General features: G+C 41.3%; 1 protein-coding gene and 1 pseudogene across 4 annotated transcripts; one reads left to right on the top strand and one right to left on the bottom strand.

The window, feature by feature from the left end:
- Positions 1-5,045: 5,045 nt before the first annotated feature.
- Positions 5,046-6,495, top strand: LOC143171994 (mediator of RNA polymerase II transcription subunit 18-like; annotated as a pseudogene). The gene is made up of 2 exons (XR_012997259.1): positions 5,046-5,153; positions 5,418-6,495. The product of XR_012997259.1 is annotated as a mediator of RNA polymerase II transcription subunit 18-like (transcript).
- Positions 6,496-12,344: 5,849 nt separating this feature from the next.
- Positions 12,345-104,101, bottom strand: LOC143172057 (ceramide transfer protein-like). 3 transcript variants are annotated; one of them, XM_076361289.1, is made up of 19 exons: positions 104,002-104,101; positions 103,702-103,851; positions 97,960-98,094; positions 83,071-83,187; positions 53,888-53,995; positions 52,945-53,083; positions 51,277-51,360; positions 42,906-43,063; positions 33,696-33,788; positions 24,860-24,946; positions 23,860-23,952; positions 23,176-23,250; positions 18,544-18,639; positions 17,814-17,946; positions 17,628-17,698; positions 16,184-16,312; positions 15,268-15,397; positions 13,755-13,891; positions 12,345-12,569 (listed from the first exon to the last, which is right to left on the bottom strand). In XM_076361289.1, exons 1-18 carry the CDS (start codon positions 104,020-104,022, stop codon positions 13,764-13,766), a joined length of 1,947 nt encoding a protein of 648 aa, XP_076217404.1. In that variant the 5' UTR covers positions 104,023-104,101; the 3' UTR covers positions 12,345-12,569; positions 13,755-13,763. The 3 variants fall into 3 exon arrangements, with proteins under 3 accessions (XP_076217404.1, XP_076217405.1, XP_076217406.1); XM_076361290.1 differs by lacking the exon at positions 23,176-23,250; XM_076361291.1 differs by lacking the exon at positions 83,071-83,187.
- Between the last annotated feature and the right edge of the window lie 26,427 nt (positions 104,102-130,528).

The following is a 130,528-nucleotide window of genomic DNA, read 5'->3' as shown; positions in this document are numbered from 1 at the left end:
CTGGAGGGGGGGAGCATGGTGGGGAAAAAGCACAAAAATAAAACCTTGGTGCTGCACAAACACTGCTCAGGAATAGCCAAAACACTGGTGTGTCATCAACACTGTTAGCCACAAATTCAAAACACAGCCCCATACAGACTGCTATGAAGAAAATTAACTCCATCCCAGCCAGAGCCAGTACAAAAAAGAAAATCTAGATCTTAGCATCAATATCTGTTGAGATCCACAACAGCCAAATAAAGACCAGCTCTTCTGGAGAAGAATTGTACAAGGTCAGTTCATTTTCATAAGCTGTAACACCAGGATGAAATAACCGTGCCATAAAAATTATGCCAATGACCAGTCTCTCCTAGGACCACTGGATGAAAGACCAGACTTTGGTAAGACTAGTCACATAGGTCCGTAGCTTCTAGCTCTCCACCTAGTACCACAACACAGTTTGCCAAATTGCTTCCCACTTACTTACCCTGTAATGAAATGCTGGTCTCCAAGAACAACTAGAAGGCAATCTCAGAGTAAGTGTATGCCATAGGCTGCATAATCATCAATCTACATTCTCAGAAAAGTGGTCTTCCAAGGAGGCAGTCACCCTGCTGACAGACAGCTACATAAAGTTGCCCTGAAAACCTTACTTCACCCTCAAAACAAGTGGGCAATGTTGCTACCCTCTTTTGCCCAGCACTGATTGCTCAATCAGTGTTTTGCCCATAGCCCATACCCAATCAAGCCTGCTTTATACACTGTGTACTGGTATAACTATACTGCTAAGGATAAAACTTGGAACAAGCCTAGTACTAGTGTAAAAATATTTATAGCAGTCCAGCTCATTCTCCTTCTTTTATATGTGAGAGCCACCTTGCTTTGTGTGAGCTAGCCCAGTTTAACAATAGTAAAATAGTTAAAATTAGTTCAACTTTTGGGAATATCAGCTCTAAAAGAGTGCTCCATTAGTGAAAAAAATGGGCAGGCCTATCAGGCACACTGAGACACATCACTGCTAGCAGAGTTTCTGCAGTTTTTCAGGAATAATCTTGGCTTTCCCGTATGAAAATTGTTTCTGGGTAAGTTGAATGGAATGGAATAGAATATTTCAGTTGGAAGGGACCTATAACAATCATCTAGTCCAACTGCCTGACCACTTCAGGGCTGACCAAAAGTTAAAGCATGTTATTAAGGGCATTGTCCAAATGCCTCTTAAACACTGACAGGCTTGGGGCATCGACCACCTCTCTAGTGATGGAGGACAAGAGAAATATTTAGACAAATAATTAGACAATTATTGTGAACCAGGTGTTTACGTAAATCATTACTCTGTCATGTATATGTAGATAATTTGTGTTACATTTATATTCTGTCATGTGTTTGATAAAGAGCAGATGTTTGTGCATACCAATTAATCCTGACCCTCTAAAGATAAAGAACCCTGACCTTCTGAAGATAGAAGACACAGGAACTATAAAAACAGTTTGTTGTAAGGTGGATAATGAGACGGTCTGATAAGCGTAAAGGACCTTCAAGCTGTCAGCAATATATTCAAAAATCAGCGAAACCTGGCGCCAACTAGGTGAAAGGGGACGAGGAAGACTATCAGCCTTCACCGGAACGACCCCGGCCCAGAATTATTTGGAAGATCTGCGCAGACGCAACTAATTAGCAACTAATTAGCATGAGGAGCGAGGATAGGCGTGGTTAGATAATGAATATGTATAGGCGTTATTAGAATATTCATTACTCAATTGTATAAATGAGATGTAACTTTTGTTGTGGGCATGCACGATAGGTGGAGAGATCCCCCGTGCATCCAGCGCGCTGCAAATAAAGAATATACTACTTGGACAAATTCGTGAATCACTAGGAAGCCTGTTCCAGTGTTTGACCACCCTCTCACAGTAAAGAAATGGTTCCTAATGTCCAGTCTAAACCTCCCCTGATGCAGCTTTGAACCATTCCCACACGTCCTGTCACTGGATACCAGGGACTTCTAAAAAGGTGGTTCTTCAAAAGTGACCAGCACTCCTGGACTCCTAAGCCATTCATTTCACCAAGTCTCACTAATACCAATGATATCATAGCTCTGGGAGCTGATCAACACTTCCAGTTAATCCTGCTTGTTTCTCATACTGCGTGTGTTGGTGTACAAGTATTTCAGATGTGCTCCTGTCCAACTCTTTGGACACTCACTAAAGATATGTTCTCACAGCAGCTTCTTCTGATATTTAACAAAGCACATGAAAATGTAAATCCAGAGGACGCAGTCACATAGTGTAGAAAACTACATGCAACTTTAGTTTTTGCTTTGGTAATACGAGTTTAAGAACAGGGACAAGTCTGGAAGCCACCAGGAGTGAGGCCGGCCAGCTCATTAAACTATGTCACTTGAAAAATTTTCCTGCTTTGCAAGGTAGAGAAGAATAAATCGTAATTTGTATTATACTGAGGCTGATAATAAGTCATCAATTACCTGATGTTTGCTGTCTTCTCTCTTTGTCTTTATGCTGTAAGCTTATGTCGTCCCTTTAAGACAGTCTCTCAGCTACTGACACATCATTGCTTGTGGTGAAATAGCTAAGAACAACCCAACCTCCTTGAGTTACCTACTAAGACAGAAAATCACTTAATAAGTAATCCTAGCATTGAAATTCTGTCAACAACTTTTAAAAATGTAAATTATGCAGTGAACTCATTATATAAATTGCCTATTATATAACTGGAGTGATTCATTTCAACAAGCTCACATGGAGATTTGTGGGGTGGAAGGCTTTTTGCTATTAATTCACCACCAGGGAATGGAGAGTGCTGTACACTTAGTCTGAAAGCAATTTTGATCAATAAAGGTGACAAAATGGGGATTTGGACCCAAAGCCTGTGAGATGAGTAGAAAAAAAATCCAAGTTTTAATAATAAGGAAGAAAAAACTTTACATACAGTTTATATCTAACTGACCCTTCCTACTGTTTGTGCTATTTCAACGTGTAAATATGGCCGGATCGCACATTTCACCTGACATTTCCCTGCAGGAGCTCTGCAGGGAGGACTTTGCTCTGTGCACTTGAAATGTTGTGATACAGAGCTGAGTTAAAGGCCTGACCCCGCATGTGCATCCAGTTTCCCTGATATAGGCAGATGTATAAGAAGAGTTTTAAATGAAGTTGAACAGAACTTACTTAGGTGGCTGGGAAGAACGCATTTACCCTCCATTTCTATCTCTATTCCTCTCCATCTCCTCCATCTGTCTGACCAAATGTCTTTTGTGTCTGCTGCGTCTTATCTTCAACAAGTGCAGAAAAATGTTCTTTTTAAGACATCTTTAAGGTATGAAGGTGCACTCACTATAGAGCCTCCAAGCCCAAGGTGCCAGGCAGCTCAGTAGCTTCAGGACTGTGTTGTCACTGCCTTTTACGTGACTGGTGAGGGGATTTGGGGATGATCTGGGCGGGGGGCAGGGAGGAAGCCACTTTTGCTCACCTATTTTGTTCAGTCCTACAGGGAGTTTGCCCAGCTTAGGGTAACGTTTGTTTTCTGCCTTGCACTACTGCGTAGCACCTCAGACTACGGGGCAGAACTACTTGAGGTAGCTGCAACTGGGGAATTTCAAAGAATTTGCATTTCAAAACAGAAAGGTAGACATCCTCTTCTATCTTTTTTCAAGCATCTGTAGTAATGCTACCATGCACCTCAGCTAAGCAGAAGAGAGAATCTGTATCACCACAGAAAGAAGTGAAGCCTTAGAAACTACCCCTTGCGAAACACTAAAGTGCATTTTTGACTCATTTTTACTTTTCCTAGCTATCTTTCTCAATATATATTCTTTCATTCTAACTGCATTATGATAACGTTAACTAAAGCTGATCTGTATACAAGAGAAAACCTAATTCTTGCTCTTAGAAGCATAAGGAAGCTTTTAAACCATTACCCAAACCTTTTGTTGACTATTTTCTTCCTTTATTTCAACACAGGACTCTTCTCTACAATTGGGGAAGCACGCACAATGTGTACATACCATGGCAGCTACTTGGGGTGTGGCTCCAGCTTCAGCAACAGTCAGGTCCCTGCTGGATTGTACTGTGACCCTTAAGTCATCCCAGTTCAACTGCACAGCTGTACTCCAAGCTAGCTCTGATGTATCAGGACTTTTAAAGAAATTATTACTATGCTGGGAGAGTACGCTTATGCCATTTCTCATTTGCAGGTGTTTGTTTGGCTTATACTAATATTTATATAATTCATTTGGGGGAAGCAGGGGACACCACCACTGTGTGGGGATACTGATAAAGGAAAGAAAGACAAACTTTACTTTCCGTGCAGCATGAAGGCTTGTTACAAAAATAGCTAAGGAAAAAATCAAAATAATTCCAGGTTTGGGAACTGCAATACTGAATTTATCTGGTACATACTGGACACTTCTGCCTCTTTTTCAAAACGGAGGCTTTTCCATCTAGAAACAAGGGTGCAAAACCTGCACCGTTTGGATGAGAAACCCAACAGGCTGGATTTCTGCCTTTCCAAACTGGTGCATACGATTCCCATTTCACCCCTGCTAACAAGTTGTTATCCTACACAAGGAATAAACCAGGATGTTTCTGACAAAGATTTTACACAAAATTTTACCTTTCATTATATAAGAAACCAGAGGGGAAGCACTGCACTCTAGATACAATTAAAGCAGTGACTGCTCCCGCCGCTCCAGCAGACCGAGCGGCTCTAGCCCACAGCTCGACTAAAATAGCGGTTACTCCCACACGGCCGGTCCCGCCCGCCGGCCCCCTGCTCCCCTCCGCCCCGTTGCCGAGACCACCCGCGCTAAGGTGAGGCGCCCCCAACAGCTGCGCAAGGTGGCCCGCCGCCGGGACTTCGCGCAGCCCTCAGCCCACCTGGGGCGGCCCCCGGCAGGAAGACCGGCCTTCACCCCCCACTCCCAGCCCGGCGGAGACGCCGCGCACCTCACCGCGACTCAGCAGGCAGGGGCCGTGCGGCACCGCCAGGCCGCAGGGTGGCGCTGCCTCCCACGGCGCGGCCGCGCAGCTCCCTCCGCCGCCTGCCCTCAGCCCTCCGCCCGGGGCTGTGCGCAGCGGATCACACCATGGAAGCGCCCCCTGTTACCATGATGCCCATCACGGGCGGCACCATCAACATGATGGAGTACCTGGTCCAAGGTAAGCAGCGGGCGAGCTGCGGGCCGGCAGGCAGCTTCCTCCCGCCGCCGAGGAGAGCGCCCAGCGGGCCGCAGGCCTGCCTGCCGCTGCGAGGCCGACCCTAGAGACCAGGGGTCTTCTGGCGAGGGAAGGGAGTCGGACACAGGTGGTCTAAGCGGGGGGTGGGGGGAGCGCGCTGTGATCGCCCGAGGCCACGCTGTGGAGAAAACCCCAGTCACCCGGGAGGGGAGGGGGTAACTGAGGCGCTGTTTCTGCCTGCTGCAGGAAGCGTTTTGGATTAGAGCCTGGAGAGCCTGCTGCACCGGCTGCAGGGCCTGTGTGACAACATGGAGCTGGAGACTTTTCTGGACCACGAGATGGTGTTCCTCCTGAAGGGGCAGCAAGCCAGCCCCTTCGTGCTGCAGGCACAACCATCCATAGATAAAAGGGGGATGCCCTGGCATTTGTACTACCTGGGCCAGCCAGAAATAGGGGACAAGAACCGTCACACGCTGATATGCAACTGTGTAGACGTCACTACTTCAGATGACCTGATGGACTTTCTGGTAGAGATGGGCTTCCGCATGGACCACAAGTTTGTGGCCAAAGGGCATGTGTTCGCAAGGGCATCACAAAGATCATGGTGTACAAGATCTTTTGCATCCTAATACCAGGAAACACGGATAGCACTGAGCCACTCTCCATCTCCTACCTTGTAGAGCTTAATGTGGTAGCACGAGCAGGACAGGATATAGTTTCTGATGACATGAGGAAATTTGCTGAGCAACTAAAGCCTCTAGTACACCTGGAAAAAATTGACCCCAAAAGGTTAATGTAATTGAAAAGCTGGGCAGTTAAGGCATTAGTTTTGTTAGTATTTTTCTAAAATGCCTTTTGAGGGCAAATCAAAACAGGGAGAGGGGAATAAAGGACTACATATCAGTGTTTTGTCAATTGCAATTAGTATTTTTTCCTTCACTTGTGGATATGAATAAAAGTGGACACTTATTTAAATTAATGCCATTTAAAACATCAATAAATGCTAATATTGGTAATTTTCCTCTTCCCACTGGGGAAATATCTGTTAGAAAACATATTATGTAACAATCCAAAAACATCAGACTTACTGGAATTCATCCTTCTGTGTACCCACGTTTCAATGCTGCTTTTTTTTTTTTTTAAAGCACCATTCTTGTATCATACCTAGTAATCCTTTTTTCTTTTAAGTAATCCATGAAGTTAATATCCTTTACTGAAGGAGGTGTTAACACAAGCATAAAACCAGGAACTGTATACAGTATAAAAGAGCAAGTATATACCTATTTACAATAGAATAGTAATAATATACGTAACAAGAACAGCTAGGACACGATACTTCATAGTGGAATTGTTTCTGATATAACCAAAGTTAGAATTAGAAAACAATTTAGAATAGAATAGTTCAGTTGGAAGAGACCTATAACAATCATCTAGTCCAACTGCCTGACCAATTCAGGGCTGACCAAAAGTTAAAGCATGTTATTAAGGGCATTGTCCAAATGCCTCTTAAACACTGACAGGCTTGGGGCATCGACCACCTCTCTAGAAAGCCTGTTCCAGTGTTTGAACACCCTCTCAGTAAAGAAATGCTTCCTAATGTCCAGTCTAAACCTCCCCTGGCGCAGCTTTGAACCATTCTCACGCGTCCTGTCACTGGATACCAGGGAGAAGAGATCAGCCCCTCCCTCTCCACTTCCCCTCCTCAGGAAGCTGCAGAGAGCAATGAGGTCACCCCTCAGCCTCCTTTTCTCCAAACTAGACAAACCCAGAGTCCTTAGCCGCTCCTCATAGGACTTGCCTTCCAGCCCTTTCACCAGCTTTGTTGCCTTCCCCTGGACGCATTCAAGGACCTTCATATCCTTCTTAAATTGTGGGGCCCAGAACTGCACACAATACTCAAGGTGAGGCCACACCAATGCTGAATACAGTGGGATAATCACCTCTCTTGACCAGCTGGTTATACCGTGCTTGATGCACCCCAGGACGTGGTTTGCCCTCTTGGCTGCCAGGGCACACTGCTGACTCATTCTGAGCCTGCTGTCAACCAGCACCCCCAGATCCCTTTCTGCAGGGCTGCTCTCCAGCTACTCCTCTCCCAATTTATACTTGTGCCTGGCATTACTCCATCCCAGGTGCAGGATCCGGCATTTGGACTTGTTAAATTTCACCCCATTAATCATTGCCCAATGCTCCAATCTATCTAGATCCCTCTGCAAGGCCTCTTGTCCCTCAAGAGAGTCAACAGCACCTCCCAGTTTGGTATCATCAGCAAACTTGCTAATGGTGCATTCAATTCCTGCATCCAGATCATTGATAAATATATTGAACAGGACTGGCCATAGGATTGAGCCATGAGGAACATCACTGGTGACCAGTCGCCAGCCAGATGGAGCCCCATTCACTGTAACCCTTTGAGCTCTGCCCTTCAGCCAGTTCTTCACCCAGCGCACCGTGAACCCACTCATCCCACAGTTGGACAACTTGTCCAGAAGGATGCTGTGAGGGACAGTATCAAAAGCCTTACTAAAATCCAGAAAAACTACATCCATCGCCTTCCCTTCACCCACTAGGCAGGTGACCTTATCATAGAAGGATATCAAATTAGTTAAACAGGACTTTCCCTTTGTGAACCCGTGTTGACTGTGCCTGATGATTGCATTGTTCTTTAAATGCCTCTCAGTAGCACCCAGTATAATCTTCTCCATAATTTTTCCAGGAACTAACTGTTAGACTAACAGGTCTCTAGTTCCCTGGGTCTTCCCTCACGCCCTTCTTGTAAATTGGAATAATGTTGGCTAGCTTCCAGTCAGCAGGGACCTCCCCAGACTCCCAAGACCTTTGGTAGATGATAGACAGGGGTCCTGCCATAACATGCTCTAGCTCCTTCAGTACTCTGGGATGAATCCCATCAGGCCCCATGGACTTGTGAACATTCAGCTGATACAGCTGGTCCCTTACAATTTCAGTGTCCACAAATGGAAAGTCACTGTTCCCACACTCATGGTCCTCCGACTCAGGGGACCAGGCAGCCCAAGGTCTATCAGTATTATTAAAGACCAAGGCAAAAAATGCATTGAACGCCTCTGCTTTTTCTTCATCCCTATTAGTCAGGTGACCATCATCACCAAGTATCGGTCCAATGTTTTCTTTAGACCTCCTCTTGCTATTAACGTACTTAAAAAAGCCCTTCTTGTTGTCTGATAACACTGGCCAGTTTCAACTCTAATTGAGCTTTGGCCTTTCGTGTCTTCTCCCTGCGTATATGAACCATGGCTCTGTAATCTTTCTGCGAAGCCTGACCTCGCTTCCAGAGATCATACAGTTTCTTTTTCCTCTTGAGCTCCGCGAGGAGTTCCCCGTTCAGCCAAGCTGGTCTTCTGCCCCGCTTGCTTGACTTACGACACAGTGGAACTGCCTGCTCCTGTGCTTCTAAAAGGTGGTTCTTAGAGACTGACCAGCACTCATGGCCTCCTAAGCCCTCAAAAGCAGATTCCCAGGGTACTCTACCAAGTAGCTCCCTGAATAGCTGTTTGCTCTCTTGAAATCCAGGGTAGCAACTCTGCTGACTTTTTTCCTTTTTTTGTAGTTATACAGACAGCTCCAGAAATGCTCAACCTCTCCTTACTGGAAAGTATGTATTTTTAAAACACAAGCATAACTTATGGGACCAAGAATGTGACTGTATTCTTTTTATTTTATTTTGGGAGGATTTCTTTTTGCCAGATAAAATAGCTGCATTTTTCAAGGGCAGAGCTTGCCTAAGGACTCTGCATTTGTTGCATTATATTTACCTGAGGCCTAATGCACCTGAGCTTAAGATAAGTTTTCTTTTTGTGCAAGTAATGCTTTCTATAATTTCAAGCTGTTCCTCCAGTCTTGCGTACTTGTAAGGTTTCTACAACTTTATTGATTACTATATAAAAAGTAGAAATCCCTGCATAACAAATAAAGGTAGGATTGTTATTGATCCATTAGGCACCAGCTATTCCTGCTATTAAGAAAGCTTGCTCTACAGAAGCTCATCTCAGTTCTTAAAAATTCTTCATACTTTAGAAAAAACAAGTTTATCCTCTGGCACTCCTTAGTCCTGGATCTCCATTCTTCCCATGGAAATTTCCATAATGTTGTTAATTCTGTACAAATGGAGACAAAAGCTTAAATACAACTTTGGAAGTGCTCTATATTAAGACTATACTGTACAGGAACATCTTTTAACATGCCTCTGATATGCTAGCACAAAATGAGCTTTTTGATATATAAACTAATGTGGCATTCAAGTTTTCACCTCCATAACCTCAAGTAATACAAGCAAACTGCTTTCCTGTTAAATGTTTTCCATACATTATAGTATTGTATATAACTTTATACACAATCTAAAAGTTGCTTAAAAGGTAAAATGTTTTAAATAAGTTTCTCCAAAGTACTGAAAGTTAAAAATAACTACAAACCAGGATTTTTCTTCATAATTTTTAATACTTTTCACTTTTAAATACTGGTTTAAAATTTGTGATTGTAACATGGAAGAGCCAACTTTTTTAATTTTTTAAAACTTATCATTAGGATCATAAAGCTGTTATAGAACAAACAGTTACACTCTACACATTCAAGGTACTCAAAAATATGATTCATGTTTTGAGTCTGTAGATGAACAGTGGCAATTCAAATACAGAGTTATCTGTACAACTTGACAAAAATACAGGTGGACAATCTGATTAGTTTAAAGAGAATCTGCACAGCTTCAGATAAGCCAGCTCAGCCCAATTAAGTAAAAGGTAATTTTTTTTTTCCAAAGTGCATCACATTTTTCACAGATAAATTTGTCAAAATAAGATGTTCAGGTTCTCAGACAAGATAACAGTGACCATCTCTCATCCTCATTCCCAATACAAGTTCTACCAAGTCATTTCCTTCAGATCTAGTTCAGCAACATCCAAATTCTCCAGACACAGATATTCAGAGAACAATATCTGATGGAGAAGATATCTGTGTTCTCAGCCATTCAAATTGGTATAAATACTGTATACAGCTGTATAAATACTACAGATCCATTAACATGAAGAAGAGAACTCAGAGTGCACAGATATGTGGCAGTGACTGGAAAGAGGGATGGGCTCAAGAGACAGGGGAAATTTTATAAAACCATAAAAGGAAGATCCCTTCTGGAAGAAAAGACCTAATGGCTACTTGCACACGGACAATCTGAGAGACCAACAGAGAGCTGCCTTTTTTTATTTGTTTTTAAAGAGGTCAATTAATACCTATTTCTCAATCTTGCAACTCCTTCTGTATTCTTTAAGAAGCCTCTTACAACTCTGATTGGGCAGGGCTAGCTGTAGTGAAATACCAGTGCCTTTATCTAAAAGTAAAATATTCTTTACAAATAGTATCTGTAGTTTAATTTTATTTACAGAATAAATTGCAAAAGTACATCACATTTAGTGCAAATGCAACTAATGATATAAGATTTATATACTGCTTTGTAAACTTTCCATACCTTTGTAAAATAAAGCCATCCAATTAAATTAACAGTTACTTGCCTGTGTTCAACAATTACCAGAAATGGCAAATAAGGAGTTAAACTCTTTATATTTTGGACTTTTTTTTTTTTTTTTTTTACATTCCCATCAGTGGCTATGGTGGAATGAACCATTCCTTGGTTGACTGTAAAATGAAGAAGTACATTTAAGATTTTTTTTTTTAACATCACTATATAAAATGTTCACTAGTGATATAGTAAACGTGCAAATTTTCATCTTATTTGCCTTGCTAGCATTAACATATAGGCACTTTTCTACATATTCAAATTAACAGAATAACTCTGTAATAAGGCATATTCCATGCACACCATTAGAAAAAGGCAAATAAAAAGGGAAGAGTTATGGAGCATGAAATCTGCGTGCATGTGTAATCATGTGTTATGTATGATTTCATCTCTATAGATAAGATGAACAGATAAAGTAGTTTTTTCCAACACTGTGCAGATCACATTTAATCATTCACCAAATCTTCATTAAGTTACTCTCATTTATTTTCAGGAACCTACCATACTATATCAAATAAGACTTTCAGCTTTCTTTTGGGGAAGAAAAAAAAAAAAAATCTCTCTGAAACTTTTTTTTGATACACACAGGTCAGTGAAACACCCAGCAGTCTCTGAAGAGTTTCCAACTATAGGACATGGATAAAAGACCTCAAAGTCAGTACCAGTCTGCCAGAGTCCTCTCTTAATGAGCATCTCCAGAATCAAAGGCAGGCAAATATCTGACATTTAAATTCTCACAGCAACTAGAGGGAACTTTCCAATAAGAACTACACATCCTTATAGCTCTGATGGGTTTTTGATCAAGAGGCAAGTATCAGCGCAACTCATTTTCTACACAAACCTCATAGCATGGGCTTTATTAAGATGAGGAAAACATGTGCAGGATCTGAAAATAATGTACTCATTCTCATTCTAGGCTGGGAATGTTGTCCTATGTAGTCCAAATTACTTCAATAAATATTATAGTGTACCTTCTCACAGCTTCGGGAAAGCCCCAGATATCATGCAAGAAAGCAGTCCACATATACCATGGACAGATGACTTCTAGCTTTCGGGCAGTCTCTTGCCCTCTCATACAGAATCTTCCTAGAAATTTCTGGATCATGTTTAATAACAAAAATTCTGTAGCACATATTACATAACTAAAAAATACAATAGAAATATAAAGATATCTGGAAAAAAGAAAGCTTTTCACACTCTTACTCCTTCAGAGCCAAAGATCTTCATAAGAGTAAGACAACAGAAAAGGCAAAGTCATCAGGATATTGACAGCCCTCAATTATTAACTGACATTTTATGTAACAAGATGATTCATTACAGAAACAAGCAGCAATGAACTATGATTATACAAAGCAAAACAAAACCTGCCAATAAGTCACCTAGGCTTTACTGAACTCCCTCCCTCCCCCCCAAAATACCATATAGATTTTTGTGCATATAAAGCACATACAATATGCTATATGTGCATTTGTCTTTTGTGCTTTTTAGACATGCACAAAAACTGCACGAGTATCTTAGGAATGTTGACTGAAATTCTGCAAGTTGTTTAAAATTAAAGCAGTAACCCATGTTGGTGATTCAAAGTTGTACATGTTCTTCCTCTTCTAAAGTAAGTAAATAAAATAGCCATATATGTTATCAATATATCTGTTTATAATTACACTGATTCCGCAAGAAAATTTAGGAGAGAGCTAGTGTTAAATATTCAGCCTCATGGTGTCACAACACTTCTTTACTTCAGTATACAAAGCCTAGAACTTCAGCCATAAAAAGACTGTAGATCCTTCGTTCCAGCATGGAGTGCTCTATGCATGGTCACTTCAACATGGAATGCTCACCCAGTCTTGTTCTGATCACTGCAGGTAAGCAAAGACAAAATACAGTACTGAAAATTTTGAACACTAATAGGAAAACAAGAACTTGTTAAACCCTTTAAATAGTATCAGCACTGCTATTATCACATTTGAACTGTTGGCTCATGACAGCCATGTTTTAAATGGTTCACCTACACTAGTTCTCTAACAATATACAACTAAAAATGTGAATCATTACAGGGCTACCTGTTACAGAAAGATCGAATTACTAAGACTTTTGGAGTCTGACATAATAAATAGAACCTAAAAATAGAGGTAGCCTATGTCATGCATAGAAAAGTGATAAAAACTCATTTTCAGATCACGCTCTAATAGTCAAGCTACCAAATGCTACTTTGTAGCTGGAATTCGGTGGTTTGACACTACAGTTATACATAATTAAGTATACGGCAAGAGCCTACACTAACAAAAATTAAGCCAAGCCTTACTTAGCACAAAGGCTTACGTCTGACAGATTCAGACATCCCCAAAAGTGATCGAGAAATTCTTTTCTAATATCACATCATCATTTAAACATTAAAATAATTTTAGATTAGCCCAATGACCTATACCATTAAAATACATCCATTAACTTCAGAAAGCATCTATAAATCCCTTTCCTTTCTTAGGTTCATCAGAAAGACTAAAAATTTAAGTCACAGTCTTTTAAATACTCCAGTAATCGACACTGGTTTGTCAGAAAAGTTCCATTAATAAAAATCCTAGATTCTAAACTATTCTGTCAATATAAAAGAATACTTTGACCTTCATAATATTCTATCAGATATGCAATTATAACTAGAATTTAAGATATCAAAATCTCATGAGGCTCTAGAGAAACTTCAGTATGTATTCTTTTCAGAACAAGTGTAAAATGCCTATGATAGCTGAGAAAAAAAAACCTTCATCCTTTTATACTCCTACATAAATTAAACATGCATGCAAAAACTTGCAAGACGAACTAGTAAAAGTCTACAAAAAATAATGCTTGATAACTTGTGCAGCCCTTATTTTTCATGCTAATAATACACACAAATTACATGAATGTTTTAAAAAGTATATTGCATACATATATTAAAACTAAGCATTGAATTCATGCTAATTATAAGACATTTCTAGATTGCATACTTCTGTTTGGCCGTAAATATTTACAACAGTGAATCAAGAATAAAAAAAATGAATGTATACCTGCTAATACTAGAATAAAATAGGCTTTCCTGCTGTTTTCTCTTGCACGTATGATGTAAAACGCTTTAAGAATTTTGGATATTCTCGTTTTGCCACTGCCCGTAACACTGATGCTGGTGCCCATCCTCCTGGGTTCACTAGAAGTAGACAGGAAACCAGACACTGAAATACAGCAAATCTGCTAAAAGCTAGAAAAGAAAATTTAAGTTTGTATTCCTGCAACTCTTTCTGAAGTAACAGGAAAGAATAATCAGCAGAATTTATGCCCTTACAGCTTGTATTGCAGCACTTTCTACTCTTAATACTCTAATTCAGTCCAGTTCTGTGATGTCACTATTTAGAAAACATTAAACATGATGTGTTGTCTTTGAGGAATGCCCAAATGAAAGATGATATTCTTTAAGTACTTCCAAGAAACAACAGAAAAAGAGACTCAAGTTACTACTTATTTCAAAGAAAACAGAAGTCAGTCTTAACTTTTCAATAACTGCTGCATTTGCCTGCAAATTGCCACATAGCCAATGTCTTACAAATTATTTTTAAAGCACTTTAAATAAAATTTGAACTGATTCTAAAATATGCTTAAATTCACAGGTCAAGTACTTTGCTGAAAAAGCTGCCACTTCCCATATAATCACAGTTCAGAATTTGTCAATGAAAATGTATTTTTTAAATAATTGGGAAACTTCTAAACAGGAAACAAAGCAGCTTACCCCAGAGTTTAACATCATATAGTATTATTTGTGCAGGATTTAATACAAGTTGCATCACTCCTATATGGCAAAGATTTACTGAACCCATTTTTCAGACTTTGATTCTTTAGTAAGCCGTTTAATAGGTGGTCAAAAATAATAAGCAGGTGAGATACTCAAAGTGTTTTGTAGCTGCAGGAGAGGAGCTAATAGGTATGTGGTTCCAATACTATAATACACTGCTAAATACTGGGTACAGTAACAATACAGTTTGGCTTTGCTAACTTTGCAGTCAATACCAAAGATTCTATCAGTTAAAAAAATTTAAAAATATGTAGACTAGATTATACAGCTTGCAAACATCCTCATACAAAATTTATTTGTCCCTTCTTAATACTGAGGGTAAGAACTGTATCTGTACTATCAGCAGCTTTTCAGCCTAACAAGATGAACTGGGGAAAAAAATTGACAGGAATACATGAATAAAAAAACCAGACTATTACTGAAACTAATAGCTTATGCCAAGTCATCCCAGTTGCAGACATTTCTTCTGCCCACTCCCCTCCACCCCAAGATTCTGTACTTAGGACTGAGCTACACAGTACTTTCATTTATTCCTCCCAGAATGCCACACAATGAAAGATCCCATTCACTGATTGATGTAGCACATTAATTCGAGTCTTTTTGACCGTGAAGACCACAAGTATGATCCTATATATAAATTTAACAGAAAACTGCATCAACCTTTTTTTTTTGCCAGTATTAAGCTCCCCAGAATTAGCATATATCATGAATGTCATACTGAAAAATTTTAGACTTACCATTAGCTACATATGTAATCTTGCATAGGATATTGTCCCTGTTTATTTCCTTGTTCCCCTCTGGCGGGCTTACTAAGGTCTGACAAATCATAGCAATATTTATTTTGGCACGGACACAGCGATTGTTCAGCTGCCAAAAAAAAAACCAAACAAAAAACATACATTTGTAAGCTTCAAACTAAGTTTATTTCAGCATACTTGACTGCTAACATTTTAATTTAGTATAAAGTCTAAGACACTCCAAAAGTTGTGTTTCGGGGACTTTGCGTTCTAGCACTACATGGATGTAACATGAATGTGAATGAAGTGAAAGGTACATGGTGAATAGGGAAAGGGTTAAACTGAAATGCCTGAATCTCAGGTTTCTGTTTGCTTAATGCAGTGAGTTATTTCAATTATTGTGACAAGTAAGGAAGCATCTAAAGAATAACGCATCAGCATTTATAAATATCAGTTAGTAACTTTTCCCTTGTAAAAAAGGCATAGCAACCAGCACAGAAATACTCCAAAGAAAACAATCATTGCTACTATCTGACAGAACCAAGGCAGAACTGTGTAAGCTGGAGGTTTAACAGATTCCATATCTACAGTTATACAAGCCTATTCCCATATCTGACAATACTGAAGAGTTATTGATTTGATTCCATACGAAGTAACCTCAATTCTTTAAAATGTTTTCACATTTCCAGAAATTTTGCTTCCATTTTTCTGCAGCACCTTAGATCTGCCAACTGTTGAGATAAGGTAAGAAAGCTTTTGGCTCAGAATGCCTTCATCAGGTCATTGTATCATCTGGTTTAAACAAACTGTATTTTTGCATAACCCCCCCCCCCCCCCAGTATTGCAAGACCATCACCACATAATAGAAAAATGGTATCTTAAAAGCAGAACTTGATAGAATGAAAATAACACTTACAGGAGCACTGTCATGTTCCACAGAGAAATTGCACACAATCCATGTTTCAGGATCATTTTCACTGAATGCTGGTATCTTTCTGATGGCAGACAAATACAGCACATCCCTTTGAGAAGCTGGCCACACCCTCTGCAGAGAAACACTTAAATATAAGCTTTTCCAGTTTTGCAAATTAAGTACTTACTATCCTTAGATAAAGGAAAAAAACAAACAAAGCAAAACAGGTCAGTTGTTATTTAAGTAAAAAAGTTGCTTCAAGTTAGTAATTTCACACAATTTTCAAAACTGAAACAGAACATAGGTGTTTTACAGATGTGTATCAGGTTATATGGCTACATTTCATTTAAAAAAAAAAAGGCAAAAATTTAAGGCCTTTGAAAGGCAGGGAGCCAAGCTGCAATGACTTTTTCAGTAGACAACCAGGAAGACATTTTAGTTAATACTTGTAAGCTACAAACTGAACTAGTGGTTAAGTATAAATAGATGCATCTACAGTTATTTATGTCTCCATAAATATGGAGAGAGAGAGAGAAAAAGAGAGCAAGAAATATTTATAACAAATATTATTTCAAGAAGCTACTACTTTAGTGAGACAGATATGGTAAACTGGTATTATCTAAGAGAAAGTTTCAGAAACAAAGTGTCCGATAAAGTAAAACTATACAGAAGCCATTTTCCTGACACTCAATAGGGGAAAAAAGTCTAGCTTTTACCACAACACTATACAGTTCACACAACTGCCTTATTCAAAAAATCAGTCTCTGCTGTTACGGCAGTTTTAAGGTAACCACATTACTAGTAAAATTGTAAAAAAAAAAAAAAAAGATTTGTTTTAATATTTGAGTATACTCATACTTGAAATCATGCAAGATTAAAGATGAATTTGTACACTTCATTCCCAATTTTTTTGAACCTGTTAAGTTAATTATTGGGTTATAAGTAAAATGAACATTTTAGTAAAGCTACATCAGAACTGGTTGGGGTGAAAAACCATAATGAAGTTAGAAGAATAAATGTTGTACCAGCAATTATACCACCTCATAATGCAAATGCATATGTCAACTAATCATGGTCAACAGTAGCTTGCATTATTGCAACAAAACATATGATACAGTGGTATGGGTTTCTTCCTTGTAGTCAGTGTCATTTTATTGCTTCAGTTTGCTTTAGATGACCCTTGCCTTGCTGGCAGTGATATACTAAGAGATTAAACACAGTCCTCATTTGTTATTACAAGTTCTATCAGACACATACACAACCAATTATGCTATCAAGCCAAGTTTGAAAAATTGTCAAAGTTGCAGTTTAATAGAGAACTTGTTCTGAACTGTTGTTTTGAACAGTATTTTAAGTTGTTAAGACATTAAAGTATTTCAGAGTAGATTAGAACACATATGCCCCAGACTGTCTCACTAAGGTGTGTATACAGGTGAAGTGTTATTACCTTATGCATCTGGTAAATGATGATTGCATTATCAGCTAAATTTTCCACAACATGGAAATTTTCAATTGTTGCTAAAAGAGGGGGGAGGGAAAAAAATCCATCAGTAAACAAGCACAGATATTAGGTCAATGTTATAAACAATATGCTTGCTGATAAACATGCAAAGCTTAAGAACTGATTCCTTACTTTCCCAGTCATTACGAACATCGACATTCCAGAAGTAGTGGCAAACTTCATGCCCTGTTACCCCTTTAACGGCATGCGTTGCTTTCAAAGGATCTAAAACTATTCCATTCTCTTCCACCTCTCTTCTGTACACCTATGGCCAAATACAAAGAAAGAAATACAGAACAGAAATTGTCAAAACCATTCATGTTTTAATTGTTTAAAGTTTCATCAGCTTTGATAAAAACTTACCTAGAAGACTAACACATGAATAATTTGCCATGTCAGTGTTCTCTGGTAACTACCAATGCAGACATTCTTACATGGCACTTCACATTAAAATACCAGTATTTTGAGAATCTCTACTCCAAAAATGATTAAGCTACCTTATTTATCACTATGCACAAGAATGCATACAAGCACAGTAGAGTAGCCAACAGTAATTTGCTACCATATAACACTTTCATACATTGAATTTACACACCATTTTGATACCAAGTTTTAAGTAGGAGAAAATGAGAAAGGAATCTGCAAAGACAAAGCTATTGCAAGAGTTGCATAAGATTTTGCATGAATAAATATATTAGAAGCTGCAGCTCTTGTGGACTCCAGTCCTAACTTAAACAATGCTATTCTCAGAGAGAAGTTTTAACAGCATAACTTGCTGAGTGATAGTATTCAAAGAGAATAAAAATATCTGTCTTCACAGCATATCATCTTACATCAATTAAGCAAAAAACCAAATGCTTACCTTCATTTCTCCTTCTTCTACCACTAGCTGCCAATTGGCATCTCCTCCTACATCTTGCAAGGAATATGTCATATGGTTTTGTACCATCTCTTCCACCTTTAAAGGAAAAAATACACGTTTTAAAATCATTCCTTCCATGTTCTTGGGCAGGGGACTGTACAATATTGGAAGCCACAAGTCAATACTTCAAATCCTGTGCAGGAGCTGAACTTGGACAACAGAGCCTTCTATCACAGGTTAAGAACAAGCAGATACTTCTGGCCTTCAGAAACAAAAGCCAAAATCTTGATTCAACTTCCAACTTCATTCTTTATGGGTACTTCCCTATCCTTCCTTTGCACCTCTAAACTGTCAAAACTCACTATTTCTACCCAAGACAGTTATTTCAGCATGTAGGAAATTACTTCAGGTATCTCCAAATAGAATTACAATGCACTGTAAGACTTGAAAGCCAATATTCACTGAAGAGCATTTGAAAAGCTGAACAAGGGGGGGGGGGGGGAAGAGACAGACAAGCTCTAAAAAAGTGAATGCATATCAAAAGTCATATTGAAACAGCAGTGAAGGAAACAGTCACGAGCAAAGCATGCTTATTCTGTTTCATTGTCATCTTTGCACAGTTGCCAGCTAGAAAAACAGAACAGAAATGCTTACATTCCAAAAAATTACCATGATGCAGAGGCTCCACTATTATAAAATACTCATTTAAAAATTACTTAGCTAGACAGTTGCGTGCTTTTCTTAAAGGCCAAATATTTGATACATTTTTATCAAGCTATACGAATACCTTATTTTTGTTTTTGTTCCAAATAATGTGCATGAAAATGAGTGGTGGGACAGGAAATGGATTTTTATTTTAAATCTACAGTCTTATTCCATGTTTCTTTTGTGTCTGGCCCCCCCATTTCCAAATCCCACTCTCCCCCAAATAAAAATAGAGATAAAAATATAAAGTGTCCATTGCTGTGTAACATTTACAAGTGCTGGAAACAATAACTTTTTCTACCTAAAAGGTAGGCGACTACTAAAACTCATCACAGCAAATAAGTTCATGTAATTGACACTATTTTCCTGAATTACTAGAAATACCTTTTTTAAAAAGGAAAAGCACTGCAAGCAAAGGTTAGTCAATTGACCAACATACAGATTAGTCTAAGTGTACAATCACAAGATTAATAGCCTGAACCTATAAGTTGTTTTTGCACAACTTACAAAAATATTTTATATGCACACTAGGCTTCATAACCTATAAAACATAACTGAGCAAGTAGTACAAGTATAAAGCAAAATTAAAGAATACTTAATGACCTTTTTCTGATATGATATAGAATTGAAAGATGTTATTTACTTTTAATTTAAAGCAGTAATTTTGTTTGTACAACGTATTCTTTGGGCAATACACTTAAGGAAGAAAAAAAGTAATTGAATCAAGTCAAAATCCTCAAAGTACAACGAAAAAATAAAATCCTTTCAATAGAAATTCTATGTTATCTTATTTTAACTATAGACTTCTCTACAGAAACACAAGTTATCAGTCCAGTTTGGGGGGTTTTCTTTGTTTTTTGTTTGTTTGGTTTTTTTTTTTTTTTAGTTATAATGAACTATAAACATCCGCAAGATTTGTGTTTGCTTTTAGACAGGCCATCTTTTCCTGCCACTTACTAACAGGTTTCCTACAAAATATTCTTCCAATAATTTTTTTCCAGTGACACAATGACAGTACAATCCAAGCCAGGTAAGAATGTGGGCTATTTAAATATTCAATTTACTATCTCTAGGTCACACTTCTTTCAGAAAGGAATCCTCGCCATGCTCCCAACCTTTACCTGCAACACCTTCAGGTCCCTATCTCTCTTCTCCCCTAGCTCCTAATCTATTAAGGACAAAACTGGCTTTTATGTTTGCTTTGTATTTTGCTGCTTTTTGCTTTATGCTAAATGCAGAGGGAGGAGGGGAATAGCAAAGAAAGAAGAGAATGAGGCATCCACAAGAGTGCAATCTAAACAGTTTAAGGCCTTTGGAATTGTTCAGCATTTAGCCCCCTGACTTCCTCTGAAAACTTGAAAGGCATTTTTAGTTTGGTTCTCTCCCTCTTTCTCCCGATAAAATTTCATTCCTGCTAATATAACATCTTTCAGACAGCTTCCCCTTAGGTTTGGGGAAGGAGAGGTATCATCATCATTGCAGCTTTCAGAGGAGAGTGAATGCTGTTTTTTGCTAACAAGCAATTACTTCTACTTGACCAAGTAATTGCAGTGCCTACAACTGCCTTGTGCATACTACCTGTCCAAACTGCGATCTACCTGCTGGTCACTGTCTGTCAGCCTGCACCTATTTCGGGTACCACATTAGGCACACAGTCAAGATTCACAGCTTCTTTCCCACTGGGGAGGCCACACTATTACCTCTGGGTTCCTGGCAGACTACAGGAATGGTCTGCAAAAATACTTGCAACCTCTATCCCATGCAGCCTTGGCCTGAACATTAAGTAGGCAGTTTACTTAAAAGGCCCTCAGAACAGCTCAATCTATTTTAAAATCTGACAGTCCTTTAAAAGAGGAGAAGTGATCTGCAAAACATCTGCAGCATTTTAAGCCCATAACCTCCCACTCAACTGGCAGAGACAAATCAATGCCTTTCTGAAGGCACACTGAAGAACCAGCTCCCATCAGAATACGTTTACACTTCTCAATCTTAAAAACAAAGCTGCAAGTTTCTACTTGACCTTTTACTAATACCAAAATTCCCTTGGTATGAATGAAGTCTAGAAACAAGTCCCATTTATTCAGAATCAAGATATTAGCTTGCCTTTCCCAAAGCCAAATCCTCAGTCTGGGGACAGAGGCCAATTTTCTATTAATAAGGTCCACAGCAGATTGTCACCAAAAGGTGTGCTGCTTTTCTCTTCATGCTCTCAGTTGTCTTTCACCTGTTTGTTCATTAGCAATGAAGCTCCAGAGCAGTTGGACAAACTTACTAATCTGGCAAACTTCGTTCTAGGGAAAATATGGGGGAAGGAGGGGGCAGAGGGGAGTAGGTTTCTTGTAAGTTAGCAAGATCATCCTTTCTGCAGTGAATCAGTTAACTTGAAACCACATCCTAAGACACTGGGTAGTAGCTTCTATGTAGTATAATCCCTGCAGCTGCTGAAAAGAGCAACACCTTGACCCCATAATCCAGTCCATTTGACCCTGATCTTTAACATCAATTTGCATTATTGTGATAAGGACCTGGTCAACCTCAGATTTGTTTTTAAATGGTTAGGTTTTCAGCCACACTAGTGCTCTGATACTCAGGTTTACCATATGGATCCACAAATGTTATGACAGGCATAAGAGATGAAAATGAGAAGGTTCGCATATTTTAGTGACTATGAGTTTCCCTTACATTGAACTGGCCATGTACCCATAGCCTGATAGACAACCAATTCTATCTTTGGAATCAAACTTGCTTTTTATTACTTGATTTCCCCCCTCCTCCCAAACAAAACCAAACTTGAATTACTAACGTGACTACTGGAGCACCAGTAGATGAACCTATCAGTGTTGTGCAACATGACCTGCATACTTTTTCTCCTTACGATAAGTTCAAATTCCAGAAATTAACTGACTGCAATAGGTCAAGGCAAGTGTTGGGATTTCAGTCCAATAAGCAATTCCTTAAGTGTTAGGGTTCTGCTCACAAAGCTGGTAGTAAGGTCTGCAGGTAGTATGATTCCAGGCTCTGTTAATCAAAAAATCCATTCCTTCTATTTGAAAAAGCAGGCTGTTTGCAGTGTTAGTTAATAATTAACATAAAACAAAACAAAAACACAAACAAAACCCAAAACAACAGATCCCAGAAGGAAGCCCCATATTCACAATCATATATGGACCACAGCAGAAGGAAACTAATGGCATGAATGCTATGTCTGAACAAATTTTTTTTGAGAATAAAGACCAAACACATGAACTCACTTATCTAATTCAACTCTAAACTATGATCTTCAGAGCAAGCACCTAGAGTAATTTTGTACATTACTGGAATATGTCACTACAACTACATTCACATATTCAGGATGTCAGACATTTTCTGAAGGATATATATTGGAACTCTTCAGTAAAAATTGTCATACCCACAATCTCGTTTGTTAACAACATACTTCATGACCTTTCAGTAATAAAACTAGTTGTAGAGGTAAAAAATGATAATAGAGAACCTTAACATTTAGTATCTTAATGTCATTATAAGTGACAAACAAATTTTAAAGACAAAATTAAACCTTTGATTTAAAAGCAAGAAAAACTATTCAATTTGAAGCAAAGACCATCTCTAGCCCACACAGAACAGGTGTTATTTTATTACTTTCATTATAATCAGAAATGCAAAATTTTCAAGTTGTAGGCATTTTTATTAAAGCTACTGAAATCAATCCAACAGTTTCACAAGATTTGGGCCTCAGCACAAGTGATATGCATGCAAGCAAAATGTAAAAAGACAACCATTTAGTATAGGAATAGAAAACTTTTTTTTTGTCTCAACATACTAGTTTAAAGCAAGCAGTGATTTATGTAACAAAAAACACAGGTTCTAGAGAAGAGGATGAAATACAGCAAAGATATGCAACCCCCACTCTACACATTAATACAGTACCTGGGTGCTGAATCTGTGAACATCAGAGGCACTGACTAGATCAATGGAAGACATGGAAGAAGAGCGACTATAGGGCTACCAGAGACAGACAAAGAAAAAACCAAGTAATCAGAACAAAGGCACAACAGAGCATTCAGTACCAACTTGCAAGCACAAGATAACGAAGAAAAGGAAAACAAAAGAACCATAAGCAGCAAGCACAGCAGTGAATGCTGATTTCATGCACCTATTATGTATTATGCTCCCAGTGTAGCCCTAAGAAGAGCATAGTGTTTCCAGTAACACTAAAAAAAAAGTCAACTGATCCTAACGCAAGAGACTGGATTTTTAATTTTTTAAATCAATTAAATGAATTTTGGTGAAGGTATCTTAAAAACACTGAGGTTAGCAAGTTGGGATTTTTTTTCCTTTAATATCATCTCTAACTAACAAGCTTGATACAAGTCAAGAGTATTCTAAATAGGTACTGAAATCAGTATGTTTTTAAGCCAAGACAGAAAACAGTCCTTCTCCAATTCCAGTTACTTCAATTGAAAATGAGTAAACCACTGAAAGTTATACTAGAAACACCTAAAAAACTAATAAAATTAAAAAGAAAAAAATCATCTTACCTATCCATATAAAATATTATATAGAAATATAAGTCAGCCCATTATTCAGAGGAGATCATGAGAAATATCTTACCTTTTGGACAAACCTATGAGTCCCCACAGCAGAATATGCATCTCCAGAAGGTAAGGATGCTGGCCAGTGTAATCTGACCTTTTCACTTTGGGACTGCAACAAAATAAGTTTAATTATTGGTATTCAGCTGCTACTGGGTGGACTATGAAACGGAGTGAGGCATCCTCAATCTATATAGTGGCTACAACAACTAATGCTGTTCATGACAGACATGAAGTTGTCATCCTGCTGGAGTTCTCAGGAAGTGAATGGGCCTGGAGACTGAATTACCCATTCATCTATACTTCAAGGTATATTTCCAGATTAAACAAAATAGATTGGCAGCATTAAGGATGTTGCATCCATGTAGTAGTACAACAGTCACTCAAAACTTTTACTCTCCACTAAGACACTCCAACATAGATAAACTCTGTTGGGTACTACATGTTCACTAGAAAGTCTTATAATTCTTAACCAAGTCATTGTATTCACTATATTCATAAGCCTAAACACTTTTAAGACAAAGGAGGCACCACTTTGTTATTCCTTCTCATTTTATACACTGCTATATGTTCTCATATTCTATATATTTCATCACATGCATCTTATCCCTTTTTGATCCTTGTCACTGAAGTGTATTCAAGAAATGAGTTAGAGAAATAGCAGAGCCTACACAATTTTTTAATAAAAACAAACACCAACAGAACCATCTTTCCTGTTTCACATACTGCTACAGTCAAAAGAAACTTCAGAGCAATAATTAGGTTTTGAAAAATAGCTGCAGTATTTGATATTCTTATTTGCACAGGGCATCAGTTACATATAAAGATAAGTTTTATACAGGACTAATACACTTATTTAGGAATTAGAAACCAGAGACGTTCAATTAGCTTAACACTTATACTATCCTTTTCTATGCAAGCTGTGAAGTCACTTTCTCAAAATTAGTGTTAAACAATGATAAGTCACAGAAGTCTTCCATGAAGTGCCCATCATTAACACATTTTTCAAGTATTAATACCTGTTCTTCCATTTTATCCTGTCTATCGAGAGCAGCTTCAACAGCATCAAAGAATTCTTCTTCATTAATCAGACTATTAGGACCCTCCTAGAGCATAAGAAACAAAACTAGTTCAAAATTTTGGAGACACAAGAGCTCCACTTAAGTTTAATATTAGAAATAGATGTTGTGGTTTAATCTCAGTCAGCAATTAAGCAACACGCAGCCGCTCGCTCACTCCCCGCCTACACCCGGTGGGATGGGGGAGAGAATTGGAAGAGCACAAGTTAGAAAGACTCGTGGGTTGAGATAAAAACAGTTTAATAATTGAAATAAAATGATAATAATAATAATATGATAATAATAATAATACACAAAACAAGTGATGCACAGCACAATTGCTCACCACCCGCCGACCGATGCCCAGCCAGTCCCCGAGCAGCGGCCCCCCCGGCCAGCTTTTCCCAGTTTATGTACTGAGCATGACGTCACATGGTATGGAATGTCCCTTTGGCCAGTTTGGCTGTGCCCCCTCCCAGCTTCTTGTGCACCTCCAGCCTTCTCAGTCAGTAGAGCATGGGAAGCTGAAAAGTCCTTGGCTAGTGTAAGCATTACCTAGCAACAACTAAAACACCGGTGCCTTATCAACTTTGTTCTCATCCTAAATCCAAAACACTGTACCAGCTACTAGAAAGGAAATTAACTCTATCCCTGCCGAAACCAGGACAATATCCACCCCTTATTCTATACCATTTGCATCATGCTCAAGTCTCACATTTTCCAGTACATTTTCATTAATCACCACCCCCTTTTATATATATATATACACACATACACAGATATCATTCCCTTCATCTGTGGGCCATCCCTCTAAAATGTTCGGTGAGTTCATTTAGTCCATGACTTCAGGCTCCATCTGTCATAATAATCTTTCAGGGCAGGAAAAAATGGAGATGGTATGTGGTGTTGGATTGTTTCATGTTGAAGTCAGTTCTGGTACCATCATCACTGTGCTTTGCTTGGTTTCACTGAAGTTATTCTTCATTAGTCTGGGTGATTCTTATTGTAATAACATTAGTATGGCATATAATATTATTAGTATTATTAGTATATCTGTGTATTATTAGTATAACTATTATAACTATAATTAGTACTTAACATCACATAATTCAGATCGTTGGCTATTCTCACCCAAAATCAAATCCCCTTGAGGCACACATCGGACTTCCCCATCCTTCCGCATTATCCACCAAGGGCACCCAGGTCCTTGAGCAAAAGCAATCCCACGGATGGGTCTGCCTCTGCCCGAGGCAGGAATAACCCAGACTGTCTTCCCCAGCATATTTTTTATGTGCACTACTGGGACTTTATTCCCATCTACAGTACGTAAAAGTTCTGACTGGGCAGGGCCTGCTCGATTGGCAGATCCCCGAGTGTTGACTAACCAGGTGGCCTTTGCTAAATGCGTATCCCAATGTTTAAACGTCCCGCCACCCATTGCTCTCAGCGTAGTCTTTAACAGTCCATTGTATCGTTCAATTTTCCCAGAGGCTGGTGCATGATAGGGGATGTGATACACCCACTCAATGCCGTGCTCTTTGGCCCAGGTGTCTATGAGGTTGTTTCGGAAATGAGTCCCATTGTCTGACTCAATTCTTTCTGGGGTGCCATGTCGCCATAGGACTTGCTTTTCAAGGCCCAGGATAGTGTTCCGGGCAGTGGCATGGGGTACGGGATATGTTTCCAGCCATCCGGTGGTTGCCTCCACCATTGTAAGCACGTGGCGCTTGCCTTGGCGGGTTTGTGGGAGTGTGATATAATCGATCTGCCAGGCCTCCCCATATTGATATTTCAACCATCGTCCTCCATACCAAAAAGGCTTTAACCGTTTGGCTTGCGTGATTGCAGCACATGTTTCGCATTCATGAATAACCTGGGCTATAGTGTCCATGGTCAAGTCCACCCCTCGATCACGAGCCCATCTGTATGTTGCATCTCTTCCTTGGTGACCTGAGGTGTCATGGGCCCACCGAGCTAGAAATAATTCACCCTTATGTTGCCAGTCCAGATCCACCTGAGCCACTTCAATCTTAGCAGCTTGATCCACCTGCTGGTTGTTTTGATGTTCTTCAGTGGCCCGACTCTTGGGTACGTGAGCATCTACGTGACGGACTTTTACAACCAGGTTCTCCACCTGGGCAGCAATATCTTGCCACAATGCGGCAGCCCAGATGGGTTTGCCTCTGCGCTGCCAGTTGCTCTGCTTCCATTGCTGCAACCACCCCCACAGGGCATTTGCCACCATCCATGAGTCAGTATAGAGATAGAGCACTGGCCACTTTTCTCGGTCAGCAATGTCTAAAGCCAGCTGGATGGCCTTTACTTCTGCAAATGTATTCATTCAGGGCTTGATTCACCTTCTCCTTCAGCCGTTTCTACAACTTGTCGCATAGGACTCCATACAGCAGCTTTCCACCTCCGATGTTTTCCCACAAGACGACAGGACCCATCAGTGAACAGGGCATATTGCTTCTCATTTTCTGGTAGTTCATTATACATTGGGGCCTCTTCAGCACGCGTTACCTCCTCCTCTGGCAATATTCCAAAATCTTTGCCCTCTGGCCAATCCATGATCACTTCCAGAATTCCTGGGCGACTGGGGTTTCCTATTTGAGCCCGTTGTGTGATTAGTGCGACCCACTTACTCCATGTAGCATCAGTTGCATGATGTGTACAGGGGACCCTCCCTCTGAACATCCAGCCCAGCACCGGCAGTCGGGGTGCCAGGAGGAGCTGTGCTTCAGTGCCGATCACTTCTGAAGCAGCTCGAACCCCTTCACATGCTGCCAATATCTCTTTTTCGGTTGGAGTATAGCGGGCCTCGGATCCTCTGTATCCCCGACTCCAAAACCCTAGGGGTCGACCTCGAGTCTCCCCTGGTGCTTTCTGCCAGAGGCTCCAGGTAGGGCCATTCTCCCCGGCTGCGGTATAGAGCACATTTTTTACGTCTTGCCCTGCCCGGACTGGCCCCAGGGCTACTGCATGAACTATCTCCCGTTTAATTTGTTCAAAAGCTTGTCGTTGCTCAGGGCCCCATTTGAAATCGTTCTTCTTTCGGGTCACTTGATAGAGAGAGTTTACAATCAGACTGTAATTTGGAATGTGCATTCTCCAAAAACCCACCACGCCTAAGAAAGCTTGTGTTTCTTTTTTGCTAGTTGGTGGAGACATGGCTGTTATTTTGTTGATCACATCTATTGGGATCTGACGACGTCCATCTTGCCATTTTATTCCTAAAAACTGGATCTCCTGTGCAGGTCCCTTGACCTTACTTTGTTTTATGGCAAAACCAGCCTTCAGCAGGATTTGGAGTATTTCCTTCCCTTTTTCAAAAACTTCTCCTGCTGTGTTGCCCCACACGATGATATCATCAATGTATTGCAGGTGTTCTGGAGCTCCACCTTGTTCTAATGCAGTCTGGATCAGTCCATGGCAAATGGTAGGGCTGTGTTTCCACCCCTGGGGCAGTCGGTTCCAGGTGTACTGGACGCCCCTCCAAGTGAAAGCAAACTGTGGCCTGCACTCTGCTGCCAAAGGGATTGAGAAAAATGCATTAGCAATATCAATTGTGGCATACCACTTGGCTGCCTTTGATTCCAATTCATATTGAAGTTCTAGCATGTCTGGCACAGCAGCACTCAGCGGTGGCGTGACTTCATTTAGGCCACGATAGTCTACTGTTAGTCTCCACTCTCCATTAGACTTCCGCACTGGCCATATGGGACTGTTAAAGGGTGAGTGGGTCTTGCTGATCACTCCTTGGCTCTCCAGTCGACGAATCAGCTCATGAATGGGAATCAGGGAGTCTCGGTTGGTGCGATATTGCCGCCGGTGCACTGTGGTGGTAGCGATTGGCACCTGTTGGTCTTCGACCTTCAGCAACCCCACAACAGAAGGGTCCTCTGAGAGACCAGGCAAGGTGGACAGCTGTTTAATCTCCTCCGTCTCCAAGGCAGCTATACCAAAAGCCCACCTGTACCCTTTTGGGTCCTTGAAATACCCTCTCCTGAGGTAGTCTATGCCAAGGATGCACGGAGCATCTGGGCCAGTCACAATGGGGTGCTTCTGCCACCCATTCCCAGTTAGACTCACTTCGGCTTCCAATACAGATAGCTGTTGGGATCCCCCCGTCACCCCAGAAATACAGATGGGTTCTGTTCCTATATATCTTGATGGCATTAGGGTACACTGTGCACCGGTGTCTACCAGAGCCTTATACTTCTGTGGGTCTGATGTGCCAGGCCACCGAATCCACACAGTCCAGTAAACCCGGTTGTCCCTTTCCTCCCCCTGGCTGGAGGCAGGGCCCCTCTAATCCTCATCACAGTACTCGTTTCTCATTTCTTGTACGTATGAGTCAGAAGTTTCTTCATTAAGATCAAGAGTAAGATCAGCCCTTCTACTCTCTCTGGGGAACTGCCCACTGGAAACTGGAGCAGCAATTTTCCTGGAAGAACCTCTTTCTGTGATTGTTTTCCCTTGTAATTCACGTACCCGTGCCCCTAGGGCTGCAGTAGGTTTCCCATCCCACTTCCTCATGTCCTCTCCGTGGTCACGCAGGTAAAACCATAGGGTGCCCCGTGGTGTGTATCCTTTATATTCTCTCTCTTGAGCAAAAGAACGCTTACTTCTAATAGCCGAGATACTGGTCCGTATAGGTGAGGAGTAGGACCTATCCTCTCTGAGTTGCTGGATCTCCCGGGACAGTTTCTCCACAGCCGAGACGATGGAGGAAGAAAGACTTTCCTCGTATTGCCGGAGTTGACTAGCCAATTCATCCACTGTTTGTTCCTCTCCATCTTTCCAGGTTATCACTGCCAATGAATTGGCGTATGACGATGGTGCGCTCCTTATAAACTTCCGCCACATGGGTCGTGTGCACTTGACTTCGTCTGGATCTTTGGATAGTTGTTCATTGCTCAGGTCATCATAAATCACCTCCAGCACAGCTAATTCTCTCAGAAACTGGATACCCTTCTCCATGGTGGCCCACTTGCTTGGGCGACATATGACATCTTCCTTAAAGGGATACCTTTCCTTCACGCTTGACAGGAGTCGCCTCCAAAGGCTGAGGATACGTGTCCCTTTTCCAATTGCTTTGTCAATGCCCCCTTCCCTAGAAAGGGATCCCAGCTGCTTGGCTTCCCTACCCTCTAATTCCAGGCTACTGGCCCCATTATCCCAGCATCGGAGCAGCCAGGTGACAATATGCTCACCTGGACGATGGCTGAAATCTTTTCGTATATCTCGCAGCTCACTCAGGGATAGAGATCGGGTGGTCACTGTCTCGTTTATGAGTTCTTCCTCTTCCTCCTCCCCGATCAGCGGCCGGCTTTCCTCCTCCCGTTCTCGTGATGGTCCTTCTCTAGGGTCATCTGTCTCGTCTACTTCTTCCTCCGGTTCCCTTTTAGAAGCAGCTTCTTCCTCCCTTACTAAACGAGCTGACTTCCGCTTCCAAGATTTCTTCTTGTGTACAGGGGCGACTGATACTGGCACAGGCTCGTTCTTTGGTTCAGCCACAGGGCGTGTTGCTGGGGTTGGAGTGGCCGCAGTGCAAGTGCATGTCACCGGAGTCTGAGTGGCCGCAGGGCCTGTTGCCGGGGTTGGAGTGGCCGCAGTGCATGTCGCTGGGGTTGGAGTGGCCGCAGGGCCTGTCGCCGGGGTTGGCGTGGCCGCAGTGCAAGTGCATGTCACCGGAGTCTGAGTGGCCGCAGGGCCTGTTGCCGGGGTTGGAGTGGCCGCAGTGCAAGTGTATGTCACCGGAGTCTGAGTGGCCGCAGGGCCTATTGCTGGGGTTGGAGTGGCCGCAGTGCAAGTGCATGTCACCGGAGTCTGAGTGGCCGCAGGGTCTGTCGCCGGGGTTGGAGTGGCCGCAGTGCATGTCGCTGGGGTTGGAGTGGCCGCAGGGCCTGTCACCGGGGTCTGAGTGGCCGCAGAGCCTGTCGCCGGGGTTGGAGTGGCCGTAGTGCGTGTTGCCCGGGTTTGAGTGGCTGCACGGCCTGTTGTCCGGGTCTGAGTGGCCGCAGTGCGTGTCGTTTTACTGTCAGAGCCAGAGACCTTCTCTTCCCTTTGAGGGTACTGAATGGTGTTGAACAGGGCTCGGTAGGCATGGGCCAGGCCCCAGCACGTTGCAATGAGTTGCATCTCTCTAGAGTTGCCAGGGTGACAGCATACTTTTTCCAAATATTCCACTAACTTACTTTTCAGGATTCCGCACTTGCTCAGGGGTGAAGTTCCAAAACACTGGGGGTTCCCATTGGCCTAGGTACTTGCCCATCTTGTCCCACACACCCTGCCACTCATAACTATTCAGCCTTGGGGCAGATCTCTGGATGATATTCTTAAATTGCTTACCAACTTTAGACAAAACCGAAACAATATTCCCAAGAAGTATTAATAGAAGTATCTTAACTGCCCAAGGATGCTCAAAATACTGAAAAATTACTGTAATGAAGGAGGAAACATCATAGAAGAAGGTAGTGACACTGCCATTCTGTATTTCCTCCGTAAAAAAACTCTCAGAAAAGTTACTGCAATTGCTAGTTGTCTCCACGATATGGTATCCATGGTACAGTAACGGCTTCATTGCGAAGTTTACATACCACAGAAACGTCAAGGTCAATGTTCTAAAAACAAACCTCACAAGCGAGACATTACTATTCACTGCAGACCACGGCAAACTGCAAAACCCAACACCAATCTTTAACATGTACAGCAGGAAAAAGAGCGCGATGCAGATTATACAAATCAATATCGAGAACAGAGAAACCAACATTGTGACCCTCAACTATTAACAGATATAAGTTCCTTAATACACTCCGGTTAATCTGTTATTATCTCAAACCCTTCGTGCCCCACGTTGGGCGCCAAAAAGGACTGTCGTGGTTTAATCTCAGTCAGCAATTAAGCACCACGCAGCCGCTCGCTCACTCCCCCCACCCGGTGGGATGGGGGAGAGAATTGGAAGAGCACAAGTTAGAAAGACTCGTGGGTTGAGATAAAAACAGTTTAATAATTGAAATAAAATGATAATAATAATATGATAATAATAATAATAATAATAATACACAAAACAAGTGATGCACAGCACAATTGCTCACCACCCGCTGACCGATGCCCAGCCAGTCCCCGAGCAGCGGCCCCCCCAGCCAGCTTTTCCCAGTTTATGTACTGAGCATGACGTCACATGGTATGGAATGTCCCTTTGGCCAGTTTGGCTGTGCCCCCTCCCAGCTTCTTGTGCCCCTCCAGCCTCCTCAGTCAGTAGAGCATGGGAAGCTGAAAAGTCCTTGGCTAGTGTAAGCATTACCTAGCAACAACTAAAACACCGGTGTGTTATCAACTTTGTTCTCATCCTAAATCCAAAACACTGTACCAGCTACTAGAAAGGAAATTAACTCTATCCCTGCCGAAACCAGGACAATATATTATGCATATAACTGACAGAAGGAAATTTCTTCCATAGACCTCAAATATTTTCACCAATATTCTTAGATTACAATTCATCTGAAAACCCTACTTGTTAAAGGAAGTTATTTCCTTTAACTACAATTTAGGGGTAGTTCTATAAACAAGCAAAAAACTAGGAAACTGAGACTGAGTAACAGTGTCAATATGCTTTGACATCAGATTTAGGTTTTAATTAACATATATCTTCTCTTAAAAATGTTTACGGTGTGTCAGTAAAGTAAACATATTAACATAATTGCGTAGTTAGACTCCTTCCAAGTATTCCAGTGCCTTATGGTGGATTTCAGATACGTGCTCAAAGCACAACAGAACAAGACAAAATCCTGGGGATCACTATTGAAAATTCTTGGAAAGAACAGTTTAACAATAAACAGCAGGTAGAGTTGAATTAACTATTAAAAACTTGTGTCCACTAAGTAAGATGGTAATTTAAGAAAACTAGGTTTACTGCTTTTATTGTATTGTATTGTAAAACAAACTGGTCCAGCAAATTTCAAAAACCTACTTTACAACAGGGATATCTGTGAGAAGCAGCTGGGTTCATAACCAGGTAGACAAAGTCCAACTTCCTATCCATCTTTTTCTTTTACAGTGCCTCAGTCACAACGGAGAACCTAAGCTCAAGTATCTTTTAAATATCCCAACATATTAGTACTATTTCTCAGGCTATGATTTGTAAGTAGAAACCTGCTTGATTAACGTAAATGAAAGGTTCAAGTTCTTAAAAATTATGCAAACTACATTATATGTGCATTAGCTAACATTATTCTTCAGAAGGTAGTTTAAGAGCCTTCGAATTTGACTAAATAACCAAACTGAGAAGGAAGCTGCTAAAACATGCAATTTAACAGATGAAGCAGAACCTAAAATCATTGAATTTATCAACACATTTCAAGTGGCAGTGACAAGTTAAAAATCAATTCAAGTTAAAATTCAGATTCTAGGACTGCCTCTGCAGTCAGGGTTTTCATATTTGCATTACATATCTATACAGCTGACTCATTAAAAAGTAAGAGTACAAAACTTGCATATGAGCAGTATCAAATGTACAAGAAAAATAATAAAAATGTCAGCAGAAATATCTGTAAGCAAAATGCTTTAGACAAAAGCAGAATAAGGAAACCTGAGGTGAAGACAGACTCAAAAAATTAAGGATTTAGATTCTTCATTCAGTTTCAGTTTCCAAGACAGAAAGAGAAAAGTGGCATGAACACGCTTGCACAGCCAAAGACCTTGATTTACACACACACACACACACTCCTTTGAGAAACAAATCAATCTTTAAAAGCCTTAGCATTTTTAAAAATTTCAAAATCAGAATTTGTACCTCATAGTCTGGCCCTCCAAAGTGGGACTTTTTCTTCAGTTCTGTCACAGCATTTTTGTATGCTTCTTCAACTCTTCTCCTTTTCTCTGTCTCCTGTAAAATTACATGATCATTTGATGCAGCAAGAATGAATTGGCTGATAATAGTCAGCATGCCAATAAATGGAATGACCAGTATAGGGTTTTTTCCCAAGTAACAATTGCAAAGCTGCTGATTTTCTGATTTTATTTGCATGCATTACACATGCCCATATACATGCATATATAATACAAAGCTTGGGGAGCTAGCTACCTTGAGCATACCTTCTTTAAGTCCTGTGAAAGAAACTAGATCAGCAAGCAAAATCTGGTATCTAGTTTAAGCATAGCTATTCATGGTTTGTTGAGGGTCAGACTTGGTATCTGACAGTTTATATAAACTCCTTGACACAGATGCTTGGGCAGTGATAACAAAGGGTGAAAAGTAAGACTGGTAGAAAGCTAACTCGTTGAATGGGGTGAGATACCTGTGAATCACAGCATGTAAGCTTGTATCTATAATTAGCTGGCATAGGATCCACGTGAATCATTTTGTGAACTCCATGCAGACACTAACAACTCAACATCATTCTCCCATAATAGGTGTGTGACTGTACTAGAGCCACTAATGATGTCTATATCATTGTATATTTTGAATAAAGAAGTAGTAATACTGGAATCAGATTAAGCCTAGTATTTCCTCTGCAAATTCTACATACTGCCAGATATTCCCAGAGAAAGTGCTATAAACACTTCTGAAATTCTTGCAGAATTCAGCTTTAGTACATAAGATATTTCTCTGTTCCCTTTCGGCAACTGGACACCACACACTACTTCTTGCAGATATAATTATTCAGCAACCCAATTTGAACTTTAATGATTCAGTGGAAAACCCTTAACAACACTGAAAGGCTGAGTTTACCAACTGGGAATTTGGTGGTAACGTTCACTCTGGAACACATACTTTCCAGTTTCTAAAGAAAAGTTTGAAAAATAAAGCAACAGTTTTGATGCAAAACAAAGTAGCATAGTTTTCCACAGGAAAATTCTTAGGAAAAAAGCAGCACTTAGATGAAGACAGTACTGCCTTTATCTGTGAATGCAGGCTTTTCCCTTCCTGAAACTATCACAAACAGGTGATAACTGCTAACACTTGTGTTTCACAAAATTTTGCAAATTTACCTATTTTGAAAGTAACTGGAGAGTCCTGAAGATGTATAAAGCATGACTTGAGTGTAAGTCATTGAGAGAAAACATAGAAGTTTTACCAGAACACTTGGAATGAAAAACAAAAAAACCCAAAAAACCCAAAAAACCCAATCCCCTCCCCCCAATCCCCACACTTTCTGTACCTCAATCTGCAAATTAGTGATAATTCACATGTGTCAAAAGACAGCTCTCCAAATCTGCCAGCTTCTCTTGGCAACAACATTAAATAAGGCAGAAATCGGGAAATTGTTTGATTGCACAGCAGAAAAATTACTGGTGTATTAAAACTCTAAAATTTAATGAGACATTTAAGTTACAATTGTGAAAGGTGAACAAAATAAACTACCCAAACATGTTAATCTTAAAGTAAAATTTAACACTCAGAAGATAAGTTTGCACATTAATACCAATTATTAAGAGCAAAGGAAACAAGAATAGGAAAAATGTTGCTGTAGTCAAGACAACAAGAAAAGCATCATCACAAGGATTTTGTTGCAAATAAAACAATGGACCAAATACTAGAGATTAAATCCTTTCCCTGTTTATCCATTTTCTTTAAAAAAAGTCTATTTTAAAAATACATTCAAGAGGCTCATACTGAAAAATATACTGCACTGGAAAAATAAAAAGTCAAGCTCAAGATCTTAACAGCTAAGAATAAAAGGTTGTGCTGGTTTTGGTTGGGGTAGAGTTAATTTTCTTCATAGTAGCTAGTATGGGGCTATGTTTTGGATTTGTGCTGAAAACAGTGTTGATAATACAGGGGTGTTTTAGCTATTGCTGAGCAGGGCTTACACAGAGTCAAGGCCTTTTCTGCTTCTCACACCACCCCACCAGCGGGTAGGCTGGGGGTGAACAAGAAGTTGGGAGGGGACACAGCTGGGACAGCTGACCCCAACTGACCAAAGGGATATTCCATACCATGTGACGTCATGCTCAGCAATAAAAAGCTGAGGGAAGGAGGAGGAAGGGGGGGACGTTTGGAGTGATGGCGTTTGTCTTCCCAAGTAACTGTTACACGTGATGGAGCCCTGCTTTCCTGGAGATGGCTGAACACCTGCCTGCCAATGGGAACTAGTGAATGAATTCCTTGTTTTGCTTTGCTTGCGTGCACGGCTTTTGCTTTACCTATTAAACTGTCTTTATCTCAACCCACGAGTTTTCTCACTTTTCCTCTTACGATTCTCTCCCCCATCCCACCGGGGGGGAGTGAGCGAGCGGCTGTGTGGTGCTTAGTTGCCAGCTGGGGTTAAACCACAACAAAGGTCAAAAGCAAAGCTGTAACTACAATTGCCTTTAGATAACATTACATGATTTTGTATTAATTTTATTCTGGCCATCTGACTGTTTTGGTAACAGAAAAAAAACCAAAATATAGAATTCTAAAATTACAATCACTAAGTGCACTATTTTAGCAGTCTCCTTCAAAATTAAAAGATGTTTTTGTAATGATTTCTTGCTTTCAAAGGTTTAAAAATAAAGTTTCCAACCTTCAGAATGTAACTTAAAAACATTTATTTAAAAAACAGGGTTTCTAGAGAAAGATACTCACTTCATAACACTGTACTCATCTCAAGTCAAATTGTAGTCAGTTCCGTATTCAACAAGTTCTGATGAACTTGAGCTTTTTAATATTAGAAATATTTTAGGATAGCTTTAATTCTGAAATATATTTGCTTCAAGTTCAGCAGACATAAATCTCTCTTGCATCTTTAGGCTAAACTGGCCCCTTTACAAGATGAAGGCTGTATAGTTTTGTGAAGTAGCAAGACTCTCTCTAATCACATTTGTGTTTTGCTGTCAATTAAAACGTGGTTCTGAAGCTAGTGCAGTGAGGAGGCTGGAGAGGGAAGGAGAGTAAACTGGATTACAATGGTACTTACACTACTTGTAAAACACTCATTGCTTTTAGCTACTGACAGAGATCCTGTTCTTCCCATGATAAACCTGCACAGCACAGAGCCTGCGGAGTAAATTTGCTTATGTACAAAGGACAAACTTGATGCTGCACCTTTCAATTCTTCTAGCTGGTCTTTTACAGGCACTGAACAGGCTTACAAGAGCTTTAAAACCCTCCCAGCTAGAACAAACACAAATGGCTGCCCAATTTCATATAATTTTCCCCTCTAATCTCTCAGAGAAGATATTCTGAACTTTATCATCTCCCAATATTTACTTCCTTTTCAGAGCAGCGTAAGCATCTATCCAAGAAAACCAAGAGTACAAAGATCAACATCATTCTCCTCCTACATCTATTTATCAGATGACAGAGCAATGTTATTTTTGCTCAAGCCCATAGTTATAGAAGAGACTTTTACAGAGCCATGTTTAGCCACTAAAACAACAACATAAAAAAACCAAAAGAAGCCCTACAACTGAAGTGGAATAAATAGTGTTAGCAAAGGTCTGAGTATAGTCAACTGCTGTCTTTAAATTCTTGTGCAGGGTATAGGTGTCAAGGTGTTGGTTGTGGGGGGCTGCAGGAGTGGCCTCTGTGGGAGGAGGCCAGGGGCTGCCCTGTGGCAGACACAGCTGGTTCCAGCCAGCTCCAAAACAGACCCACCACAGGACACAGCTGAGCCCATCCGCCACATGTGTGACACCTCTGTGAAAATGTATTTAAGAGCAAAAGACACCCCAGGGAGAGAGGAAGGAGAACAAAAAGTGAGAAATAGAGGGGATGCCAAGGCCAGAAGAGGATGAGGAGCACCAGGGCAGAGAACACATCCACACTGCAGCCCATGGAGGACGCACACCAGAGCAGAGGAACATTTCCTGAAGGAACCATGTTCCATGGAGGACCCCCACTGGAGCAGATTTTTCCCAGAGGACTGCAGCCCTGGAAAGGACCCACGCTGGAGCAGGGGAAAAGTGTGAGGGGGAAGGAGTGGCAGAAACTAAGTGTTTTGCACTGACCTCCAACCCCCCATTCCCGCCCCCCCAACTCTGCACTGCTTGGGGCTAGCAAGCAGGGGGTAGAGGGGCCTGCAGTGAAAGAGTGAAGTTGAAACTGGGAAATGGGGGAAGAAAGCTGTTTTAGTGTTTGTCTTCTTGTTTCCCACTAACTGTACCTATTTTAATCAGCAACAAACTAATTTTCCCCAAGTCAAGACTGTTCTGCCATGACAAGAACTGGTAAGCAATCTCCCTGTCCTTCTCTTGACCCATGAGCTTTCATCTTATTCCCCCCGCACCCCGAGTCCTGCTGGATGGGGTGGTAACTGAGCAGCTGAGTGGGCATTTGGCTGTTAGCCAAGGCTAACCCACCACAACTCTATATTATTTAATTCAATCAAAATCTCTTCTTCTAAAAGGCTAGCAATTAGAGGAATCCAAATAAAAAAGGTTATTTTATATTAGAATTACAGTACTTCACCACGAGTGTGCTGTAAACCCCAGAAAATTTCACTGACAAGCGTGACAAAGTTGCAGGTCTACCAAAGCAGAGAAACTTAAAATCTCCAAGTTTTTAGAAGCTTTTGCTATTTTAATTTCTGGGAAACCAAGTCCAAATAAGCTTGTGACCCCCTTTAAAATGTATTTACTCATGCTGTATGAGGTGGTATGTTGCTGTATGAGGTATCAGTCACATAAGACTCAAAGTGAAATTTAGGTTTGAATTTGTTAACCGCTTGCAGCTAAAAAAAAGTGCTTTAAAGTTAGTCCACAGAAGAAGAAAAACATGACAAATAACTAATCTAAACCAATTCAAATTCTATATTAACATATTATTCTGTATTAACATATACTAACCTACTGACAAGAAAAAATTCACTTCATCCATGCTCTAAGCAAAGTCTGATCAGCAAGAGTGAACTGTGTTTGCTCAGCCCGGAGAAGAGAAAGCCTTTGTAGGGGGACTTAATAGTAGCCTTCCAATACCTCTGAGGAGGTCATCAAGAAACTGAGCCAGGCTCTTCACAGCAGTCTATAGTAGGAAGATGAAAAACAACAGGCAGATACTGGAATAAGAGCTACTCCAACTAGATATAATGAAAAACTTCTTCATTATAACAACAGCTGAGCAGCAGAACAGGCTACCAAGAAAGGCTGTGCGGTCTCCAGCCTTGAAATCGGACTTGATAAAGCCCTGAGCAACCCAATCTGATCTCAAACTGTCCTTCCTTTAAGCAGAAGGTTGGACTACAGAGCTCTTGAGGTCTCTTCCAACCTGAATTACCCTATGATCCTATGAACAAGCTTCAAGTCTTAGGTCTGCTATAATTGCTCCAACTACCTAGATGAAGCAATAATAAATTAAGTGTTGACAGAAGTCGCAACACAGTTAGACAGGAGAAGGCCTTTGACATATGGACAAAGAAGAGTGTCCTGGTTTCCGCAGGGATAGTTAATTTCCTTCCTAGTAGCTGGTACAGTGCTGTGTTTTGGATTTAGGATGAGAACAATATTGATAACACACTGATGTTTTAGTTGTTGCTAGGTAATGCTTACACTAGCCAAGGACTTCTCAGCTTCCCATGCTCTACCGACTGAGAAGGCTGGAGGTGCACAAGAAGCTGGGAGGGGAGCACAGCCAAACTGGCCAAAGGGACATTCCATACCATGTGACATCATGCTCAGTACATAAACTGGGGAAAGCTGGCCGGGGGGGGCCGCTGCTCGGGGACTGGCTGGGCATCGGTCAGCAGGTGGTGAACAATTGCACTGTGCATCGCTTGCTTTGTGTATTGTTATTACATTATTATTATCATTTTACTTCAATTATTAAACTGTTTTTATCTCAGCCCACGAGTTTTTCTCACTTGTGCTCTTCCAATTCTCTCCCCCATCCCACCGTGGGTGGGGGGGGAGTGAGCGAGCGGCTGCGTGGTGCTCAGTTGCCGACTGAGGTTAAACCACGACAGTCCTTTTTGGAGCCCAACGTGGGGCACGAAGGGTTTGAAATAATAACAGATTAACCAGAGCGTATTAAGGAATTTATATCTGTTAGTAGTTGTGGGTCACAATGTTGGTTTCTCTGTTCTCGATATTGATTTGTATAATCTGCATCGCGCTCTTTTTCCTGCTGTACATGTTAAAGATTGGTGTTGGTTTTTGCAGTTTGCTGTGGTCTGCAGTGAATAGTAATGTCTCACTTGTGAGGTTTGTTTTTAGAACATTGACCTTGACCTTAGTGTGGTATGTAAGTTTCGCAATGAAGCCGTTACTGTACCACAGATACCACTTCATGGAGCCAACTAGCAATTACAGTAACTTTTCTGAGAGTTGGTTGTTTTTTTTTTTTTTTTTTTTTTTTTTTTACACAGGAAATACAGAATGGCAGTGACACTACCTTCGTCTATGATGTTTCCTCCTTCATTACAGTAACTTTTCAGTATTTTGAACATCCTTGGGTAATTAAGATACTTCTATTGGTACTTCTTGGGAATATTCTTTTGGTTTTGTCTAAAGTTGGTAAGCAATTTAAGAATATCATCCAGAGATCTGCCCCAAGGCTGAATAGTTATGAGTGGCAGGGTGTGTGGGACAAGATGGGCAAGTACCTAGGCCAATGGGAACCCCCAGTGTTTTGGAACTTCACCCCTGAGCAAGTGCAGAATCCTGAAAAGTAAGTTAGTGGAATATTTGGACAAAGTATGCTGTCACCCTGGCAACTACAGAGAGACACAGATCATTGCAACATGCTGGGGCCTGGCCCATGCCTACTGAGCCCTGTTCAACACTATTCAGTACACTCAAAGGGAAGAGAGGGTCTCTGGATCTGACGGTAAAATGACATGCGCTGCGGCCGCTCCGACCCCAGCGACATGCCCTGTGGCTGAACCAAAGAATCAGCCTGTGCCGGTATCTGTCGCCCCTGTACACAAGAAGAAATCTTGGAAGCGAAAGTCGGCTCGTTTAGTAAGGGAGGAAGAAGCTTCTTCTAAAAGGGAGCCGGAGGAAGAACTGTACGAGACAGACTACCCTGGAGAAGGGCCATCACGAGAAAAGGAGGAGGAGAGCCGGCCGCTGATCGGGGAGGAGGAAGAGGAAGAACTCATAAACGAGGCAGTGACCACCCGATCTCTATCCCTGAGTGAGCTGCGAGATATACGAAAAGATTTCAGCCATCGTCCAGGTGAGCATATTGTCACCTGGCTGCTCCGATGCTGGGATAATGGGGCCAGTAGCCTGGAATTAGAGGGTAGGGAAGCCAAGCAGCTGGGATCCCTTTCTAGGGAAGGGGGCATTGACAAAGCAATTGGAAAAGGGACACGAGTCCTCAGCCTTTGGAGGCGACTCTTGTCAAGCGTGAAGGAAAGGTATCCCTTTAAGGAAGATGTCATATGTCGCCCAAGCAAGTGGGCCACCATGGAGAAGGGTATCCAGTTTCTGAGAGAATTAGCTGTGCTGGAGGTGATTTATGATGACCTGAACAATGAACAACTATCCAAAGATCCAGACGAAGTCAAGTGCACACGACCCATGTGGCGGAAGTTTATAAGGAGCGCACCATCGTCATACGCCAATTCATTGGCAGTGATGACCTGGAAAGATGGAGAGGAACAAATGGTGGATGAATTGGCTGGTCAACTCTGGCAATATGAGGAAAGTCTTTTGTCCTGGTTTCGGCAGGGATAGAGTTAATTTCTTTTCTAGTAGCTGGTGCAGTGTTTTGGATTTAGGATGAAAACAAAGTTGATAGCACCGATGTTTTAGTTGTTGCTAGGTAATGCTTACACTAACCAAGGACTTTTCAGCTTCCCATGTTCTACCGACTGAGAAGGCTGGAGGTGCACAAGAAGCTGGGAGGGGGCACAGCCAAACTGGCCAAAGGGACATTCCATACCATGTGACGTCATGCGCAGTACATAAACTGGGAAAAGCTGGCCGGGGGGGCCACTGCTCGGGGACTGGCTGGGCATCGGTTGGCGGGTGGTGAGCAATTGTACTGTGCATCACTTGCTTTGTGTATTATTATTATTATTATCATATTATTATCATTATCATTTTATTTCAATTATTAAACTGTTTTTATCTCAACCCACGAGTTTTTCTCACTTGTGCTCTTCCAATTCTCTCCCCCATCCCACCGGGGGGGGAGGAAGTGAGCGACCAGCTGTGTGGTGCTCAGTTGCCAGCTGAGGTTAAACCATGAGAAAGAGCCAGGAGACAGGGGCAAGGATTCAAACGTGGATGTATTTTGTCTGAATGACTTCATTCTTTGAATTGTGTACCACTAACACATATGGAGTAAGTTTTGAAGTGTGATATATACCGTATGAAATATGTTAAATTAAAAACAAGACAACAACGTCTAAAGGACTGTACGGGACACCAGCCAGTGATGGCAGGATTCTAGAAAACAAAGCCTGAAGTACAACTTAGCCATGCTTCTAGCACATCTCATCTGAAGAGAGAAAACACTGCTCCTTTCGAGTTGCTGTAGCGGTTGAGTAGGCTTACCATGAACTATCACTGCCATTAGAATAACAGATATTATAATACCACACACACCCCTAAAAAAATTAACCAATTGGTATAAAACATGACTTAAATTAAGCTCTTCAATCTCCTAAAGGTGAAATAATTGTATCTTAGACGTTTAAAGTTAGAACTGGTTTTTCTCCTCAGTACTGTTACCAACTCTTATCACAATTAAAACATTTCAGAGATTTGCACATCATTTTGCAAGCATGGATAATTAGGTCTCTTTTAGAAGGCTGCAAGCAATACACTTATTACTGTAGAATACTATCAGGTTCTTCATAGATATAAAAAAAATACAGGAATACTATCTGAACAAGGGCTTGGAAAAGAAAGAATATGATGAATAATGTTACTGTATCACCAACAGTCAGGATGAGGTTTTAACATTTTATAGGAGTAATAAATAATGAAAGCACCTAAAATTAATAAATGCTGTACATAAAAATAAAAGCAATACCTGGAATAAAAAAAGTTAAAACCAGCTAATTTGAAATTTCAATTTCAAGCTAAAGAAACAATTTTTTCAACAAAGGTAAAAGGAAAATGATCTTACCTTATCTAGTCTTTTTTGCCAGCTTTCTTCACGTTTTACCATGAGTTCAATACAATGAGAGAGTGTAGCAAGGATTCCAGCAGTAGTTGCCTTGAAAGTTATAGCTTCTCCTTTAAAGTCTATGCCATTAATTCCTTTGGGTATCACATGTGGAAACACTAAAACCAAACATGAATCATTCACTGATAGCTGCCTTTAACTCAAACAAGCATTTTACATGTATGCTTTATATTACAACTGTTTGAAGAAAACAGACTGGCTACAAAGTTAATTTAAAAATAAAAATCAAAAGTGCTAATAATTTTCAGCTATCCACAGGATAAGGAAAGAGATTCAAAAGGAGGAACGTATCCCTTCAGCTGCATCTTGCTATACTGTATTTCAAGTCTGCTTGTAATGCTGTGTTACTCTGCACTCTGCAAATCATGTGGGTGGAGGGAGTGGGAATACTTTGTAACAATAGTAGTTTGACAGCTTGAAGTGGGGCCTAATTAACACAGAGCAACCTTAAATCATATCCAGTACAGCACTAAGAAAGGAACAATTTCAAAATGCAATCAAACCCAAAAGGTAACATTTCAAGGTTGCTTTAAGCAGGTAATTATAGATTTAAAAACCTCAACATAAAAAGCTATGATATAAGAGTATCAAATGTGTTGAATTATCCAAGGGTAGGGTTTTGCAGTTCCAACAACTACTTCATGCTGTCAACCAGGCCATCTGTTGCTAAGGCTATTTAAAAAGTCACTTAAATTGTGTGACAAAAAAATACCTATTCTATGTCAAACTCATATGTAGGTTAACAGAATAACAAATCAAACACTACACATTAATGTCAGAAAATATTAGAAAGCAGAAATAACACCCCTGTTGAAGCTGACTCAGCCCAGCAAGTTAAAGTAACTCCTGCTATGCCATGAATAATGACTTATCACCCAGTGACTGTCCCTTTGTGCTCGGCACTGGTAAGACCGCACCTCCAATACTGTGTTCAGTTTTGGGCCCCTCACTACAAGAAGGACGTTGAGGTGCTGGAGCACGTCCAAAGAAAAGCAACGAAGCTGGTGAAGGGTCTGGAGAACAAGTCCTATGAGGAGCGGCTGAGGGAACTGGGGTTGTTTAGCCTGGAGAAGAGGAGGCTGAGGGGAGACCTCATCGCTCTCTACAACTACCTGAAAGGAGGTTGTAGCGAGGTGGGTGTCGGTCTCTTCTCCCAAGTACCAAGCGATAGGACAAGAGAAAATAGCCTCAAGTTGTGCCAGGGGAGGTTTAGACTGGATATTAGGAAAAATTTCTTCACTGAAAGGGTTGTCAGGCATTGGAACAGGCTGCCCAGGGAAGTGGTGGAGTCACCATCCCTGGAGGTATTTAAAAGACATGTAGATGGGAGTGAGACATGTAGGGAGTGAGAAGGTGCCCCAGCCCCACCCCCCGAGCCGGAGGAGGGAGCTCCTGACGAGCGGCAGCTCTGACTCAGCGTGGGCGGGGACAGGAGGGACGGCGGCCAAACCCCCTCACTTACAAGAGCAGCCCCCAGGGAGCGCGAGCGACCCGGAGTGGGGCGAACAGGACGTGGCACGTCAGAAGGGCGTAGCGTGGCAGTTCACGAGGGAGGGCGTGCAGGGAAGGCGAGCGGGCAGGGCGCAGCGCCCCTCCTGGCTCTAGAGGCCAACTCAACTAGTAGTCGTCACCTTCCCAGAAGAGAACCAGCTATAGTTTCCACTTGGCCGAAAGCCATCACCAGAAGGAATGTGGCAACCCAGATGGAGCCCTCATGCAAGCATACAGCTGTCCAGGTCTCTGGCTGCAGGGAGTGCCTGAGCCTGTCACTTGTACCGGAGGGCAGCAGAGACAACACCTGTGTGTGGTGTGACCAGGTGGATGATCTGCTCAGCCTGGTGGCAGAGCTGAAGGAGGAAGTGGAAAGGTTAAGGAGTATCAGGGAGTGTGAGAGGGAGATAGATTGGTGGAGCCACACCCTACCATCCCTGAGGCAAAGGCAGCAGATGGAGGCTCCACAAGAAGCAGAGGATCCCCTGCCCTCTTGCCACCAGGCAGAAGGAGGGGGCCTAAGTGATGGGGGGGAATGGAAACAGGTCCCTGCTCGGGGTGCCAGGCGAACCCCTGCCTGGCTTCCCTCACCTTCCCGGTTGCCCTTACACAACAGATATGGGGCCCTGGAACTTGAGGGCCAGGCAAACGAGGATGTAGATGAAGGTCCATCCAGGGGGTTGCCTAGGGTGAGGCAGTCAGCCCCATGCATTATGACTGCCTCTGCTAAGAAAAAAAGGAGGGTAATTGTCATAGGCGATTCCCTTCTGAGGGGAACAGAGGGCCCAATATGCCGACCAGACCCATCCCACAGGGAAGTCTGCTGCCTCCCTGAGGCCTGAGTCAGAGACATTACTAGGAAACTCCCTGGTCTGGTACGACCTTCCGACTACTACCCGCTGTTGGTTATACAGGCTGGCAGTGATGAGGTTGCAGAGAGAAGTCCTGCAGTGATCAAAAGGGACTTCAGGGCACTGGGGCAACTGCTTGAAGGGTCAGGAGGACAGGTAGTGTTTTCCTCAATCCCTACAGTGGCAGGGAAGAATACTGAAAGGAACAGGAAAACACACCTGATCAACACGTGGCTCAGGGGCTGGTGCGATCGGAGGAATTTTGGCTTCTTTGATCATGGGGAGGTTTACATGGCACCAGGCCTGCTGGCGACAGATGGAGTCCAGCTGTCTCACAGGGGGGAAAAGGATCATTGCTCATGAATTGGCAGGGCTCATTGAGAGGGCTTTAAACTAGGTTCGAAGGGGGAAGGGGATAAAACCAGGCTCACTAGAGATGAGCCTAGGGGTGGCATGCCAATGCTGGGGGCGAAATCGATAGCCCAGCTCAAGTGCCTCTACACCAATGCACGCAGCATGGGCGGCAAACAGGAGGAGCTGGAAGCCATTGTGCAGCGGGATAGCTATGACTTAGTCGCCATCACAGAAACATGGTGGGGTGACTCTCATGATTGGAGCGCTGCAATGGATGGCTATAGACTCTTCAGAAGGGACAGGCGAGGAAGGAGAGGCGGTGGGGTGGCCCTGTATGTTAGGGAGTGTTTCGATTGTATAGAGCTCAACGATTGTGATGATGATACGGTCGAGTGTTTATGGGTAAGGATGAGGGGGAAGGCCAACGAGGCAGATATCCTGCTGGGAGTCTGTTATAGACCACCCAACCAGGATGAAGGGGCGGATGAAGCGTTCTACAGGCGGCTGGCAGAAGTCTCTCAATCGCTAGCCCTTGTTCTCGTGGGGGACTTCAACTTCCCGGACGTCTGCTGGAAATACAACACGGCAGAGAGGAAGCAGTCTAGGAGGTTCCTGGAGTGTGTGGAAGACAACTTCCTGATGCAGCTGGTAAGTGAGCCTACCAGGGGAGGTGCCTCGCTAGACCTGCTGCTTACAAACAGAGAAGGACTGGTGGGAGATGTGGTGGTTGGAGGCCATCTTGGGCTTAGCGACCATGAAATGATAGAATTCTCAATTCTTGGTGAAGTAAGGAGAGGGACCAGCAAAACCGCAACCATGGACTTCCGGAGGGCGGGCTTTGGCCTGTTCAGGACGCTGGTTGAGAGAGTCCCTTGGGAGACAGTCCTGAAGGGCAAAGGGGTCCAGGAAGGCTGGACGTTCTTCAAGAAGGAAGTCTTAAAGGCGCAGGAGCAGGCTGTCCCCATACGCCTTAAGAAGAACGGGCAGGGAAGACGACCGGCCTGGCTGAACAGGGAGCTCTTGCTGGGACTCAGGAAAAAAAGGAGAGTTTACCCCTTGTGGAAGAAGGGGCAGGCGACTCAAGAAGAGTACAGGGATCTCGTTAGGTCGTGCAGAGAGGAAATGAGAAAGGCAAAAGCCCAGCTAGAACGCAATCTGGCCGCTGTCGTTAGAGACAACAAAAAATGTTTTTACAAATATATTAATGACCAGAAGAGAGCCAAGGAAAATCTCCATCCTTTATTGGATGCAGGGGGGGAACATTGTCACCGAGGATGAGGAAAAGGCTGAGGTACTCAATGCCTTCTTTGCCTCAGTCTTTAACAGGCAGACCAGTTATCCTCAGGGTACTCGGCCCCCCAAGCTGGAAGACGGGGACGGCGAGCAGGATGAACCCCCCGTAATCCAAGAGGAAGCAGTCAATGACCTGCTACGCCACCTGGATGCTCACAAGTCTATGGGGCCGGATGGAATCCACCCGAGAGTGCTGAGGGAGCTGGCGGAGGAGCTTGCCAAGCCACTCTCCATCATTTATCAGCGGTCCTGGTTAACGGGGGAGGTCCTGGACGACTGGAGGCTTGCCAATGTGATGCCCATCTACAAGAAGGGCCGGAAGGAGGATCCGGGGAACTACAGGCCTGTCAGCCTGACCTCGGTGCCGGGGAAGATTATGGAGCGGTTCATCTTGAGGGCGCTCACAAGGCATGTGCGGGACAACCAGGGGATCAGGCCCAGCCAGCACGGGTTCATGAGAGGCAGGTCCTGCTTGACCAACCTGATGTCCTTCTATGACCAGGTGACCCGCCTAGTGGATGAGGGAAAGGCTGTGGATGTGGTCTACCTGGACTTCAGTAAGGCCTTTGACACTGTCTCCCACAGCATTCTCCTGGAGAAGCTGGCGGCTCATGGCTTGGACGGGCGTACTCTTCGCTGGGTAAAAATCGGGCTGGACGGCCGGGCCCAGAGAGTTGTGGTGAATGGAGTTCAATCCAGTTGGCGGCCGGTCACGAGCAGTGTTCCCCAGGGCTCAGTTTTGGGGCCGGTCTTGTTCAATATGTTTATCAATGATCTGGATGGGGGGATTGAGTGCACCCTCAGTAAGTTTGCAGACGACACCAAGTTGGGCGGGAGTGTTGATCTGCTCGAGGGTAGGAAGGCTCTGCAGAGGGACCTGGACAGGCTGGATCGATGGGCCCAGGCCAACTGTATGAGATTCAACAAGGCCAAGTGCCGGGTCCTGCACTTCGGCCACAACAACCCCATGCAGCGCTACAGGCTTGGGGAAGAGTGGCTGGAAAGATGCCTGGCGGAAAAGGACCTGGGGCTGCTGGTTGAGAGCCGACTGAATATGAGCCGGCAGTGTGCCCAGGCGGCCAAGAAGGCCAATGGCATCCTGGCCTGTATCAGAAATAGTGTGGCCAGCAGGAGTAGGGAAGTGATTGTGCCCCTGTACTCGGCACTGGTGAGGCCGCCCCTCGAATACTGTGTTCAGTTTTGGGCCCCTCACTACAAGGAAGACATTGAGGTGCTGGAGCGTGTCCAGAGAAGGGCAATGAAGCTGGTGAAGGGTCTGGAGAACAAGTCTTATGAGGAGCGGCTGAGGGAACTGGGGTTGTTTAGCCTGGAGAAAAGGAGGCTGAGGGGAGACCTCATCGCTCTCTACAACTACCTGAAAGGAGGTTGTAGCGCGGTGGGTGTCGGTCTCTTCTCCCAAGTAACTAGCGATAGGACGAGAGGAAATGGCCTCAAGTTGCGCCAGGGGAGGATTAGATTGGACATGAGGAAAAATTTCTTTACTGAAAGAGTGGTTAAACATTGGAACAGGCTGCCCAGGGAAGTGGTGGAGTCGCCATCCCTGGAGGTATTTAAAAGACGTGTAGATGCGGTGCTTAGGGACATGGTTTAGTGGGCATGGTGGTGTTCGGTTCATGGTTGGACTCGATGATCTTAAAGGTCTTTTCCAACCTAAATGATTCTCTGATTCTGTGATTACTCCATCCCAGGTGCAGGATCCGGCATTTGGACTTGTTAAATTTCACCCCATTAATCATTGCCCAATGCTCCAATCTATCTGGATCCCTCTGCAAGGCCTCTCGTCCCTCGAGAGTGTCGACAGCACCTCCCCTTTTAATATCATCAGCAAACTTGCTAACGGTACATTCAATTCCTGCATCCAGATCGTTGATAAATATATTGAACAGGACTGGCCATAGGATTGAGCCATGAGGAACACTGCGCTGGTGAGTGGTTGCCAGCCAGATGTAGCCCCATTCACTACAACCCTTTGAGCCCTGCTGTTCAGCCAGTTCTTCACCCAGCGCACTGTGTACACGGTTTCGTGGTGGACTTGGCAGTATTAGGTTAATGGTTGGACTTGATGATCTTAAAGGTCTTTTCCAACCTAAATGATTCTGTGATTCTCAGCTACAGTTAAAAAGATTGTTCCAGTCTTTCCAGGACTAGGTAGAGACTTCAAGAAGGGAACCTGAAACTTGAGAAACTAAAGAGTCTTAACAGCTGCTCTGAGGCAAAGCTTCAGAAAAGGGTGAAGTTTAAGATAAATCTTTCATTATCAGTTAGCCTGAGTAGTTTTCTGCTCAATACACAGGCATGGGTATCTCAACCTGAGACACCTACTTCTCCCACTGCATCACTTATGACTTATGATTCCACTTTAGGGCATAGAGTCTAATTTTTCATTTCTAAACAAGCTTTGCAGAACTCCGCTGCTAAATCTTTAATGGATTTAGCCCTTAGAAATCAGAGGCATAGAAAAATTAAAATTAAGATAAAGCTTTTAATAGAAATAATTGATGGAAAGTAAATCAGGATTCATAAGAACTGGAATTAGAAGTTTTGCAGAAAGCAAAGGGTTGCAGAAATTATTTTCTGTAGTGAGCTATAGTAAATGAGTTTATATACAGGTACCCATAATACATAGCAATTTCTTAGCACATAAGTTCCTAAAGACTTGATAACAGAACTTTTTACAAGAGGAATGTGGATATCACTTCAAATTCCTGTTAAACACGTGATGAAAAAAATGAAGTCACTTTGCATTTAAATGTTCTAAAATGACCAGATGTACTAAAGATACAGACTTTCCTAATGACATTCCACATATCGAATGTGTATATATAGCGGATATACCAGAAGAACGTAGATATGAAGAAATGTTATAAAGATAAATTAAGCTGAAACTCCTACATCATTCTACAAAAATTAAGTTCGACAAAGACATCTTTTTCAAAATGAATCTTGCAGTGAAATTAAATTCTCACTTAACATTTTTTGAAGAAGGCTTTTTCAGTTTTCTCAAGTTTTTTCTGACTTAACAGTCCTCAAAAAAGTAGACTTTTATATATAAAATAAGGTTAGTGGAACTGTGGACTTGCTTACAGGTGAGTGTTGCAAGCTTGTTTATCTTTGCTGATAAGAGGCAAGAAAGATTTATTCAAAACTTCAGAGTTATACACTACTTAACCTCTGAAACCAGCACTACAATTAATCCTTAGCAGAGCAAGCACTTTATATCATTTAAAAAAAAAATCTACTCATATAATTAATTCTCTGGAAGTATACTGAAAGCTCCTTCCATTTCCTTTCCTCGTAACAGTTTTGGCAATAATCTAGAAAGAACACTTAAATACAGCAAGGAAACATGCAACATACAGGGAACTAGAGCCAGTTAAAAAGAAAACAAAAGACAGAAAAGGCTTATTTTGCCCATATATTTTCCAGGTTCTTGAAGAAAGTGTCTACATTTTTAAAAATGCTTTTGGTAAGTACTTCTTTTGGTGATTCCATGAGATTTGAAACTGGACTGCTTCAAAGTTTTGTGAACCAAAGTCTAACAAATACTGAATTGTTAACAACTAGAGAACGTAAATACTGAAATAATTTCAGTCAGGAAACAAGAGAAAGTATAAGAAGAATGCAAATAGATTTTAAATGCATACACAACTTCTGGCAGGCCAGAAGTATCAGATTTCTAAAACAGCAAGACTTGCGTGAGTTCTTCACATTTACTGCATGGATGCAGTGAGTACAATGACGATAACCAGATCATTTAAGATGAGAATAAAAATCAGAATTCTGTTCCTCATAACATTGGAAAATACAGTTTAAAAAAGTGCTAAAATTATGATGAGTGAGAATCAGTAACAGTGTTGACTTAACCATTATGTAGCCATAGAACTTAGAAAAACCATAATGGGGCATACCTAACTGGAAAAGCATTGTGCTTCGCCACACTGCTAAAGCAGATAGCACTTGCAAGAAAAACTGCAGTTGCCTGTTACAAATCTCAGTTCCCAATATCCAAATGATGCAGCTGTTTCAACAGAATTTTGTAGTGGAAATGGCTTTGGACACAGAATAGGAAATTCCAGTTTGACAGGCTTGCATTAATATTTGTGTGAATTAAGAATAACTCAGATTATCATTCCTTAGCTGCTTTTCATTATTATCTTAACACGAATAAGAACTACCTATCACATACATTCAAATAACTATTCTTGTCGTTTTCTGCTTAGAAAAGAGCATAAATACCTGTCTTGTATCAGGCTTATCATACCATTCATATGACTTTTCAGTGAAAAAGTTGACACACTTACATTTTTCCTTACTGCTGTTACTGTTATGTAAAAAATCCCCATCAGAACGCATTGTAGGGAAATCATCTTCATCCTCTTCTACCACTAAATTTGAGAGAGAGAGAGTGTTATGGGAGTGAGAAAGCTTTCCCAATTCTTTAGTGTGCAAGAAAGAATTAAGAGCATCTTCATGGCTAAGCAGCATTTAAGATTTTTTCCCCCCTATAACAACAGTCATGAACACCACCACCACCCCTTTTTTTTTTTGACCCAAGACCACTATCAACATTACTGTCAGAAACCATCAGGAGACTAACATTTGCTCAGTGTCGAAATTTAGCACTTGATTTGATAGTAAGAACAACATTATCTCGGTGTTACAACTGGATAAGCAGAGCACCACAATTGAGCAACTATCTACTCTTTTACACTAGAAAGTTCTTAAAGTAGTGGAATGGTACTTATCTACTGTTTTCTCACTACCAAAAGTTTCAGGCTGCCAGAACAAACGTAGGGATGAATATAAATGCCTCAGGAGAGTGCATGAATACGACAACAAGCTGTGCTCTGGGAAGAACAATTCAGAGATACGTAAACATCCACACATGAGTCTACTAGGACCTCAAGCGTGCACTCAGTGCTCTAGCTGCAGCCAATACATCTCAGGAGCATTCATTATGGCAGAACCTTTGCCTTTTTTAAAGAATGTATTGTTCCTATCAAAACTAATATCCTATTATTTTTCAAAATAAAGGTAAGAGACACAGCGGTAAAATAACTTGAATTCATCTTATGGGGGTAAACAACTGTCCTGGTTCCGGCAGGGGATAGAGTTAATTTCCTTCCTAGTAGCTGGTACAGTGCTGTGTTTTGGATTTAGGGTGAGAACAAAGTTGATAACACACCGATGTTTTAGTTGTTCCTAGGTAGTGTTTACACTAGTCAAGGACTTTTCAGCTTCCCATGCTCTACTGACTGAGAAGGCTGCAGGTGCATAAGAAGCTGGGAGGGGCACAGCCAGGACAGCTGACCCAAACTGGCCAAAGGGATATTCCACACCATATGACGTCATGCTCAGCATATAAAGCTGGGGGAAGAAGAAGGAAGGGGGGGACGTTTGGAGTGATGGCGTTTGTCTTCCCAAGTAACCGTTACGCATGATGGAGCCCTGCTTTCCTGGAGAAGGCTGAACACCTGCCTGCCGATGGGAAGCAGTGAATGAATTCCTTGTTTTGCTTTGCTTGCATGCGCAGCTTTTGCTTTACCTGTTACACTGTCTTTATCTCAACCCACGAGTTTTCTCACTTTTACCCTTCTGATTCTCCCCCCCATCCCACTGTGGGGGGAGTGAGCAAGCAGCTGTGTGGTGCTTAGTTGCCGGCTGAGGTTAAACCACGACAACAACTATTGTTCTATAACATCAAATGCTTAAAAGAACATTTTATACAGTTGACAGCTACAGGTTAATATTTAAGTTAAGCAGATTTTTATGGAAATCCAACTTCTGAAGTGAAAATAGTTAACACTGTTTATGCAGAAATATCTATGATTGATCCCATTACTAAAAAGTAAATTTAAGATAAATATTATATTTATATGGTATCAAATGCTATAGTAACTATTTCAAGGGCTATTACTGTGTAAAAAGTTAAATTCTATGGAGATAAGAGTTTTCAATTACAGTTTTACCTTTATCCCTCTGGAGTTCATCTTTGGAAACTGCATCTGCACAGGCATCGAAGTATTTCTGTAAAGTATCAACTTGTCTACACAAGATGTCTCTAAAGGTTTCCATTTCTGCAAGCTTCTCACGTAAGCTATGGCCCTTCTGAAAAGACAAGAGAAAAAAGGCTCAAATGCTTCTACATACTCAGCAACAGTTCAATGCAAAAAAAAGATTTCTATAATTACGAAGAACAAATTCTTCAAGTACACTAAAGACATTTCAGATAGCAGCAGATATGAAATACTGTTAATGTTAGAACAACATAAGAAACTGTATAAAAGTGTTTCTTACTAATTTTGTCCACTGGTCTCAATTTTTCCTCTTGACTGCATCTGCTACTTTAGAGCATTCAATAAAAGCTTATTAAAAACACGATTTTGCATGCTACCAGGTTTACGCCTATTTGCCTGAAAACAGTCAGTTCTAGTTTAAGATCTTCGTTCTAATCTTTACTCCCCCCTTTCTTGTGCTGCTCCTCTTCTGCTCTCCCAGAAGTACAGCCCACCCAAGTTCAAGTGTTAAATATACACATGAAACAAGGAAAGCCATCATTTGTCAATCAGTATTAATCAAATTTAAGTCACAGAATCACCATTTCCTTTCATTTAGAAGCCCTGATATTCTCAGAAGTACGCTAGGCAAGGTTAAATCCTCCCACAGGTTTGATTTTCTTGCCATTCGAAAATGACACCATAGTTTAAGAGGGACAACTGCATAGAGGCATGAAAAAGCTTCCTGTACGATCTGTTCATCATCACATACTGAATTACTAACACTTATAATAAACCAAAGATTTAGGGTTTTTTTTCCCCTATAATTGTGTGAATAAGTCTTCACATAGCTTATTTCCTTTCCAGTCGCGTGTGTTATTTACACACCAATACTAAGAAAATGTTATTCACTAACCTTGAACGAAGAGGTGGATGTTGCAGAGTATCCACTTGCTCCAGAAACAAGAGACACCATGGAGCCATGGCGTCGTAAACTTGACTCTGATCCATAGCCAGATTCAGTCTAAAAACCAAACCACACACAAAACTAGAGTGCTGAGACTTTTAATAAAAAAAGAAATCATGAAAGCAAGCTTAATGTCATCTCCTCTAAAACAAGCCCATTTGTTTCTTGTCAGGAAGCAGCAGGGGCTTACTAAGTCAGATTGTGTCTGCGAGTTTAAGATGTTGATGTAGCATCTGTAAAGTTACTATTAGTCTATTTTTTGTTATCATAATGATCTGGGGAAAAGTAGTTGTTATCTGCAACTTATTATGTGCTCCCAAAAGAGCAAGACAACATATATTTAAGGGTTCAAAAAAGGGGTAATGTTTCCATTATTTTGGTATATGTAATCCCTACCAAGCAATTTTCACATAGCATTCAAAACAAACAAACAAAAAAACCAAACTTCCAGTACTCTACAATTAATCAAGGGATGAACATGGTTCAGTTTGAAGACAATCAATCAACAGCCTCAGTCAATCCTTCCAATCATTCAAATAGTGCCATTTTAGTTTTAAAAGCAACAAAATAAGTAGAGATAATAGAAAAATAGATAATTACTGCTATCAATTTTTTTTGCTTGTTCCAGACTTCTTTAGCAATATTCTTTATAGTAAACTGAAATTATTTTTGACAAAGAACAAAAGTCTACATAAAACAAGGTGAGATACTGAAAGCAAGAAGACAACAACAATAGTAACTAATTAAATAATGCAAAAAAGGAAAAACATCTCTTGATTAAAATAGCGTGAAAAAGACCTAAAAATATTAAGTTTGACAAATGTCCTCACAAGTGAAACAGAAGCAGATACTGAGGAACTGGAAGAAAAATATTTCCCTAAAGGTTAACGTAAAATGGCCCGTGCATGGCAAAGGAGAAAAAAACCCTGAAAGAGAACATAAGACAGTGTTGGAAAAATCTCATTCCCTAACTACTGTACCAATTAGTCTTTATAGTATGAAATTGTATGAACTTTCTTAGGATATATAGTTTACATTGTATACTGTATAGTCATGGTTAAGTAAGCATGACTAAAGGACCCCAGCTCATTGCAAGGAGAAGGACAGCCCCCACCCTGAAGAATAAAGGATACCCCTGGACTATCGAGATAACACTAGCATCCTAGCCCCTCTAACACCTTTGTGAAACCCTCCCATTATCTGGCATCATAGACAAGTAACTGTAGCAAGACCAACTCCAGGGACATCTAGATCAAGAAAAAAAAGCAGATGGATGATGATGCCATAGAATTATAGTTGCTTTGCAAAACAGTAGTATGTGTGTGTTAAGTAGTGATTGGTCAAATCATGTTGTATCTGAACACTTGAAAGGTATAAGAACCATGTGTAAAAATCGCATTTGGTGTGCCCCAATTTGAATAGGACACCTTGTGAGCATGAATAAAGAATTACTCTTGTAATTCTATACTTTGCATCCTAGCCTCTCCTCTCTGTTGGCATGGGCCAGTTGCAAAATTTTTGTAACAAAAGAAACAGATGGTTCAGAGTAATATCTGAAATACTGTTAATAGATGAACTTGATCGAGTAGACAGAGAGTATTGTGAAGGCTCTTTGACAGGAATAAGAAATTCTGTAGTGGCAGAGAAATTCAGATGGGGCAAGGAGAAGGAGAGACAGAACAAATTATATGGAACAAGCAAGAAGCAATGATGAAATTCTAGCTGTTGTACTTTTGTGGAAAAAATGAAAACAGCATAGACTTTGGGAAGGCAGGAAAGTGCTGATAAATTAAGATGCAAATGAACTTAGAGAGTATTAAAAGCAAGGAGAAAGGACAAAAAGTTGAAGTTGGTTGAAACAGGAGAATTTGGACAATACTACAAGCGTGCAGGACAAAGTATGCATGTTTGGGTTACAAAGGAGAAGTGGCAGAGAACCAGAGTTTTGGAGAAATGAAGGTATGACTGAAAAGAAAAATGTGAGTTCCAGAGCTGTTAACATAATTTCTGAATGCACATGACTGAATGAGATTACCCAGCTAAAACAAGAAGGAGCCAAGAGTCAGTTTCTATCTGGCCCATTTAAAGAATGAGGTAGAAGACAACAAAGCATTGAGGAAAGAAGAAAGTAGAAGCAAAGTAGAAAAATGAATATGACCAAGAAATGCAAGTGTAGTTAGAAAAAGGTACTCCAAGTCTTGGAGGAAGATGGCTAAGTGATCATCAACTTAAAATTAAAAAAAAAAAAAAAAAAAAAAAAAAAAAAGGGCACTCAAATTCAAAAGATTTAATAAGGCACATCTTAAGTTCATTGCTTAATTTAGCAAAAAAATAGAAATATTGTAACTTATCTGAAATAGCAGAAATAGAAGGTTTTTTTAATGACAGCTTAGAGTGAAATGATAGAAGGCAAGACGCATTTAGAAATTTCTGCCAAGTCATGCATTTAAAGCTATTTTATACAGAGCAAGAGTCCTAGAAAAATAGCTACAGAAGTGTAGCAACAGAAGTGCTAAAAGCTCAATTTTTAAAGAATTATTCCTACTATTTGTTTTAAAGCATAGCTTTAAAATATCTATTAGAATAGGCTTTTTATTAAAAACATTCACATTGGATACATGGGGCTCCTCTAGAATATCAGTTCAAGTGTTAAGCAGTATACCTAGCTTTGGTAACATATTTGGTATACTGGACCACATTTTGAATTGCAATGCACTTGTACTACAGTGCAAAGATTATACCTTAATTCACTGGATTTTAATTTTAAGTATAACAAATCAAATAATGAAGCTTTGATTAGTTTTTTTGCAAATACTCAAGTAAGGGCTTTTGGCTCTTTATATGGACTTTAAGTCCTCCAAAGGTTTGACAAGTGAAAACAAAGCAGGTAAGGGAATAAAAGGATTTTTAAAAGAACAATTAAGAGTTTTAGGCATATAATATTATAATTTAATTTCAGAAGTGTTTAATAAGCATAAACCTCAAGAGAGCATTTTATAAGAGTCACACAACACCTCGAAGCATCATAAAACATTTCTGTTTCAATTTCTCCTAAATGCAAATCTAACCCAAACTTCACTGTTTTCCTGGTAACTTCAATGTTTACTTAATCATACGCTACAAATATTAAGATGACTTTGAATGTGCTTTTACTACAGTCAATTTGACAGTGGGGACTCATTCTATTTTCTGTTTAAGTTGTACACACTAGAAAGAAGGTAAAATTTCATTTCAACGGGATATGACTTAATGAACAGATCAATTTTAAAATGTAGCCAAAATATCCACTGCATTGAGGTCAGAGCATTTTAACTAAGGACAGCAAATGTTTTCCGATTTTCTCCTTTAAGTGAGCAAGACATATCTATGCAAAACCTGGATTTAAGCTTAGGAAGTGAAATTTCTGAATGTCCCTATTTGAAGATTTAATCAAAGTCACATCTTAATAGTACTACTCTAGTACTTGCAAGAATAGATGTAATCTTAGAAGTAGAAAATCTCATTACTTGTATTCTGCATTTGAATTAAATCCTTTTCTTCCAACATTACCCTTATAGTCAATGCTCAGTTAATTTAGTTCACAAAATAAAAGCTGAGGGGTGAAAGAAAAAGCCCTTCTTTCTATATCAGTATGTAAGCTTTTTTTTTAAAGGTACCTTTTCAGCAGTATGTTTATTTGACTGTCATTTATACTTGTGATTAGTAGTTCCACTGAACAGTTTATCCATGCTTCTGATTTGTATACAAGACAGCTGTATACAGCTATCAGCTTGCAAACCCTACCAATAAAAAGGTGCTAGATAAAAAACATTTAGGCAGTTTTAACTATTTGCAACCAAGGAGCAAATACAGTACATTAAACAGCAGACCAAACAGCACACAACACGAATCCGAAGCGTGTGCATTTACAGATCATGTTCACAAACCTGTCTCAGACAATTATGGTTTAGTAGCCAAAGGGAAAAAAAATGAGAGTTATATCAAGAATACTTATTTGTCAGAAGAACCAGAAAACAAGTATTGCTTTATAACTGATGCAGAGACAAGTCATCCAGCTCACAGCAGGCACATGCAAGCAGCTTAACACAAACAATGAAAGCATGCATCATGCAAAGCCCCACCATTCTTCTACCACAGAGAGCAGGTCACTGTCGCATGCGTCTTGCAAAGCAGATTATCATTAATTATTCACTGCAGAAATACTCAATTACATTGAGAAGAGGAATGTTGACACAAGCTTCTTCTGTTTACACAATTTTTCATTTTCCCAAGATAAAAATTGGAAAAGCAGGTAGAGTCCACATGATAGAAGCCAACAGTCTCTGCTTGAAAACAAAATAACCTGCAGAGGTTGTATCAATTCATAGCATCAAGCACTAATGCTAAATTACCATGCTCAGTATATAGATGCAGTTCTTTGAAATTCCATGCATACACCACAGCTTCAAAGCTACACTCAAAACTGGCATTTGTTAGTACACTGCAACACCTTCAGCTTTCTAAGGCAGTGCATGAAATCCATTAATCCTTTCAAAATGCTTTTTCGTTATGATAGAACGAGGAAAGAGCCACACGATCCAAAGCTTCATGTGATTCTTTACTGGAGCAGGTGCTGGTATCAGCAACAAGGCAGTACATCAGAAAAACTACTTTCAGTAAAATAGCTAAGTATTCGCAGAATCATATTGCAGACCTCCATTATGGCTCACACTGATCCACCAGTTAAGGATTTCCTAAAGTGGGTAAATAATACTCTGGAGTAAAGCAAAGACTCACTGAAAAGCTCCCGCACTTAAAAAAAAAAATCAAATAAAGCAAATTATTCTTCCACATCTTAAAGGAATTATTTTGATTATGTCTCAATTTAGCGCCTGTCAAGCACTTCCATGTATGTTTGTCCACCAAAGCAGATATTTTCAGTTAGCATTATAAATTATTTATTATTTTACATAACACAAGCAGCAGGCAGCTCCTCCAAGACATACAGCTCACCCTAGGAGGTGATGAAACAGACATTAGGATACAGTGACTCTAATCATGTTCTCTGCAGTATTTGTGAAAAATCCTACTAAAACATCTATGAGATCAAACCACAATATTTTATAAAAAACAATAATGTAGAAAAAAGTAGAAACACAAAATGAAAGAGCTGGAAGGTACTATGAAAGACTTGGTGGAGACTAAGCAGAAAAGCTCTATCGAACACCTATGTTCCAAGGACAATTTTTAGACTTGCTGCAAAGGTTTCAACATATACTTGAAGAAAGAAGGGGTACTGCTAGGATGAGCCAAGGAAGGGCTACCTAGGGATTGCTGCAGACAGTACACCACACACACTACAGGTAGGGCAGTCCAGGATGCATTTCTGTGGATTAAAGTTAAAGATACAATTAACACGTGTCTGTAGGTTTGATTTATCAATTGTTCTACAGGCTCTGACAATGGAAATTTAAGGTTTCAAAAGCGAGGCAGTTATCAGGAAGGTAGAGACAGAAATTTCACAATCCAGGTCACAGCAGTTGGATGACAATTCCCCTGCCTACAAGCACAGTACAGGAGACTACTTAGAAAGCAAAAAAGCTTCTAACGTGATCTTTCTTTGCAACTGCAAGAACAGGTAAAGAAATGTAGACTTTTTCCTCCAACAATGATAAATGTTGGAACTCCACAGTAAATAAGCATACTACATGCACAGGAGGAAAAAAAACAGGAATTCTGAGTTGAAAAATAAGCATAATAAGACAACTGAAAAATAAAGAATATAGCAATACAGGACTAAGATTATCATAACTGCTATACTCACTCATCCAATCTAAGTAACATCATCTTTTGGGTCATTTTTGAAGCATGAGAGTATGCCCTCCCATCACAAAATATCACGACACACTGCGTTCTAACAGGTCAGGACTGGACAAATTAAGTTTCCATACACCCCATATTACTTCTGTGTTAGCTTATTTATGTACAAGTATTTGAAAAGATACTAGTTCATGTATTTAACCTCCTCAAGTCAATATCTTGTGTGACCACTAGAGGGAAATAGCAAAAAGGAAACAGACACGTCTAAAGGTTACTATTGGTCAAAGCCCAACAGTAACCCTTACCCTGTTTCTGCTTCAGTCCCTGGGCATATAAACCTCCTTTTCTTGGCAGACAATTAAAAACAGAGCAGTTTTACCTTTAGCCTTTATAATTACACTTGAGACACATTGCTAAGTGAGGATAAAGTTTTCCATACAGTATGCAAGAAATAACAATGACATCTATCACTGAAAGAATGACAGCAAATTACAAGTTTTAACAGAGATTAATTAAATTATTCTGGTCACACCTCTCAGCCAGTTCAAAACAGTGAACCAACATGCTAATTTCCAATTAAGATTGTCCAAAGTCATTAGCACCAAATTAAGCATTTCAACAAATGTTTAGGCACAGATTTCTTAAAACTTCATCTAACATAAAGTAGTTAGGCTCAAAATAATTTAGCTTTAAAAAAAGAACGCTTAATATGTGACAGAAGACTGGACACCTCTGTCTCAAGTACCACGTCCAAGTAGAAGACTTTTCTTCACATTCAACTGCTCTGCCATTAGTCTGCAGCTGTAAAACATAGAGCTCATCATGAAAAGGAGTTTTATATACCAGCCAGATGAACAGGCACAGGATTTCTTCATGTACAGAGTATGCATTAAGTAGGTTCTCACCAAACTAGTTTTCCCTGTATGCATATGCACTTTGAGAAGCATCAGAAGAAACAAAGTTCTGGTTAAACCCTTCCAAACCCATAAGAAGTCATGTAGTAGTGATACAGAGACATTTCATTTGAAATAAGTTATTTACTCCATTCATAACACTTAAGTTTAAGCAGGCTTAATTAGGTGCTTGTAGGACTGTTTTATGCAATGCAACTTTCAGAAATCTAATCTTTGATAATTAAAAATGTTATCTGACATTACACAGTATCAGTAAACTTATCAGTAAAAATATTAAATTCAACTTAATCTGCCAATACAAAAACACGCCCCACACTATTGCTCATTCATGCGAAAAGAAACAGACTGCTTTTATTTGCTGAAAGCCAACACTCTCTGTGCAAGACAACAGCAAAGACAACTTCAAGCACAGCACAGGTCTCTACAGTAAGCTGACCTATCCTACCCTTAAAGGAAAACCTCGGAACTGGTAGGAAAAAAAACAGCTCACAAAAGGATGCTTTCTAGTGCACCAGAAGGAAGCAAACCAAAGCATTTAGATTCTAAAATGCTTCATACTTTGAAGATAAGCATTATCACCCATTTTATACAGGATTGTAAATACTGTTGGCCATCGTTAGGTTGTGCATTAAGCTGTGGGTCACCTTTTTTGTTGTTATTGCTTTCCAGAGAGGTAAAAAGTTTGAACAAGACAAAGGATATCAGTGCAGTGCTAGGTACCAATCCAAAAACCTCCCCACAATAAGCATGAACTAGAGAATAGTGTACTACTGATAAAACAAACAGTTTAGTAGCCTATTCCCAGTCTTCTAGTAACTAAACTGTCTTGTTTCATTATAGCACCACCATGTTTTGTACAAACCATAGGAACACTTTCTGCAACAACTTGTGCCTTAACTGCACACTGTACTATTAAAAGACCAGGCAACTGCAGAAACATACTATATGTATGTCCTCAGAATAAATTATTTTGTAGACCCATATATTCTCTACATACTGATAAAGTCTAATCCCATTGCTGGTTCCCTTACGGTGGTATATCCCCTGCAGAATTCATCATGAGAAAACTACCTGTGTGTTAAGAGCTCAGGAACTGCTCAAAACACTGATGCCATTACCTGCAGACACCAGAGTGTGTGTATGGGGGGTGTGGCGTAAGACTTAAGGAGAATGGCGATATTCATGCTGTTATCTGCTTTGAATTGCAACACATTAAAAGCTGACTTCCCTTCATTGCTAAAGTGAGGGGAGGGAGGCTCCAACTTGATGGTAGGCAAGCAAGGTGTTCCCCATCCATTCTGCACAACAGTGACAAAATGCATATGCTGCTGCCAGATCTTCACATTCAGACAGATCTGCATATAGTCCAGTTCAGGCACGATAAAGTAACAGCTATAAAAATGGCAGAAAGGTGAAGCTATGGTATTTTCATCCAAAAGCACTCCAGACTCAAAGCTCCCACAGTCTAGAACAGTAAAGGAAAACTTTGCAGACTGCCTGTGTATCATAGGGATCTAAAAAGATAAGACCTTTCTTGAAGCATTTTATAGTGAGACACTATAAATCAGGGAGGCTGACAGAAAACCTTGCCAGCCAGATGACACACAAGTTTTGCTTCTAAGTGCAGCCTCAGATCACATATTGCAGACTTCCTTTTCATGTGACCAAGCCCAAACACATAACAGAGCATGGGTTTACTCCATGTGCATCACCTGTCTACTCACATAGATACTCCAAAAAGAGGCTATGTATGACTGGTATTGCTACCTTAACACACTTGATCTATTAAAGAAATGAGTCTAGCAGCCATGATGGCCTCTTTTCAAGAATTAAAACACAAGCCAGCCCAATAAGTCTCTGAAGACCAATTAGATACACTTTTACAAACCTTAAGTCCTATGTATTGTTTGATTAGATTATAATTAATTAATAACATAAAATATAGAAGCTATATTAATTCCTATAACATGCAACTCAAATCCCAGGTTACAACAATTTAAAGGTCCATTACAATCGCCACCCCTGGTCCCTTTGGGCCAGGTTACAGGGTTTAACATTACAATGAACTCCTCCCCTTGCTCCTGGCCTGGCCAGCAACAAGAAGTTCCTGCCATAGTAATTCCCATGACATGCAACTCAAATCATGGATTCTTTTCACCCAGGATTAAATCACCTTGAAGTACACATCAGACTCACCATTCCTTCGGCATTACCCACCAAGTGCACCCAGGTCCTTGAGCAAAAACAATTCCACTAATAAGTTTACCCTTTCCTGAGGAAAGAATAACGCAGATTGTTTTGCCCAGCCAGTTCCTTATATGTACTACGGGGATCTTAGCTCCTTCCACAGTGCGCAGGGGACTTGATCAGGGAGGGCCAGGTCAACTAGCAGATCCTCTAGTGTTAACTAGCCAAGTGGCTTCTGCTAAATGTGTATCCCAATGTTTGAACGTTCCGCCACCCATTGCTCTCAGCGTAGTCTTTAACAGTCCATTGTATCGTTCAATTTTCCCAGAGGCTGGTGCATGATAGGGGATGTGATACACCCACTCAATGCCGTACTCTTTGGCCCAGGTGTCCATGAGGTTGTTTCGGAAATGAGTCCCATTGTCTGACTCAATTCTTTCTGGGGTGCCATGTCGCCATAGGACTTGCTTCTCAAGGCCCAGGATAGTGTTCCGGGCGGTGGCATGGGGCACGGGATATGTTTCCAGCCATCCGGTGGTTGCCTCCACCATTGTAAGCACGTGGCGCTTGCCTTGGCGGGTTTGTGGGAGTGTGATATAATCGATCTGCCAGGCCTCCCCATATTTATATTTCAACCATTGTCCTCCATACCAGAGGGGCTTTAACTGCTTGGCTTGCTTGATTGCAGCGCATGTTTCACATTCATGGATAACCTGCGCAATAGTGTCCATGGTCAAGTCCACCCCTCGATCACGAGCCCATCTGTATGTTGCATCTCTTCCTTGGTGGCCTGAGGTGTCATGGGCCCACCGAGCTAGAAATCATTCACCCTTATGTTGCCAGTCCAGATCCACCTGAGCCACTTCAATCTTAGCAGCCTGATCCACCTGCTGGTTGTTTTGATGTTCTTCAGTGGCCCGACTCTTGGGTATGTGAGCATCTACGTGACGGAGTTTTACCACCAGGTTCTCCACCCAGGCAGCAATATCTTGCCACAATGCGGCAGCCCAGATGGGTTTGCCTCTGCGCTGCCAGTTGCTCTGCTTCCATTGCTGCAACCACCCCCACAGGGCATTTGCCACCATCCATGAGTCAGTATAGAGATAGAGCACTGGCCACTTCTCTCGGTCAGCAATGTCTAAAGCCAGCTGGATGGCCTTTACTTCTGCAAATTGGCTCGATTCACCTTCTCCTTCAGCAGTTTCTACAACTTGTCACATAGGACTCCACACAGCAGCTTTCCACCTCCGATGCTTTCTCACAATACGACAGGACCCATCAGTGAACAGGGCATATTGCTTCTCATTTTCTGGTAGTTCATTATACATTGGGGCCTCCTCAGCATGCGTTACCTCCTCCTCTGGCAATATTCCAAAATCTTTGCCCTCTGGCCAATCCATGATCACTTCCAGGATTCCTGGGCGACTGGGGTTTCCTATTTGAGCTTGTTGTGTGATCAGTGCGACCCACTTCCTCCACGCAGCATCAGTTGCATGATGTGTACAGGGGACCCTCCCTCTGAACATCCAGCCTAGCACCGGCAGTCGGGGTGCCAGGAGGAGCTGTGCTTCAGTGCCGATCACTTCCGAAGCAGCTCGAACCCCTTCATATGCTGCTAATATCTCTTTTTCAGTTGGAGTATAGCAGGCCTCGGATCCTCTGTATCCCCGGCTCCAAAACCCTAGGGGTCGACCTCGAGTCTCCCCAGGTGCTTTCTGCCAGAGGCTCCAGGTAAGTCCTCCCCCTGGTCACGCAGGAAGAACCACAGGGTTGCACGTGGTGTGCACTACCGGTACCCTCTCCCTTGAATAGAAAAAGGCTGACTCTTAATAGCTGAGGCCTTGGTTGGTGTGCGTGAGGAAGACCTATCTTTCTCGGCTTGCTCGGACAATTTTTGGGTCAGTTTGTCCACAGCCGAGACAGGCCCATAGGGAAGAAGCAATATTATCTTCGTATTCTTGGAGTTGCATGGCCATCTGTTGGTGCCTCCGTGTCTGTCCAGCTCATTATTGCCAGGGTGTGGGCGTATGATGTCAGTGCACTTATAAACTTTCACCACATGGACCACATGCACCGGATTTCATCCAGGTCTTTGGATGCCTGTTATAGATCACCTCCAATACAGCTAATTCCCTCAGATACTGGATACCTCCCTCAATGTTGGTCCATTTGCTTCGGGAATTTGCAAGTTCTTCCTTGAAGGGATACCTGTCCTTCACACTCAATAGGAGTCACCGCCAAAGACTGAGGACTCCTGCCCTTTTTCCAATCCCTTTATAATCACTGTTACAACACTTACCAGTCTAACTTATAATAAAACATGGCATCTAATAAGGATGACTAGCTCACATGATATTACGGGAAGAATTAGGATGAGCTTTATGACCCTTCAGGAGGGCCCTTCAGTTTATTTCTCCTCCAATACCTATACCAGTCAGATGTCACTGAAGAGCAAAAAGGAAAAGCCAGTATTCACAGTTAAAGGACCAATGAACTTCATAAGCTAGACAAGGTGCTTGGATTTGAGACAACTACATCCTTCTCCTGTGTATCAGACTTTCACCCCATTCTCAGACTTTAGCCTGAGATTCAGGCCAAAATCCAAAATAAATAAGCTTATTACTGCAGTGTTCAGAAGACTATGCTTAGACTTAATTTTTTGTTTAGTTATCAGGGAGTGTTTTTGCAAATTCAACTTAAAAGGGAGATGTCAAACATGAATACACAAGAACTTAAGTTACATATTTTATGTCAATACACAACTGTGACAAAACAGCAACAAGAGCACATCTAAGTTCCTGCATAAGCTTGAGCAACAATTCAGTTTTCTAGTTTCAAACTACTAAACATTGTTTTTGCAACACCTTTAAGCATATATCCCTACCACTCATCAGTAACTTGCCTACACATTTAAGTCTGTTAAACAGGTAACCAAACTTTTTACAGCTTAACAGAGATATCTGAATGCTGTTCTCCAGTCTCCTCTCAGGCAAGTTGCACTCCTGCTGCATGTCAGTGCCTTGCAATACCATGGTGAGGGTGAGGCACTAGCTTCTGGAGTAGTATACCAACCCTCGTGTTTTTAATGTTTCAGAGAACTCCCACCAAGCTTAGCTAGATTTAACAAACTACATATGCTTCAAAGTGACCAGCAAGAGATTACATACAGATCGCTAATATACAAGTATTTTAGGAATATTTTACTCTTATCACCAGATTGTTATTCTTTTATTTGTAATTCAGACTTTTCACCTTTTATCATCACAAACACTCAAACAGCAAAACACCTGTTACATAAACTGAAAAACACAAGTCACCACACCAAGAATTAGTCTGTAAACCTGGATATTTTAACATGCAAAGCAAACTGCATTCTAGCAGCATTGAAAGACTATGATCTACATAATTTAGCTGGCTTTTCCTTCTATACCAACATTTACCTTCTTTCACAAGTACAGTTATTTTAAAGCCTCTTTAAACAACCAACCTTTTGAACTTGCATGCAAGATACAGTTCACTCCAGTATCTGGCATCCTGTATGAATATAAGCTATATTAGTACTAGTTGTTAAAGTCATCACAGACACTAATAGGGTATTCGATACAATCCAAACTGTCAACATAAAAAAAAAAATTTGGACTTTGTTGATGTGCTGCACAGTATCAGGCAACAGAACATGGCAACCCAAATCAATCTGATAGGAAACAGTAGCTGACACCAAAACTACTTAATAAACTTGTTCCAACAATTAGGCCACCAATATCAGAAAAAAAGGAGGCCTTATCATCACTCTCCTACAATCCTCACTATGAGCTTGAGAAATAAAAACAAGGTTAAACAGTATTTACCTACTCCCATAACTCCACTGCTTTCCTCTGTCCGCACTGTTGCTTCTGCTCAGGCCAGTCTTATTTGTGAACGATTACAGAGCAGGGGGGAGTAGGGACAGAGGAACTGGTGTTAGAATGAAATGCCAAAAAAAAAACAAACCCACACCACACCACCACACAGATTGGGGAACACATTATTCCCCCCCCCCCTTCCGACCTCAGCAACTACTGCTGAGGAAGCAAATCATTCAAAAAAAAAAAAAAAAAAAAATCACACATTACTGAAACACCTGAACTCCAGAAGAGGAAGTAGAATAGTTCAGTTGGAAGGTACCTATGCTATATTGTGTTTAATGCACCCCAGGACACGGTTTGCCCTCTCGGCTGCCAGGGCACACTGCTGACTCATTCTGAGCCTGCTGTCAACCAGCACCCCCGGATCCCTTTCTGCAGGGCTGCTCTCCAGCTACTCCTCTCCCAACTTATACTTGTGCCTGGCGTTACTCCATCCCAGGTGCAGGATCCGGCATTTGTTCTTGTTAAATTTCACCCCATTAATCATTGCCCAATGCTCCAATCTATCTAGATCCCTCTGCAAGGCCTCTTGTCCCTCGAGAGTCAACAGTATATTTTTATATATATTTAAGATGCTTCTCTAGTGCATAACACTATGGTGCGCTGTTTTTAGCCACTGGGAGTTTTGCTTTTGTACGGTGTTGCACTCATGTTTGACTAGCAAAAGCCCAGCTCTACCCCTTGTCCGCTCTTCAGATACCTACCTACTGCCTTTTCTGCTTCAACATCAATTACTGTTAGCAGTAATATTTTTTCAGAGCCTAACAGCACATTCGATACCTCCTTCAGAACAGTACTTTGACAAGAGAAAACACAATGTGCAGATGACCTTAAGAGTGAAATTAATGACTTTCTTAATACTTTGTGCATAAGGTAACAGTCAATTTGTTTGTTTGTTTGGTTGGTTTTTTTAGGTTAGGTGGACCCCCCCCACACACACACACACTTTGTGATTAACAAGCATTTTGTGAAAATTTCAAGCTGATTTTTTTTCCACAACAATATTCTAAAGCACCCTTATTAACTGCAATCAAAACTGAGCTGTTTAAAGTTTGCTCTGCAGTTTTCTAAATGAATCTATGAGCTAGGATCCACATTCAGAAAAGAATCTTTTCAAAACTAAATGTCCCAATTCTAGTTTATTTGCTTGGAAATATATTAGTGTTTAACAAAGAATGTAAATCAACTGTTTTAACACTTATGCCTAAATTTGACTTTATTAGCCTGCCAAATCCAACTTTTTGGTTCTTCACCATCTTAACTAGATCCATACTTAAAGCAATACAAAAAATTGGGATGTAAAGTGTCTTACTGAGTTTGTTTTCACAACTGAATTTAAAAAAAAAGTTATACTATATTAGGAATCTCACAAAATTAGAATTACTTACAAGCTAAACTATCTTTGACCTGCTGAGGCTACTACTCCCCCTCCCCCCAAGCTATTTGGGGAAAAAAGTTGCTAGAAGAGAAACACTATTTTATAAGTTTTACTCTTCCTGATTTTTCTGTATAACCCTTATTCTAAGTAGCTGACTCCTCTCCCAGCATCTAATCAACAGTAAAAACAATGAAGTAGTTGCTCTTTCAAGGTAGCCGCACAAGAATGCCTTTCACAGCCAAGACTTTGAAATTCATGCCTCTGGCTCTAGATATAAACACCTTGTATATCATCACTTCAAAATGAAAAAGGAAACCTATCTATTCCTCACATGCCAAAATTATTTGGTATATAGATATACCTATGGAGAATGATCTCTTCCAGTTTTACACACCAAAGACAGGAATTGTAAGAAGTTCAACAAGACTTAAAACAGTATTTCAGTTTGATAAACACAAGATTTTGAAAATCCAAGACTTAAAACACTGTTGATTTAGTTTGCTGAAGAGTCACAAAGTCAGTAATGAACACATGCAGAATCTGTGTGGAAAAATTTAAACTAAGATGGAACAAAATAGGACAAACATAAGTTGATGCAGTTTCTCATGAAACATTCATTTCTAAGCAAATTCTCAGCAAGTTCTCAACTCTAGTGTTAGATCAGTGTTACAAAAAAAAAAAATCTGGATTTCAAGAGTTCAAAAAAAACCCCATTTAAGTTAAATAAACTTATTTCAAGCAAATTATCCAGATAGTTCTCACAGCAAACAGCAATTCACCCCCTCATCTATACCTCTGTAAAATAATGCAAGTTTTTAAGTTAATGTATCAACTCTTCCAGAGTGGAGGGTAAAGAATGAAAGCTTTGGGTATGTTTAATACATGTAAAGAAACACTTTCCACCTCAATGAAAAAGTAAATCTTACTTGTTTATTCATACTACATAGAACACATGCATTTTATTTCTTAGAAGTTACACGCTGCAGGAGTCCATGTCCTCTACATGTAAACCCAGACATTTTCCTCACAGTTTCTCACAGCACTGAACAACATTTAAGTTGGTTTCTCTAATCTTAAGTTAGAAATTCCATACTCCATTTTCAAACCACAGTAGAGACCAGGAGTCAGTCCTTGAAGTTATTATTTAAGAGCACAACTTTTCAAAAGCATCGATACCTTGGCGCTCATGCACCATCAATGTTTTTACACAGGAGAAATAAGGAAACCAAGTCTGGTCTTGAGTTCCTCAGCAATATACATTGCCACTGGATCCATTTAAGATAAAGGTCATCGGTCATCCTAGACCTGACTATCTGTTAGGGTAGGAGAACAGAGAAGCTTCCTAATGAAATACACCCTTACAAGCAGATATTTTACAGATAAATATCTGCTCAGTATGTTTAATGAAACATTTAAGTAGAAGAAAGGACTACTAGTTACACGCGAACTATTTCCTTATTTGCCTCACCGATGGCCTTATCACTGTCTTACACTTTTCCCCGTGTATTGGGTTTGCGTGGCAAGGTTTTGGTAGCGGGGGTCTACAGGGGTGGCTTCTGTGAGAAGATGCCAGAAGCTTCCCCCATGTCTGATAGAGCCAATGCCAGCCGGGCTCCAAGATGGACCTGCCGCTGGCCAAGGCTGAGCCAATCAGCAATGGCGGTAGCACCCCTGTGATAACGTATTTAAGAAGGGGAAAAAACTGCTGTACAACAGCAGCTGGGAGAGAGAGGAGTGAGAATATGTGAGAGAAACAACTCTGCAGACACCAAGGTCAGTGAAGAAGGAGGGGGAGGAGGTGCTCCAGGTGCCAGAGCAGAGATTCCCCTACAGACTGTGGTGAAGACCATGGTGAGGCAGGCTGTCCCCCTGCAGCCCATGGAGGCCCACAGTGGAGCAGATATCCACCTGCAGCCTGTGGAGGACCCCAGGCCAGAGCAGGTGGATGTGCCCCGAAGGAGGCTGTGACCCCATGGAGAGGACCCCATGCTGGAGCAGGGTCCTGGCAGGACCTGTGACCCCATGGAGAGAGGAGGTCCATGCTGGAGCAGGTTTTCTGGCAGGACTTGCAACCCTGTTAGGGGACCCACGCTGGAGCAGTCTGTTCCTGAAGGACTGCAGCCTGTGGGAAGGACCCGTGTTGGAGAAGTTTGTGGGGGACTGTCTCCCATGGGTGGGACCCCACGCTGGAACAGGGGAAGAGAGTGAGGAGGAAGGAGTGGCAGAGACAATGTGTGATGAACTGACCACAACCCCCATTCCCCGTCCCCCTGTGCTGCTCAGGGCGGGGAGGAGGTAGAGAATTTGGTAGTGAAGTTGAGCCTGGGAAGAATGGAGGGGTGGGGGGAAGGTGTTTTAAGATTATGGGGTTTTTTCCTCATTACCCTACTCTGATTTGATTGGTAATAAATTAAATTAATTTTTCCCCAAGTCGAGTCTGTTTTGCCCACGATGGTAATTGCTGAGTGATCTCCCTGTCCTTATCTCAACCCATGAGCCTTTCCTTATATTTTCTCTCCCCTGTCCAGTTGAGAAGGAGGAGTGACAGAGCAGCTTGGTGGGCACCTGGCATCCAGTCAAGGTCAACCCACCACACCCTCCTTTACTTCAGGGAGATTAATCAGCATTTTAGAAGCTATACTTGAGACACATTTAATCTGGTCAGCATTCAGGAACCTCAATACAAGAAAAGGCTAATGCAATGATAAAGAGCAGCAAATTCTAACAACTTTTATGCTTGAACATTAGATGTTTTACATTTCTCAGCTACCAGCTACTCACTGCTAAGCAGTAAGTTTTTCTAAATCTGCTCATACTCAAATTTAATATAAGGTTGATTTTAAACTAGTGTTTTCTCTGTTCAGAGCACAATGAAACAGTCAAAGTTTCAATCTGTCTTTCATACTCTCAGGATAAACCACCTCGTGACATGCCGCAATAAATCTCAAACATACTTTTGTTAGCAAACAGCTTAGGCAACCTACCAGAACTACCTACCCACTCAGTAAGCAACAAAGAGCGTAAAAAAAAAAAAATAAACCCAGTACTTTATACAGCAATAGACTCAATCAAAATGACTACTTAGTACAGGAAATAATTATTTGAATAAAATTGAGTGTGGAAACTACATATCAGTTCAAGAACCTAGTTCTGAAACACAATCAATTTTTATCTGATAACAGCTTGTCAAGGAACTTCTGCTTGAGTTCCGGTAATCTAACCAGGAAAGTTCCTTAGGAAAACTTCAGAGTAAGCAGATAAAACTCATAGAAATCCAACTTCTACTCTCAGTCAAATATTTAAATATAAAGCTTCCACAAGAGCTGAAGAAAAATTAAAGGATTAGTGAAAATTTACTTAAAACTACGGATCATTGAAGTGTTCTTCATAAAAACTCAATGAAAAAGGGGATGAACTTCCAGCCTCCGACAAAATACATTTTTCAGATGCTATCGATCTTATCAAGAAGCAGTAAATTTTTCCCTACAAACATGTTGTCCTGGTTTCGGCAGGGACAGAGTTAATTTCCTTCCTAGTAGCTGGTACAGTGCTGTGTTTTGGATTTAGGATGAGAACAAAGTTGATAACACACCCATGTTTTAGTTGTTGCTAGGTAATGCTTACACTAGCCAAGGACTTTTTAGTTTCCCATGCTCTACCGACTGAGAAGGCTGGAGGTGCACAAGAAGCTGGGAGGGGGCACAGCCAAACTGGCCAAAGAAACATTCCATACCATGTGACATCATGCTCAGTACATAAACTGGGAAAAGCTGGCCGGGGGGGACACGCTGCTCGGGGACTGGCTGGGCATCGGTCAGCAGGTGGTGCGCAATTGTACTGTGCATCACTTGCTTTGTATATTATTATTATTATTACCATATTATTATTATTTTATTTCAATTATTAAACTGTTCTTATCTCAACCCACGAGTTTTTTCTCACTTGTGCTCTTCCAATTCTCCCCCCCATCCCACCGGGGGTGGGGGAAGAAGTGAGCGAGCAGCTGCATGGTGCTCAGTTGCCGACTGAGGTTAAACCACGACAGTCCTTTTTGGCACCCAACGTGGGGGCATGAAGGGTATGAAATAATAACAGATTAACCGGAGTGTATTAAGGAACTTATATCCGTTAATAGTTGTGGGTCACAATGTTGGTTTCTCTGTTCTCGATATTGATTTGTGTAATCTGCATCAGGCTCCTTTTTCCTGCTGTACATGTTAAAGATTGATGTTGGTTGTTGCAGTTTACTGTGGTCTGCAGTGATTAGTGATGTCTCGCTTGGGAGGTTTGTTTTTAGAACATTGACCTTGACAATAGCGTGGTATGTAGGTTTCGCAATGAAGCCGTTACTGTACCACGGAGACGATTTCATGGAGACAACTAGCAACTACAGTGACTTTTCAGAGAGTTTTTTTACGGAGGAAATAGAAGAAGGTAGTGACACTGCCATTCTCTATGATGTTTCCTCCTTCATTACAGTAACTTTTCAGTATTTTGAACATCCTTGGGTAGTTAAGATACTTCTATTGGTACTTCTTTGGAATATTGTTTCGGTTTTGTCTAAAGTTGGTAAGCAATTTAAGAATATCATCCAGAGATCTGCTCCAAAGCCGAATAGTTATGAGTGGTAGGGTGTGTGGGACAAGATGGGCAAGTACCTAGGCCAATGGGCACCCCCAGTGTTTTGGAACTTCACCCCTGAGCAAGTGCAGAATCCTGAAAAGTTAGTAGAATATTTGGACAAAGTATGCTGTCACCCTGGCAACTCCAGAGAGATGCAGATCATCGCAACGTGCTGGGGCCTGGCCCATGCGTACTGAGACCTGTTCAACACCATTCAGTACACTCAAGGGGAAGAGGAGGTCTCTGGCTCTGGCAGTAAAACGACACGCCCTGTGGTCACTCAAACCAGGGCAACACGCCCTGTGGCTGAAGCAAAGAACCAGCCTGTGCCGGTATCTGTCGCCCCTGTACACAAGAAGAAATCAGGGAAGCGGAGGAAGAACTGTACGACTACCCTGGAGAAGGGCCATCACAAGAACAGCAGGAGGACAGCCGGCCGCTGACCGGGGAGGAAGAACTCATAAATGAGGCAGTGACCACCCGATCTCTATCCCTGAGTGAGCTGCGAGATATACGAAAAGATTTCAGCCGCCATCCAGGCGAGCATATTGTCACCTGGCTGCTCCGATGCTGGGATAATGGGGCCAGTAGCCTAGAATTAGAGGGTAGGGAAGCCAAGCAGCTGGGATCCCTTTCTAGGGAAGGGGGCATTGACAAAGCAATTGGAAGAGGGACACGAGTCCTCAGCCTTTGGAGGCGACTCCTGTCAAGCGTGAAGGAAAGGTATCCCTTTAAGGAAGATGTCATATGTCGCCCAAGCAAGTGGGCCACCATGGAGAAGGGTATCCAGTTTCTGAGAGAATTAGCTGTGCTGGAGATGATTTATGGTGACCTGAGCAATGAACAACTATCCAAAGATCCAGACGAAGTCAAGTGCACACGACACATGTGGCGGAAGTTTATAAGGAGCTCACCATCGTCATACGCCAATTCATTGGCAGTAATGACCTGGAAAGATGGAGAGGAACAAACAGTGGATGAATTGGCTAGTCAACTCCGGCAATATGAGGAAAGTCTCTCTTCCTCCATCGTCTCGGCTGTGGAGAAACTGTCCCGGGAGATCCAGCAACTCAGAGAGGATAGGTCCTACTCCTCACCTGTACGGACCAGTATCTCGGCTATTAGGAGTCAGCGTTCTTTTCCTCGAGAAAGAATATAAAGGGTACACACCACGGGGCACCCTCTGGTTTTACCTGCGTGACCACGGAGAGGACGTGAGGAAGTGGAATGGAAAACCTACCTCAGCCCTAGGGGCACGGGTACGCGAATTGCAAGGAAAAACAATCACAGAAAGAGGTTCTTCCAGGAAAATTGCTGCTCCAGTTTCCAGCGGGCAGTTCCCCAGAGTAGAAGGGCTGATCTTACTCCTGATCTTAAGGAAGAAACTTCTGACTCGTATGTACAAGAAATGAGAAACGAGTACTGTGATGAGGATTAGAGGGGCCCTGCCTCCAGCCAGGGGGAGGAAAGGGACAACCGGGTTTACTGGACTGTGTGGATTCGGTGGCCTGGCACATCAGACCCACAGAAGTATAAGGCTCTAGTAGACACCGGTGCACAGTGTACCCTAATGCCATCAAGCTATATAGGGGCAGAACCCATCTGTATTTCTGGGGTGACGGGGGGATCCCAACAGGTAACTGTAGTGGAAGCCGAAGTGAGTCTAACTGGGAATGGGTGGCAGAAGCACCCCATTGTGACTGGCCCAGAGGCTCCGTGCATCCTTGGCATAGACTACCTCAGGAGAGGGTATTTCAAGGACCCAAAAGGGTACCGGTGGGCTTTTGGTATAGCTGCCTTGGAGATGGAGGAAATTAAACAGCTGTCCACCTTGCCTGGTCTCTCGGAGGACCCCTCTGTTGTGGGGTTGCTGAAGGTCGAAGACCAACAAGTGCCAATCGCTACCACCACGGTGCGCCGGCGGCAATATCGCACCAACCGAGACTCCCTGATTCCCATTCATGAGCTGATTCGTCGACTGGAGAGCCAAGGAGTGATCAGCAAGACTCGCTCACCCTTTAACAGTCCCATATGGCCAGTGCGGAAGTCTAATGGAGAGTGGAGACTGACAGTAGACTATCGTGGCCTGAATGAAGTCACGCCACCGCTGAGTGCTGCTGTGCCAGACATGCTAGAACTTCAATACGAACTGGAGTCAAAGGCAGCCAAGTGGTATGCCACAATCGATATTGCTAATGCGTTTTTCCTCAATCCCTCTGGCAGCAGAGTGCAGGCCACAGTTTGCTTTCACTTGGAGGGGCGTCCAGTACACCTGGAACCGACTGCCCCAGGGGTGGAAACACAGCCCCACCATTTGCCATGGACTGATCCAGACTGCACTGGAACAGGGTGGAGCTCCAGAACACCTGCAATACATTGATGACATCATCGTGTGGGGCAACACAGCAGGAGAAGTTTTTGAAAAAGGGAAGGAAATACTCCAAATCCTGCTGAAGGCCGGTTTTGCCATAAAACAAAGTAAGGTCAAGGGACCTGCACAGGAGATCCAGTTTTTAGGAATAAAATGGCAAGATGGCCGTCGTCAAATCCCAATGGATGTGATCAACAAAATAACAGCCATGTCTCCACCAACTAGCAAAAAGGAAACACAAGCTTTCTTAGGCGTCGTGGGTTTTTGGAGAATGCATATGCCAAATGACAGTCTGACCGTAAGCCCTCTCTATCAAGTGACCCGAAAGAAGAACGATTTCAAATGGGGCCCTGAGCAACAACAAGCTTTTGAACAAATTAAAGAGGAAATAGTTCACGCAGTAGCCCTGGGGCCAGTCCAGGCAGGACAAGATGTAAAAAATGTGCTCTATACCGCAGCCGGGGAGAATGGCCCTACCTGGAGCCTCTGGCAGAAAGCACCTGGGGAGACTCGAGGTCGACCCCTAGGGTTTTGGAGTCGGGGATACAGAGGATCCAAGGCCCGCTATACTCCAACTGAAAAAGAGATATTGGCAGCATATGAAGGGGTTCGAGCTGCTTCAGAAGTGATCGGCACTGAAGCACAGCTCCTCCTGGCACCCCGACTGCCGGTGCTGGGCTGGATGTTCAGAGGGAGGGTCCCCTGTACACATCATGCAACTGATGCTGCGTGGAGGAAGTGGGTCGCACTGATCACACAACAAGCTCAAATAGGAAACCCCAGTCGCCCAGGAATCCTGGAAGTGATCATGGATTGGCCAGAGGGCAAAGATTTTGGAATATCGCCAGAGGAGGAGGTGATGCGTGCTGAGGAGGCCCCAATGTATAATGAACTACCAGAAAATGAGCAGCAATATGCCCTGTTCACTGATGGGTCCTGTCGTCTTGTGGGAAAACATCGGAGGCGGAAAGCTGCTGTATGGAGTCCTATGCGACAAGTTGTAGAAACTGCTGAAGGAGAAGGTGAATCAAGCCCATTTGCAGAAGTAAAGGCCATCCAGCTGGCTTTAGACATTGCTGACCGAGAGAAGTGGCCAGTGCTCTATCTCCATACTGACTCATGGATGGTGGCAAATGCCCTGTGGGGGTGGTTGCAGCAATGGAAGCAGAGCAACTGGCAGCGCAGAGGCAAACACATCTGGGCTGCCGCATTGTGGCAAGATATTGCTGCCCGGGTGGAGAACCTGGTTGTAAAACTCCGTCACGTAGATGCTCACGTACCCAAGAGTCAGGCCACTGAAGAACATCAAAACAACCAGCAGGTGGATCAGGCTGCTAAGATTGAAGTGGCTCAGGTGGATCTGGACTGGCAACATAAGGGTGAATTATTTCTAGCTCGGTGGGCCCATGACACCTCAGGTCACCAAGGAAGAGATGCAACATACAGATGGGCTCGTGATCGAGGGGTGGACTTGACCATGGACACTATTGCGCAGGTTATCCATGAATGTGAAACATGCGCTGCAATCAAGCAAGCCAAGCGGTTAAAGCCCCTCTGGTATGGAGGACGATGGCTGAAATATCAATATGGGGAGGCCTGGCAGATCGATTACATCACACTCCCACAAACCCGCCAAGGCAAGCGCCACGTGCTTACAATGGTGGAGGCAACCACCGGATGGCTGGAAACATATCCCGTGCCCCATGCCACTGCCCGGAACACTATCCTGGGCCTTGAGAAGCAAGTCCTATGGCGACATGGCACCCCAGAAAGAATTGAGTCAGACAACGGGACTCATTTCCGAAACAACCTCATAGACACCTGGGCCAAAGAGCACGGCATTGAGTGGGTATATCACATCCCCTATCATGCACCAGCCTCTGGGAAAATGGAACGATACAATGGACTGTTAAAGACTACACTGAGAGCAATGGGTGGCGGGACATTCAAACATTGGGATACACATTTAGCAAAGGCCACCTGGTTAATCAACATGAGGGGATCTGCCAATCGAGCAGGCCCTGCCCAGTCAGAACTTGTACGTACTGTAGATGGGAATAAAGTCCCTGTAGTGCACATAAAAAATATGCTGGGGAAGACAGTCTGGGTTATTCCTGCCTCGGGCAAAGGCAAACCCATCCGTGGGATTGCTTTTGCTCAAGGACCTGGGTGCCCTTGGTGGATAATGCGGAAGGATGGGGAAGTCCGATGTGTGCCTCAAGGGGATTTGATTTTGGGTGAGTATAGCCAATGATCTGAATTATGTGATGTTAAGTACTAATTATAGTTATAATAGTTATACTAATAATACACAGATATACTAATCATACTAATAATATTATATGCCATACTAATGCTATTACAATAAGAATCACCCAGACTAATGAAGAATAACTTCAGTGAAACCAAGCAAAGCACAGTGATGATGGTACCAGAACTGACTTCAACATGGAACAATCCAACACCACATACCATCTCCATTTTTCCTGCCCTGGAAGATTTTTATGACAGATGGAGCCCAAAGTCATGGACTAAATGAACTCACCGAACGTTTTAGAGGGATGGCCCACAGAGTAAGGGAATGATATCTCTCTGTGTGTGTGTGTGTGTGTCTAGAGAGAGAGAGAAAAAAGGGGGTGGTGATTAATGAAAACGTACTGGAAAATATGAGACTTGAGCATGACGCAGATGGTATAGAATAAGGGGTGGATATTGTCCGGGGTGGATATTGTCCTGGTTTCGGCAGGGATAGAGTTAAATTCCTTCCTAGTAGCTGGTACAGTGTTTTGGATTTAGGATGAGAACAAAGTTGATAACGCACCCATGTTTTAGTTGTTGCTAGGTAATGCTTACACTAGCCAAGGACTTTTCAGTTTCCCATGCTCTACCGACTGAGAAGGCTGGAGGGGCACAAGAAGCTGGGAGGGGGCACAGCCAAACTGGCCAAAGGGACATTCCATACCATGTGACGTCATGTTCAGTACATAAACTGGGGAAAGCTGGCTGGGGGGGCCGCTGCTCGGGGACTGGCTGGGCATCGGTCGGCGGGTGGTGAGCAATTGCACTGTGCATCACTTGCTTTGTGTATTATTATTATTATTATCATATTATTATTATCATGTTATTTCCATTATTAAACTGTTTTTATCTCAACCCACGAGTTTCTCACTTGTGCTCTTCCAATTCTCTCCCCCATCCCACCGGGCGTGGGGGGAGTGAGCGAGCGGCTGCGTGGTACTCAGTTGCCGACTGAGGTTAAACCACGACAGATGTATATAAAGTATAGAAGAACATAGCACTAACCACCCAATTTGGAAAAATATCTTATTGAAAGAAGACATTTGGAGACTCTTTCTCTGAAAAACATTTATGGTAATCAGACTGAAAACTGGATTTAAACGTTTCTGGTTTATGTTTAATTAAATCAAACACCTATTTACATGGATAAAGCACTTTTCCAAGGCTTCTGGTGTTCAGATTCCTATGTATTTTAGCAGGAACAGTTAGTAGGAACAGATGCATCTCTAGTGGAATTATCCACGAAACCTCTCATTGCACTCAAATGTGAAGACAGAGGTCTGGTACAAATTATTACTACTTTTTAAGAACCACCAAATTCTTGCAAAATATGAAAGTTTAAAATGTCCAAACCAAAATCTATATTAAAAGAAGCCTTTTTTTTAAGTGAAAAAACTGCATAATTGATCAGGCTTCTCCACAAAAGGAGGTCATTTTTGGAATGCTAGAACTCATGCTCCTCAACACTCATTAATGATCTGAGAAGGAGGTTGAATAAGGTGACTTAAGTTTACCAATAATACCAGACAGAAAAAACAAAAGCAAACAGATACCTCATGGTAGTGGCTGGGTAGTAAAGCAGAAGAAAATTCAGTGGTGATGCATGCAATTTTTTTTTTTTTTTTTGCAAGTGACAGAAAAACAATTCCAAATTTACACATACAATGGCAAACTAAACTATTACCACTCAATACTTCCATATTATAAATAGGTGGTTCCATAAAATCGCCAGCTCAGAACTCAGCAACAGTTAAGGACAGCCTTAGAAGAGGGAAAAGCACAGCATGAGAAAGACTCCCCTTTGAGGTTGTGCAGAGTTCGAGAACAGGATACAGGTATTTTCCTCATTCATTCCTTCATGGTAGCATGCAATGACCCAGCCTGCATTTCTGCTTAGCCAGACTTTCAGTTAAGCTCTGCAGTTCACTAGCTAAATCATTCACCAAACCTAGTCTGAATTTCAGCCCAGGGTTATCAAGTTCCACACCCCCATCACCCCATGCCTATAAAAGTTTTTGAAATGCCAGCTCTGGGGATGTGTAATCCAGCAACTTGTTCGGTGTATCCTCTTGAGACATTTCTGAGGTACTGCAAGAGTAACAAACTGCAGTATTTTTGTCTCAAAAACACTCCATGGTTAACTTCGTATTTTTTTCACTAGACTACAGAAAAGAATCCTGGTTTTTAAACTTAACTTCATATGTTTTAATATTACCTCTGTATCAAAGTTAATGCAAAACGCCAAGCTATAAATGGAATAATATTCTAATTGAGATGAATTTTTTTTTTTTTGAGGACCATTATCAAAAGACAGCACTTTAAATTTAAGAGCATCTACTGCTTATTTTAAGGATTGTCCAATAAAAGGTGAAAATTCCTAATTACAGATAGTACTTATATAAGCAATACTTCAAGAAGCTCAAGGTAAAAATATGTACCTGCTCAGATATCTATTTTACTTTGTTTTCCTGTAACACCGATGAATTATTCTACAAGGAATTAAGGGATATCTCTAGATCAGCTGCCCTTGTCCTTATGGGTGATTTTAACTTCCCAGACGTCAACTGGGAATATCATACAGCAGACACAAACAGGTCCAGGAAATTCCTGAAGCACGTTGAAGATAACTTCTTGGTGCAGGTACTAAGGGAGCTGACTAGGAAAGGTGCCCGCCTAGATTTGCTGCTTGTAAACAGAGAGGGACTCGTGGGTGAAGTGGTGATTGGTGGCTGTCTTGGTCACAGTGACCACAAAGTAGTTGAGTTTCAAATCGTTGGCAATAGGAGAAAAACCGCCAGCAAAACTCTGACCCTGGATATGGGGAGAGCAGACTTTGGGCTGCTGAAGGAGCTAGTTAGTAAGGTCCCCTGGGGATGTGCTTTTGAAGGTATTGGGGTCCATGAATGCTGGTCACTTTTTAAGAGCCATCTCTTCAGAGCGCAGGAGCAGGCAATTCCAAAGTGTCAGAAGTCAAGCAAGCGGGACAGAAGGCCAGCTTGGCTGAGCAGGGATCTCCTTCTAGAACTCAGGCGGAAAAGGAAAGTGTACGGACATTGGAAGCAAGGACAGGCGAGGACTACAGAGATGCTGTTTGCCACTGTAGGGAGAAAATTCGTGCGGCCAAAGCTCGATTAGAGTTCCAGCTGGCCAGCACTGTGAAGGACAACAGAAAGGGCTTTTTAAAATATGTTAACAGCAAAAGGAGGATCAGAGATAACATTGGTCCGTTACTTGATGAGGTCGGTCACCTCACAAATAGGGACGTAGACAAAGCAGAGACGTTTAATGCCTTCTTCGCCTCTGTCTTTAACACTGATGATGGGCCCTGGGATCCCCGGAGCCCTGTGTTGGAAGACCGTGACTGGGGGGGATAATAAACTCCCAGGCAACCCTGAACTTGTTCTAGACTTGCTGCTCCAGCTGGATGTGCATGGGGCCCGATGGGATTCATCCCAGGGTACTGAAATCACTGGCCGATGTCATTGCGGGACCTCTCTCCATTATTTTTCAATGGTCTTGGGAGTCTGGAGAGGTCCCAGCCGACTGGAAGCTGGCAAATGCTGTCCCAGTTTTCAAGAAGGGGAAGAAGGAAGACCCTGGTAATTACAGGCCTGTCAGTCTCACTTCAGTGCCTGGTAAAGTTATGGAGAAGGTTATTTGGGAGTTATTGAAAAGCACTTGAGAGACAATGCAGCCATTGATCATAGCCAGCATGGGTTCACGAGGGGAAAGTCCTGCTTAACTAACTTAATTTCCTTTTATGACAAGGTCACCCATCCAGTTGACCTAGGGAAGCCAGTAGATGTGGTTTCTTTTTGGATTTTAGCAAAGCTTTTGATACTGTCTTTCACAGTATCCTTCTGGACAAAACGTCCAGCACACAGCTAGACAAGTCCATAATATGATGGGTGAACAATTGGCTGATGGGTCGGGCTCAAAGAGTTATAGGAAATGGGGTTACATCAAGCTGGCGGCTAGTCACCAGCGGGGCTCCCCAGGGCTCAATTTTAGGGCCAGTGCTCTTTAATGTTTTTATAAATGATCTGGACGCAGGAGTCGAATGTACATTAAGTAAATTTGCCAGTGATGCTAAACTAGGAGGAGCTGTGGACTCCCTCGAGGGTAGAGAGGCCTTACAGAGAGATCTGGATAGACTAGGGAGCTGGGCAATCACCAACCACATGAAATTTAACAAGAGCAAGTGCTGGATTCTCCACCTGGGACGGGGTAATCCTGGTTATACATACAAATTGGGGGATGAGAGGCTGGAGAGCAGCCCCACAGAAAGAGATCTGGGGGTTTGGCTTGATGGCAAGTTGAATACGAGTCAGTGTGCCCTGGCAGCCAAAAGGGCCAATCATGTCCTGGGGTGCATCAAGCACAGCATAGCTAGCCGGTCGAGGGAGGCGATTATCCCCCTCTACACTGCACTGGTGCGGCCCCACCTCGAGTACTGTATGCAGTTTTGGGCACCTCAATGTAGGAAGGACATCAAGCTATTAGAGTGTGCCCAGAGGAAAGCGACCAAGATGGTGAAAGGTCTCGAGGGCAAGACTTATGAGGAGCAGCTGAGGTCACTTGGCTTGTTCAGCTTGGAGAAGAGAAGGCTGAGGGGTGACCTCATTGCAGTCTACAACTTCCTCAAGGAGGGCAGCGGAGGGGGAGGCGCTGATCTCCTCTCTCTGGTGACCAGGGATAGGACACGAGGAAATGGAATGAAGCTGCATCAGGGGAAGTTCAGACTGGACATTAGGAAAAGGTTCTTCACTGAGAGGGTGGTCGGTCACTGGAACAGGCTCCCCAGGGAAGTGGTCACGGCCCCAAGCCTGTCAGAGTTCAAGGAGCATCTGGATGACGCTCTTAGCCATATGGTTTAGTGTTAGGTAGTCCTGCGAGAAGCAGGGAGTTGGACTCAATGATCCTTATGGGTCCCTTCCAACTTGAGATATCCTATGATTCTACCTGTATAACCCAGATGCAGAAATTGCATTGTTCTGAGTATTGTAGTTAAACTCAACACCTTGGAGCAGTGCTTATCTTGTATCTGAAAACATAACAGATGTTTTGTGTGCTACATACTTTAAAAATACCTGACCTTCAAGCCCTTTAGGTAAAATGGAAGTAACAGTTCATTGGAAGAGATAAGGCATAGATCAGGAAAGCTGAACCAAAATTCTGATGAACAGTAGGGCCTTAAAAGACAAGGAGACAAAAGCCAGTAATCAGATACAGTAAAAGCAGCCAAGTGATGAAAGAGATGAGCCTAAAAACCAGAATTATAACCTAGGAGAATGGACTCTAAGACTAACAAGTTTAACATCTAGGACATCTAGATAAGAACCAATTCAATAATCCGTGAGAGAGGATGGACAAAATGATTAAAAAGTCACTTGTATATAATGCAAGCTTTTTCTTTTTCAAGCTAGAGAGCTCAAGAAAGGTTCACAGTTGTTAGCTCCCAGTTCTCTAAACTCTTATATATGAAGGATAAGCAAATCAATTCCTTTGGAACATTTAACACACTGCTTCAATCTTGCAGCTTTTATCTGTCATAAATACCTTAAGTACTTTGACTGTACAGTGAAGCTTACAACTCTCCACAAGCACCACCAGATCCAATGAGGGAGTGAGAAAGGAAATCAGAAAAAACCCCATACCTTGTGTTGTTCTATTGCATCTACCCACTGTTGTCTGTGGTCTGGGTCCTGAGCTCGGAGGTACCAAACACTATCGTTTACACTAATATCAAATCTGCATTCGTCAAAGTCATGAGGCTGTGAAAGAAAAGAGTGTAAGAATAGCTAAAATTATCAACATGATCAACAGTATCTCACACTCTAAAATACTGTAATTAGAAAAACTGATCGATATTGCCTTGAATTCATCCTAGATTCTAAACTCTGTTTTATGTAGCTGTCTCAAATAATGAACATACACTTCCATAATGAAAAACGCCAGTCTTCTGAAACAGAAAAGCCTGTTTAGTACATTCTTATTAAACAAAATTGTCACGAAAAAGTTCCACACAAACATTGACCAAACCTTCATACTTCCAAAGGAATCCTTTAGCAAAATAACTAGTGGACACAGCCAGGAAGATACACTTTTTTTTTTAAATTTCAAAGCAGGAAAGAGAAATTAAGGTTATTACTATCAGTATTGATTTTAGATGGAAGGAATACATACATCATAACAAAAAGCACCAGGATAGAACCATAGAAGCAGACTATAGCAAAGTGACAAGGAAGGCAGGCAACTAAAGGAAGCTGTGGCACCCTCTGCCTCAACTATCTTCACTAAGACAGGACTGTCAGATAATTGGAGCAACATGCAATCCCTTCCCATATCACTACTCGAATGCATCTAACTTTTCGTTCACATGCCTCAAATACTAAAAAGCTTTTACTAGCATTACAGTGAAGCTGGTAAGGAAAGTACAAGGGAACAAAATAGTGATCTAATCTGCCCTGTGCCCTGACACTGTCAGTTCAAAGTTACTCTCTAGTGAACATCAACACAGAGCACAACTTTTCCCCCCCCCCCCTTCACTGAAAACTATTCTTAACAAAACATAACACAGGTATAGCTGAACACCTTTTTGAATTTGAATACAGAGAAAAAAGTTACACATACAAGTAACAACAGGAAGATAACAGGCTCTAAGGTTAAGGCAAATGATGCTATCTGAAAGACCATAAATATTGATTCCTGATGCCAAGGACAAGACTACACATGTTAATATCCTTTACAACATAAGAACTGCTCTGTGAATACATTCATCTTGCAGACAACTAAAGCACTGTGGATCACTCGTGAAACACCCCACAAAAGAAAACCTAAAAGCAAGTCTCATTTATTGTGTCATGCACAACAGTTCAGTGTCAGTGAGAATTATTTTTTAAGGATCTGGAAATCAGAAGCTACTTACACATAATACACAATCTTTCTTGTTTAAATATACTAAGGAGGAAGAAGAGTACAACAGAAGCCAACTAGCAAATAAAAAGTGAGCTAGGAAGAGTTTAACAAAGAGTACTTGAAGCTTCACTTTTTTTAGCTTCACATATGTGGTCAAGCATCTTAAGTTCAATCTAAAGAAATTTAAACTTCCCACAGAAAAAAAAAAATCCAGCAACTGACAAAGCTGACAATCAAGTGAATCAACTGCAGCTACTAATTCCCTTAATACCTGACCAACTCAATTTAATTCAATTCAAACAACTTTCAAAACTGGTTATATATGCTGGTTTGCCTTCACTGAACCACAGAACATAGGGATGTAAGGGACATCAAGTCTTCTAGTCCAGGCCCCTCTTTTTCAAACTGCATTTGCTACATTATTATTACTATATACAAGAAAGATGTTTATCTGCTTTAGGGTAGCAAGCCTGCCACATCAATGTATCAGGCTTATAAGCCTGTTCCCAGCCATCCCTCTGCCAGGACCTCCTTTAGCCATGTGGTGGAGGATATGCACCTACAACAATGGAAGATTCTCCCAAAAATCAAGTGTACAAGAATTGGCTATCAAAGTTTTTCCTGCCATGACAGTATTCCTCTGCTCCATCTCTCTCTCTCAGAGGCCCTTTGGGAGGAGTTAAAAGCAATTACATGCTACACAGTTAGTAAGACTTGCCAAAACTAATCTTAAAACCCTGCAGTACTACTGATTCCACGTTTCCATACACAACTTATTCCAGTGCACAACCATCCTTGCTGTCAATTTTTTTCCTCCATCTCTAACCTAAACATCTTTTATTGTGATTTAAGACCATTACTTCTCTGCCCTTTTCAAAGGCAGGTTTATGTATTCCTTTTTTTGCATAGCAACTTTTAATGTATTTGAAAAGCTATGCCCTGTTGCTATGACAAGGAAGGGAAATGTTTTCCTTGAGGTCTAGCTAAAACTTTTAAATACCTTTCTGGGCCATTCACTGCATGCATACCTCTGCATTACCTATAGTTAAGAGACGGACACATAAAAATCAGGTCTAGGGTTATCCTCAGCTCACTGTGCAATTTCATATTACAAAAAAGCCAGCTGAACAGATGGTCCTGTTAGACAAGTTGCTTAAAGATAAGTAATCTCCACTAGCAATGCTAAATACTGCTTAAAAAGGAAGTTAGGTAGGAGATACATGATTCGCTCTTGACAAATGCATGTTACCTATTTACCATCTTATAGTACTTATTAATTGCCTATTTTCCATATTTTTCTGGCAACTGAAGTCAGACCCGTTATTTCCCTCCTTTTTCTCTACTTTTTTTAAAGACAGGCTCCACCATAAGAACCCTGAATTCACTGAACATGAAAGTCAAGTTCTCTAATATGCATTTTACCAAGAGCAAATAAAACATCTGAATCACATGTGGCCTGTTCTTTTCTTAACCCAGAACAAGTCAAGTTGTTGCCGATTAACCCTTTTCTCAACCAAGAATAAGTTCATATTTCATTTTCATTGATAACTTGGCAGACAAATACGTAATTTTTTTGTATCATATCTGTTACATTCTCCTCCCCACTGAGCTCTGGACAAACTTCCTTGATTTCCCTCTTGCTGTAAATGCTTTTGTTTTCTGTAGCTGCATCTAGAAGAGACCACAAAGCATTAGTCACCACTTCTCAGGTCTGTCCTTTATTCTTCTAACATCCTCCTCAGACTAGTTTGAGCCTCTCCTTACACTTGCTTCAAGTTTTTCCATTTCTCTTCCCTTTACTTTCTTCCTGTAGATCTCACCTCGTTTCATTTAGGTCTCCTTTTATCTGAAGTTCATTGTTTCTAGCCTAGTGTTCACTTTCCTCCATATGTTCAGAAGGAATTATAAAATGGTTAGTTCTTAGCCAGCCACCTGACAAAACGTTGCAAGAAAAACAGTGATTTTCAAATGTAACAAGCAAAGAACCTGCGTTGAGGCCAGGATATGTCCTACTGCCCTTTCATAAGCAAGACAAGGCAAGAGAGGAATGTTTTAGTCACACAGGGAAGCAGAAAGCAAGTAGGAGTCACTATCTACCCTCAGGACCTAAAGCAGGTTGGAGAATTTCAGCTGCTTTTTCCGAACACCCCCACCCCTCAGCAGCCTCAAGCAGCATACACAAATTGAGAGGGCACTGGGGAACAAAACCCAGACTGACATGACACTGTGAATGGGAGCACCTGAAAACCTTTATAGAGTTTTCAAAGGTGAGTTTGGCAGACTTTAAGAGTCTATGGCAGAGGCAGCCTGTGTGCGTGCCAAGGGCTGCTTCTAGAGCCAGCATTTCAAAGAAAAACACCTAAATCATAATTCCATGCAAGAATATGCTGCAAGAAATAGGCCTCCAGCATCACCAAACATCCTTTCTGTATACTTCCCAAAGCTTTCTTCCAAGGCACCTGCAGAAATAAAGGCAATTGCAAGTATTCAAGCGTCCCTGAACACTGCTCATCCAAATGGTCTACTCCTTGTTGTATCCTCCCTTAATATTATTTCCTCTGAACGAGCACCATCACTGTATTTTCCTTTAGAGATCTCTTCCTTCCCCAAAATTGGAGTACATGCAGCAAAATCCTGCCTCTGCTTAGGAACAATCCTTGTCCCTTCTTATTCTTTCAAACAAGTACATTAATCACAAGCTATATCTATGACGACTCTCTAGATTATTGTGGTGGGTATACCCTAGCTGGCTGCCAGACCCCCACCCAGCCGCTCTCTCACTCCCCCTCCTCAACTGTACAGGGGGAGAAAATAAGATGAAAAGCTGTGGGTCAAGATAAAGACAGGTAGATCACTTACCAATTGCCATCATGGGCAAACCAGACTTGACTTGGTGAAAATTCATTTAATTTATTGCCAATTAAAAATAAAGTTGGATGGTGAGAAACAAAGACAAAACTAAAAACACAGGTGCAGGGGGATGGGGGGGTTGCAGTCAGTTCATAACACTTCAACTCTACCATTCCTTCTTCACATTTTTCCCCTGCTCCAGCATGATTCCTCTCCATAGCTGCAGACCTTCAGAATAAACCTGCTCCAGCATTGGCTCTCCACAGGCTGCAGCCTCCTTCAGTGCATATCCAGCTGCTGTGGTGTGGGGTCCTCCACAGGCCACAGTGTGGATATCCGCTCCGGCATGGTCCTCTCTCCACAGGCTGCAGGGAAATGCCTGCTGCGCAGTGGTCTCCTCCAGGGACTGCAAGGGATCTCTGCTCAGTACATGGAGCACCTCCTCCTGCTCTCACCGCAGGGCTGTTTCTCACACTTTTTTCCTCACTCCTCTCTCTCACGCTGCTGCACAACGTTTTTGCCCTTTCTTAACTGTTTACCCTGAGGCACCACCACAGTGGCTGAGGTGCTCAGCTGTGCCCTGCAGTGGGTCCACTGGATCCAGCTAGAACCTGCTGTGTCCAGTGCACAGCAGCCCCAGCCTCTCCTCGCAGAGACTGCCCTGCAGGCCCCACCCTTGCCACATACACCCAATGCAATTATAAAAGTGCATAAAGATCCTTCTTTCTCTACAAGTTATTTTTGAAGACACTTGGCTTTGGAAGTATAAACATTAAAATTACTAAAATCATTACTTTAATTTTGCAAGGTTGGATTTTTTTTTTTAATATCATTAACTATCCTAGATCTAACTGTCAGGGTGCAGCAACTTAGAGAAAGTATTATACTTCATTGTTTATCATACATTTTATTCAAAATGTACCGAAAACTCAAGAGATGTGGCAAGTTCTAATTCACTTAATTTGCAATACTTTTTTTCCTGAAACAAAATCCAAGTAGATCCACAAACCTGGAGAATTCGGGTCAGCCAAAATTCACAATACAAAATTCTGTTTTCCCTTTTTGAATTCCAAAACCCAGGCAAAACCTAGTAGGCTAGGATGTCTTGTCTTTCCTTGCTGTTATTCTTAAGCAATAAGAATCTACTTTTTAGTTACATCAGCTGGCTGTATTTTTTACAGGATATAGGAAAACATTATTGCAAACAAGTAAACAAGATCACTTTATATCTACCAAAACAGTGATAATCCTTTTAGGTGGCAAAACATGGGACATCTAATCATTCTATGATTTGTTCATTACTACATTAAAAAAACTCTCATAATGGCACATTTACATATATAGAAAAATCTTATCAAGAAAATAGGCTTAAAAATATAAAAGCCCGTTAAGTGTTTTTTTACATTCTTTGCTACTACCCAAATATTTCACTTCAGATCTTATGTTAGGATATTTGCCTTTCAAAATGTAACAAACACTGCTTTTTCTTTTAAACAATAATTGTTATCTTGTCTTTTCAAACCTTGGCTGAAGTAGAGGCCCACTGCACCCATGAAAGCAGAAGCACACTAATCAGACTTTAAGATTAGCTTGCTTTGAATCCAAACATAAGCAACTTAATACAACTGTATAAAGCATTTCTATAAATGCAGTACTACCATTACTAACAACAGACCACAAGCCTTATGCTAACTATGCAAGGCCCCAGTCCTGATCTGTAAGGCTCATTATCAACTTGTTATGAAAACTGGCTCAGTGAACTAGAGCTTGGTACCAGGTGTCCCTTGTTATGACATACAATTTAAGCATGAGATAACAAAGGCCTTGAAAATATGGACACAAGCTAAAAGCAGAGGCCCCAGAACCATAAACAATTCATTAATGGTCAATTACTGGTCAGTGAAAGAGTGCAACCTCCAAATCCAGAGCCGGGAAGACTGCTTTTGCTCTAAGCAGCAGCAGCTACACAAGGGGCAGGAAAAAAAACCCAACACACAACAAACCCCCCAAAACACAAAACAGCTGAGCAACAGGGCAATGCACCTGCTGCAGCCTGGGAAAGTAACACCACCCCTCCACCCCCCCCAAGCATCACGCAGCATGTAGTCCAGGAGCAGGAGCCAAGGATTAAAAATCACCTAGAAACTCAATCATTTTATAAAAGATGTTTATAAAAGATCCCAAATTGGGGCAGGGTTGGCAGAAGATGCCTACTTCAATTCTGTCCCTGTCCTGTCATTCCCCCCCCCCCCCCCCCATTAAGGAGCTCTCCAGTCAGGTCACCTTGACCTCAGCAACTAGGACCATCAAGAACAAAGATATCAAGCTAGCTATATGTCATTGGCTCCATGGTACTGCATACTTGCAGCTAATTTAGGATGTAAGTGTTAAAGACTGACTGCTTTGAATACGTAATGATAATGGTTAGTGCATAAGAACTACTGTATTGTGATAATTAACAACATGTAAGAGCTAATTATAAGCACAAGGTATGTTGCTAACAAATGTCAGCCTAAAAACTTTCATTCTAAAGTTTATAATTGACCTGCTGTCAGTCTAAACTCTCTCATCACAACTATCTCTAATTCCTTGAGATATATAATTCTATCTGTGTACATATATATCTATATATGCACACATATTTAGTTGTGAAACAACTTTTCTCCTGCAACTTAAAGTTTTAAGAATATATTAGACACTAGTCACAATGCAATCTGGGTTAAGTGTCTGGAGACATGGGGTAGCAAATTCTGTTCAACCGGGGAACAGAATTCTCTTAACTGGGGAATGGCAGACTTCAACTGAGTGGAAAGACATGCCAAACAGACTAAGTGGCTGAAGCCTGCCAGATTTGGTCTAAACCACACTGACTAGAATTCATGAGGAACATGGCAAAAGCAGCAACTGAAGTTTATGTCTAAAGGAGGAGGCAAAAAGATGAACTCTGAGAAGCAGAAACAACACTAAAGAAGTCATCTGTGAAGAACCACTGTGTGTATGAACAGAAGTGAAAGGCTGATGAGTTAGCAACTTTACGAGGCAGCAAAACAGGAGATAGCCTGGTGCTGCTGCATATTAGTAGATATGAAAAAAAGTATTCTGACCCTTTTACTTAGCATTCCAGGAACACATATCAGAAAGTGAGGTCTGGTATTGCACAAATCCTCAGTAGAGATGTTAAAAACGTCATTAATGACTATCACAAGACAGATCAGATAATCAACAGCAGGTTGCCTAGTAGGACTGTTGAGCAACGCTACAACCCTGGAGGGGGGTGACATATGAACAAACCATATCCACTAACAATAAATCAATCTTAGGAAGATTCATAGAAATTCAGATTGAGCAAGAATAAGGATTGCAAATATCACAGAAAAATTTGCTGAGGTATATAACCATAACTAACACCAAATGCAAACACTGGAATTATTTAAGTCTTGATATAGCATCTGTGAGAAATGTTCCACAGCATGAAAATACTCAGATATAACCCATGGGCAGGAATTATGATCCTGAAGCAGATGTCAAATCATGAACATTGTTAAAACTTAGTTATTTTAATTAAAAAAAGTCAAGTGGGAGAATGATATTCTAACTGATAATAAAAAGTTGACAGAAGTACTGTTGGATTACAGCCCTAATTTCAAGTGTGTGGTAACATATAATTATATTCATGTACTAAAGCTGAATTCTTCAGCAATATTAAGTAATCCTAAAATATTTGGTTATTTAATACACATTACTGATTTTTTTTCCCCACATCTTGTTCATATTATGACAAAGAATTCCATAATGATTAACAGTCTCAACTTAAGCTAATCTGAATGCGTATTTTTCCACTTCTGACTTATTTTCCTCAATACATACTAAGGAAGAAATCTTCCCTTTCTCCACCCAGCCAAATAATTGCTTTTTGCTTGCCAAGGATATTAGCACTCTACAGCACTTTGATAAATGCAGGACAACATTCTGACATTTTCACTTTGAACATCAACCCATCCATTGCTGGTTCAGATAACTCAAAGACTAAGATTCATATATAAATTTGTACAAAGGATATGAATGCCAAAAATAATTGTCCAGGAAAATCCCGTGTTCTAAGCAACTTCTGCCTGCCTCACCAACACCAGCCCCATCTCATTATCTCCTAGGCATCAACTCTCTCCCCCTCACTCTTCTGTTGCTCTTTGTATTCTGGAGAGGAAAATGCCAATCACCTCGGGCCTTTCACATATGAGTAAGCATTCCTGACCACACTTGCCTCTGTAGGGTTTTTTGGATGCGCTGTCTAGAATCTCCATTCAGATTTCTCTCCCATTTAGCCAAGATTTTCCACCAATCTGAATGTAACTATTTGATTATTTAAGGCACACACCAAAGCCTAAAAGTACTAATTGCCTTGTGTCCTAAATAAACCCCTATCTAGTTAGGGCTTGTATTCTGTGTCTTAGTTTACTCAGGTCATCTTTTTAGTAGCAATTAAGGCTGAGGAAGCACTTTATCAAGTTACAGAAAATGAATTATTTAATTAACTGCTTATCACTTCATACTAAAACAGATTGTTTTCCAACCTCAGACAGCCGGAAACAATATTTCCCCATGCAATTAGCAATTATTACAAATTTACTGCTATGGTATTTCTGCCCAGGGCATAGATTTATAGCTTGGTTTTTTAATAAAAGCTTTCACCAACTAAAAGCTATCGGTTCCCATTCAACTTAACTAGCAGCTGACAGAATCAAACCTATCAGTAGATAAAAATCGCAATGACAACATTCTTTTATCATAAGCAGGTCTGTTAGCAAAATCAAAGTTCAGAGCAGTAGCTAGAAAAAGCTAATCCAAAGTTTACCCACATTAGTCCTCCAAGCGGGTCCACTTCTATACGCTACCACTCCAACTGCTTCTGAAATTCTTTTAAATTGTATAAAATATGAAATGTAACAGTAAGACACCAATGTACTATTAATGTCATGGTGAATTTTTGAACATCTATTTTGCAAGACATGATTCTTCATGCTAAAAGTGCTTTAAACAATACTACTAAGAATTTGTTTAGCACTGACATTCCCTTCAATTAAAAATAAATACACATCTATTTTAAAACTTAAATATTTGTAGAGTTTAAAGTTTCTGTGGAAAAAAAGCTCTCGCAGGAAGCTTCTGTATCTGTTTAAATTGACAAATGTATGAAGCATGTTAACTTGCCAATCTATTTTTAAAGATGTCAATCTGTACTTCCTCTCACAAGTGCCCAATTATTAATGGTGGCCAGCGTCATACTATAAATAAACCAGAAATACTGTTAGACAGAGGAAGGAAGGTTGTTCAACTAACAGTATCTTTAAAAAAGCAGGGAAAGTTTTTTATTATTAGCAGCTGATTACTGGAAAGAACTGTCTCGCTCTTTCTTCAGACTATGTGTAAGAAAATGAGAATGTTGAAATTGGAAACTGCCAGTTTAGCTCTTTCATGTATAGCGTTCTTGTTCTTTTGGTAAACCAGAGCTAAAACATGTTTATTCCAGCCCTAATTTATAACGTGAATATTTATCAAGTTCTTCACAATAGCAATTTATTGTTATTTAGAAAAATAAGGTAAGACAATTCACTATCTGTCTCAGGCAGACTTCAGTTTTCTATCTTCTTGTCTGTTCCAAGCTCCAGATATCCACAAGCAACAGATACTCAAGAAACCTACCCTTTCAGAAGTCCATTCTGAAGGGGAATAGCTTACAACTTGTATATTAATATAAAACATCATTACTGCCTTCATTAAGCAACAGTTCTTTCCAATCACTGTTTCTGGAAACAAACTAGTTTACTAAAAATATCTCCATTATGCAAACTGCATTCACTACTCAGTCCTAGTCCAGGCATTTCCACAAAACTGTCTAAACATCTCTTTACAACACAACAACAAAATGTTCTGAAAAAGACTAATAACTAATAGCATATTTCCATTAAGATTTTTACATGAGTATGCATCATCTCAGTATAACCAAAACCAAGGAAAATCATTGCATCGCAGTTATTGCATCTTGTTTAAGCTACCAAATTAGAAATGAAAAAGTTTTTCTACATCAGTAATACAGAAATTAAAATGAAGACCAACCACTGGATTAAAACAACATGGCAGGTATGAATCCTATCTGAATAAAAGCTCAAATTTAAGTTGGAACATAAGCTTTTTGAACTCTTCCTGTATAGGTAGTCACCTCTAGTGACAAAAAATACAAAGTGCACACATGGCTGAGTTTAAGCATTCTTAAAAGTTATCAAGCATGACATTTCTCTAAGCGTTTTTCAAGATCCATGCAGAAGAGCTGTCCTGACCAGCCAAGTCCTTTCTGGAAAAAACCCTAGAACTCATGAGATAAACACTTCATTGTTAAGAATTTGTAAACAGGTTTGAAAAAAAATCTATTAATATAAATTACCACCAGGATTAAATTAGTGCTGGCCTTTCTGTGAGACTGCCTGGAGTGGGGGAGCACAGCAGATAAGCTGGAAAGGACCTATCGAGGTTAAGTTATTCTATGCATACCATGTTACTTCTTGATATATCACACTGTCACTGCATGAGATAGTACAAGTCCCTCTGTACAAAAGCAGCAATGGCACTATCAGAATAGACAGTAATCAAGGCAAAGACAGTACAAGCTGAAAGGCGAGTTTCCCTGGAAGTTGGACTTCAAACTCTACAAAGCATTTCTGTGTGTTCTTTTAATGACAGACCCTAGACCTTCTAACTCCAAAGCTGAATCCCATGGATCTACCACTACAGGACTGCCATCAACATCTACTCCTAACCACGTACATAGAAGTCCCCATTGAAAGCTTAACTTTAGGAATGAAAGAACTACAGAGTTTTAGGGTAATGAAGGATATCTTTAATAAACATTATCTGTCTCTGACAATCAACTGCAGCAGTAATTTAGGATGTCCAAGCTAGAGTAATAGAACAAAGCTTAAATCTGTACATATATCAACTTTTTATAATACCCATAATTTATTTTCATCCCTTGACCACATAGCAGAACTTTTAACTTGAGTTCAAGCCTCCACTCTGTTATAAACTGGTTAAACACCTTCAAGGTGTTTTTCATTATCTGGCTAAAAGCAACTCAGTTAGCATCATGTATTGACTTTCATTGTCCTCCTTCATAACTTAATTCACATGGCTAGTTCTTGACAGTTCATTACTTGATGTAATCCAGTGAGTATACAATAAATATTCATCATTTAGTCCTCTATTCCAGAGAAATCAGCTTTTCTCAGTTCCAGTGGTTATTATAGCAAGTAGCCCAACCAGACCCCATGTTTTCTGTTCAATTAAAGACTATTGTCACAGGAACCTACCTGTTTTGGAGATATGACATTATAATTCTACACTTAAAATACCTAAAGAAACTACTTTAATGAGAGGAAGACTTGTTAAATTAGCTCATTAAAGAGGGGAGAGACAAGTGTCATTTTATAAAATATCCCTGTAGAATTATCTATCAATCTCTGCCCAATGAGATAGGAATGATAAAACAAGATCAGAAAGGACTGTGGCTTTCTGAATGCAGCATTCATGCCTCTTAATTCATACTATGACTTATCATTAGGCTTATCTTCGTTGCTGGAAGTACAGTAAGATTACTTGGTGAGTGCAGCTTTCCAAATTTATGCTTATACATCAATGAAATGTGGACATTTGTCCTGGTTCCGGCAGGGATAGAGTTAATTTCCTTCCTAGTAGCTGGTACAGTGCTGTGTTTTGGATTTAGGGCGAGAACAATGTTGATAACACACCGATGTTTTAGTTGTTGCTAGGTAGTGCTTACACTAGTCAAGGACTTTTCAGCTTCCCATGCTCTGCCAGTGAGAGGCTGGGAGGGGGCACAGCCAGGACAGCTGACCCAAACTGGCCAAAGGGATATTCCATACCATATGACATCATGCTGAACAAAAAAAAAATGGGGGGAGTTGGCCAGAGGGGGGCGGGATGCTGCTTGGGAACTGGCTGGGCATTGGTCAGCAGGTGATGAGCGATTGCATTGTACATCACTTATTTTGTATATTCTTTTATCATTATTATTATTTTTCCCTTCCTTTTCTGTCCTATTAAGTTGTCTTTATCTCAACCCACGAATTTAACCTTTTTTCTGATTGTCTCCCCCATCCCACTGGGGGGAGTGAGCAAACGGCTGTGTGGTGTTTAGCTGCCTGCCGGGTTAAACCACGACAGTCCTATACTACTAGTAGCATTAATTACACACAGAAAATCATTACGTCCCCCACTGAAGACAAACATGCATACCTAATCTGAGCACCTAAAAAGAAAGCTTCATGAGAATCCAATCCCCCTTTCCTACAAGGGGACATTACAGCTGTCAACACCATCTCATACCACTCATGCCCTGCTTTGTACTTAAGGAAAACTTCCTGCAATACACCAGGTTAGGAGATAGGTAGTTACTATGCCTGGCTCTGGATTAGCAAGATCAAGGAAAACTAAACTTACAGTATAGTGAAAGACTGTCAAAAAATATTCAAGATGAAGATCCCAACTACATCAGATCAGTGCTACTGAACGTTAAGTCAGTAAGAAACCCAACTTCCCTTCTCTACCAAAGTAATCACAAGACATACAGTAACGAATAAGTTCCATTTATAGCAAAAGTAGCTTTCCATTATCATCAACATTTATTTTATCAACTATTGGTGTTTGCCTATGCATTTAAATACATGCTAGTAAGCTTATAGTAAGACATTACAAGGACATGAAAATAAAGACTATGTACCTCAGGAAGAATATTTTAAACAATTATCTCTGAGCATAATTCATTTTCTACTATTGAAAATATAGGTTTTTAAAAAAACTACTCAATTTGCTACCAAACAACTATCAAACCAGAAACATTCATTCTAAAACTCTGGCCTAGAAGAATAACTTCTGAAAAATAAAAGATAAAATCATCACATGGCAGTTTCAGAAGTAAATTTCTATATCCTAGAGACACATGAAATGATCCAGTAGTATTCCTGAACCTCTAATACTTACACAGCAATGACTAACTGCAGCTAGAAATAATTAACAGGAGTTTACCAGGTTTCAGAGATACCATTTCAAACTACAGTCAAGCAATTAAACTGTCAAATACCACTCAACGCATGATCCTGAATGAAAGTGGAACAACTAAAATATCAGATTAATTTAGAACTATTCCCACTTTTTATTCTTTCTCAATGTACTCAAGGAGCTCAAGAACTGGGGGGGGAAGCAATTTAACTCCAAATTACCAGATGTAACAAGTGCCAGATAGCTTTTTTCCCCTCTCTTCTATCTGCAAGAAGTTTCAGTGTTACGCACTTCCTAGTCAAAAGATAAAAAGCTCATCAACTTCCCTTCACAAAGTGCAATATACCAAAACATTCCAGAAGCAGTATCAGCATCACTATCATCTCTCCGCCACCACAACTGGAATTCAAGCTGCTGAGATGTGCTCTACAGCACACTTCCAGACATCCCTTGGCCTACCTCCTTGCCACCACCTTCCTGTCTCTGCCTGGTTGGCACATTAAGCCTCTTACTAGTGAATGAGACACCTTTTTGGAAGTCCTGATCAGAGGCTGGTACCTCTACAGACCACCAGAAGTACACTTAAATGAGCACTTCTAGATGCTGTTGCTGCGCACCATATATTCCTGAATAAGTCAAATCTTGAGCAAGTTTTAAAACTTCTTTAAGCTTTTAAAAAGCTTTAAAAAAATGAGGTAATTTGTTTTAAATTTAAAACGACTGCAATACCTGTCAAACATCTAAATGTAAAAATCTGCTTTTTCTTCACAATCTTTTTACATCAACTGTATGTATTTTGGAAATCAATCCAGTCTGTCTTCTCCAAACCAAAATGTGTTTTAAAAAAGTTATAGTTGTAAGCTGAATATTAGTAAGAAAAGGAAACTTCTTATTTGTCATCCTCAATTCAGTTTGAAAGCAAAACATTTGGTGGAATAAGAACATAAATTGTAAGATTTAACACTACTGCTCTAGGAAGTTATGTGCTACACAGAAGTCCAGCTTTTTTTGGTCCCCTAAGTCAAATAACTGGACTGACTATTTAATAGTAACACAGAAAAGCTACAGCATGCTTTTTGGCAAGCATTAGTCATAATTAATACATATCATAATTCTGAAAGCTACAAAAAGATTTTTTTTCTTTATCTTCTAAGGCCAATTCATCTTTATGAGATTTCACTTATATGTAGGCTCTTTATTCTTACCAGCATAATAGTGGATCTTTTAGCATTAGGCAAAAACAGCACCACACTTGTTTAGAGGAAGAAACACATAGTAGAACATTTTCTTCTGGAAATGTTGTACAGAGTCATGTTCAGGAAGTACAGCCAAAGAAATACTACTCTCTCTTTCTAGTGCAAAGCGTAAGGACTGTGATAGATACTGCCTCCTTTGGGAAGTTGGTCCAGGGTCTTAGGCTGACCCCTGGGAAAACTCTGCCTCCTCCAGAAGCAAACTGTATCCCTATCCACAGAAACCTCTAAGATAACAGAGATTAAAAGCTGCTTACTGCAGTCTCAAATGAGAACAGCTTGTTTTCTTATTAGTAACTCCTTGCCCTGCTCCAGTGTTGCACTAATATCACTAACTTAAATTCTGTTAGGTTGTTTAATATTAACCATACCCATATTTGCTTTCACCAGAAATTAGTCTACAAATATGTAACACCCCAAAACATGAAAAGATGGCAGTACTGAAATAGCACTTACCGTAATCACAGCTTTGCTCAGACAGATAGAGCCTCTGCAGCCATACTCCGTTTCATCTTCAGACTTGTAATAACTGAGCGTGTTGCTTTTCAGAACTACCCATCGATCCTGCCACCCATGAATGTAGTTGGTCCACTGTGAAGAAAAAAAAAATTAAAAACAACAACAGTTTGGCTGATATTTCTCAGGCTTTCAAGCACCAGGAGGAAAAAAAAAAAAAAGCAACTTCTATAAAAGTTCTTCCCAATTGAGAACTTTTATTCCTCTTCTGCCCAGAGCTCCTAAAATCATTTTACAAACTCCTGAAGGTACTAAAACCCAGTTGTTTCAAATGAACAATAAGATAACAGATGTCTTAACTGCAACTGCATTGCCAAGGCCAGTTAAAATAAAGGTAATAAACATACTGATGACAAATGGGGGTGGGGGTGGTAAAACATTAATCACTAAGGTGAGTTTAGTCATTTGATTTAAAATCTGGAGTTAGACCAAAAGCCAAGCTTAAGCGGAACATGAAATAATTTTTTATATAAAAGTTTACTTCTACAAAAATGAGTTTACTAAAGTATCTAGTTCTCTTCATATAAATAAAAACATGCCATTATCCCACCAGTACAGTATATAACTACTATAGCGCCTAGAGCAATCAGTTCTTTATCAATTTAATATTGCCCATAGATATTGCTTTAGGTTTTAATTCCTAACCACTTTCTCATTAAGATGATACTTGCTTATCAGCAGATATCCAACCATCCTTTTGTTATTCAGATTTTTCTAGGGACTCCACATCCACACATGGAATGAAAGTGATATTCCAGGAACAAGTCCTGGATTCATCCTACAAAGATCTAGTTAGAAGTGACTAAAAGTTCTGATTATTAATCTTATTATTTGCAACATCTTCTCAACATTACTGAGCTGCACTTTGTAGAATCATAGAGGTTGGAAAAGACCTCTAAGATCGAGTCCAACCATCAACCCAACACCACCATGCCCACTAAACCATGTCCCTAAGTGCCTCATCTACACGTCTTTTAAATACTTCCAGGGATGGGGACTCAACTACTTCCCTGGGCAGCCTGTTCCAATGTTTAACCACTCTTTCAGTAAAGAAATTCTTCCTAATATCCAATCTAAACCTCCCCTAGCGCAACTTGAGGCCATTTCCTCTTGTCCTATCGCTAGTTACTTGGGAGAAGAGACCGACACCCACCTCGCTACAACCTCCTTTCAGGTATTTGTAGAGAGCGATGAGGTCTCCCCTCAGCCTCCTTTTCTCCAGGCTAAACAACTCCAGTTCCCTCAGCCACTCCTCATAAGACTTGTTCTCCAGACCCCTCACCAGCCTCGTTGCTCATCAGGACACTGATCAGGACTGTTCTATAACTGGCTACACACTGGTGCTTGGTCTTCAGTCACAGTGCAAAAGTTATAAATTAGATAAAAATGGAAACAAAAGCACTGAAAATTTTATCATGCAAGCACTTCTTTGATCATGACAACTGTTCTTTGACAAAAAGCTCCAAGAAATAAGTTTGAAATGTCTCTTTTTAGCATTTAATTCCAACCATTATTCACCATTTTTATATAAATAGGGGGAAGAAAGTAGACTAACAGGCTTGTTTCTACATTATACTACACATATTAGTTAATACATGTCCCATAACAGCATGTTAACTCTATTAATAACAAGAGGAGGTCTATGGAAAACAAATTCTATATCTGAGAAATTCCTAACAATTTTCAAGCATAGGTAAGACCTAGATTTGCTCTCAAAGATAAAGCCCTTTATGATCTCTTAATACATCGAATTGCTAAGTTTAGTATTTCTTAAAGAAAGCCTCGGCTGTGCTTAGTACATGAACCAGTAGCACAAGCTGTCATGGAAGTATATTATCTCGCCTTCCTCCTTTTCCCATCTCTCATATTCCTAACTCCTCCCAGATGCAAAAGGCAGAGTCCAAAGTTATCTTGGGCAAAAGAGCAAGGGACAGGGAGGAAAGCACCTTTCTTTGACACAGTTAAGTGAGCAGTCAATCTTGCATTTGCTGCTGCAATCAAAGTGTGCCATGAATTAAAAGACTCCTTAAAGTATACGGGGTAGAAACAAGGTTTTGGCAAAGAAAAGACCACTGGTTCAAGCATCTAGATTCTTGTGCTTCAAAAAAGATACTTCCACATCGAAGTTCTTTCTTTGTATCCACCTTAAAATGGTAAGCAGAAAATACAATGGAAAATGGAAAAAAAAATGGAAAAAAAACCTGGAGTTCTGAAACATTTTTAAAGAGACCAGCAGGACATACTCCTAATAAGATTCTCTTACCAAATTACTGTTTCCTTCAAAGCTTCTCTCTTTACCAAAGGGCAGAACAACTGAAACACTACTAAGCACATGGAGAACTGCAGCCTACTTTTATTGATTTAAAATGTAATTATACACAATAAGTTATTAAAAATAAATATTTCTTTAGTAGAAAGTTTGGTATGCTACCATTTCATTTTAATTAGTCTCAAGTATTGCTGAGGCATCAACTAGCAAAAGGTAAACTTATCCCTCAATGTCGTGGTTTAACCTCAGTCAGCAACTGAGCACCACACAGCCACTCGCTCGCTCACTCCCTTCCCCCCCGTAGGATGGGGGAGAGAATTGGAAGAGCACAAGTGAGAAAAACTCGTGGGTTGAGATAAAAACAGTTTAATAACTGAAATAAAATGATAATAATAATATGATAATAACAACAACAACATACAAAGCAAGTGATGCACAGTGCAATTGCTCACCACCCGCTGACCGATGCCCAGCCAGTCCCTGAGCAGCGGCCCCCCCCGGCCAGCTTTCCCCAGTTTATGTACTGAGCATGACGTCACATGGTATGGAATGTCCCTTTGGCCAGTTTGGCTGTGCCCCCTCCCAGCTTCTTGTGCACCTCCAGGCTTCTCAGTCGGTAGAGCATGGGAAGCTGAAAAGTCTTGGAGAACAAGTCTTATGAGGAGCGGCTGAGGGAACTGGGACTGTTCAGCCTGGAGAAAAGGAGGCTGAGGGGAGACCTCATCGCTCTCTACAACTACCTGAAAGGAGGTTGTAGCGCGGTGGGTGTCGGTCTCTTCTCCCAAGTAACTAGCGATAGGACGAGAGGAAATGGCCTCAAGTTGTGCCAGGGGAGGTTTAGATTGGACGTGAGGAAAAATTTCTTTACTGAAAGAGTGGTGAAACATTGGAACAGGTTGCCCAGGGAAGTGGTGGAGTCCCCATCCCTGGAGGTTTTTAAAAGACGTGTAGATGAGGCGCTTAGGGACATGGTTTAGTGGGCATGGTGGTGTTGGGTTGACGGTTGGACTCGATGATCTTAGAGGTCTTTTCCAACCTCAATGATTCTATGATTCTATGATTCTAAATCTAACGGTTGATGAGAATCTGATAATGCAAGAGAGAAAGAATCCAGAAAAAAAGCAGCACTTGCACTTGACAGCAGAGGAGTCAGAGCTCTGTCTGCAGTAACAAGTTAAAACAGTGCCAGGGAACACTTTGAGAAGGAAGCAGACCTCAACCACCCACCCTGGGAGCCTGGTGCCATGGTCCCTGGCACAGGTTTTGATTAAGGGTAACTAGCTGTCTCCCAAACAACTCCCAGGCCCAGCCGATGAGCTGGCACAGATCGGGGACTGCTCCCAGCAGGCAGTTTGGATGTGGCCACCCTGCTTTGGAGGGTAAGAGTTTAACAGCATGGACATGGGCTGTTCCACTGCCAGCTGCAAAGCAGCCCCAGGCACATCCAATTCAGCAGTACAGACACAGCTTTAGCCTGGCAGTGCTGGGGCCAAACAGTCAAACTAACAGATCCCACCACGCTCTTCAAGAGGTGTATTCCCAAGTCAAATGCTTATTTCACACGCTGCTTAGTTTTGGCTTAGAATCTCCTCTGTCCTTGGCTAGTGTAAGCATTACCTAACAACAACTAAAACATCGGTGCCTTATCAACTTTGTTCTCATCCTAAATCCAAAACACAGCACTGTACCAGCTACTAGGAAGAAAATTAACTCTATCCCAGCCGAAACCAGGACACTCAAGCATATTCACTGCAACAGGTTTCACCATACTTGACTATTCAGATTACATCCCGTGTTCTCGCAGGAAAGGCAGCGTCAGCTACGCTCAGCACAATCATCCAGAAACGTTTGCACATACCTAAGCTACAGAATGTCAGAAGAAGCCATGGCTTCATCTGCTACACCAGTAAAACACAGCACTGGGACTTAAATAAAGTATTTAATTTGCCAACATAAAAATCAATTACATCCCACAAACATTAAAGTTTCTAATGATGGGAAGCATCTAATCAAAGGAAAACTTTGCAATGGGGAAAAAAAACAACAATAAAACTACACAACTAAATCAAAACCTCACATTTTAACTGCTGTAATATCTCACATACATCTCATCCTCTCCCTCCCCCATCCACTATTAGATGATAAGATCTTACAGATGAGAGACAAGGCCCTTTTCTCCTAACCTTTCCTCCCATCTCTGGGCTTCAAAACATTTTCAAGACTGGAAGGAGTTCAGAGTCCCTCACAAAAAGCAGAGTACTGGCCCCGTTATGGCTGTTTTCTCAGCATCCAGGGCCTGTTTATGATCTCAGTATTCCATGACCTGTGCCTTCTACACTGGCCTGTGCCTGGCCTTATTGTGTAGGAAATAAAAGAAATTCAAAACATAGTGCTTTAATTCTAAAGATATTTCAACATTATTCTGAATGTACTTTGTTAAAAAAAAAATCTGCTTTCATACTTAGTAATTCAATATTCAACTTTAAAGCACTCCTAAAGTTTCCCAGTATCATCCAACGTATACTTGCAAGTCATCTTATTTTCAGTGATAAAAGAGCAAAAAGTGATGTTTATTTTTAAAAGAAGAAAACAAGCTTTAGTGCCATTTTCCTTCCACTCCTCCCCACCTCCCGTATCTCTTGCTGCAAGGGTATTTTATTGCCCTGTTTTGATACTTGGACTAAAGGTTGTGCTGGGGCCTGCTCCTGGGAAGTGACCACGGGCTGCGCCTGCCTTCAGGAGCTCCCGAGCAGGGGAGCGGGATGCCGCGGCCCCAGCCCGCACCCGGGCCCGTCGCCAGCTTTGGCCAGGAGCCTGAGGAGTAGGGGAGACACCCTCCCCGTGCGCACCCGGCCGCCCCCTCACGGGCCTCACTCTCCAGAAGCTCACACCAGGCAGCCAGCGGGCTCGGTACGGGAGCAGGGACTCCCGGGCCGGGCGCCGACGCCTCCCCCAGCCGCCCAGCCGGGGCTGAAGCCGCACCCGCGGCTCTTCCCCAAGTGCTTCCTCACGCCGCCTTTCAGGGGTGGGGAGGACGGGCGCTGCGCAGATGCGGGGGTAAGCACGCGAGCCCCCCCATCCCCCCCCAGCCCGGCAGGGCTGGTGCCCCCACCTGAGGGAGGGGGCGTGGGCGGTTCGCGCCGGGCGCCGAAACGGCTGCCTAGCAGGCTCCCCGCCATCAGGTGGCGGCTGCCTTGGCAGTGCCGGCGCCTCCCGCGCCCCCACCAGGCCCCTCCACCGGCGCCGGGAGCCTCGGCCTCATTGTCCGGAACGGTGGGGTAGGGAGGAGACAGGCGGAAGGGACTGACAGCCCTCAGCCAGCTGCGGGAGGGGGGGGGGCCGTAGTGCGGCGCGAAGAGGGGAAACGAGAGGCTGCCAGGCACAGGCTGCGGGGAGGAGGAAAGGCAGCTTACCTTGCTGAGCACCCCACAGAGCTCAACAGGCAGCCCGAGCTCGGTCTCGGGGTCCTCTTCGGAGCCGGAGGAATTCCAACTCTGATTGTCCGACATAGCCGAGCAGGGAAGAGCCGAGCGACCCCCGCCCACAGCAGCCTTAGCCTCCTCCTGTGAAGGGACGGAAGCAGCGGGCTGTACCTGAGCAGTACTGCTCCGCACCCGCAGTGCCACCAGCGCCGCCCGCCCCTGCCAGCGACCGGCTAGCGCCGAGGCACACAAGCTCGGGCTTCCCCCTTACTGTAGCTCCACGGCCCCTACCCGCGGCAAGAGCCACAACATAGAGGTGACGAGGAGAGGAAGGACGAGTCTGCCTGCCGCGCACTCCACTTAGAGCGCGGCCACCACAACCACCATCTTATGCGAGGCGAGTGCTCTGTGACACTATTTGTCAGCTCCGCCCCTCGCCTTCCCTCCCAACTCCACTAGCCGGGTCGCGCGGCGCCTGCCGGGAATTGTAGTCTTCTTCCGTGCAGCGGTAAGCCTGGCCACAGTTGGCTCTCGGAGATGTAGTCCGCTGCAGCGACTGTCTCCCTCCTGTCGGCGGGTAGCCGCCATCTTGATTTCGTCGTTTCTGTGGCGCTAGCGGTGGGTTTCGCCTCCATAGCCCGATGAAGTGTGGAACTCCGTTCCCTCTGCCGCCGGGCGAGGGCAGCGGCGCTACTTAGGGCAGTGTTTTCTTTTTTTTTTTTTTTTGGGGGGGGGGGGAAGGGCTCTTTCTTTAGTAAGATGAAGTGTTTTTCCGGCCCTGCTCGCTTTCTAGCGTAAGAGAAGTAGTATCGCCTTCCGTACTCCGAGCCGGTAGGACTTAGGGGGTGAGCAGCAAACCTTTCTCTTAACAAAAACGGTGGCCACGGAGGCCGCAGGAAGGGGTGGGAGGTGCTGCCGGCTCCTGGGTGAGACATGAGGGGGGGGCGGGGCGGATCGCCCCGCCTCCGCCGCAGGTAACGGGTCTGCCGTCAGCACGAGGCTGGTAGGCATCTGCGCTGTTCCCTGGGGCTGCAGGGTGAAGAGGCCGTTGAGGCTTTCGCCCTGCGGGCGGTGGCGATTGCGGGTTAGGTGCGGCATGCCAAGTAGCCGCGCTGTGTGGCTGGGCTCAGCAGTCCGTTCCTTCCCGGCTGCTGGGGCGCTTCTGCGCTGCCCGCTTTCGATCTGCTTCACCGGCTCAGCCCAGAGGCGTGTTATGAGCAGAGTGGAAAGTGGCGGTCAGCAGTCTGCCTCAGCCGTGAGGTAGTGGTGATACCGAGTACAAAGGAATATTGAAGAGACATCTGGTTCTCTTCACTGGACATAATGTAGCCAAGCTTGACATATTCTCTGAATAGATAAGCCAAACATTCAGTAGGGGTTTACTCTGTGCAGTAGGGGTATACTCTCTGGATAGATAAGCTAAACATTCAGTAGGACAGAAGACCTTGAAACTTTGTAGATAAGAAAGTGATGCTGAAGACAGCTAGTTTGTGAAGGTAAAAGTGTGCAAACCGAGCCAAAGAACGAACTGTGCATGCGCAAGAACTGAGTTCAACTAGCGGTCATGGTGAGGAAGACTATCGACGACCACCAGAGGACCCTGAAAGACCACCAATGGACATAAGAGCGCATGTGTAAAGGCTTTTACATATGTTAATGAACTAACATTAATATGTTAATCATGCCTCGGAAAACTAATGAATATGTATATTTTGACTGTACTTAACTCCTATAGTTAAGCAGCTCGGCGCGCACATTAGGTGGAGTGATCCCCTGTGCGTCCGGCGCCGCAATAAAGAATGCCTGCTTTCTAAAACTCCAAATTGAGTCTTAGAGAGTTTTTCATCTGCCGACTTACGGTAACAGATTTTGGCGACCCAGGTGGGACACAGCTCTTGAGCCTCGACGGATCCTGGGATCGCGGAACCTCAGCCGGCACCGAGGGATTCTCGGAGAGGACTTCTCCCGATCCCCGGACCGAAGAGCCCCTGAGCGAAGACTACTGCTTTGTGAGTAATAAGGCATTCTTTCGGAAATTTGGTTACCTGCCCGTCAGACGCAGCGAAAGCTCCGCAGGGTTGGGTTTAGGACCCGGGTAGGGGCTAGTCCCCATTTGGTAGGGGTTAAATGTCCCCGTTTGGTAGGGGTTAAATGTCCCCGTTTGGTTTGGAAGGGGTTAAAGTCCCCGTTTGATTTAAAAGGGATTAGAATTCCTGCTAGCAACCGCGGTAACAAATATTGTAAGAACTTGTCTATTATTGCAAGTATTGTCTGTTTGTTATAGTTCATCTGTTTGTTATAGTGATTGGTTATTTGTGTTGTTGTATGAAAGACTTGTCTGTGTGTGTGATTCCCTGTGTATAAAATGGGTGCCGGACCATCCACGGGTGAGGGAATTTTAAAGAAATCACCTTTGGGTTGTATTTTAATACATTGGAAACAAATTGCAGGATCCCCTGGTGGGGTCACAAGAAGGGATGATCTAATTAAGTATTGTAATCAATGGTGGCCACTATATAAACTAGAAGATGGAGAAAAGTGGCCAAGGAATGGTACTTTGAATTATAATACCCTGTTACAACTAATGCTGTTTCTGAGGAGAGAAGGAAAATGGGATGAGATATTGTATGCTGATATGTTCTTTACATTGAGGCAGCATCCTGAGTGGCAAAAGAAGTGTGGAATTAATTTGGCCCCAACTGATCCTTTGGTATTGGCATTGGAAAAGGATGAACGAGAGAGAGAAAAAGGGAAAGTGTTAAAAAGGTGTTGTTCGGCATGTAGTATTGGACAGAGATGTTTGAAGTTGACTCAGAAAGAGCAGGAAGAGGATTTAGAGATGTTAGTGGCTCCGGGATTGAGGCAGAGATCCCAAAATCATGGATTTGAGCCCTTCAGGGTGGAGGGCGAATCGGACGATGAGTCTGAGAGAGGCGCTACAAGGGCCACGCCGGTGGCAAGGAGAACTCGTAACCGACAGGGAACCGTGTTGCAAGCTCCGTTAAGGCAAGCAGTAGGGAATGAGGGTCCGGTTGTAGTAAAAGTGCCTTTTTCGATCACAGATTTAAACAACTGGAAAATAGCTGCCGGCAATTATAGAGATGATTCCGATCGAGTGGCCAGTGCCTTTGAAATGATGATAAAAACTCAGGATCCAGATTGGAAAGATATTGAAGTTATCATGCAAGTATTGTTTGATAGTACAGAAAGGGAAATGATTCGTAAAACAGCTAGAACTCAGGTAGAAGCTCAAATAGCTGCGGGAACACTGCAGGGACAAATGGAGCATCATTTCCCTTCAGCTGATCCTGCATGGGATCCAAATGATAATGGAGAAAAATTATTACTGACTCAATATCAAAAATGGGTCCTATTTGGGATAAGGAATGCTATACCTAAAGCAATAAACTGGTCAAAATTATATGAAATTAAACAAGACAAGAAGGAGTCACCCACAGACTTCTTAAATAAGTTAAAAGAAGCAGCCCGAAAATATACAACACTAGATCCTGAATCAGAAGAGGGAAAGAGTCAATTGGCAACTTTATTTATTGGACAATCTGCAGACGACATTCGCAGGAAATTACAGAAACTACAAGGGGCAGATGCTAGAGATTTGGGAAAGCTTTTAGATCGGGCTTGGTTAATATATAGAAACAGAGACCAGCAAAAAGAAAAAGGGAATGCTAGGCTAATCGCAGCATTGGAAGGAGTTCGTGGTTCACAAGGAGGCCAAAGAAGAGACGGATTTGGGGGGGGTCGACATCGGGAAGGTCGCAGTAGGGGATACTCTAGACCCCCATTAGGAAAAACTCAATGTGCTTATTGTAGGAAGGAGGGACATTGGAAACAAGAATGTCCGTTGTTACAAAAAAATGGAAAGTCTGAAACCTCTATATTAAACATAGAAATGGAAGACTGAAGGAAACCGGAGGAATCTTCCCCAGCAGAGCCTCTGGTTAAAATTAAGCTGGGGGAAGATGAAACTGAAATAGAATGTTTAATCGATACAGGAGCTACTTATTCGGTTTTGAATACAAAGAAACATGAGTTAGGATATGATACTGTAAGAATTATTGGTGCGACAGGAAAGCCGGAGATGCGGCCCTTCTTTAAACCTCTAAAATTTAAAATTGGAAAACAATGGGTAACGCATCAGTTTTTGTATCTACCAGGTGCACCAAAACCTTTAATAGGCCGAGATCTACTAGAAAAACTAGAAGCTGAAATAAAGTTTAAGAATGGAGAAGTAGAAGTGTCAATACCTGAATCTAAATTTGTCCAAGCTTCAATATTATTATTGCAGGAAATTGAGCAAATGAAAAGGAAAATCCCGACTGAAGTTGAAGATGCAGTGATCCCTATTGTCTGGGCAGGAGAAATACCTGGAAAATCAAAGAGGGCTGAACCCGTAAGAATAGACCTTATACCAGGATCAACACCGGTAAGATTGAAACAGTATCCCTTAAAATTAGAAGCTAAACTTGGTTTGGTACCTATTATACAAAAGTTTTTGAAATATGGGTTATTAAGAGAATGTGAATCTAAGTATAATACTCCGATTTTACCTGTTAAGAAGGCCGATGGAAAATCTTACAGATTAGTCCAGGATTTGAGAGCAGTAAACCAAATTGTCCAAGATATATATCCAGTAGTGGCAAATCCATATACACTATTAACCGCACTCACCGAGGAACAGGGGTGGTTTACAGTTTTAGATTTAAAAGATGCCTTTTTCTGTGTCCCACTTGATTCCGGAAGCCAGGAATTGTTTGCCTTTGAATGGGAGAATCCTGAGACTGGAAGGAAAACCCAGTACACTTGGACTGTATTACCGCAAGGATTCAAAAATAGTCCAACGATCTTTGGAAATCAACTAGCAAAAGAATTAGAATTATGGAGACAAGAAAACAGAAATGGAGTAATGCTACAGTATGTCGACGATATACTAATAGCTGGGAACTCCCGAGAGGAATGCTTGGAATTGACAGTCAGTTTATTAAATTTCCTCGGACTTAGTGGTTACCGAGTGTCAAAAGGAAAGGCCCAAATTGCACAGGAAACTGTAATATATTTGGGCTTTGAAATTCTGAGGGGACAGAGACAATTAAGTAATGAAAGGAAAGAAGCTATTTGTCAGCTTCCAGAACCTCGAAATGTTCATGAGTTGAGAACCTTTTTAGGAATGGTGGGATGGTGTCGTTTATGGATTGCTAACTATGGACTGATGGTAAAACCCTTGTATGAATTATTGAAGTCATCAAAAGGTTCCCTGCAATGGTCAAATGAAGATCGAAATGCATACATTCAACTCAAAAGAGCTCTGATGAAGGCCCCAGCTTTGGGACTGCCTAATTTAGAAAAGCCATTTGAATTATTTACTCATGAAAGACAAGCAATAGCCCTTGGAGTTTTAACCCAGCGGTTGGGGGAATATAAAAGGGCTGTGGCCTACTTTTCTAAACAACTTGATCCGGTGAGCCAAGGATGGCCGAGTTGCCTAAGAGCAGTAGCTGTAACAGTGTTATTAATACAGGAGGCTCGAAAACTTACTATGGGACAAAAGATAACTGTTTATGTTCCACACATGGTGACCACAGTATTGGACCAGAAGGGTGGACATTGGTTGTCTCCTAGTAGAATGCTAAAATATTAAGTAGTACTAATAGAACTAGATGATGTGACCTTAAAGACTACTACTGTGATTAATCCTGCCATGTTTCTCTCAACTCGACAAGAAGGCGGCAAACCGGAACATGACTGTCTGCAGACCATTGAGGAAGTCTATTCAAGCAGACCCGATTTAAAGGATGTTCCCTTGCAGAATCCAGATTGGGAGCTATACACGGACGGCAGCAGCTTTATGAAAGAAGGAAAGCGGGTATCAGGATATGCAATCACCACCGTCGAAATGGTGGTGGAAGCACAAGCGCTGCCCACCAAGACGTCAGCTCAGAAGGCCGAACTGATAGCTCTCACCCGAGCTCTACAGTTAAGTGCAAATAAGTGTGTGAATATTTGGACAGATTCTAAATATGCTTTTGGAGTAGTACATGCACATGGAGCAATTTGGAAGGAAAGAGGATTGTTATCCTCACAAGGTACGGAGATAAAGCATAAAGAAGAGATCTTGAGCCTACTGGAGAGCATAAAGGCTCCGGCTGCTGTAGCTGTTATGCATTGTAAAGCTCATCAGTCGGGACAAACCGCTCAGGACCGAGGAAATAAGCTGGCTGATTTGGCCGCAAAGCGGGCTGCAGAAAAAGGCATAGAAGAAAATGTATTAGCAATAGTGCCAGGAAAAAGAATCTCCCTTCAAGAAAACCCTATTTACGATAAACAAGATAAAAGATTAATCGAAACTTTACAAGCAGAAAGGCGAGAAGACGGATGGGCAGTTACACCTACAGGTTTAGTAGTAATACCGCATTCCCTTATGAATAGTTTAGTAAAGGAAGAACATAACACTGTGCACTGGGGGACTGAAAATTTGTTAAAACATTTACAGAAGTCGGTTATTAGCAGAAATATGGTGGAAATTATTAAATCAGTCACACAAAGATGTGAGTTATGTTGTAAAAACAACCCAAAAACACAGAATAAAATTCAATTTGGAAAAACTATGGAGGGACAGGCACCTGGGGAGTATTGGCAAATAGATTTTACTGAATTGCCAAGAAAAGGAGGGCTAAAGTATTTGTTGGTCCTTGTGGATACATATACAGGATGGCCTGAGGCCTTTCCATGTCGCACCAATAAAGCAAAAGAAGTAGTAAAAATATTATTAAAAGAAATAATCCCAAGATTTGGAGTACCTTTAGGGATGTCATCAGATAGGGGTCCACATTTTGTAGCCAAAGTAGTTACTGAAATAAGCAGACTGTTAGATATTAGTTGGGATTTACATACCCCTTATAGGCCTCAATCTAGTGGTAAAGTAGAAAGAATGAATTGTACCCTCAAGACTCAGTTAAGTAAGATATGTCAGGAAACCTCGATAAACTGGACACAGGCTTTGCCTTTAGCTTTGCTAAGAATTAGAGTCCAGCCACGAGGTAGGCAACACTTCAGCCCATACGAATTGATGTATGGACGACCGTACCAAATGCCTGGACTGCCAGGAGAGATGCGAATACAAGGGGAGAATGATGCAAGAAATTACTTGATTGCTCTTGGGAAAGTTTTACAAAAACTAAATAAATATGTAGTCTTGAATAAATCTCTAGGTCTTGATTCCCCAGCGCATCCATTCCAGCCCGGAGATTGGGTATACATTAAATCATGGACTTCTGAACCACTACAAGAAAAATGGAAAGGACCATTTCAAATCTTGTTAACTACACATACAGCAGTTAAACTAGAAGGAAAAGGACCGTGGATTCACTACTCTCGAATTAAGAAAGCTCCTGTAGAATGGAAAGTGGAATCAAGATCACCTCTTCGACTAGTAGTTAAGAGAATATCTGGGAGTAATAGAACTTAATTCAATCTATGGTAGCAGCAGTTATAAGAGAAGGGGAAGAGGGCACCTTACCCACCGAAATTCGAAAGGATGCGACTTTAATTATTCAGCTCCTGTTACATCTTATCAATTACTGCAATCTAATTATACATTGAGTGAAGATTTATTACCTACCCCCATCGGAATGGATCTCACATTGGTGAAGAAACTACTGCAACATAATGACCTGTGTCAATTACTAGAACGGGCCCGAGACAATGGACGCAAAACTCTAATCACCGTTCACCATGATACAGAAGAGATACACCATGTCTTGGAAAGAGTAAAGAAGGATGGAGAACACCACTGGTGGGAAACTCTTCTTGGATGGTCACCGACTGCAACGGGAGTGTTTAACCTTATGCTTCATCCAATTATAGTCTTACTAACTCTAACTGTAGTATGCCTGTTACTTGTAGTTATATTGTATACAAAGGTTTGGTACATGATGAAACGAATAACCCAACTTGACATATACTAACCCTGTCTACTATAGCTTTGTCAACTCTCTTAATGAGATGAGGATTGTAGCTTGCTAGCTACGAATCCTCAAAAGAAAAGGAGGGATTGATACCGAGTACAAAGGAATATTGAAGAGACATCTGGTTCTCTTCACTGGACATAATGTAGCCAAGCTTGACATATTCTCTGAATAGATAAGCCAAACATTCAGTAGGGGTTTACTCTGTGCAGTAGGGGTATACTCTCTGGATAGATAAGCTAAACATTCAGTAGGACAGAAGACCTTGAAACTTTGTAGATAAGAAAGTGATGCTGAAGACAGCTAGTTTGTGAAGGTAAAAGTGTGCAAACCGAGCCAAAGAACGAACTGTGCATGCGCAAGAACTGAGTTCAACTAGCGGTCATGGTGAGGAAGACTATCGACGACCACCAGAGGACCCTGAAAGACCACCAATGGACATAAGAGCGCATGTGTAAAGACTTTTACATATGTTAATGAACTAACATTAATATGTTAATCATGCCTCGGAAAACTAATGAATATGTATATTTTGACTGTACTTAACTCCTATAGTTAAGCAGCTCGGCGCGCACATTAGGTGGAGTGATCCCCTGTGCGTCCGGCGCCGCAATAAAGAATGCCTGCTTTCTAAAACTCCAAATTGAGTCTTAGAGAGTTTTTCATCTGCCGACTTACGGTAACAGTGGTGTCCTTTTATTTGCCTAATATTTTCACAGTTTAGGGAATGAAACGATACTTTTTTCTTCAGAACTCCGTCTGAGATATGTATCCTTGCCGATATTTATGGGTGGAGAAATATTTGCAGAAAGGAAAAAAAAAAAGAGGCAGTTGAACGTATCACTTAACAATTTATGAACAGATGTAGTGGGTTGGGAAGGAATGGCCCATCTCCTTTCTCGTGACTTCTTGGAAAAAAAAAGTGTGTTGAATAGTGTTAGTTGAGGAAACTATAGTTTTGGAGCATACGTGTCTGGTTATATTGTAAGAGCAATGTTGCAAAATTGTATTTTCTCTGACTTCCTCCTTGTGACAAATCATTGTGTAATTTTTCCATGTTATGCTGCTTGAAAGTTTTCATTGAGGGATTATTATTTTTTTTAAAGAGCTCTTAGCATTGACATAACTATTTATATATTCTCTATTTATGTGGCAGCTAAAAGTTAAATAATATTAGTACTGATACCAGCAGAGTTTAAACCTAACCTTATGTAAATATGCTCTAGTTGTTGTAGTTTTAGCTATCGTGCAGAGCATTCACGAGGTCAAGGATGGAATTTTAACTTATCTTAGAATAACAATCACAAGGACTTGAGCAATTAAGGATGTATGGAATGCTTACAAAGCCTTTGGAAAGATAACATCTGTAGTGGCATCCTGAAGTTAACTACGCCTCGGAATGAATAGGGGGCACCTACCCAAACGACCAGCGACGACCACTCGGGACCCCCGCGCATGCTTAGTATAGTTTCGCAACGTTAGCAATATGTAAATGTAGTAGATAAGAAGGGTCAACGTGACGTATACTAATGAATTATGCAAACTTGAGTGTATAAATATGCTAAGTTTTCTGTTTAACCTTACACTCGATTTGGGGAACTTCCCCCGAGTGTCCGATTCTGCGCACTATCGAATAAAGCAATGTCTCCTTCCTAAACGTAGTCTTTTCTCTGCGTTTCGGGAGTTAGAGTAAAACGGTAACAGTACCAGCTCAAAGTCTCTGGTATAAAGATATTTAGAATTAATGCAGCACTGAGAGTGAGTGGTAAAGCAGCATCATTGTCCTAAACAATTAGAAATAAAGGAGAGTCACAGACATCTTAATACTTGCGTAGTCGCTGGAATGCACAGAAATGTTTTTATAGAAGTCTATTGTGGGTGCTATTTTTGATAACTTTCTAACGTATAAAAAGTTGTTGAGAAACTATGTTCTTTGATTTATCAGCTGTTTGGAAAGAAACCGAGATATTTTTTCTTAGTGTCTGTTGCAATGTACTGCATCTGTTAAGCAAGCAGAGAGGCTGTTTTGTATATATTGATATGTATAAGAACAATTTATAGTTCTTCTCTGCAGTATGTTGAAGAAGTTAAGTGTAAATCTGTAAAGGCAGTTGTGTTTTCCCCTTTAAACTCTGAATGAACTTCTTTCTCTATCCTGAATGAGAGCAGGAGGTGAAGAGACATGTCTGAGCAAAGCCTTTTGGCAATGGCAGTGATGTGTACTTACATAGCCATGCACTCTCATACTTTTGGTCAAGGACTGTCCACTTAGTTCCAGAAGTAGCTTTTTTTTTTTTCTCTTTAGAATATGGATTGACTCAAACAGATGTTAAAAACTAAAAATGCCAAGGATAAATATTCTTTCAGGTTGTTTAGCAAACAGATTCATCCTTGTTAGAGAGAATATTTGTTTAATGACTAATTCTAGCTAATATTTTAACTTGAAATGAATAAATACTGGATGCTAAAAGGTTTACCTCTTCAACTTTTCATATAATGCTTCGTCTGTTCTAACTAATACATTTTTTACATCTGCCACATTCTCCTAATATGTCTTATTTTTTCCATAATGGCACCAGCTTATGTTCTTCCAATGAGTGTATCAAGATTGTGAATACCTAAGATAAATGAACTCTTCTTTCTAATGTTCTGACCATCTTTTTCATGTATAACTTGCTGTCTATTACTCTTAATGAGATAGGGCCATGTCTACATTAGCAAGAATGTGGTTCAGTGGAAGTAGATTTGTAAAGGAAAGATTTCATGCTGAGGACCTAAAGTTTATCCTATATATGCTTTAAGAGGTGTTTCTTCGGACTAGCACTAGTCTGGTCCCATGGAGGGAACCTTTGTTAGCAGTTGGAATGTGTCAGGTGTGCTCTGGAAGCACAGTCTTCCAGTATAGTTTAGTTTGAAAGGAATCTGTTTTGCCTGCTCCAAAACCAATCTGGGATGCAAACCAAAGCCATGGGAAATAGAGGTGATCAAACTGATATGGTGATGTAGACCACTCGCTCCTCTCTACCTCCTTCTATGCCTTTTCCACTGGACCTTTATTTTGTGCTTCATTGCTGTGTTCGTTCTTTCATCACAAACCCCAGTACTCAATCTGTACCCCTTCTAGTGTCTTAGAGATTGTGAGTTTACAAGTAATTGTTATAACTGGAAACAGTCATCACCTTTCTTAGAATAGTAGAACAGATACTGTTGTTCTGTATTGCTGATATACTAATTGTAATACAAAAATGTTTTTTTGAGTTTTACTTCTAAAGATGTCAATCATAAAGTGAGGGACTTTATAACTATTTTTTTCTCCCTTTTTATATCTCTCTCATTTCCACTATTATTGTACCTTCAGCTTTATTGTGTTCGTTGTATGTTATTAAAACACATTCATCACTAGTGTATAAACATTTTCTAGTATGTTCATGCTCATGGTTTGTTCTTAAATTTAAAACTATTTTTTTAAGAGGATTCTTGAAGGAGCTTTGTTTACACAACAGCACATTGCCTAGTAGTATAGGCTCTGAGATATAAACAAACAATTCAGACAATTTTTTTCTAAAACAATTGTTGTCTCTGTGAATCACTGTATTAGGGTTTTTTTCTAAATAAAAAAAATAAACAGATTACCATTGTTTATTAATATATTGGCAATAAACACATCTCTGTAGAAACAAGGTTGCAGATAACTACACCACTTCTGGTACAGTTTTTACTGATTAATGTTGTTCATAATAGTTCAATTCCTTCATTATTTTCTTTCTGGATTAAAATGGTAAAACATTTGTTTTCAGTAATCTAGAAGTACTAGGAAATCTTGGTGAGAAACTTGAGATAAATCTTTCAGTTTAAAAGGTCTTGTAAAATGCTGAATAGAGACAGGAGAAGATACTGTGGTTCTTTCCTCCAGAATAAACTTTGAAGTTTTAAAGTCATGAGTTTTTCTAGACAGAGCTACAGAGGAGCTGAAAGCAGGATTTACAACAGAATTGTACCACATCTTGCCTGCAGAAGATTAATAGGGGATGGGTACTCCACTTGTTTCACTTACTTCGCTCTTCACATAAGCAAAGAATTATTTAAACAGTTTGAATGGCATAAAATATATATATTGATGTTTCATTTGGGGCATTGTCAGAAGCAGTCTCTATTATGTTTACTTTGCAGTGTGAATTATTTACTTTTTAAAAGGCTTGAATTGTCTGTAATTTGTTATATCTTAAAGCCAATTATTTCAGAAAAGATGTAATTCTAGGGCTTTGCTTTTTGAAGGCTAATTCTAGGTACTTGGTTGGGGTCTAAGTTTTTGTAAAATGCTGTGTCAGCTGCTACTTGAAAAATAGTCCCATTCAGCTGTGTCAGCTTGGGCACTTGGAATTTTCACTTCTGTGAATCCTGGCCCAGTTTTCTGTTCAGTATTAATTTATCATGTACCTTGGCTTAGTACATTTATAAAAATACTTAAATCTTTCTTAGGAGAGTGTATTCTAGGGAACTAGGTTTTATTATATAGTGTGAGAGAGAGAATAGTGAAACAGTAGCAGTTTTGAATGCGCTAGTAGGGAACCTAGGTGGCTAACACTGTGTATATTTACATGCTAATAACACTGTTGTACAGTTCCTTCTGCCAGCTCTGTTCCTGTAAATTATTACTGGATTAAAACTGACAGGAGTCCTCTTCCTGGGGCTATTTGGAAACCAGGGCTCTAGTAAATATCACCTCCCCTGTGGCTGAGAAGAATTGAGCAGATAGTTCAGAAGGACAGTTGATGTGCTTGCTTGCACGTCTTTGGTGGTGGTTTATCTTGCTAAGAAGCAGAGACTTTAGAGCAGCTGATACTTAAATCATTATCGGAGGAACATGTTTTTACAAGGAAATGAGAGTTAAGGAGTTTGTTAAATTTGATCCTGTCAGCCAGAATGTTTCCTTGCCACATGAATACTCGGAAAAGACAGGTGCACTTCTTGTTGGAAAATATGTAATGTTACTGTTTTGGGATAAAATCCTTAACTCATCCAAGTAATGGATAAACCAGGTAGTATGAAATCAAATGCACTATTGGACTTTGTAGTGTAACCTTTTAAATATAAGCGATGTTAAAAATATTCTGGTGGGGTTGAATTTTCCTAGTTTCTTGAATGTATGTTTGTTATTGTCTTAGAAATTCAAGAAATAAAGCAATGCATTTGTGGGAAACCCATTGTTCAAATGGCCTGGCTCTATTGATACATTAATTTCTATACCAAGGTGTGTTAGCTGGATTTTAGTTCTTTTAACAATGGTTACTTGAACAGTTGCATGCACATCCTAGAAGAAGATACTTCTGTGCAGTGAGTGGAATAGGAAGTGTAGCTGCGTGGCCATCAGTTCAATCTTAATTAGCAATTGGAGTAAAAACAAAGTGGCATCTACTAAAAATGTTGATTTAGATGAGTTGTTGTCTTATTGGGAAGGTCTGGTATAGTCTGTTTTATTTATTACTTATAGTATTGCTTCAGTAGCACCCAGAGGCTTTGTTTTGAGGTGGCCTGTGATGTGCTTTCCAACTGTAATAATTTCCAGTGCAAGGGAGACATTTGAAAGGTTGGGATTGAGAGTTACTCTTGAATAAGTCTGCTTGGCTTGTTTGTTCTGTGTTTGCTTTTCAATTCTTTTTAAAAAAAAAAAAAAAAGAAAAAAGATTTCTTATCCTTTGATTCAGTATGTATATAACTTTCTACATGACTGTCGTGGTTTACCCTCAGTCGGCAACTGAGCACCACGCAGCTGCTCGCTCACTCCTCCCCCCGCCCTGGTGGGATGGGGGAGAGAATTGGAAGAGCACAAGTTAGAAAAAACTCGTGGGTTGAGATAAAAACAGTTTAATAATTGAAATAAAATGATAATAATAATGTAATAATAATACACAAAGCAAGTGATGCACAGTACAATTGCTCACCACCCGCTGACTGATGCCCAGCCAGTCCCTGAGCAGCGGCCCCGCCCCCGGCCAGCTTTCCCCAGTTTATGTGCTGAGCATGATGTCACATGGTATGGAATGTTTCTTTGGCCAGTTTGGCTGTGCCCCCACTCCTAGCTTCTTGTGCACCTCCAGCCTTCTCAGAGCATGGAAAACTAAGAAGTCCTTGGCTAGTGTAAGCATTACCTAGCAACAACTAAAACATCGGTGTGTTATCAACTTTGTTCTCATCCTAAATCCAAAACACAGCATTGTACCAGCTACTAGAAAGGAAATTAACTCTATCCCTGCCGAAACCAGGACAATGACTTATTTGGAGTATATTTTATATTTTACATTTATATAAACTGAGAGTTTTTGCAAATAGATGAATACGAGTTGTCCTGTCTGAGATCTAGAATAGTAACTGCTTGTTAGTTTATGGTTTTTGGTAGAGGAAGCTGCTTACAACACTAAACTTAATTCCATCTCAATACAAAAGAAAGTGACTGCAAAGGATGGTTATCAGTGACTTTTTTTTTTGGTAGCTTTTTCACTAGGGAGACACACTTATCCGGCTTGCTTATTTTCATTCATGTTGCTTGTCTTGGCTTATGAGGTTTTTGGTTGGCTTAAGTGTGTATTATGGTGAGGTGGTGGCCCAGCAAAGTTTTATGACAAGTGACTGAAGTAACTGAAATTGCTTCTTTTAGAGTCTTAAAATGGTGAATTACACTTTTACTGAAGATGTGTTAAAGCTGGATATTTGACTTAGGATCTTATGAACACTTATGAAGTGTTCTAGGAGTTTCATATTCTTCACAACCGTCTTCTACACAGACGTGATTATTTTAATAATTGTTTTATGGAAGAAATTTTTCCATCCCACACTTGCACTGAGTGCTCCGAACTTTAGTAGTGTTTGATAATGGGTCACTTGTAAAGTTTTCATAAGAAAAATAGAAGACCAGGGATCTCGTGTATATATATTGATATTTGAAAGAAAATGTTGGGTTTTTTCTGTCTTTTTCTTATCTTTGATGTTTTTAGTATAGTACTAACTTCAGAGGCATTTATCTTTTGAACATAGAGTGATCTGTACTACGCCACACTTGATTTTAGCCAAAAGCCTGAGAAGTGATCCTTTGTGGTCAAAACTGGATGAAGTAAGTCCTTCATCAAACTTTGTTGTTTATTGTGCTTTCAGTGCTTTTACACAACTCCTATTAACATCTTGATCTTGTCATTGAAATTAAGGGTAATATTTATTTTCTTCTGATGCAGCCTATATAATGAGAGGATTCCTGAAGTTATCCCTTCACTCATTCTCAACATTTGTATGTGAAGGTAGCTGTTATAATTTTGTTTTGTTCTTGCTAAAATAAGAATAAAATAGCTTAAATAAAGGAATGTCTAAAACCTTTTAATTGAGGAAAAATAGGAAGTTTATTTTGGGCTTATACTATAATAAATGAGGTGTCAGATTTTGATGAAATGGTATTGGAGGCTTTTGAGTTTCACAGAAATTGCAGAAACTATTTAATTTAGATCCTTGTTTTAACCATCCTAAAATAATAATAAAAATCATATAGAAACGAGTCTTTAATAATTGTGTTGCTATTTGCAACATCAGTAATTTTTTTTTTTTTTTACACACTATCTCCATAGTGTGTAATATCTCACTCAGGGCTACTGAGATGTAAAAGATGGTCACTCGTGGGAATCAAGACATATATTACAGACGTTTAGCTTTTGAGGTTGTGACGGTGTACTCCCCCGCCCAACCTCACCTTTATCTCCTGTAACCCTGCTCAAGTGATAACTACCGGGGCAGTCGTTAATGGATGCTGATAGTGATAGCTGCATCCAGCTCAAAGTGGATTCCGGAGCCAGATAACAACACAATAGCCAAGGGCTATCGTGAGAAATACGCCCACCTAACCACAGTTATCAGTATGCAAATATGACTGAGTCAATCATCTTACCCCTGTAAATAGTGAGCAGCCCAAGAGCCCGTTGAGCTCTCTTGCACGGCAGCGGGCTGCATGCCAGGATCTCCCCTTGAGTAGGGATGCCTCTCAAGGTTACTCCTCGAGGCTGAGAGATTCCTTGCCGCAACAGATCCACGGTAAGTGACTAATAGCATGCTAAACTTTGAAATCTTAGCTAAGTGATATAAAGGATTGATTGCGCATATATAATCCTTTAGACGTAAACTGTTGACCAAGTCTGGGACTAGGATTGGATCCAGCCGCACCTAGACTCCTCTCCGAGAAGGAGTCTAGAAAGCAAGGGGATCCTTTCTGAACCTCACGACTCAACGGGAGGGTCTCCCTGACAGTTTTGTCTTGAAAGGGTTAAATCCCTGACAATCCCTGGCTAAAACCTTGCTGTGATACTGTTACCGTAAGTCGGCAGATGATGAACTCTCTAAGACTCAATTTGGAGTTTTAGAAAGCAGGCATTCTTTATTGCGGTGCTGGGTGCAAGGTGGAATTTCCACAAATCAAGCACACCTACGGCTAGATCACCATTACGTTTATACACAAAAATTACAAGGTACTACACTCCCAGTTACAATGCTTGGTTAGTGATTTACATATTATAATATCTGCTGTGTCATTCTCTTCTGTTACTACGCTTGTGCAGGGGAAGGGCCTTCACCTGGGCAAGGGTCTTCTTGACCTATGGGTGTGTTTTTTAGTATTATAATGAAGGCAGTTCACTTCAGGACACCTTAAAAGTAAGTTTTGTTGCCAATTTGGCCAGCTAGATGTCTACTTTGTCAGGTTGTCAAATAACTCATCCTATATACAATAGAACCCAGGTGCTCTGGTTATGGTCTAGAGGGTCCAGAGAATAGGAACTTCAAGGAACTCAGCCCCGGATAACAAGTAGCACAGCACCCATACATAATGCTAACATAAAAACTAACTTATTAAAATCAAGATGTTCTTATAGTTGATTATTTCACAACCAAACATAGAAAGATTCAGTAAAAGTTAAGATAATCTTCAACATTTCCCCCCTTTGAAAGTTTTTGAAAATCATTTCAATGCTTTCATTTTAATATCCATTTTAGTGATAAGATAATCATTACATCTCAGTGATCTTAGTGGGAATCTTTGAAATTGTGTCTGGTTCCTCCTGTTGTCTGGCCACTGCTTGGATGATCATTCAGTTAAATGCTGTCTTACTGTTTATTTGTTTTTTTAAATAGTAATAGATCAAACTAATCGTTAAAACAATTATTAATAAGATTAATGCAGTATGTATCAATGATTTTATCCATGAACTCAAATTCCATCCTAGTCCTTTGAAGGTTTTATCTATCCAACTTTCCTGTATGTCTTGTTGAAGCTTTTGAGTATCCTCTTCTACCTTTTTCAATAAATCTAGGTCATGCTCTACATCTTGTGTCACATTCAGAATATTTATACAACAATGGTCAATCCTATCTTTTAAACATCCACAAACTCCATGCTCTTTTAGTAAGAGCATATCCAAAGCCATCCTATTCTGTAGAGTCATCCCTGAAGTTGCCTGTAGTTGTAGATTCAAATCCTTGAATCCTTTTCTAGTTGCATTTGCTATCCTTTCTACTTGTCCCGTCAATTGATATATCCATTCTCTGTTCCTATATACTCCTATAGGAGTCAGCAAAGATTCCAAAGCCCAACCAACTTTCACTCCAGACTCAGGTTCGTTCCATTCTTCATCCATTTCTGACCTCCTTACTCGTTCTAATTTTAAATTTTCTAATGCGCCTTTAAAAGGAGTTCTTTTCCAAATTGGACATAGGGTTGGCATGCCTAATGTTATTTGTCTTTCTTTACCATTTACAGGCAAATGAGTCGTCCAAGTCCCATCACTCATTGTCCACACTAAGTGTCCTAGGCTCCGGATTGCAGATCTTTTACAACTAAATATTGTTCCTCTTTTAGGTATATATTCCTCGGTCAACTTAAGATCATTCCTAAGGCCCCTACACAAACATCCATATTTCACAGCGGCAGCTAACGGAGGAATAGCCTGGATTTCCATATCAATGGTATTGCAATTATACACCTTTCCACACTTCCACCAAGACACTATATTTTCCTTTTCTCGTGATGTACTACTCCTATCATTTACATTTGGCCAGGTTGCAAAAATTGTTCCATCCCAAATAAAACACCAAGGTGCCTTAGCCATGTATTGATATTGAGATAGGATGGCCATAGTCCAAACTGAATCCCAGTTTGCCTCGTTTTTTTGTATCTGACTTGTCTTATCACATTTCCATTCCATGATCATTCGACTCAAATTTTTCTTTTTTTGTTCATCATAGGAACAATACCCCATATTTGTTGTACCAAAAGAAAAGAAAGATGACGGGGGTCTAGTAAAAACATGGTTTAACAATTTTTCACAGTCGGCCTGATAACCCATGAATTTCCATTGTTTCTGAATGGTCGTGATCTGTTCTTGCCATTCTACCACAGGTTTTGATTCACAATGTGTTGTTTCATTTTTTTCTATTTTTGTCAAATTCATAGTTAGAATTCCCCATGGGATTGATTCCCCTACTGCTCTAGGAATTGGTAAACAAGCAGTAATTTGTGACACATTCTGCAAATTAGCAAACTCTTTGATTAATCCTAACATCAAATTTTCATCCTGTGTTCTTCTTGGGAGTTGTATCAATTGGTGTGCTTCTATCTGCCTTCTATTTTTCATTTTCTCTCTTTCCCACCTTTTTCCCGACTCTCTTATCTCCTCAGGATCAAGGTCTGGAATTTGAGTAGAATTACATCTCAATTTCAATAAATTTCCATGTTTTACTAATTCTCCAACAGATTCTGTTTTTACTAGAAAATTGGTTCCCACTAACATCCAAACTAATATCCATTCCCATTTCTGAAAAGAATACACAAAATTAGACATATTTTAGAGTCAACTTTGAAGTCTTATTATCCCTATTGATTATTTTCCACGATGGTGGGGCTTTCTTCACCCTGGTGTAGTGTATCCACGCTTCTGATTCAGCTATCTTGATGGCAGTGAAAGTAGTCAACAGTACTTGGAAAGGTCCTTTCCCACGTTCCCGAAGGGGTTCAGAAGTCCATGCTTTCACATAAACATAATCTCCTGGTTGGAAATCATGTACTGGATTCTCCAAAGACAGAGGCCTGTTCCAAACAACTACACTCCGAAGCGCAGTCAAAGTTTTTCCTAGGGAAAGTAGATAGTTATATATGTCTTGTTTTCCTTTTATGTGTATACTCAAATTTGGTTCTGGAGATTTATATGGTTTTCCGTATAACAACTCATACGGACTAATTGAAGTTCCACTCTTAGGTTGTACCCGAATTCGCAAAAGAGCCAATGGGAGTGCCTGAGGCCATTTGAAATTAGTTTCCTGACATATTTTACTAATCTGTCTTTTCAATGTTTGATTCATTCTTTTTACTTTACCACTGGATTGCGGTCTCCAAGGTGTATGCAAATTCCAAGTAATTCCTAACATTTTACTAACACCCTGTACCACTTCTGCGACAAAATGTGGACCTCTATCGGAAGATATCCCGATCGGTACTCCAAATCTCGGGATAATTTCTTGCAATAGCCACTTAATAACTTCTTTTGCTTGGTTGGTCCGACAGGGAAAGGCTTCTGGCCCTCCTGTAAAGGTATCAACCCCTACCAAAATGTACCGATACCCCTTTTGGCGAGGTAATTCTGAAAAATCAATTTGCCAATAATCTCCTGGTTCCATTCCTGATTTTAATATTCCCATTTGGACCTTTCTCTTTACAACTGGGTTGTTTTTCAAACATATCTCGCATTTTGCAGTTATCATTTTAACCATTTCTAGCATCTTTACTGATACTATTTGTTTTCTTAAAAGCGCCACCAATGCTTCTACTCCCCAATGACGTTCCTTATGTTTTGTCCGTATTATTTCCCTCATTACTAGTGGTGGGACCACTACTTGGCCTTGTGATGTTATCCACCATCCTGCCAGGTTCTTTTTTGCATTTAGCAACTTACCTAATTTCTCATCTTCCTCTGAATATTTAGGTTTCTCCCTTGGTAGAGAAATGGTTTTAGTAGGGATCAATGCCATTTGAAAGGCATCTCTCTTTGCAATTCTCCTAGCTGTCCTGTCTGCCAATTTGTTTCCTATAATTTCTTTTGTATTTCCTGACTGGTGTGCTTTACAGTGCATGATTGCCACCTTAATCGCTTTTTGGACTGCTTGTATTAATTTTAAGATTTCTCCTTGGTATTTAATACTCCTCCCCTGTGAGGATAATAATCCTCTTTCCTTCCACAGGGCTCCATGAACATGTACTACGCCGAAGGCATACTTTGAATCAGTCCAAATGTTCACTTTCTTCCCCTCACTTAACTCCAATGCCCTCGTCAAGGCTATCAATTCTGCCTTTTGGGCTGATGTTGTGCGGGGTAAAGAATTTGCTTCTACAACAGAATTCTCAGTAGTCACCGCATATCCTGCATATCAGATCCCATCCTCCACAAAACTGCTGCCGTCCGTGTATAACTCCCAATCAGGATCTTCCAACGGACTATCCTTTAAGTCCTCTCGACTGGAATAGACATGTTCAGTGGTCACCAAACAATCATGTTCTATTTGTCCTTCTTCCTGCATGGAGTTCAAAAAGACTGCGGGGTTAATTAAGTTAGTAGTTTTCAGAATGACATCATCCTGTTCTGTCAAAATCACTTGATATTTCATCATTCTGCTAGGGGATAACCAGTGACCCCCCTTTTTGTTCTAGAACAGTGATTACCATGTGTGGTACATATACTGTTATTGTCCTTTCCAGAGTTAATTTCCGGGCTTCTTGTATTAACATCACTGTAGCGGCGACTGCTCGGAGACGTGCAGGCCAACCTTTACTTACAGTGTCCAGTTGTTTGGAGAAATACCCAACCGGTCTTTTCCAGCTTCCCATTTTCTGAGTCAGCACCCCGAGGGCAAGATGTTGCCTTTCATGAACAAATAACTGAAAATCTTTGGTTAGATCTGGAAGTCCCGATGCTGGTGCAGTCATTAAAGCCTGTTTTAGGTTCAGGAAGGCTTTTTGCTGATCTGGGCCCCACACAAATGGTACAACCTTTTGGGCTTCATAAAGTGGCTTTGCTATCAGACCGTAATTCATTATCCAAAGGCGACACCATCCAGCCATTCCCAGAAATGCTCTTAATTCATGAACATTTCTTGGTTCGGGAATACTACAAATTGCTTCCTTACGGTCTGTTCCCAACTGTCGTTGCCCTTTCGAAATCTCAAAGCCCAGATATATTACAGTTTGGCTTGCTATCTGAGCCTTATTCCTAGACACTTTGTACCCATTCAGTCCAAGAAAATTTAAAAGGTCTATTGTTACCTTGATGCAGGTCAGTCTTTCTTCTGTAGCAATCAAGATGTCATCCACGTATTGTAGAAGCAAATGTGCGGGTTTAGGTTCTGTATCACTTTGTTTCCACCGTTCCAGGTCTTTTGCCAACTGATTACCGAAGATCGTTGGACTATTCTTGAATCCTTGCGGCAGTCTTGTCCATGTTAATTGTGTCTTTTGTCCTGTTTGTGGATTTTCCCACTCGAAAGCGAATAACTTTCGGCTTTCCTTCTCCAGAGGTATACAAAAGAAAGCATCCTTTAAATCAAGCACTGTAAACCACTGATGAACCTCTCTTAATGCTGTTAACAGTGTATATGGATTTGCAACTACAGGGTGTATGTCTTTAACTATTTGATTTATAGCCCTTAAATCCTGAACTAGTCTATATTCACCTGAAGGTTTTCTTACTGGTAAAATTGGGGTATTATATTCTGATTCACATTCTTCTAAAATTCCAAACTTTAAGAATTTATCAATCAATTTCTTGATTCCTTGTCTAACCTCTGGCTTAATTGGATATTGCTTAATTCTCACTGGTTTTGCCTGTTCTTTTAACTCAATTTTTACAGGTTGTGCTGTTTTTGAGTTACCAGGTATGTCTGTATCCCAGACTATAGGTATAACAGCCTGGTCTACTTCTTGTGGTATTTGTTCATTAACCTTCTCCTGTATCATCAATATTTCACCTGTCTTTGATTCTGGTATTTTTAAAAGAATTTCTCCTTCTTCAAACACTATTTGCGCATTTAATTTGGACAATAGATCTCGCCCTAGCAAGGGTATCGGACAATCTGGCACATACAAAAATTCATGTGTAATTACCTTATTTCCAAATTTCAAATCTAGGGGTTGAAAGAATGGCCTGTCTTCCTGCTTCCCAGTCGCTCTAATTATATTTGCCATTTTATTTCCTAATTTTCCTTTACAAGTGTTCAAAACAGAATATGTTGCGCCCGTATCTACTAAAAATTCAACTTTATCATCTCCCAGCTTAATTGTAACCAGAGGTTCAGCTGGGTTCCCCTCCGGTCCTCTTCAGTCATCTAAGGTCATCATCCTTGCAGCTTCCTGCCAACCTGTCTTCAATTTAGGACAGTCACTTTTCCAATGTCCATCTTCCCTACAATATGCACATTGATTTACCCCTAGAGGTGTATTAAATTCTCAGTTACCAAAATTTCTAACACCTCTTCCTCTGGCCCGTCCTCTTCCCTGTACTGTGTTGCCTGTTAAAAAAAGCCATCAATCTGCTCTCCTTACCTCTATCTTTCTTTTCTTTTCTTTGTTCTTCTTCTTTCTCTCGATTGTTATAGACTTTCCATGCTACTTCGAGCATTTTATTTAAATTTCTAGAATCCTCTCCCTCCAACTTTTGGAGTTTCCTTTTTATATCGGGTGCTGATTGTCCCATAAAAATCAAAGCCAATTGTTGTTGTTCTGCCTCTGTTTCCAATTTTAGATCAGTATATTTCCTAGCAGTCTCCTTTAATTTTTCTAGGAAAACAGATGGAGATTCATTTTTGTCTTGTTTTACCTCATATAGTTTAGACCAATTTAAGGCTCTTGGCATTGCATGCTTTACTCCAAACAATATCCAATTTTGATACCGATTTAATCTTCTTTTATGTTCTATATTATTCGGGTCCCATTGGGGATCTCCCGAAGGAAAATTCTGCTCCAAAGTTCCAGGGAGAGTTTCATTCATGCATGCTGCTTCTGCTTGTACTTTTGCTACTTTTAACACCATCTGTTTCTCCGTACTATCCAACAAAGTATCCAATATCACTTGTAAATCATTCCAATCAGGATCCTGGGTTCTAATAATCGTCTCTACCATTCTTCCTACTCTCTCTGGATCTTCTCTATATACCCCTGCTGCTTGTTTCCACGCCATCAAATCTGTGATCGAAAATGGCACTTTCACATATACTGGCCCATTCTGTCCTACTCCCTGTCTTAAAGGAGCTAGCAATTGGGTTTTTTGTCTAGTCCTTTGAGAAACTGGAGTATGAGCCTCTGCCTCTTCTATCTCCTCCCCCATTCCACTACTATCCGGTTCTTCAACACTTCTTTCCCTTATACGTGGGAGGGGGCGTCCCTCCTGCGGGGGTGCTACTTCTAATTCCAACTCCATTTCATCCTCTTTTGGTACTGTACACCTAATGCACCTCCTTCCAGTATCACAAGCCGAACAACAACTCTTTGTTTTCTTATTTTCCGAAGTTAACGCCATTACCAAAGTATCTTGACTAATTAACTTACATTCATTCTGCCAATCCACTCGCTGCCTCAAATAAAAAAACAAATCCACATATGGTACTTCATTCCATTTGCCTTCTCTTCTACAGAACAACATTAACTGCAAAATAGTATTATAACTCAAAGTTCCATTCTTTGGCCACTTGTCCTGATCCTCCAAAACATACAAAGGCCACCAATGGTTACAATACTCAATCATCTGGCTCTTGCGCAAATCATCATGTAAATCACTCCAATGCGCTAACAAACACCCCAATGGCGAGGTCTTTGGTATCTTTTCATCTGTTGCCAAATTCCCAACACTTTTACTCTTAAACAATTTTACAAATCCTGATGCCATCCCAACAAAATATTCAAAGATAATAGGTAAAATTCAAAGGTGACAGTGGTTTAACAAGATTTGATGGCAAGGTACACTCAATTATTTACTGCATAGAGGACAGGGTCAGACAAAACTGTCAGGGAGACCCTCCCGTTGAGTCATGAGGTTCAGAAAGGACCCCCTTGCTTTCTAAACTCCGTCTTGGAGAGGAGTCTAGGTGCGGCTGGATCCAATCCTAGTCCCAGACTTGGTCAACAGTTTATGTCTAAAGGATTATAGATAACAGATGGAGTTCAGAGGTAACGAATAGAGTTCAAAAGTAACGAACAGAGTCCAACCAAATGTCCAACCCAGCAATAGCTTTCGCTTATGACTTATGGGCAGACGCCTAGGCTTCCAAATGCAAACGGGTACCCTCTAAGCCCCAACCCTGCGTAGCTTTCGCTGCGCCTTACAGGCAGGCTTTCCAAACAGGGACGTTTAACCCCTACCAAATGGGGACTAGCCCACCCCAATCCTGACGGGCTGGTGTCCAAATTTCTGAAAGAATGCCTTAATACTCAGAAAACAATGTTCTTCGCTCAGGGGCTCTTTGGTCCGGGGATCGGAAGATCCTCTCCGAGAATCCCTCGGTGCCGGCTGAGGTTCCGCGATCCCAGGATCTGTCGAGGCTCAAGAGCAGTGTCCCATCTGGGTCGCCAAAATCTGTTACCGTAAGTCAGCAGATGATGAACTCTCTAAGACTCAATTTGGAGTTTTAGAAAGCAGGCATTCTTTATTGCGGCGCCGGGTGCAAGGTGGAATTTCCACAAATCAAGCACACCTATGGCTAGATCACCATTACGTTTATACACAAAAATTACAAGGTAGTACACTCCCAGTTAAAATGATTGGTTAGTGATTTACATATTATTATAATATCTGCTGTGTCATTCTCTTCTGTTACTACGCTTGTGCAGGGGAAGGGTCTTCACCTGGGCAAGGGTCTTCTTGACCTATGGGTGTGTTTTTTAGTATTACAATGAAGGCAGTTCACTTCAGGACACCTTATGTTACCATAAGTAGGCAGATGAAAAACTCTCTAAGACTCAATTTGGAGTTTTAGAAAGCAGGCATTCTTTATTGCGGCGCCGGGCGCACAGGGGATCGCTCCACCTAGTGTGCGCGCTGGGCTGCTCAACTATGGGAGTTATGTACAATCAGAATATACATATTCATTAGATTTCTGAGAAATGATTAGCATATTCATGTTATTTCTTGGAACTCATCAACATATGTAAGAGTCTTGAACACATGCGCTCTTATGTTCATTGGTGGTCTTCCAGGGTCCTCTGGTGGTCGTCGATAGTCTTCCTCACTGTGTCCGCTAATTGAACTCATTCTTTTCACCTAGTTGCAGTAGCTGATTTCAGCATAACTTCCTTATCCATTCCACCCCTGTACACAGAGCTTCAAGGATTCCTTTTATCTATGGAACGTCCAGTCTGCAGAACATTTAGCTACTTCGCTTCGACAAAGAAAACCGTATGTCTCCTTAGTATTTCGGTATCAATCCCTCCTTTTCTTTTGAGGATTCGTAGCTAGCAAGCTACAATCCTCATTTCATTAAGAGAGAGTTAACAAAGTTCAATGGTAAATGGGACAGTGCACAAAGAGCAGAGTATATTAATAGTATATGCTAAGCTGGGTTATTTGTCTCATCATGTACCAAACCTTTATGTACAGTATAACTATAAGCAGTAAACATATTGAGATCAGAGTTAGTAAAATTACCACTGGATGAAGCATAAGGTTAAGCACTCCCGTTGCTGTCGGTGACCATCCGAAAAGAATTTCCCACCAGTGATGTTCTCCATCTTTCTTTACTCTTTCCAAAATTTGATGTATTTCTTTTGTATCATGATGAACAGTGATTAGAGTTTTGTGTCCATGGTTTTGGACACGTTCTAGTAGTTGACACAGATCATTGCGATGTAATAGTTTCTTTACCAATGTAAGATTCATTCCAATGGGAGCAGGCAATAAGTCTTCACTTAATGTATAATTTGATTGCAACAATTGATAAGATGTGACAGGAGCTGAATAATTAAAATCACATCCCATAATGTTAGTAAAGTTACAAATACATCTATTTGAGCGATTGTCTGTATCTACAGTAATTTCATCTACAGAAATAAAGTCACAAAGGGTTCTCATACAAACACATCCTTTTCCAATATATACGAGCACAGTTTCAGGTGTTTCATCAGGATGTATTTCAAAATGGCAAACATTTTGCTCAGTGTCGAGACAAATGTCTTGGGCTTTAATGGTGTTACTTTCACAAATAAATCCCTGCTGTTCTCGTACAACGCATGTGCTAACATCGACAGTTTGCCATTTGTTTCCATTTTGTTGGGCCCATACTCTATGTTCTAGTGGATAGAGTATAGCTCCATTGTGATTTAATCCTAACGCAATAATTTGGTATATGGTGTATACTGAAGCATTGTGAAATGTTAAAACAAAAGCTGTGGCCTTATTGTTGATAGGGTCATAAGTGAAATTAACTAAATACCACCAAGATTGGAATTCTTTTTCAAATTTAGTTGCATTGTCCCAGATTACCTTTCGAATTTCAGTGGGTAAGGTGCCCTCTTCTCCTTCTCTTATAATTGCTGCTACCATAGATTGTATCCACAGTTGAGCCTGTGTACAACTAAGGGCTAGAGAAACTTTATTTTGGGCTGTACCAAGTGCATTCACAATTAACTGATGGTCCTTTTCATTAATTCTTTCCCACTGAGGCAATATATCGGATAAAAGCCATTGGTTAGTTCCTAACGCTAATAAAGAAGATCGCAGTGGGTGTTCCAATTTGTTTAAATTACTCGTTGCAGTACTAAGTTTGTTTATTAGTAC

The sequence above is a fragment of the Aptenodytes patagonicus genome, chromosome W, assembly GCF_965638725.1.
Source record: "Aptenodytes patagonicus chromosome W, bAptPat1.pri.cur, whole genome shotgun sequence".
NCBI classification, from domain to species: Eukaryota; Metazoa; Chordata; class Aves; order Sphenisciformes; family Spheniscidae; genus Aptenodytes; species Aptenodytes patagonicus.
The sequence above is the reverse complement of the archived record's forward strand: the minus strand, read 5'-3'. Positions and strand labels throughout refer to the sequence as shown.

Coding starts and splice junctions, on each gene's coding strand:
- LOC143172057 (XM_076361289.1), bottom strand. CDS start 104,022: ATGTTGTGGCTCTTGCCGCGG. Junction 98,095..103,701: donor TCTGTGGGGTGCTCAGCAAG/GTAAGCTGCCTT, acceptor TTTTCTTCACAG/TGGACCAACTACATTCATGG. Junction 33,789..42,905: donor GGCAAAAAAGACTAGATAAG/GTAAGATCATTT, acceptor GTAATTTTACAG/GAGACAGAGAAAAGGAGAAG.